We start from the raw sequence: 106461 nt of genomic DNA, 5'->3' as shown, positions 1-106461 counted from the left end.
TGCCTATCCTGCAAGCTCAGCTCAACCCCCACCAGCCCAGCTTACCTTGCCACCCCTGCCACCAGAGGCTCAAATGGGTCTGAGAAGGAGGAGCTGTGGTGCCCACTTCTCCACTTCAGAGCTGAATTTGGGCCACCCTCATGGTCACCTTCTCTTTCTAAACAATGGGTTTGATAATTTGTCCCAATGATATAAATGTTTATTGTAAAAATCCAAGTGGTTCACAAATCTGTAATAAAAGTACTAAGACACCCCAAATCCCACTGCCTAGAGAAGCAACATAAATATTTGCTATCAGTTCTGACATGTCTCCAGCTACAGATAGACTGGTGAATAGATAAGAGAAAAATCATCACAAATTTATGCTATCAAATGTTATATACTTTTTTTTAAATTTTTTATTTATTTATTTGAGAGCGACAGATAGAGGGAGAGAGAGAGAATGGGAGCGCCAGGGCTTCCAGCCTCTGCAAACGAACTCCAGACGCGTGCGCCCCCTTGTGCATCTGGCTAACGAACTCCAGACGCGTGCTCCCCCTTGTGCATCTGGCTAACGTGGGACCTGGGGAACCGAGCCTCGAACCGGGGTCCTTAGGCTTCACAGACAAGCGCTTAACCCCTAAGCCATCTCTCCAGCCCAAATGTTATATACTTTTTAAAATGTGAAAATATTGTTTATTTCTATTTACATGTAATAGAAAAAAGAAAAAGAAAGCTGAGAGCATTATTTCATCTTTTTTTTTTTTTGAGGTAGGGTCTCACTTTAGCCCAGGCTGACCTGGAATTCACTATATAGTCTCAGGGTGGCCTCGAACTCATGGCGATCCTTCTACCTCTGCCTCCCAAGTGCTGGGATTAAAGGTGTGCACCACCACACCCAGCCATTATTTCATCTTTAACAAATGCTTCTCGACACAAGAGATGTTTGTACCTATATGATCTCTCTATGAATAAGAAAATTTATTTTTAAAATTATTGCATGAGGCTATGGTGATTGACTTGTTTTAAATTATGCTTTCATTTTAGATTGGCTGACTGCCTACTGTGAGAGAAAAAAAATGACTTGAATGCAATACTTGATCTCACCTCCCCTTCTCCCTCCTGATTTTTATTGCTTACATGATTTTTATTTACTTGGAAGTTTCACCCACTTATATCCTGCTCTGTAATAATTGTGTGTCTGGATGGAGACAAAGCCCGCCATATCCCTTCTCCCGGCTTCTCTATTCCAGAGTTCCGTGGCTCTTATCATTCAGAGCTCAAGGACCAAACCCAGGGCCGCTCCATGGAGCCACAGCCCTGCCTATCAGCTGCGTTTACAGATAGACTTCTCACCCAAGGCTCTCTATTGCCCCTTATACCCCAAATACTATTACCTGAGCTACTGTTTGGGGTAAGCCAGCTTTCAGTCTGTTTTTAGGGATGTAGCTTTACTGTTTTCGGGCATTAAATAAGGATAACTTTGAGGTGAGCCTGACCCTTAGTTTTCCCTCTTGTAATGACTTGTTTTTCTGCCCGGGCTTGAGAAGTTTTTTATTCCTTGAAATTCAATCATTTAAATAGACTGTCTCCATATTAATCGTTCTCTATTTTTTCCTCTTGCACCATGTTCCCTTGTTATCTACAAGTTCAGTCCTTCATTTAAGGTGACGTTTTCCTTATTATATCCTGATTATTTTTTCTGCTTCATTTGTATAACTCTCTCTTAGGGATATTAATTATTCTTTTATTAATTGACCTTTATTTTTTATCCTCCAAACCTACCATTTTTTCTCTAGTTGTTTTATATCCCTTTGTCTCCACATTGATTATAATGGCTTCAAATTTATTATGCCATTCTATTTTTGGCCTTGTCTGTTGTTTCTAAACCACTTATTAGATGTGTAATTATATATGATTCTCAATTTGTTTTCCTAGTCCAGCAATCTTTCCATCCCACTCAGTTTTAGAATTATCTATGCTTTCTTTATATTTTATTTTATTTATGTATTAGAAAGAAAGAGGCATATATATATCATATATATCATATATGATATCATATATGATATCATATATATATGATATATATATATATATATATATAGAGAGAGAGAGAGAGAGAGAGAGAGAGAGACAAGAGAGAGAGAGAGAGAATGGGCTTGCCAGGACCTCTAGCCACTGCAAACAAACTCTAGATGCATGCACTACCTTGTGCATCTGGCTTACGTGGGTCCTGGGGAATTGAACCTTGATCATTAAGCTTTGCAGGCAAGCACCTTAACTGCTGAGCCATCTCTCCAGCTCCAAGAATTATCTATTCTTTAATGTCATAATGATAGGCTTTAAAACATGAAACATTAAGGAGGAATTTGTTTCTGTTTTTAACTTAGGTTTTCTTCCAAACTCAATTCCTCACCTGTTGTTATTGTTGTTTTTAATGTTGCATTCATTCCTTTCTTCATCCCTCTGCCCCATAATATGTTTTCATAGTTGCTGTGCTATTTCTTTTCATATTGCTTATGCTAACATGAGCAGCTCTGTCCACACCCTCTATTTGCTTTGATACAAAGCAGATGAATCATATATGTCTTGTATTGTTCCTTGGATTGCCTCATGCCTATAAATCTTGCCGCATGCCCGAGGCTTCTTCAGAAACAAGGCCATGCTTCACTCTTCTCTAGCCCGAGTGCCTCTCCCCGGCACAACGCTGGGCACAGGCACACACAACTGAGGTCTGAGTTCTGACAGTGGTGACTAAAAGTTCGAGCTCTGTGTTCCTTCATTCTCAAGGCCTGCAAGACTTAAAAGTATATAATTACAGAAGACCAAGCAGCCATTCAGAGAGCTTATTGGAGACAACACAAGATAAAATGTGTTTTAATTACAATGAGAGAAGTGGAAATTACCCAGAAAGCATAGCTGGCTATCGAGTGAGAAGGGTGAAGTGTCTGGCACAGAGCAGCTCTGTGAGACATGGTGCTGCTGGTGGCAGCCGGAATGATCCGAGAAGCGTTGTCCTGACAGGCTGAGAAGAGCTACAGCTGCATCCAGAGAAGACGAGTGGCCCAGGCCCCCTCCCCTCAGGGACACAGCGCCAGGGTTTTGCTATCATGACGCTAGCGTACGTCAGGGGCAGAGATAGTCTTTCAATTTAGCAAATTATTTGACTTGAAAGATGGAAACGAGAAGTCACTGTTGGTAATGCAAATAAAAAAGGTGAAATGGCAGAATGAAAGGCACATGAAGGGTGTAGGTATGTACTTAACTTAAGGCTGGGGAGACAGCTCAGCGGCTTAAGGCGCTGGCTTGAAAAGCTGGTCAGCCTAAGTTCAATTCCCCAGCCACCCTTATAAAACTGGCTAAGCAGTCCTTGGGGCTTGGAGATGGCTCAGCAGCTAAAGGCACTTGCTTGCAAAGCCTGCCAGCCCAGGTTCAATTCCCCAGTACCCACATAAAGCCAGATGCACGAAATGGCACATGCATCCTGAGTACATTTGCAGCTGCAAAAGGCCCCAGTGTACCCATACTGTTCTCTCTCTCTTTCTCTCAAATAAATATTTTTTTTAAAAAAGAACTGAAGACAGGAGCTTGACTAGATATTTGTGCACCCCAGTTGAAAGCAGCATTCTTTGCAACAACGGAAAAGTAGAAACAACCCACGTGTTAGTGCAAATGAATAAATGGACAATAGTGGTATGTAAAATCCTGTTATAATTTATATAAAATAAAAAAACTTTAAGTGGCATGTATAGACAATGGGGGAAAAGAAGGAAATTCTGAAAATGTGACAACACGGGTAAGATGTGATGGCCCTTTTTGCTACATAAATTAAGCTAGACCAAAAGGATAAATACTGTATGAGTCTAGATTTTTTTTTGGGGGGGGGGGTTTCAAGGTAGGGTCTTACTCTGGCCCAGGCTGACCTGGAATTTACTATGTAGTCCTAGGGTGGCCTCAAACTCACAGCGATCCTCCTACCTCTGCCTCCCGAGTGCTGGGATTAAAGGCGTGCGCCACCACACCCGGCTATGTGTAAGTCTACTTTTAAGAGGTTCCTAAGGTAGCCAAATAATAGTAACAGAAAGTAAAATGTGGCTGTCAGGGGCAAGGGAAGAGGATGTGAGAGCATCAGGATGAGACAGCCAAATCTGCCGGGAGACAGGTAGCAGTGATGGTTCACTAAAGCTGCGAATGTTTAACCGTTCATTCGTAGGAATGGCTGACAGGGTCTGGCGACATAGCTCAGTGAGCAAACTGCTTGCTGTGCAAAAGTGGCAACCTAAGTTCAGATCCCGAGCACCCTGTAAATGCCAGGTAGGGGTGGCAGCTCACCCGTAATCCCAGTGCTCGGGAGAAGAGACAGAGGATCCCCAGAGCAAGCTGGCAGCTACCCTAGCCAGGTCAGTGAGCTCTGGGTTCAAGTGAGAGGCCCGCCTTCATAAATGAGGTGCAGAGGGATTAAGGGTGATACACAACATGAACCTTTGGCCTTCACATGCATGTGCACACGTGTGCACCCACCCACACATAACATGCATACACATATGGACACATACCACACACACATTATTTAATATTTAATGGTTAGGAATAGATAGATAGATGATAGACAGTTTTTTAATTTTAATTTTATTTATTTATGACACACACAGAGGGAATGGGCATGCCAGGGCCTCTAGCCACTGCAAATGAACTCCAGATATATGTGTCACCTTGTGCATTTGGCTTACGTGGGCGCTGGGGAATCGAACCTGGGTCCTTTGCCAGATAGCGCTATTACCACTAAGCCATCTCACCAGCCTCATAGACAGGTTTGTTTGTTTGTTTGCTTACTTATTTGAGACAAAGACAAGGAGAGAGACAGAGAGGAAGAATGAATAGGTGCACCCGGGCCTCCAGCCACTGCAAATGAACACGATGCATGCACCAGCATTTGCATCTGGCTTATGTGGATACGGGGGATTTGAAACTGGGTCCTTAGGTTTCACAGACAAGCACCTTGACCACTAAGCCATCTCTCCAGCCCTAAAGAGGATTTTCTTGAGGAAGAGTCTCACTCTATCCCAGACTTACCTGGAACTCGCTCTATAGACACAAACTGGCCTCAAACTCATGGCAATCCTCATACCTCTGCCTCCTGAGTGCTGGAATTAAAGACATGAGCCACCATGCCTGGCTAGGATAATATATTTTTCTCACAATAAGAAAATGTACAAAAATTTAGTTGTACTTGAATGCTCCTTTAAAATCCATGTTCCTAGCCAGGCATGGTGGCTCACACCTTTAATTCCAGCACTCAGAAGGCTGAGGTAAGAGGATCACCATGAGTTCAAGGCCAGGCAGGAAGTACAGAGTGAGTTCCAGGTCAGCTGAGGCTTGAATGAAACCTTACCTTGAAAAAATCCAAAAACAAAAAGTTCAAATTCCTGGACCTCAGACCTGGGCAGCTTCCTGAAGTGTGTCCATTTGGAGTGGATATTGGCAACAGCACCTCGAGCCTCGAGCATGCTAGTTTAGCATTCCGCCACTAAGCTACACTTCCAGCCCTGGAAATGTGCCTTCTGAAAGAAGTCCAGATGTGTCTTATGCTATCTAGTCTGAAGGATAAAGGGACCTGAAGAGTGACAAGAAATGGGTTGGGGGGGGCACCTGGAGAAATGGACAGAGGCTTTCTTGGGCAGGGATGGCACCCAGGAACCTTCTGTGAATATGCACGACTCCCATTTAGTCCTGGCCCTTCAGCTCAGCAGCTGCCCTCTCTCAGAACCTAGGCAGCTGCCCCAGCAGCAGCAGACCCCGGGAGATGGACGGAGAGCCGACCTCTCGGCGTGGCCTGCCACCGCACAGAGCTATTTACAGAGCAAGAGGATCTCCCGGTGAGAAGGGCTGAGCTGGCCACCTGGCTGCTTCATAGCTGTTAGACTCCCTTGTACCACGAGACTCCCGTGTCTGGATCCCAGCATGACTCATTACTCACAGAGACTGAAACCACAAAGAAGTGTGCACAGGAGGCGCTGGGGAGAGGATGGACACTGGCTGGTGGCCAGAAGGGCCATGCACCATGCTGAGAGCCAGATGTGTGGAGTCACCTGGTAAATGAGGTGCTATCGTCATTGTTTTTATTCTCCACGGACCAGGCCCATCCCTTGCTCCAAATAGTCCACTGCTAGTTCTCATGGATCCCAAGCATGAGAATGCTGCAAGGCTACTCGAGTGGCCAGCCCAGAGAGGAAAGGCAGCTGGCAGCCTGCCGAGTCTCATTTCGTCTCTGCTCACTGTGATTCTTCATGTTTGCTCCCCACTCACCCCCCCTGGCTTTGTAGTGGGTCCTCCAGGGTAGTCAGCATGGACAAACAAGCTGCCTCATTCAAATAAACTGAATAATGGAGTCATTCTCAAAGAAAAGGTGGGCTGGGGAGGGGGAGGCTGGAGAGATGGTTTAGTGGTTAAAGCACTTGCCAGCAAAGCCATAGGACCCAGGTTCAATTCCCCAGGACCCATATAAAGCCATATGCACAATGTGGCACATGCATCTGAAGTTTATTTTCAGTGGCTAGAGCCCCTGGTGCACTCATTCTCTCTCTCTGCCTCTCTCTCTCTCTCTTTCTCTCTCTCTTCCTCTCCCTGTCTCTCTATATCTCTGCCTCTCTCTCAAATAATTAAATTTAAAAAAAATTAAAGGTGGGCTGGGACTTTAAAGAGCCCACAGCACTTTTATTTATTTATTTTATTTGAGAGAGAGAGAAAGAGAATGAGTGCACCAAGGCCTTTAGCTACTGCAAATGAACTCCAGACACATGTGCCATCATAAGCATCTGGCTTATGTGGGTCCTAGGGAATTGAACCTGGGTCCTTAGGCTTTTCAGGCAAGTGCTTTAACTGCTAAGCCATCTCTCCAGCCCACATTAGCATTTTTCTGATGCTTGGGTACCAGTGCACATGTTTCTTTGCATGGCACAATCTGCCCACCAATTGCACCAAACTGTACCCACATCTCTGCCTCTGCATATACTATTTCTTTTTTAAATTTACTTGACAGAGAGAAAGAAGAAGAGGGAGAACGTGAAAGAGAGAGAGAGAGAGAGAGAGAGAGAGAGAGAGAGAGAGAGAGAGAATGGGCATCCCAGGGCCTCCAGCCACTGCAAGCGAACTCCACCACCTTGTGCATCTGGCTAACATGGGTCCTAGGAAATCAAACCTGGGTCCTTTGGCTTTGCAGGCAAATGCCTGAACTGCTAAATCATCCCTCCAACCCTGCATATACTTCTTCTTCTTCTTCTTCTTCTTTTTTTACATGTACTCTTTCTACCTAGAAATGACAGAATGCAAAAGGAGCAGGGTTGGGGCATAAATCAGTCTTTCTGGCTCCAAGTCCCAGCTCGTTCCTCTACTCCGGGTTGTTCTGAGCTTTCTGTGCAACCAGTGGATGGTTTGCAAGTCTCTCTGGATGTCCTCCAGGGTTGCTCCTTCCTCCCCTGCAGCTTTTCCAAAGCAGGCAATGCATGGAGGCTTATTGCCCAGGGAAGGATGTTGAAGAAGAGATGAGGTAGAGAGTTTGGAGCTAACGGGAAGAATTAGGAGACAAGCCTTTGGCAGCCTAGGGAGGGCACAGGAAAGGCTGGGAGAGGATGAAGTCCGCCCTTCTTCCCACTATCCCACTTCCCCATGAGGTAGGGCCTCATGCTTGCAAGACCAGAGGGAAGATCTTTCAGGTGGAAACAAGGAGACTTGCTGGGAGATTTCTGTGTAGGAGCCTTGCTCCGCCTGTCTCCTGATACCAACCTATGAAATCGCAAGCCTATCTAGGGTCTTTTGGGAGCTATATCTCAAAAGGAACAGGGCAACAGATTATAAAAGACGCAGGAAGGTGCCTGGAGAAATAATTCTAAGTTCTGACTTCCTAGCTCCCTGGGCCTTGAGGAGGCATACAGAACATCTAGAAGGTTCTGCCTGCCCTTAAGCAAAAGAAGTCAAGAGTTCTAGCTGGCCAGGCTTACTATTGAGGTTAGGTGGGCAGGTCAGCCAAAAGAGTACAAGCCCGGGCTGGAGAGATGGCTTAGCGGTTAAGCGCTTGCCTGTGAAGCCTAAGGACCCCGGTTCGAGGCTCAGTTCCCCAGGTCCCACGTAGCCAGATGCACAAGGGGGCGCACGCGTCTGGAGTTCGTTTGCAGTGGCTGGAAGCCCTGGCTCGCCCATTCTCTCTCTCTCCCTCTATCTGTCTTTCTCTCTGTCTGTCACTCTCAAAATAAATAAAATGAATAAAATATTTAAAAAAAAAAGAGTACAAGCCCACTGTGACAGGGATGGGGTTCTTGTTGTAACTTGGACTCGGCATCTTCAGAGCCCTGCAGTGGGGATGGGGTCAGGCCAGAAGGGGACATGACCACATTCCCTTGCCCCAGAAAATAGGGCAGAAGGCAGGAACCCCCACCATATGAGAGACCATTTTGGGTAGGAGAAAGGAGGGCTGAGGCACCTGTCAAATGGGGAGGGACAGCCCTCACAGGGAGTTTCAATTCTGAATTGACTACTCACAAATGACTTGGAATGAACCCAAAAGAGACTGGCTATGAAGCATCTCATGTAACTTAAGCAGGCAATTTTGCTTTCTTCCCATCAACAAAACTAGCGATGGTGATTTATCTTTTGGGGGCACACTTAAGTATAGTATGTAACGTTTGCATGTTGTGAACCTGAACTTTCATATACAAAAACTAAGACATCTTAATGGCGATCGGAGATCACAGGCTGAGAGTGGGGGGGCATGGGAGGTGGAGGCTAGCGCGGCTGGACAAAGGGGTACATTGAGCTGCATTCTGGCCTCCCCTCTCCAGTGGCCTGGGCTCTTGCCCGCAGCAGGTTGCTGTTCCCTGGCCAGGTAGGTGAGTAATCCCATCCTTCTGTCAGACCAATGATGGCAGTATAATTAGTGCAAACAGCAATTAGAGTAATTGTCCTGTTTAGACATAACCAGACTTAACTGCCACAGCTTGGGAGAGAGTTGGTATCCAGAGCCCTTTGCAGAAAACTGGGCACTGCCGTCAGTGTCCACCTGCGAGGGGCTCAAGCCGGGGCAGAGGGCGGGGAAAGGAGAAGCCACTGCTTGGAGAAGGAAGCCCCTTTGTCCCGGCCTGCGGCCTGCGAGGAATGGCAGGCTAGGCCTTTTGTGAAGATGCCAACAGTTTACCATCACCATGGAAACTGGCTGCCACTCGCACCAAGCCCCAAGCACCTTCAGGTGGCAGCAGAGGCTGGTGTCCACAGACTCCCTGGAAGCGACAGGTGTGGGGCATGAATGTCGCTGGTGGGGGGCTTGAGTAAAGGGAACTGGAGATCAAGTCTCAAGGACAGCAGGAGAGTAGAGGATCTTGGGGACCAAGGGGTCTTAGGGGTCCAAGTAGCCATGACATTACATCCCAGGAGGGGAACTCCAATATGGAAGTAACAAGAGCAGGCGTGGATGGAGGCCTTGGCTTCTTGCGACTGTTTGCCTCCTGCAACTGGGAAAGTGGCTACTGGGAGGAGTGGTGACTGTCCTCTGCACAGCCTTCTGTGCTGCTGCTACGCGCTGGTCTTAGGTTAGCTTATCACCCCGTTCCACAGGCATGGGGAAAGGAAGGGTTTGCCTGAGTCCTCAGCTGGTGAGAGGTGCCAGCACTTGATCTTGACCCACGTGCTTTGACTTCAACTATCACCTCTTTCTTAAAATATATTTTTTATTTACATATTTATTTGAGAAAGAGAGAGAGAGAGAGAGAATGGGTGCTCCAGGGCCTCCAGCCACTGCAAATGAACTTCAGACTCATGCACCACCTTGTGCATCTGGCTTACATGGGTCCTGGGGAATTGAACCTGGGTCCTTTTGCTTTGCAGGCAAACACCTTAACCACTAAGCCATCCCTCCAGCCCTATTTACTTATTTCTTTATTTGAGTCAGAAAGAGAAACAGACAGATAGAAGGAGAAAGAATGGGCATGCCAGGGCCTCCAGCCACTGCAAACGAACTCCAGACACGTGCACCACCTTGTGCATCTGGCTCACGTGGTCCCTAGAGAATCAAATCAGGGTCCTTTAGCTTTGCAGGCAAATGCCTTATCCACTAATCCATCTCCCCAGCCCAAATAGCACCTCTTTTTTAAAAAAAAAAATTTATTTATTCATTTGACAGAGAAAGAGGGGGGAGGGAATGGGTGTGCCAGGGCCTCCAGCCACCACAAACGAACTCCAGACACGTGCACCCTCCCTTGTGCAACTGGCTAATGTGGGTCCTGAGGAATCAAACCTGGGTCCTTTGGCTTTGCAGGCAAGTGCCTTAACCGCTAGGCCATCCCTCCAGCCCCCAAGTAGCACTCTTGATCACGTTATTGGTGACTTCTTGAAAACCTCCATGCTTGCACAGGACTTTCCAACCTTGAAAACGTTACTGTACATATCAGTCGGTTTGTTTTCCTCATCCTGCACTGCAGCGACAATGGTGACGGCAAGCTGGCGGCATTTTACGGGTGATGACTAGGTAAGCTGCTCTCGGTGCGGTACCTGCATCATGGGTAGCACCTGGGAGCTTGTGAGGAATGCAGAGCCTTGTCTCTGCCTCATCCCGGCTGCATCAGAGTCTGCACTTGGCCTCAGTGATCAGGTGCTCTTCAAGAGAAGTCCTGACTGACAGCATCTCCTCCCACCTGCTCAGTTTACAAGCAAGGTCACCGAAACTCAGACGGAGCAAGTAACTCGTCCAAAGTCACACAGCAAATCGGTAGCCAAACCACGCCCAGAACTCTGCTCTGTGCCAAATGAAAAAGAAAAAAAAAAAAAAAAAAAGCACAAGCAGAGACTACCTCAGAACCCTCTTCTGCTCACCAACTAACCCTTCCACATTCCATCAAGCTGAACAGACAGCTTGAGTCCCATTCTGATCATCTCCAAGAAGATACAAAAATATCCTTAAAACAGAACAAAAAAAAAACAAGCTTCCAAGGCTGAGTGACCCTCAACCAGGGCAGCCAATTAGACCTGCAGAACCATGTTGGTAGGACTGATGGATAACTTGACCGGACCCTGTTTGGCTCTCTTCCTGAATTAGGACCTCAGTTTCCCATTCAGAGAGAGAATAACAGAAGGCCTCCAAGGGCACAGCTGCCTGAACTCTCCACAGGAAGGCAAAGTCCCATTATGTTTTCTTGTTGTGTTTAATTGTGACTGCATTGTTGGACTGCCTGCAGACATTGCATTCAATAGGAAAGTATGAAAATGATGGGCCGCCAGGCTGAGAGACTGGCAGTTATTAAGAGGCCGGGCCCTTCCAACTTCCTGGCAGAGGCGTAACTGGCTTCATAAATTCCTGCTGGTACAGAGGTGGTGTCCCCAGGCCCACTTCCCTTTGCCTAGAGCCGCTGTGGCATCATTCTTCTCTCCATGTGGTGTGCAAGGCAGATGGCAGGAGGGGAGGGCAGAGGGGCGAGAGTCGAGTGCCAGGTGCTGGGGAGGAGCCAGCTGGTTCCTGTGCTGCACCATTATTGAGAAACGGTGCCATTCTGGTCCTCGGCTGTCCCGGTCACCATTCTCCCGCTCCTGCTGGGCCGCAGGCTGAGTGGGTTTACCGAGGCTGACAGCTCATATCAGGGTCATGAGAGTTTCAAGGTTATTGCCAGTATTTGTTTCCTGGGCTGCTACAAAAACTTCCATGACTCTGAGGCTATGAGCCCACATTCAGGATGTTGGTCAGGTTGTCTTTTGCTGGAAGCTTTGTTTCATACTGCTTCCAGCTTCTGGTAACCCCGGCACCCCTTGGCATGTGACAGACACAAAGGTCTCATGTCTGGCCTCCTCTGTGGCCCAGACCTATCTACCTGCTTTCCTCTTGGAAAAATACCTGATCTCAGCTTGTGATCCTTAATTGAGTCTGCAAAGACCCTTGTCCTGAGCTTGGCACACTCACAGGCTCCAGGGGTTAGGATATGGTCATCTGGGGAGACCCTGCCTGACCCACTGAAGTGTCCCCAGAAGGCTACACACTTTGTCACACATGTCGTGAGGCACATATCACTCACACGATATGGAGGAAAGTTACTTGACCTGCGACAATAGGAAGCCCCTCAAGACCAGTTCTGCCACAAACTACAAGTGGCTTTGGGCAAGTCACATCCCCCCATCACCCAAGAAATGGAAGGACAACTCTCAAACTCCAGCTGCATGTGCCCCCTTGTGCATCTGCCTTACGTGGGTCCTGGAGAATCGAACCAGGATCTTTTGGCTTTGCAGGCAAATGCCTTAACTGCTAAGCTATCTCTCCAGCCCTTGAAGGACAACTCTCTAGGGATATAGGACAGGAAGTCATTCAGTAGAGTGCAAAGTACTAGACAGATATGGAACATTACCATAATTCTGTGTGCAAAAGGATGAAGGACGGGTTCATTCACCAGAACCAGCAGGTAATCCAGGACTCATCTCATGTTCTGGGACCAAGATTGCCATTTATACCAATAAAAGTGAGACTCTTGGGCTGGAGAGATGGCTTAGTGGTTAAGGTACTTGCCATCAAAGCCAAAGGACCCAGGTTCAATTCCCAAGTACCCACATATAGTCAGATGCACAAGGTGGCTCATGTGTCTGGAGTTCGTTTGCAATGCCTAGAAGACCAGACACACCCATTCTCTCCTCTCTCTCTCTCCACAAATAAGTAAAATATATTTTTAAAAGAAAAGAAAAAAGAGCTGGGTGTGGTGGTGCACGCCTTTTATCCCAGTACTCGGGAGGCAGAGGTAGGAGGATCGCCGTGAGTTTGAGGCCACCCTGAGAATACAGAGTAAATTCCAGGTCAGCCTGGGCTACAGAAAGACCCTACCTCGAAAAACCAATAAAATAAAATATAGAGAAAAGAAAACGAGACTCCTCTCTGGACTAAAAACGCAACCTTCTCAATTTGGGTGGTCTCCAGTATGCCCTGGAATCTTAAAAGCCTCTCAACTCCTGTCTCTGCTGTCACATGGCCAGTCCTCCCCAGTGACCTCCTCACCCTCAGCCTGAGCTCTAGAGCCAGGAGCATGGGCCCGGCACCCTTGGCTTAAGTGGGGCCCTAGTAGTCTTCAGGAGAGCCCGAGCTCATCTCTCTTGCCAACATAGTTGCTATGCTCTCTGCTTCACTGACTGGCTTCTGAGAGCGAGAGGGGCTGAAGGCAGGATTTCAATGATGGGGATCACTCGAGGTCTTCTTTGCAGCAATGGAGGCCCCCAGATCAGGCCAGTCAAGGCCAGGATTGACAAGTTCAAAGCAAGTCCAGACACTGCCTTGAAAAGCAGTGAGAAGGCGCCTTCCCTAGCTCTCCTGGGCCCAGCCCGAGCCCTTCTGCCCCTCTGTCCCGATCTCTTGACAGCTGTACAGACAGTGGACCCCTAAGGCTGGAGATGAATAAAAGACCAAGGCATCAAGGAACCCCTAAACTCCTCAAGGCCTCTTTGTCAAAATGGACCCATGTGCAGCGGTCACCCTGGCAGGGCCTGAAGTCACAGCACAGTGAGTATTCTCCAACACAGGCTCTGATCACAGGGATGTTGTAACAGAACACATGAATGGAATGCAGGTTGGCCAGACAGACATTTATCGAGTCATGTCAATATTCAGGCCATAGTAGTAGGTGTATTGGTGATGTAAAAGCTTACAGAGCACAAAGGGACAGCATGCGATGCCAAGTGGCACGCGAGAGGTGCCCTTTAAGAACTGAAAGAGAAAGGAGTTATTTCCAGCTGAGGGTATGTGGGTGGTTATGGGACAATTTGAGGTGGGCTCCAAAGGACAAAGCTGTGGTGGGTTTTGGTGGGCTGTGGAGCAGTAGCGTGTGTCCAGAGAGAGACACACACACGAGTGACCAAGCCTGGCTCCTTGCTCAGGCCCAGTGGGTGGGAGACCAGACCCTTTGATGCAGCCTACAGTTCAGGCCTTACTGAACATAGACGGGGTAATGCTTCTGCGTGTTGCTGACAATCTTCGTAAGAAGGCATCTTGCCAGGGCTTTCAACAGGAACCCCTGGCCAGGGCAAAAGGGCAAGGCAGACGGGAGGCTCTGACACTCAGCAAGTTCTTAGCCTGACCCAAAGCTCTGGAGCGTCCTGACTTCCATCATTGCTCATCCATGGGCTGGCAGGCCGCCTTTCCAGAAGCTCAGAGTAGAAATAGTATGGGGTGCCAGCTGCCTGAGGTGTGGCTGCCCTGTCTGCAGGCAAAGGCGGGCAGGTGACTCATCAAACCACCAGCAAGCCGCGCAGGACGGGGGCTGGGGCTGGGGCTGGGCAGGTGACTTGGAGACAGAGCTCGGGGCCTGTCTCGGCTCTCAGCACACACCCCAAGCTCGTACCAGGTGCAGCTGCCAAGGCCTTTGCCTGGGTTGTGGCTCCGCCTCCTGAGTCGTGGCGCCTCGCCCAGCCCAGGACACAGTAGTGCCTTCAGAGTCTCCCAGCACAGGGCAGTCCTCCAGGGATCACCTGGTAGGTGCCTCCCCCATCTTTGAAACCTTGTGCTCGTCACTGAGCCCCAACCCCATCACCTTCCAAAGTCAAAGAAGGCGACTAGTTTCCCCACGGTGGGGCAGGCAGGACAGACATGGAGCCATCACACTACAGACCCAATAACCACATCCCCAGATCTCCTTGCCTTCACGTGCCAGTTCTGATAGATTAAGCAACTCGCTGGGACTCTGAGGTCCTCTCTACCTCTGAAGTGACCACAGGTAATACTAACAGGGCCACAATTGCAGTCAAAAAAGCAAGGAGGGGTCCTCAGGGGGCAGTTAGAGAGACGCTGTGAGTCGACACTAGAAGGGGTATGGCCCTTATCCAGGGACAGAGGGATGTCTGAGGACTCTGCCATTAAGAAGCAAGGGCCTGAGCTGGGCACGTGACTCTGGGTAGCGTGGTTAACGTGGAGTGGAAGACTGGAAGCTCGGTAGGAGGTGGGGCAATGCTGGAGCAAGGAGGACTTTCTGTTTCTTTTTAACTTTAGTGTTGGGGGGGGGTCAGATAAAGGCACATAGAGAGAGAATGGGCACACCAGGGCCTCCAGCCACTGCAAACAAACTCCAGACGCATGTGCCATCTTGTGCATCTGGCTTATGTGGGTCCTGGGGAATTGAACCTGGGTCCTTTGGCTTTGCAGGCAAGCACCTTAACCACTAAATCATCTCTCCAGCCAGACTTTCTGTTTCTTATTAAGAGCCTACAGCGTACCAGACACTGTGCAGGACATTTTCATGTAAAAATCCATTTTCATGTAAAAATCATGGTCATAAGACGTCACGAACCTGATGTGATAAATAAAAAAAACTGAAGTTTAGAGAGGATAGGTTACTTATCAAAGGTGACGTCACACAGGTAACAATGGTAACTGGCAGGTGCCCATGTTGTTTTGTTGACTCCAAAGCCCCTGCTCTTATTTTCAAAGTCCTCCCGGGAGTCTTCTGGAAAGAGTTTTGGTCCCGGGGAGAGCTGGGGGCTGGCAGGACCCTAAGGTCCCACGGGAGGTTATAAAGCTAATCCTGGAAGAAAGGGCCCTAGAAGGACAGTGCTGGGAAGACGGAGTGGAACTGGGATTGGCAGAGGGCAGAGCAAGTCTACTGCTGACAGCAGCTGTCATTTAGCATGGGGCTGGGTCAGCGCGGCTATCCATCGCCACCCCGCCCACCCCACCCAGAGAGACCAGAAAAGCAGCTCCCAGATAGTCCCGGGGGCCTAGGAGTCCTTGGTGCACACCCCACCCTCACCCTGTATAGCTGCCAGCCCAGCACACCCTAACTCACCCAGGACCTTTCTATCTCTTCCCTCTGCCAGACCTGCCTCTAGTCTTCCCAGGCAAGAGCTGGGTGGTATGTCTACTCCACAAGGACATGGGCCAGACCTCTAGGCCTGCCTTCCTGGGCAGGAGATCTGAGGCCACATGCTCTGGTCATCCAATTGGAGTGTTTGCCAAAGGGCTGGGGGTGTGGTCGCTGCTGTTCTCACCCTCTTGACTCCTCCCTCCCATCTCCTTATCCCTGTCGGGTCTAAGATTCTCTGTGCGGCCATGTATCTTCCAGGTCGAGCAGCCCGACAGCCTGTTGCTGAAATGGACTACAGCCCCACCGGGAATCAAGGTGGAGTCTGGTCCGAGGGTCACCAGGGTGCAGGATTTTGAAAAGCAGTGACCGCAGGGTTTCCAGAAGGCATTGTTAATTGGGATCCTGGTGAAGCTAATGCCTAGGTGGAGTCTTCCTAGAGTGTTCCAAGCAAGGCAGGGAGTTGAGCAAATTCTGGCTTATTGATAGGATTTCCTTTGGGAATAGAGAAAGACAGGATCCGTGTTGACATGGGCACCCAGAGATAGAGACTGAGAGGTGGGGATCCAAAGGGGAATCTGGCCTCTCGACATAGTCTTCTTAGGAGGCATGGAGCCCAGCTGCTCTAGAGTCCTGGGAAAGGTCTATATCTGGATTTACTCAAGTGAAGGATGGCAGGGTCCGTTGATCCAAATAAACACATTTGGGACTCTTAGACAAGAAGGAAGCAGCAACAATTCGTAACATCCCTTCCCCCAGGGTGCTCCAGGTCACAGAGACTAGGCCCCATGAAGTGGAACAAGGGCTGCTGACAGGGAAATATGGGGTCCAGAGGGTCCTGTCTGGAGTCGGGGGAGAGGGGATGTAATGAATCTGGCTTGGGGACTCTTCTCTAAGGGTGACAGAGCTGAGGGTGGCAGGAAGGCAAGAGGTGGGAGATTTGTCGCTCCCTAAATGAACACCTGTGAATGGCTTCTGATAACAAAAAGTCAGCCCCCAGGCAGAAGTCACAAAGACCAGCAGGCTCCTGCACTGCCCAGCGCTGTAGCCACTAACAACACGAGGCCACCGAGCGCTTGAAATGTGGCTAAAAAATGTCAATGTCGTAGTTTAAACTGATCTAAACAGCCACTGTAGACATGTTGGTCACCACAGAAAGTTGTTCAGGCCAGCACTGCCTGCCTGTCTCACGCCTACTGCCTAATCAAGGATGCGCCAGACTTGAGGACTCTTTTATTTTATTTTTCAAAGTAGGGTCTCACTCTAGCCCAGGCTGACCTGGAATTCACTCTGTAGTCTCAGGCTGGCCTCAAACTCACAGCGATCCTCCTACCTCTGCCTCCTAAGTGCTGGGATTAAAGGTGTGCGCCACCATGGCCTGCCAGAGGCCTTTTTCGCTCCTTCTTCCCTTTGCCCAGAGCTCCTCCGAAGATGGGTAGCTGCTTCAGCACTTCCAGTCCGCTTCTGTCACCCTCTGCCTCCATAACTACAGGAGTTCCCCTGTTTTCACCATCAGTTTCTCATTTCCCACACAGCTCCTAATAGACCTTGCAGTCATTCTGCTAGTTCTTTTATTAGCTTACCTCTGGGCATCCCTTTAGAATGTAAGCCCTGTAAGAACAGATGGGATTTCTCCCTGTGCTGGTCCCAGGGCCGGGTGGGTATGGTAGCTAGTCCGTTTAGGGCTCAGAACTCTTGAGTAGCTGACTGGGCATGCGCCACACATGGTGAGTGGCCCACGTGCAAAAGCACGGTGGCAGGCATCAGCACTAGGGGCGAGGGTGTGGTGGCAGAGGCCTGAAGGAAAACAGCATAACAAAGTAGGGCACACATTTAGACCAGGGAGGGCTTGTCGGGGAGGCTGGGCCTTGAGTGAGGTCTCCCTTTGACGCCCACCATACTATCTAGCTTGGCAAAAGAGAACTGGTCCCATGGCCACTGCGTAGGACCCTGAAACATAGGGAGAACAACACACTGGCACAGAGAGATGGGTTGAATAAGTGAGGACCATCTTGGCACATCTTCCTGAGTGTTTTGTATAAGTTTGGGGCACAGGTGGTGATCCCTTTTTCTGGGGGGAGGGAGAACTTGAGTGAGGAGAAGCTGTATGTAGCCTATTAGAAGTAACAGGAGACTCAGAGATCTCTTACCCTTTACCGGGCCCATTCTCCACTAACTAAGCTTCCTATCAAATAGTCCTCAGATAATACCTGTTGAAAAAATTGACTCCACATTCCACTGTTTAGAGAATGCTGAGATCATGGGATATTCTATTCCCATGAAGACTGGAAGCCTTGAGTGTTGAGTGAGATCTGGGTCAAGTTATTGCTTTAAGCAGGTGGCCAAGGAAATCAGAAGCCCATTCTTACTCATTTGTTCCAGTGCTTTTGAGGATGGAAATTTGCTTGTATTGTATTATTTCAAGCAAGAAACTTTGACTACTGAGCCATCTCTCTAACCCTGCTTATATTATTTCAGAATCAAGTTAAAATTAACTTTCTTTCCTTTCTTTCTTTCTTTCTTTTTTTCTTTCCTTCTTTCCTTTCCTTTCTTCTTTCTTTTTAAATTTATTTTTATTTTATTTTTCTTTATTTATTTGAGAGCAACAGACAGAGAGAGGGCGGGAGAAAGGATGGGTGTGCCAGGGCCTCTAGCCACCGCAAAAGAACTCCAGACGCATGCACCACCTTGTGCATCTAGCTTATATGGGTCCTAGGGAATTGAGCCTCAAACTGAGGTCCTTAGGCTTCACAGGCAAGTGCTTAACCACTAAGCCATCTCTCCAGGCCCTTTCTTTCTTTTTTTGAGACTGGGTCTCATGTGTCCCAAGTTGGTTTTGAACTTGCTAGGTAGCCAAAGATTACCTTGAACTTCTGAGCTGTCTGTTGCCCCCCCAACCCCCTGGAGTGCTGGGATCACAGACTATCACTCCTGGTTTGGGCAGTGCTGGAGATCTGAGCTACATGCATGCCCAGAAAAGTTAACATCCTTTAGGAAGCTTTTCCCAGACCACTCTCCAAACTAAAATTAACCTGTATGCATGAAGATGTTCTCATCCAAATACACAATCAACATTTTCCTGAGAGCATGCCATTTCAGAGTGCTGCTCCAGTGCAATGCTTTCTTCATAGCTATTCTGTGTCCTTAGCAATGTTCTCTTCTAGCAATTTTTTGTTTGTTGGTTTTTGTTTTTCCAGGTAGGGTCTCTTTTCTAGCAATTTTTGAGGCAGGACCTCCATATCAGGTGAAGCCCAGGAAGGCAGGAGATAGTAGAAATAGCTTTGACCTTAAAGCTTGGGTGTTGAGAGAGAGATCTGGGTCAAGTTAATGCTATAAGCGGGTGGCAAAGAAAAAAGTTAATTTGACCTGCTGGCTTAAAGCTATACACTTGCACTCCAAACCAATCTTTCCAGCCTGAAAATTCCTTCCTCATCTGACCCTGCAAGTGTGACCTGACTGTCCCTTCCTTCTCTTCTTCTAGCTCAGAAATCAGAACTTGATTTCATTCCTAAGTTAACTTTTGAGGGGGGGCAGTTAGAGGTAGGGTCTCACTCTAGCTTAGGCTGACCTGGAATTCACTGTGTAGTCACAGGATGGCCTCGAACTCATGGCGATCCTCTTACCTCTGCCTCCCAAGTGCTGGGAGTAAAGGCGTGCGCCACCACACCTGGCCTAAGTTAACCTTTCTCAGTATGTTTCCTTGTGTGAAAAATCATACCACTTAGAGCAGTCGCTGGGAGGGTCAGGTAAAGAATGCGTTCAAAGCCGACCTGCTGTGGTGCACAGCAATGGCTGACAGGGGCTAGCTAGTCAAATTCCCTGTGGCCTCATGCGATTCTCCTTCACCTTGATGTTGGGAGTAGTGGGAACAAAGAAAACACAGCCCGGAGAACAGGATTCAAGATTCTCCTGTTCTACAAACCACGCAATGATATCATAATGATACTGTTAGCACTAGCGTGGATGTCAGGACCCATCAAATCGCTCCCTTCATTTTACAGATGTGATGCAGGGGACAGGGGCCTATGGGATCCAGAAGGAAACATCACAAAGTAAGTTGCTGAGCACAACTGGAAGTGAAGCCCACCTCACCTGACTCCCTGTGCCACATGATGGAAATGGATGCTATTTGAAAAACTGATGCATGGAAGAATTTCAAACCCACTGTCATAAAGAAGTCATGAAGAGGCAGCCTGGCATTGTCACACTCTGGGTCAGTTATCAAATGGACGACCTTACTAAGGCTCAGTTTCCTCATCTGTAAAAAGCAAGATGAGAGTGCTGGTACTCACGTCACAGGATCATTGTAAGGATGCTGTGACGCACATAAAGGGCTCGGAAGCATGCCCCATCTGTAGGCATGGTGCTTGTAAGAGTGGAGCAAATGGGCTGGAGAGATGGCTTAGTGGTCAAGCGCTTGCCTGTGAAGCCCAAGGACCCCAGTTTGAGACTCGATTCTCCAGGATCCATGTTAGCCACATGCACAAGGGGGCGCACACATCTGGAGTTCGTTTGCAGTGACTGGAGGCCCTGGCATGCCCATTTTCTCTCTGTCTCTCTCTGCCTCTTTCTCCCTCTGTCTGTCACTCTCAAAAAAATAAACAAAATTTTTAAAAAAGAGTGGAGCAAATGCTGCTCCCTGCTATCAGTGCAATCAAAATAATGTCAATGCCAAAATAACTGAGCAATAGCTAGACAAACTGAACTTCATACCTTGAAACAATTTTTTAAAAAATCAGCTTTGCATTACAGGCCATTGCCAAGGTTCTTGGTCTCCCACCAGAACTAGATGGTAAGACAGTATTGCTGAAGACTCCACATATTTGGGCTGCAGGTCACTGAGAAATCAAGCTGGAGCTGAGCTGGAAACCTCTTCTCCTCTGAGTAGCTGCCAGAAAGCTGGAAAGAGCTATGCTGCATACAGCTCTTTGGGAGACAGAAGTCGTCGGTGGTGTTAAACATCAGTGGACCCTGCAAGCCTTAAGATTGGCCAGCACACTTCTTTAATCCCAGTACTTGCAAGACAGAGGTAGGAGGATCGCTGTGAGTTCGAGGGCATCCTGAGACTACATAGTGAATTCCTGGTCAGCCTGGGCTAGAGCAAGACCCTACCTTAAAACAAACAAACAAAAATGATTGGCCAGCCAGGACAAATATGCCAATTGGTGCAATCATGGCATGCCAGTTATGGGGGAAAACAACCACTCTCAATTGAACTGGAGGCCCACTCCATGGGAGGGAATACATGCCTAGTACTAAAAATCTAGTCAAAAGCCTGTGGCTGGGGAGCTCCTAAGTCCTAGGGGAGTAACGCTTGCATAATAAATGCATATATCATGCCCACCACACTCCCCGGTAAGCAAAGCATATTTTTTGTTTCTTTTTAAATCAGTTTTAAGGCCAGGCATGGTAGTGCCATCTTTAATCCTAGCACTTGGGAGGCCAAGGGAAGAGGATCGTCATGAGTTTGAGGCCACCCTGAGACTACAGAAGGAATTCCAGGTCAGCCTGGGCTAGAGTGAGAACCTACCTCAAAAAAAAAAAGTCACTTTTGGCTTTCACCTATCTGCTTTTTATAATAATATGGGCTATTCCAATCCCCTGCTTCGGGGCCTATCTATATTCTAGAAGGTAGCAAAATTATCATTAAAGACTTAATTAAGGTTTATTATGACTAGCATGTAAGGTCTCAGATAGGCCAAATGTATGATACAATGGCGGCGTGTTTTTATATGCTGTCGTGTATTCTTTATAGTGTACTGTGTCCTTATGTAACCAGTGTGCGCTGCACTTTAATGCCCATTTTATAGCACTTTTATAAGGAGGCTGGAGAGTATGGTGGAACAAGCACTGGAATAGGCCAGGCTAGAAGGGAGGCTTTGCCACACACCACCACACACCATGAGCAGTCTTCCCTTTCTCCTCGCCAGGGCTGTGTGGAGATGGGCTCGGTGACATATCGGTCTCTGACCAGACCCAACAGTATCTATAGTTAGAGTGGATCTGAAGACATGACATGATAGGAAAGGGTTACAGTTGAGAACTTTCACATCTGATTATTGCCTGTTTGGGGGTCTCACTGTCATTCTTTTAGGCACATAACCCTTCTAGTATAAATTGTTTCTCAAGGAAACTATGGTCTGCTTTACAATAATCTGCTGGGCAGGTGGCTCCCAGGAATGCTATTGGGGAAACCTGGACTGCCTGTTTTATACCCACTACTCAGGAAGGGAGGGAGTAACCTTCATGTGATCCCTGAGTAGTCAGTCTTTCTCTCTCTTGCTCTTTCTTTCTTTCTTTCTTTCTTTTTTTTTTTGGTTAGTTTTTTGAAGGAAGGGTCTCGCTCTAGCTCAGGCTCACCTGGAATTCCCTCTGTAGTTTCAGGCTGGCCTCAAACTCACAGCGATCCTCCTACCTCTGCCTGCCTAGTGCTGGGATTAAAACCGTGCGCTTCCACTCTTGGCTCACTCTGTCTTCTTGGACTTTTGTTGGGGCATAAGTCCCAACCACCAACGTTGTGTGATTGTCCCTTCCTTTGCAGATGAGAGGAACAAACTAAAAGGGACTTGTGTGAGGTGTGGGCTACAAGTTACAAATGACAACAGCTCGTGGTTCTTGGAGACCCAGAACCTAAGCTGACTAGATTGCACTGCTCTATGGTTCAGTGACGGATGGCCAGAACCAGAAACCTGAGTCATCAAGAGATGCATAAAATATTTCCAGTATCGCTTGCTTCAGGAGGCAAGGTAGGGTGTGATGCCTTTTAGAAAGATTGCCATCAAAATGCTTTTAAATACTCAGCTGCTCTTGTACACCAAATTCACTGGTGTGGGCTCCCTCCATTTCTGGGAGGATGCCACATGACTGAAGTCTCCCTGTGGGTGTCCCAAGCATTGCACTCCGTCCTTGGATAACAAGCTCAAACCCCAGTACTTTCAGGCATGAGACAGCTTCCAGTTTTTTCAATAATAATCTGAGTAGGTTTCAAGTTAATTTGCCTTAAATTAGCTAATATGACCCATTTAAAAAAAAAACAAAAAAAACCTGAATGCCTAATTCATGCCAAGCATTATTTTAGGAGCTATACGTGGAGTTTCAGAAAGGATCCATGATCCATGTGGCTTTGTATGGGGTCGTATATCTACCAGTGATAGACTTGGTGCTTTTGGATTTCCGGTCTGGTCCCAATGTGGCTTTCCTGCCTCCACTTTCCTCCCTTCGAGTCTTAAAGCACCGTGCGCGGTTGCACTGTAAGATTGAGCGCTGTGCTTCAGCCATCAACCTGGGGTGGTCTCTGCTGTGATCTCAGTAGCTGCTGGGGAAGGGAGGTAACTTCACTTTCTGGATGGGTGAGAAGGGATCTCTGATTTAAAAAAAAAAGACTTTATTTCCCTCGAGAGAAGGCTCGCTGGGTTCCCCGAGGTGAGGCCCCAGGGGCGTCTCCTCTGGGTCTCACACCCGCTAGGAGTGCAAAGGAAGGGCGAACAGGAAGGACCCGGGCAGCGCCCCACACCGGGGGCCCCCTCCCCCCGAGAGCGCCCGCTCGGGCCGCCGCCGTGCCCTGCAGCTCCGCGTCTGAGCGGCGGCGGCGGCGGCGCGCGCGGCCCCGTGGAGTGGGTGGCGCAGGGCAGGGGTGGTATATCCTGTCGGACGGAGGGCGGGCCCCGCCAGTGCCAGCCGAGGGACGAGCCGGGGCGGAGGCGCCAGGAGCAGCAGCGCAGAGCCCTCCCGCCGACCCCGCACGCACGCACGCACTCTATGGCCATAGGGAGCCGCTGAGAGCGAGAAGAGCCCGCGTCCGCCCGCACCGCACCGCACCGCGCCGCGCCGCACCGCACCGCACCGCCGTCCCCGGTCACCATGAACCACTCTCCGCTCAAGACCGCCCTGGCCTACGAATGCTTCCAAGATCAGGACAACTCCACGCTGGCTTTGCCGTCCGACCAAAAGATGAAGACGGGCACTTCGGGCAGGCAGCGCGTGCAGGAGCAGGTGATGATGACCGTCAAACGGCAGAAGTCCAAATCGTCCCAGTCGTCCACCCTGAGCCACTCCAACCGAGGTAAAGCAAAAGGACCGTGCGCGGAGTCCGTGCGCAACCGCCGCCCGCGATGCGCGGCTCCAGCCCCCAGCCCAGTCCAGCGGAGGCAGGCGGTGGGCACCGAGCATCCCGCCCCGTGGCGGGCAAGGGCCTCCGCGAGCTCGCGGCTGCTTGCCCCGGACACAGGCTGGCAGGATGCGCCATCCGCACCGCGCGCCAGGGGTCAGGGAGGGTGGCTCACTGGGGCACTTTGCAGGGGTGCATCTCTCCGGTACCCCACGCAGGCTGCTGAAGAACTCCATTGAGCCCTGCCTGTGCCTGGAGTCCTGGACGACACGATGGCATCAGCCCCGTGTGTTCTGACTTGTGTCCAGAGGTCCAGGACCCAGCGCCTGCTTGCTCAGGTCATGCGTCCCATTGATCTTCCCTGGGCTTTGGGGTCCCCTGTGCTTTCAGCGGCCCGGCTTATACCCTAGCTGAGCGGGACCCTAACCCTGGCGTGAGTCTGGCAGTGGCATGGTGGTAGGAGTGCGGATAAGCAAACCCCTGAGACCCAGATGCTGGCTCTGAATGGGTGAAGTGGGATGGCAAAAGTAGGCTCAAAGGGGCTGGTGAGATGGCTTAGCGGTTAAGCGCTTGCTTGTGAAGCCTAGGTACCCCGGTTCAAGGCTCGATTCCCCAGGACCCATGTTAGACAGATGCACAAGGGGGCGCACGTCGTGGAATTCGTTTGTACTTCTGGAGCCTCTGGCGCGCCCATTCTCCCTCTCTCTCTCTCTCTCTCTCTCTCTCTCTCTCTCTCTCTCGTAAATAAACAAAAAAAATTTTTTTAAGTAGGCTCAAAGCTCCCGAGGAATCGGCACATAGGAGGGTCACACCAGGAAGATACAAACCTGGTTTGGGCTGGGGGGGGGGGGAGGGAGCGACCTGGATAGTGGGTGCAGAAATCCCCTCTCCCACCCAACTACTGAAAGAGTAGTAAATAAATGCAGAGAGTTCGGGAGTACCCCTAGATCCCAGAAAGACCTCAGCTGAGCCTCAACTGACGCTTTGCCAGTTTGAGGCTTGTGGTCTGTCGCCACCCCAGCCTCTGTGACCGACCAGGCCCCAGGCTTGGGGAGACCAAGAAAAAGGAACAGGCCCTGAAACTGAAGATGGAAGGTGCGGCTCATGACAGGAGAGTTTATGTAGAAATTTTTTAGAACAAATATTGTAATACAAAGGATTCATAGTAAGAAATGTACCGCTCTTCACTTATCAAGTATCATTAGTAAACCTTTAACTTGTTTCTTTACTTTTTTTTTTTTGGTTTTTCAAGGTAGGGTCTCAATCTAGCTAGCTCAGGCTGACCTGGAATTCATCTGTGGTCTCATGGTTGCCTCGAACTCACAGTGATCCTCCTACTTCTGCCTCCCAGAGTGCTGGGATTGAAGGCGTGTGCCACCACGCCCGGCCTAAAAAAAAAATTGTTTTGTTTTGTTTTTCAAGTTTTTTGAGGTAGGCTCTCACTCTGGCCCAGGCTGACCTGGAATTCACTATGTAGTCTCAGGGTGGCCTCGAACTCATGGCGATCCTCCTACCTCTGCCAACCCAAGTGCTGGGATTAAAGGCGTGTGCCACCACGCCCCGCCCTTGTTTCTTTACTTTTTATTTAAGTGAAGTTGAGTAAAATGCTAATAACGACTGCACACTGCAAATCAGTCCAGGTCAAGCAGGGCACATTCATTAGGACGCCAGGAGGCCGTGAGAAGGAAACGGACCTCCTTGGCTGTCCTACACTGCACATCCCCAGGCCCTCACTCTAGCTAGCATCTGTTCTCTTTCCCCTCTGCTCTCCAGTGGTTCCTGCATAGAGCTAAGGGGGACAAGATGGCGGGCTGGGGACTCGGTCGCCTCCCACACCCAAAGCGTTGCTGTTCTGTGCATCGTGCCCTTTGCCCTTGTCTGGTCTCCAGACTCCTGTCCTGACAGGTTTCCACTCCCTTGCCTCACTTCCTTTTTATTTAGTGTCCTGGTCACTGCTTAGTAGCCTCATTTGAAAGTAGGTTTGGAGTGACAAAGGGCCTCTACAGCCCAGGGCCACCCACTCTTCCCTGCATGAGACTTACCTGTCCCCTTCCCACTCCCTTTCCGCCAGTCTCAGTTTCTGGCTCACAGTGCCAGGAAAATCTCAACCTGGATCTAATGATCCAATATCCCTTTTTATGCCCACCTATTGGGATGTTCCTGAAGTCTGTCACTACTGAAGTGCTGTTTCTGGCTTGGTCTTTCTGATCCATCAGGTAACATCTACCTGATGAAGTAAGTCTCCATCGCAAGGACCCTAGGGGTTTCAGCCAGCCAAGGGCTGACCCTGATGCCTAATGCATGCAGAAACTCTCTGGAACTGGCCCTGTAGGCGTGTCTCCTCTACCCTCAGCCTCTGGGGAGGTTCCCAGAGGGGGCCAGTTTCCTCAGCAGCATCCCAGCTGGAAAAGGCGGTTGGGTCACTTGAAGCTGGTGTGTCTGGTTTATCTGGCTTTGTTTTCGTCATAGATTTCTCTGTCCTCCATCAGAAACGCCCAAGCATTCTCTATTTGCTGCATGGCCACTGGGCTCACTGTTTTTTCCTGGTAGTTTCGGTGTCATGAGCCTCCTTCCCATCCTGGTAGAGATGAGTTGGCAGCCGTGCTGGAAGGACCGTGCCCCCTGGGCACACTTGAATTCTCCTTCAGTCTTCTCCCAGAGCAGAGCATTGGTTTCTCTGGGGTCTCTGATCCTCTTGAGCTCTTGCCTCCTACTTGGCCAGCCCAACCTCAGAGGCTACGTGGCAGAATGGTCACTGGGGACAGTCAGGCGTTATTTGCCCATGGTCCTTATGATCAGAAATGGTGTTCCCCTTTTCCTTGGACCTGTCTGTGAGGCAGGCTTCTTTCCTGTCTTGTTGGTGAGGGGGACTGAGCTAAGGCCTGTGGGAGTTGACCATCCCCACCTATCTCTGAAACATGGTAGCCTGAACCCCTCACCCTGGTCCCGAAGTCCCTAAGGAGGAGGGAGGGGCTTCTGTGGCTGGAGACCCGTCAGAAGGAGTTTGCTCTGAGCCTGTTACCCGTTGGTCCTGGCCCTGAAGTGTTTGCTCCCACTGCTCTCGGGGTGACCCTGTGTGCACCGGGACATTTTCTTCCTATGTGGGAAATAAGAGGCAACCAAGGGAGTCATGGCTGCTCAGAAAGAGAGCTTTGTTAGGGAATCTTGATATCCCTCCCTGAGGGTGGCAAAGTGCCTCCAGGCATCGATGACAGCCTGCCTTGGGAGAGTGAAGACCTGGCATCTAGTTACCCCGCCCAGAAGGGATCCCGCTTCTAACTCCGGGCCCTGTATAACTCACCTGTAGACTCTCAGCCTACAGTTTTCCCTCATCTCAAATTCACCTCCAAGCCCAAACACTGCTCCCCACGAGCACAAATACCACATACAAAGTTCCCTGAAAAGAAGTTCCTCTCGCTTTGTCCAGAAAACCTAACACCATAACATGACAGGTACTGGCCTTCAGCATCCTGCCTGCTTAACTGTGTGTGATTTTCTTTCTTTTTTCTTAAAAAAATATTTTTAAAGGGGCTGGAGAGATGGCTTAGCGGTTAAGTGCTTGCCTGTGAAGCCTAAGGATCCCAGTTCGAGGCTCAATTCCCCAGTACCCATGTAAGCCAGATGTACAAGGTGGCACATGCATCTGGAGTTTGTTTGCAGTGGCTGGAGGCCCTGATGAGCCCATTCTCTCTCTCTCTCTCTCTCTCTCTCTGCTGCTCTCAAATAAATAAATAAATAAAACCAAAAATAAAGTATGATGATTTGACTTAGGCTTTCTCATCTCAATTATCAATAATCAAGATAAGAAAAAATATTTTTAAAACTTTCTTTTAAAATATTTTTAGTTATGTATTTACAAAGAGGGAGAGAAAGAGAGAAGATCTGTGTAGGTGCACTACAGCCTCTTATTACTTACTGTAAATGCACTCCAGATGCATGTGCCACCTTGTGCATCTGGCCTTATGTGGGTATGAGGGAATCAAACCCAAGCCAGCAGGCTTAACCACTAAGCCACCTTCCAGGCTGTGTCTGTGATGTTTTTCGTTTCCATCTTGGGCTTAAAGTTCTTTCCTGCTTAGAAGCATTATTTCCCATTGAGACGCAGAGCCTTCATTCCCCTCTGCCCAGGCTTTGGAGTTGGATTGGGCCTGGGGACAGGCTTGGCTCCTCTTGGTTGGCTCCCGCACTGGTTCAGGCTTCTAGGGGGCAGCCTGCGCCAGCTCCTGAGAGTGTGGGGAAAGGGCAGCCCTGGGCTGCCCTGCCGTTGGTGACTTTTGTGTTTGGCTGTGTCTCAGCATGAACCCCTGCATGTGGAAGGTTCTGTTCATTCCACTCTCTTCAGTGTTGCCCTTTCCTGGCCACAGGCCGTGGATAGACATCACTGTGGACAGACATCACCGTGGGGCTGTTTTCTCAGCAACCAAGCTGAGAGATGTAAAGGTCATTTGTGTTTAAGCTTGTTCCGGAGGCAAAACATACTAATTAAACTTCAAATGAACTAATTCTGTTTCTTTACCATGTATCTTGGCTTGAAGTTGGGGTTTTAGCCAGGATTTCTGTTGGCCTGTTACAACACATGCAAAAATGCTGAGTATCCCAGGGTGCTTCATGGCAAGTGTTGTTTATTTCACTGGATCCCATCCTTTGCTAATTTCCCTGGCAGAGAGTTTTTAAAAGTACCTTAGAAGCAGTGGCTGCTCTTCCAGGCAACCTTTTGGGCAGGGCAGCCCACCCCATTAAATCATAAGTAGCAGTGTGTCAGTTATTCTAGGTTTAAAAATCTGAGAAGTGCTTCAGTAATGGAATGTGACTCCTAGAAAGTATATGATGTTTGACCAAAATGAAATGGAAGGATGTTAGACCCCGTCATTCGAAGTTCTTTGTAGGTCTGTGATGCACACATTCTCCACATACATGTACATGTACGGACACACTACACAATGCATATGTATAATATATGTGTACACACTTATACCCCAGGAAACATGATTGCACACCCACACTCACATATATATGCCTATGTACATAAATAGGAGTGATACACACTCATATATGACACACATGCACATATAAATATATAGATGCATATATATAGGCATAGACATACATTCCGAACACATGAACACAATCCCACATTTGCACGCACATATTTTGCACATGCATGTCTGCAAAAACCATAAACACTTCACATGCATACTCCCATATATGCGTACACATTTTCCATAGACATCCACGCACGCACGCACACACACGCAGCACACTCACACGTGCATGTGAGCACACAGCCCAGCTTGTTCCATGGCAGGAGACCAGCTTGGCCTCTGCCACCCTCAGCTATGCAGCCTTCGACAAGTCGCTACCTTTCTCCGGTCTCGGAAGCTGTTAGAAGTTGGGTGAGATCATGTCAAAAGTGCTTTCTGATGACAATGTTCTTTGCAAGGAGATTGATAACTGCTTCCCTCTGTACATCCTCTGCCCAAACTGCCTGCGGCTGGCCTACAGCGAGGCTCCTCCCTTCAAGGCATGCCAGTTGTTAGTTCTCTCTCATCAACAGCCCCATGTACAAAACTAAATTCCGGTCCACTGGTCTCAAACGCAGCTGCAGATTGGAATCGCCTGGGAGCTTTGACAAAACAGAAATGCCTGGATCAAGCTAGCAGAGGTTCTGACTTAGGGGTCGGGGACGAAGCTCATACACACACACACACACACACACACACACACACACACACAAGGGTAGAGGGCTTACCTAGTGTACAAGAAGCACTAAGTGAGTGCTTAGGGGCACACGCGTCTGGAGTTGGTTTGCAGTGGCTACAGGACCTGGCGGGCCCATCCTCTCTCTGTCTGTCTCTCTTCTCTCTATCTCTCTCGCTCTCTGCTTGCAAATAAATAAATAAAAATAAAGAAGTGCTAAGTGTGATTCCCAGGCATGATGGTGCATGCCTGCAATCCCAGCACCCAGGAGATCAAGGTCATCCTCAGATACATAGTGAACCCGAGGCTAGCCTAGGTTGCATTCAACCCAACCTCAAAAAACAGGAAGGGAGGGCTGTAGGGATGGCTTAGTGGTTAAGGCACTTGCTTACAAAGCCAAAAGGACCCAGGTTCAATTCCCTAGGACCCATGTAAGCCAGATACACAAGGTGGTGCATGCATCTGGAGTTCATTTGCAGTGGGGAGAGGCCCTGAGCACCTATTCTCTCTTTCTCTCTGCCTCTTTTCCTCTCCCGCTCTCTGAAGTAAATTAACAAAATAAATAAAGTTTTCTTGAAAAGAGGAAGGGAAGAAAGGAGAGAGAGAATGGATAGGGGATGGCCTGGGTAGTAGGACTTTAAAAAACTGTGATCCTAGCCCTTCACCTCTCCACCCTACACTGACATCCCACTCTTGCTCTTCTCTAAGTGAAGTAGTTGGTTCTACTCTTGACCATAGCTGAGTCCCATTTTTAGTCCTTGCCCACTCTAACCTACCACCCTGCCCCTGGGCCAGGTCTGTCTCTGCAGAATGTCCCCATGCTTTGCCCAGACCTTGCGTTTGGTGGTGCCTATGTTAGGGATTATCGAAAAGAGCAGACTCTGGCAGAGCTGGGCTTGCAGAGAACCCGGCAGAGACCACAGGAGCCGTGTGCACCGCTGAGGCCGGGGAGAGAGAAGCGCCGTGTAGTCTGGCCTTTCTTTCCTGCACACGCGCCCAGGAAAAAGTCAGGAGCCACAGCGGAGTGCTTGCTGAGGTCGTGCTGAACTCTTGGCTCTCCTTGGGATGCTGGGAGCTCCAGAGAGGGAGAGGCAGTTGGTAGTGCTCCTGGTGGCTGAACAGAGGCTTAGGAGGAAGACTGGCTGAAGAGCCAGGACACCTGGCCGTCTGCCCACACAGCACACTTCTGCCCACTCTTGAACATTTCCGAGGGATATTATCTCACAAATGTCCTCCAAATGGTTCTTTGTTGTTTCATGTAAATTCCTCTTGCTATGGGCCGTGCCCTGAGCACCCAGGTGAAGCGATTTGTGGAAGGTTTTGTGTGTGTGTGTGTGTGTGTGTGTGTGTGTGTGTTTTATATAGTGTAGTAAAGGCCTTTTGTGGCTGAAAGACAATGGGCTTCTTTCTCCAGTGCTCCATGCTGAGGAACAGGTGAGCTTGATTCAGGTATAGAAGAAATTAGATGACATATATTAGCCTCATGGGAGACAACAGGTTCATCCGTCTATAAACCTCCGAAGAGACTTGCCTGTGACAAGTCCCCCAGCCCAAAGAGGAAGGAGGGTTTGGGGGGGGAAAGGCGGGAGGCAGACATTTCACATTTCAGATGCCTTCACCCCCTGAGGGCTGCCTGTGGGTCAGGCAGCCCATGTCTGAAGGTCTGTCTGTCTGCAGAAACTGGTCCTTCTGTTAGAGATGGGTGGATTTACTGGAAGTACAAGGACCCTTGCTTAGGGAGCTCCTAGTCCAAATAGAGAGATCCAAGCTTTCTAGAAGAATGGGACGTGTACGTGTATGCATGCACGCCCGTGCGTGCTCTCTCTCTCTCTCTCTCTCTCTCTCTCTCTCTCTCTCGCGTGCGCGCACACACACACACACACACACACACACACACACACACACACACACAAGGGTATACAGATCCCACATTCTAAGGGACACCAGCGAGCCCACCTCTTAGGCTCAGTGCTGACATCACTAGGATGGTGGTTTGGAGCGCTCAGAGTTGGGTGTAGCTGATTTTTGTGCAAGGGTTTGAATGCAGAGAGAGGGATTGGCTGAGAAGAAAAGAGCGCTTCAGATGCAGTGGGTGTGACTTGTTTGAAAGCTTGGAGGTGGAAGAGGATGAGTCACCTGTACCATGGTTGCCTGCCCCCACTGGGGAGATGATTCCATGTGGCTGCCTCCAATTTCAAAGATATTGTAGGTGAGAAAGCTTGGGCCGCCCCTACGACACAAGAGTCAGCCAGCGGTGTCTAAGGCACAGAGGAGAAAATGTATTCAGGGACAACTGTCAGCATGATAAATTATCTGACATGGTTTTACGTACTGAAATTTCACGTTGTCATAAAACAAGACCAACTGTGTGGATGGACAGAGCAACTCACCCAGCTTACAGAGAAGGGAACGTAATCGGAGATGTTGGGGTCCTACAGGTGGCAGCTGTGTCCTGACAACAATGCACAAACTGGCTTCCCTGAGAAGCCGCCACGTTTTGCCCACAGTGAAGGGTAGAAAGGCAAGATGCTTGGCAGGAGGGGCATGGTGATTCTGGGGGATGAACTGGATGCTAGGATCACCTCCCCTGGAACCAAGAATTGTTCTCAAAGGTACCCTTGGGTGCCTGGAATTTCACACAGCTCCTTCTTGTCCCTATCCACAGAGATCCTTTTACATAGAGGAGGGCCTGGGTGAGCAGAATTCAAGGACCTTGCTCCCAGTTGATTAAATTGATTTTTTTTTTTTTTTTTTGAGCCATAGGTACCAGAATACCTTTACCATAGGGTTGATAAGAGAGAAGATCCCAACATGGCCAGCTCAGGCCAGTCCCAACTTGAGCAGTACCTTATGCCCAAGGTCCCAAGGAAGGAAGAGCTGATTCTAGCTTTGGAAAATGCCTCAAGTGCATGATGAAGGAGTCAGTACGGCACTGAGGTGGAGATGAGATGGGCATCATTCATCAGGAAAGGCTTTCTGGGAGTGAGTTCTGTAGAAGTGGAGGGATCAGGTATAGAGAGATGTCATGGCTATAATTGTCAATAAGCCTCCTGCTCCTGCTGTTCAACTTGGCTTTTAGAGGGCGTTACTTGTCCCTCCAACACTGGCATCAGGAGAAGGGGAAATGGCTTCTTTGTGGAAGGAGCACTGCTACAGGCAAAGCTCACCTGTTGCCTTTGCCACCTGGTTATTTGGCACATTGCTAGGCACGACTTCAGATGTGTGAAAATTTCTGGACTCCTCCCTTCCTTTGCCACCGCTGCGGCCGTGCCTCTGCCTTCTGCCCCAGAAGCAATGCCGGCTGGCGTGATGACATCCTCACCGTCACGGGGAGACAAGCAGCTCTCTAATTGCAGACAGTTCTTGGAAGGTGAACCCTGGAAGGGACCAACCAAGTGAGGGATGCCACCTATCACCATGGCCTTGTGGATTACCCTGCTTCCATCTGTCCATGTGTCTATGTGTCCACCATGCTCCCATGACATGGGTTCCCCCTTCACATGAAGAAGAGTTGGGGGGGCAGGTGCAGGGTGTGAAAGGAGGAGACGCTGTGTCATCTGAGGAAAGAGTCACATCACACTGGTAGATCTTCTCTCACTGGCGTGAAGGCCCAGGCAGGGGCTTCTGGGGGATGTCTGTCCAAGTAGGAGGCCTCCCTGGGGTTCTGTAGAGCGCTGTGTTGCCACCAGATTTTCCATCTGGAAGCAGTTGGCTGACCCATGGCTGCCCCTTGAGGAGAAATGCCCATTCATGCGCTCATGTGATGAGAGCCAAGCTGGCACTGACCCGACAAGCCTTAGAAGGGATGGCAGACATGGGCTGGTTGGAGCTGAGGCTGAGAGACCTGGCTGTCGTCTCTCTGGAGTCCTGGTTGTGCCTGTGCCTGGCTGCAGCCCCTTCCTAGTGACAGGGACTTCCCCAGTCTCCTGCTGAACGCGGTCTGTCCAGAGGAGCAGCTGCCTCTCAGACAGGGTGAGGACAAACTGCCTGCGCCCCCAGTAGGCCGGGGGTTAAGCCAGAGGATCTACAGGCCAGGTGGATTCCTCCGGCTTCACTCCCTATGCGTAGACCCTCGGGGGTGGGCTGCTGGGACTCTGGAGACAAGAAGCCACTGGAAGACCCTCAGGCAGGAGTCAAAGGAGGCTGGGTGAGCTCGGCTGCCTGCCGTTCTTCCTCGAAAGCTGAACCTTAGCTCAAGCGGCACTGCTGCGAATGCCACTGGGCATGCGCCACTGGACTCGCTCCACCGTGGAACACCGGGAGGGGTGGGAGGCATGGAACCTTCGCAGTGCGGAGAAGCCCCTTTATACAGAAGAGGAAGCTGAGGTCCAGAGGGAACTTGTGATTTGCCCCGTGCCCACCTGCCCTGGTGCCAGGCCAGGACCGGTTCGAATGCCTCGAAACTTCCAAGGCAGGCTGTGGCTGCCACCAACCCAATAGCCCTATGAGCATCTCATCACCAAGATGAAGGGTGGAAGTCAGAAGTGCCCTCTACTAAGGATGATCATCTGGCACTGGACAGTAGAGGCGGCCCTAGATAAGAATGCTGACACGATCGATCCCAAAGCTTGCTGCCACCCAGCCCAGATAATCCAGTTCCCAGGAAATGGCTTAGAGACTGAATGGGTGTGGCAGAAGAGAAAGGGCTGGTGGAGCCAAGGGAGGGTCAAAATCCACAAAATCCAGCTTGCTTCTCCCAGACAGGATTTCTTTTCTCTCTCACTTTTTTTGTTTGTTTGTTTGTCTCACTCTAGCCCAGGCTGACCTGGAATTCACTGGAGTCTCAGGGTGGCCTCGAACTCACGGCGATCCTCCTACCTCTGCCTCCTGAGTGCTGGGATGAAAGGTGTGCGCCACCACGCCCAGCCCAAAGGCCACATTTGTTGAGAGTGTGGGCAAGCCTTGCTTTGGGCATCCAGGTCACAGAACCATGGTTGGTTGGTCTCATTGGAACTTCCAGGTAGCTGAGGAAATGGGACACCAGGTGGATGTTACTTGGGGTAACAGCAGGACAGTGTGTGTACAGAGGCTAGAGAGATTGTCTTGGGCAATCCTGGAGGATCTTGGCTTTCAAAGATGGATGGAACTAAGTGGCTTCCCAAGAGGGAAGGCAGATTCAGCAAGGAAAATGGTGCAAGCAAAGTCAAGAGGGTGTCCCCATTGACCGTGTTTCATGGACAGTAGGACCACAAACAGACCAGCTTGCGTCCAGCTAAGACTGTAGTGTAGGGGACCTCTCTCTGCCATCTAGTGAAAGAAAGAGGGGGAGGACGGCCCCACTGGGAACCTCAAATCCTGTCCTGCTTTCTGCCATTCAAAGCCACTTTGCCACTAGCAATACTAATGACACTTAGTCCTCCTGCATAGCCTGTCATTTGTGGATCTCCAAACACTGTGAAAACATTAATTAATCCTCACTGGGCCTTTGAGGTTGATCACCGCTCCCCCTTCAGCAACTAGGAGTCTTTGGAGAAGGAAGGGGCAGGTAACCTGGCTACCTGTGGGGACCAGGCTCAGATTTGAATCCACAGTCCTGACAGATCGGACTCCAACCAATTGGTACTGCTCGGTGGCTCTGGTCTTGGGCCTCCGGACCTGGAATGTTGAGATCCTGCCTGTCTTCCCCCAGTGGGAAGCTGATCTTTGTGGAGCGTGGACTCGTGATTCCCTGGACTGGAACTGCAACGCTTCAAGGCCCTCCAGGCCAACTCCTGGCCTGTACGTGCCAACCTACCCCAATGGGCAGCACAGCTTAAAGGCTCCCAGAAAGGGCGTAGGCAAGACTCCAAGAGCTGCTCCTACAGCAGTCTGTCTCGGCTCCTCCTGGGCAAATAACCCCCAGGAGCGCAGACTGGTCTGCACTGCCGATGTGGTGGATCTAGTCGCCGGAGCTACCCTGGGGAGTAGGAGTGGGTGAAGAGCATTGCCATCCCTGCCCTAACCCCCGCCTCTGCCCTGCAGGTTCCATGTATGATGGCTTGGCTGACAATTACAACAACTATGGGACCACCAGCCGGAGCAGCTACTACACTAAGTTCCAGGCAGGGAATGGCTCCTGGGGATATCCGGTAAGGAGCTGTTCCCATTCAAGAAGACTGGGAATGGAGGAGGGGTGGTCTGGGGTTGCTGCTGGAGAAAGCCTGCACTGATTGCTAACTGAAAACAGCGCAGACTTGGGTCAGTGAGTGGATTGCCATGTTTGACCAGATCAACTTGCCTGGCCATCAGCTCACTGGGGCTCTTCATATAGCCTTGTCTTCAGGCTGATTAGTTATTTCTGAGAACATTTTATTAAAAAAAAAAAAAAGACATAACAAGGATCATTTTTTTTAAAGCCTGTTTCCCAGTTTGTCTGATTCAGTCATGGATTTGTGAGAAGTTTGAATTTTGCAGGTCCTTTGTGGACAAAGTTAGATATTTCAAAGGACATCCTAAAGGGTGTTCCCTCTTCAGTGTGTACTGGTTGTCAGGAAAGAATCCCAGAAGGTTCCCTGAGGCCAGGAGGTCATGTCCATTGTAGTGACTCCTGCAGTAGGGGCTTTGTGTTAGAGTGGGGCTTTGATTGAATTTACAAGTCAGAGAAATTTGGGTTCAAATTCCAGTTCTGGCATGCATTGAGCATGTGACTTTGGACTGTTTCAACTCCAGGCCTTAGGTTCCTCACAGGTAAAGTAGATATGCATAACCAAGTCTGCTTGGGGTTGTCAGGGTTAAATCAACTATTGTACATAAAAAAAGATTATAATTCTTTTTAAAGATTTTTTAAAATTTAATATAGGTAGAGATTATTCTAGATCCTTCACCTTCCTTGTGTGAGTTCAACCTCTCCACCCATTTGTCCATTTGCTGAACAGACACGTACTTACCTGAGCTCCAGGCCAAGCACTGTAATGAGTGCCTTTCGTACAGTCATACGCTTCATAATACTTTCCTTCTATTCTAAAATCAGGGGTATCGGGGTGCACGGCACCAGTGCTTCTCCCAGTCCTCACGTTCGGTGACTTTTATCTATTTTTGTCAATTTCAACATGAGCCTATATTTTTCTTGAGAATTCTTTTGTGAGAATCTCAAGGCATTGTGCAGATGGGGATTAAAAGCCACCACCCCATGAAAAGCTGGGGCTCTGGCTTCTCGGGGCCCCAGGACAAGCAGCATTTGTTTGAACCACGTTGATGGCGGATGTCCCTCCTGATTGGTGAGGATCACGTAGTCCTAGGCAAGGAAGAGGGTGGATGGTTTATGAGTTTGGTGTTCTTTTGTCTTTGGTTTGTTCATTCCTCAGTGTTGTTGGGGCTAATTTTGGAGGCTGTTTCTTCTTGTATATTATAGGTTGGGGACTGAAAGGAAGGTTTGTTGCAATTTTATTTCCCTTTCTTTTTTCTTTCTCCTTTTGGGGGGATTATGATTACTATTATTTGGAGACAGGCTCTTACTCTAGGCCAGAATGACCAGAAACTCACTCTGAAGCTCCAGGCTGACCTTGAACTCAAGGCAGTCCTCCTACCTCAGCGTCCCGAGTGCTGGGATTAAAGGTGTGCATCACCACCCTGGCTTTTCTCAGATTCTTTATGACAGCTGGCACCTCCATACAACATAAAGTTAGCTGAGTGAACTAAATAAACTTGGGGAGCGGGTACAAATGTGACAACTGTGAAAGGGCTCTGATACAAAAAGTGGTGGTGGCCAGGCAGACTCAGCAAGTGCCTTAAGTGAAACCCAAGAAAGACAGACCATGGACCAGCAAGCAGTCCAAGAACTAATACACTGATAATATGGACGGTATATGTCTCCTACACATGACGTTACTGGATCAGAGCTCAGAAATTTTTATCCTGGCTTTCCCACTCTTACTCTGTGACTTTTCTTAAAACTTGAAACTGCGCGGGACATCAGTTTTCTTATCCATAAAAGGAGAACGATGATGCCTGTCTGCTTCGCTCACAGGTTGCTAGCATGTTACGTGAACTGGGACTGTTGTCAAATGGACAATGTAACCATGGAAATTTGGGAGGAGGTTAAAAAAAAAAAAAAACCTTCATATGGTCAGTGTTGAACACTTTGCTTCAAGTTAATTAACTCAATTCTCAGCTTGTCTCACTTGCCTTTAAGGCTCACAGATAGTCCCAGCCCCTCCCTGGGCCCATTTTCTGACAACCACTGAAAATCCCTTTCCTTCCCCGCACCCTAAAGCCCAACCCTCCGTACTCCCTTGCTGGCAAGGCTGCAGACGTGACTCATGACAGGGTAGCTGCTGAGACACGTCCAGTCTCCTCTCAGTTCAGGAGAGGCTATGGGAACAGGGAAGAGCTGGGCACACACGAGGATTTGGCAGGAGGAGGGAGCAGAGGAGAGAGGAAGTAGAGTAATTGATATTGGAGCCAGGCATATAATCAGCTGAACACCAGGCAAAACTCAGTGGGGTCCAGATTTTGGGAAGAGAGTGGGAGAAAGAGGAGCAGAGATCTATGGTGTAAGATAACCCTGGGCCTGTGGGATTTTCCCATGCACAGCACAGCTGGCGTGGAATGTTGTGTTGCCCATCTCCAGTGAAACCAAGATGGCGGCTGGAAAGGAGGGTGGGCAGGAGGGTGGGGTTCATCTGCACAAGCAGCGTCAGCATGTTTTCCGGAGCTTCTCAGAGCTGATGAAGTACCATTTCCTGCAAAGACTTTAGATTCACTCATTCACTCAGTCAGTTGGAATTGAGCAATTGCTGGGACACAGCAGTGAGGAGGTGCATGCAGAGGAAGCCCAGGAGATTGGGTTTGCCCTCAATGAGCTTCTAGTCAAGTTGGGAGAAGCCAGAAGTCAATAGCCAGATAGAATGTAGGTAGTAATTTCTGTACTGGAGTATTACACCCACACTGTCCCTGCTCAAAATAATTCTTTTATTTCCTTTATAAATATTTTTATTTATTTATTTATTTTAGAGAGAGAAAGAGGCAGATAGAGAGAGAGTGGGCACGCCATGGCCTCCAGCCACTGCAAATGAACTCCTGATGTGTGTGCCTTCTTGTGCATCTAGCTTACGTGGGTGCTGGGGAATTGAACCTGAGTCCTTAGGCTTCACAGGCAAGCGCCTTAACCACTCAACCATCTCTCCAGCTCTCAGAATATTTCTTTTTTAAAAACATTTTATTTATTTGAGAGAGAACGAAAAAGGCACATAGAGAGAGATTGGGCATGCCAGGGCCTCCAGCCACTGCAGTTGAACTCCAGATGCGTGTGCCACCTTGTGCACCTGGCTTATGTGGGTACCTTTAGGCTTTGCACCACTAAGCCATCTCCCCAGCCCTCAAAACATGCTTAAATGGAATGAGAGTCAGTGTATTTTAGGAGCCATATAAGCACCGGTCTTGTGTTTCTATGACCATGACTTGTGTTTGACCGGAAACAGTGTAACCCGACTCCAGCTCCAAATATCACACCATCCTCAAGTAACAAAGCTTTGTCATCAGTGAGTAGGTATTTTATATAAATATGTAAAAACTGTAGACAATTCTAAAAGGAAGTTCTAACATTGTGCTAAACAATGTTACCTTATAGTTTGTATCCATCATAATAGTCCTCTGGTTTAAAAAAATCATTTTTAATCTATAATCAATTATATTACAAATTGAGAAAACTGAATAGAGAGTCCTTTAATAAAACAAAGCTTAAAATGAAGTTAGTATGACATACAAGAAGCTTCCAGGAGGGTTGGAGAGATTGCTCAGTGGTTAAGGTGCTTGACTACAAAGCCTAAGGACCCAGGTTTGATTCTCCATTACCCACATGAAGCCAGATGCACAAGGTGGCACATATGTCTGGAGCTCATTTGCACTGACTAGAGGCCCTTGTGTGCTCATTCACTATCTATCTGTCCCTCCTCTCAAATAAATAAAATGTTTAAAAATATTTTTAAAGGCCTCCAGGAACTTGAGGAAAAGATTAGTCCAGTGAACATCACTGGCATTTCTTTGCTGACTACCAGCCACTGCAGCCTTTTCCTCCTTCAGAGACAAGGGTCTGCTGGGAGGCGATGTTGGAGCAGACCTCAGGAAGAGGAGGGAATCTTTGAGATGAGAGTCTGTCCTACCACCTGACATCTCAGATGGACAGACTTTGCTCTTCTGACGAATTCCCAGCTCCAGACTCATAGACGTTTAAGAGGACGGCAAGTGCATGGAGATGAAAATGCCAATCCCCCTTTCTATAAACTTCCCCTCACTGGGGTTTACATTTTACAGTTGAGGGGATGCAGGCCCAGAGAAAAGAAATATGGGAGTGTGCATGTGAAGTGTTTATGGTTTTTGCAGGCATGCATGTGCAAAATATGTGCGTGCAAATGTGGGATTGTGTTCATGTGTTGGGAATGTATGTCTATGCCTATATATATGCATCTATATATATTTATATGTGCATGTGTGTCATATATGAGTGTGTATCACTCCTATTTATGTACATAGGCATATATATGTGAGTGTGGGTGTGCAATCATGTTTCCTGGGGCATAAGTGTGTACACATATATTATACATATGCATTGTGTAGTGTGTCCGTACATGTACATGTATGTGGAGAATGTGTGCATCACAGACCTACAAAGAATGGCCACATAGCTGCTCACTGATATGACAACCTCAGTCCCCGACCTCCTAACTCCTAGCCTAGTGGAGTAGTGCTTTCATCATCCCAGATACTTGTGTATTTTGTGACAGTCCTTTTATAGGATTCCACAATATTCCTATTCCAACACTACTCTGTGCTGGGACCTTGCAAGGGACCCATGAGTTCAAATCCTTTCCTCTCTTCTCTTGTCTTCCAGCCAAGTCTACCCTCCTTGGAAGTCCAGCCAACTTCCCGTAGAAGGAAAAGTGTGGTCACATTTTTCCCTTCAATGTCTAAAGCTGGGTTCACTTGGCTGTAATTACTAATGGGGGGCTGGTGGCCAGAGTAAGGATGCCAGATAAAATGCCATAAGGTACAATGTTTGAGACATTATTATAGTGACAATATATTGTCTTCTTGTTTTACAATTGTTTATGAGAGTGAGAAAATCGGCACGCCAGGGCCTCCAGCCACTGCAGTCAAACTCCAAACACCTTGTGCACAGGTGTGGCCTTGTGCGCTATTGTCACTGTGCATCTGGCTTACCTGAGATCTGGAGAGCCAAACATGGGTCCCTGGGCTTCGCAGGCAAGTGCCTTCAGCCCAGAAAACATATTGTTTGCTATCTGAAATTCAAATCCAGCTATATGTTACTTGTCCTACTTGCTAAATCTGACAATCCTAGGTCATTTATATAATTAAAACAAGTCATCTATAAGTACTCTTCTCCTAGGCTAGGGGCCCAAGCAGAATTACCTGAGGTGGCAGCCATTTCTTAGTTGTACTCATGAATCACTTGACTATTTTTCTCTGGGTCAGTAAGACCAGGACAAGCTGGATCCAATATAAGTTCGTATATTTTATAGCTGCAAATGGGCATTTTCCTACAAGTCTCTTCTAGATGAGGCCAAAGAAACTGGGTAATCTTGATTTCCAGAGCGTACACATAGATTAAAATAGCAATCCCTTTTCTATGAACTTTAGTGCTAAACGATTTCCTATTTTCAAAACAAGAAGCACAGGCTGGAGGGATGGCTCAGCAGTTAAGGTATTTGCTTGCAAAGCCAAAGGATCCAAGTTCAATTCCCCGTGACCCACATAAGCCAGATGCACAAGGGGGTGCAGGCATCTGGAGTTCGTTTGCAGTGGCTGGAGGCCTTGGCGTGCCCATCCCCCCCCCTCCCTGCCTATTTCTGTATCTCTCTTTCTCTCTCTCTCTCTCTCTCTCAAATAAATAAAAATAAAATATTTTAAAAAAACAAGAAACACATCTTGAGCACTGAGTTCTGGGGATCACATCAAGTAAAATATTTCTTGGATGTGGCTTGCACAAGACCATCCTCCCCAAGATCTGGCCTGCTGAGGCGTGAGTCCTGGAGCCAGCCATGCCTTAGTGACCACACATTCAATCAGTCATCATGCTCAGTTAAAGGCATCCTTGCACTTCTGACAGCGAGAATCCCCATGAACATAGGGCCCTAAGGAATGAAGTCTGTCTTTGCCCTAGATCTTTCTTTTAGTTCCTCACTTAACTGATACATTGGTGTTTGATGCTCCCTTCATGACCGGGCCTTGTGCTAGAGAGCCTTACTTTGAGGAGAACCGAGCCTGCTCACCCCAACCCCAGTGCAATCTGTGGGAACTCTGCTACAAATCGGGAGGATTGTGGTTGTATGAGGTCTTGGCGGGGAACAGGGTCTCTAAGCTCCTTGTTCTTCAGGTTGGGGAGTCACACTTAGGGTTCAGCTGTTGCATGTGCATAAAGGCAGAGCCCCGGGCCATCCAGCGCACAAAGGACACAGCAGGACTTTACCCTAGGAGCCACAGAGTCTGCCCTTACCAATCTACAGTTAATGGACGCTGTGCCCAGAGACAACCTGGCATGGATGCGTGAGACTTGCCTGGGTTTTATCCTGGAACTTCGGTCCAAATCGTGGCTTTCCCCTTTCACTAACTGTATGACTCTAGATTAAGGACGTGTCTTAATCTAGCTGACCCTTAGCTTGCTGTCTATGAAGTGCTGAAATTTCCTTTTCCAAAGGGAAGTAGGAGGGCTATGGATTCGAAGTGTGAGGTCAGCAGAAACCAGGAGCCTTACATTGTACCCTCAATGGGGCCGAGAGGCCTGGAGAGGCCTTTATCTCCCTTGACCTTGGTTTTCTCAAGCATGGGAGAAAGGCACGTTGACTGGGTCCTAGATGGAAGCTCTGTGCAGCTCGAGAAATGACTCTTGACTCTTAGCTGCAGGGTTCCAAGCCAAGCCACTGTGGCCTCCCCGGGGTCAAAGGCTGTGACAGCTCCTCTAGCACAGATTTCTGGCTCAGGCCTCGGGGTGTATGAAGGCCCTGTGCTTCCTGTGAGAACCCCTAGCACCAGGAAAACAGCAGGTAATTAGCTCTTACAGAAGGAGAGAAACATCGTCCGATTTCATTGGCTTTAGCTATCTGGAGGAGTAGCTGAGGGCCAGTATGCGGCTCTATAAGTACCCTGACTTAAAGTTCAGGTGTGACCTCCTCCTCCCCTGCCCCTTTCAGCCCCGAGCACTGCTTCCCAGGAGTGCACGCTGGGTTCCGTTGGCAGCATCCGCCGGCCCCTCGTCTTGTCTTGCAGAGTCCAGGGGAGGGAAGATAGACCACGGCTCCTGCTTCCAAGCAGGCATGCATCTTGCTCCATAAGGGAGCGATTGATGTGTTTGCCAACTACGAGTCCCTGCTGCCAGCTGGTGACTCATCCAGCCCTGGGAGATAGGAGGGTCCCACAAGGCCCCCAGGCTATCACCCAACAAGAAGAGGCAATGATCCTACTTGCCAAGGGACAGAATGTGCCTCAGAAAGAGAATGGCAAGGAGTGAACACCTTGCTGCAGAAGGCAGCGGCAGAGCGTGTGGCATGTCTTCCCAGACTCTCCTGTCTTTGACTACCGGGCTTCAGCTGCGCAGGTGGCCGTGTCTGCAGAGTCCCTTGAGCCTGGGCTTTCCTTTACAAGTCAAAGCCCAGCAGAGTGTCTCAGCTTCCTCCTGAGGAGTTTCTTACTCTTGGGGTGACAGGGTGAACTCAGGAGGCTTTCTTTTCATGCCCTCTTCTCCCTCCATGGATGGTTAGCCTCTCAGAGTGGCCTGAGGCCTCTCCTCCTAGCCAAGAATTTGGCAAGCCAAGGAGTCCAGAGGAGGAATGGAGAGAAGGAAGAAGTAGGCGCTGGTTCTCCAGCACTGCCCAGGGGACTCTGGCTGGAACCTCTCTGGCCAGGCTTCAGCTGTGCCAACAGTAAGACTAAGGCAATTGCCTGGCCTGCCCCCATGCAAGCCTGCCATTTATAACCGGTGTCCTTCCTCAGGGAAGAGAACTCAAGGATGCCAACCCCACCCCCACCCCATGCAGCCCTATGGACTTACAGAGGGAGAAGGACATGGGTCCAGTGAATTAATGCAACTGGTATCATGAATCTGAGCTTCAGATGAGAGAAACTGGTCAGGTCTTCTGGATATGCTAAGCACTGAACTGTGTGAAAGGAGAAGGGCTGATGGAGGGCTCTGGGCTTGGGCCTGAGAGTACTATTCTGTCTGTGCCCAAAGAAGGCAGCGGCAGCCGGGTGTGGTGGCGCACACCTTTAATCCCAGCACTTGGGAGGCAGAGGTAGGAGGATCTCCATGCGTAGTGAATTCCAGGCCAGCCTGGAGTAAAACCCTACCTTGAACAAACAAACCACAAAAAAAGGCAGCGGTGGCTTGTGAGTCACCAGCCAGCTCCAGAGGTCTCCCCAGACTTCCCTGGCTTTTTGCAGCCAATCCCCCAAGGGCCCAGAACATGTGGTGGCCCCCAGGGTGACCTGAGCATTCAGGCCTGCCCCTTCTCCTGCCCCATGGGAGTTTCAGGACCTCAGGTTCTTTGCCTGGGTATGATGGTCTCTTGTGGCAAATGGGAAGGGAAGACCAAACACAGCCAGTCGCGGGCACAGTCAGTGTAGCCCATGACACTGTCAGCTGTGGGCCCTTCTCAGAGGCTCCCCCAAAAGTCATACCATCTCTCCTGGGACAAAAACGGCTTTCAGTATGACTGATCACCCGTCATTTCCGTGGACTGTGCAGAGCTCCAAGCTAGTGGCCAGGCTGGGAGAATTAATGCCTAAGAGTGATTCACCTGGGGCCAGTTCTTTTTCTTCCTGACCGCGTATTAAGAGGTGGATCATGTTCTGGCCACATAGAATGTAATAGAACATAATTCTTTTTTTTTTTTTTAGGAGAACTTTATTTATTCATTTATTTATTTGAGAAAGGGAAAGAGGCAGAAAGAGAGAGAATGGGTGTGCCAGGGTCTCTTGCCACTGCAGACGAACTCCAGATGCATGTGCTACCTTGTGCATCTGGCTTATATGGGTCATGGGGAATTGAACCGAGTTCGTTTAGCTTTGCAGGGAAGCGCCTTAACCACTAGGCCATCTCTACAGCCCTAGTATATAATTCTTTGAAGAAAAAGCTTACAGAAGAGTTGGCCATTGCCCCCCTCACACCCATATTCCAAGTACAGTCGCTGAAACTCTAGGGTGAAGACCAAAAGAGGCAAGACTAATTGGAATTTCTTAATTTTGGTCCAGAGGCAATCAGTGGAGTTTTGTTTTGCAGCCCTTTGACAGGGAATGGGGGAGTAGAGGGGGGCCTGACCAAAAAAAAAAAATCTACTCAACCAACAAGTCTTTAAAGTCCTTACGCTGTAGTTAAAAACAACGAACAGATGAAACGGCAGCCTAAGAGAGGATATAATTAAAGCTAAATTCTGGAGTACACGCCGACTTCCGCCTCTGCAGGCCTCAGTTTCCTGGTGTGTATATGAAAGGCGATCCCCAAACCTTCTTCCCCGCCAGGAGTCCTAGGATTTGGGGCTGAGTCCTTGGGTTCTGGATAAACAAGTGGGGGCTTGTAAGGCTGCCTCGCCTGTCCTGCAGCCCCTCACCCCCTCATTCTCTGTCAGCTGTCAGGTGATGGGATCATTCCTGGCTTAGGGCAGGATCTTGAATTTCTATGAGTGCTCTTGTTATCACTTCCCCACCTGATCCTTCAGTCTCTGTGAGGTGGGTAGGTAACCAGGTATTTTTATTCAACTTTGATTTGCAGGGGACAGAAAAGCGCAGGGGCTTGCCCATTACCTCACAGGTAGATTTGGCAGAACTGAGAACGGAGCCCAGTGGACCTGAGGCTGTGTGGAGATGGGGGAGAGGAAGGAGCCAGGAGGAAGAGGAGGAGAAACTGGTGGGGACTTTTCCTGTGCTCACAGACTCCAAGCCTGGAGGCAGAGACATGTGCAGGAAAGCCGGGGGGCAGCGGGAGGGGGCTCGGTTTGTGGTGCCCCTGCGCTGACTGGTTTGAGAATTTCCCTTTTGTCATTAAAGCCAACAGACCAACGCGGCAGCAGCGTTTCCCAGGTGGGTGGGAGAACCGTCCCCACCCTTTGCTAGGGTGAGGCTCAACTTTCTCCCCCAGGGCTCTGGCAAGTCTCTGCGTGGCCTGCCTGCCTGCCTCAGGAGCGCACAGTCAGCTGAAAAACAAAATCAAATCAGGTGGAGGGGGAGGGCATGGGCATGGGCATGGGCAGCCCGCCCCTTTCGCCCCCACCCAGTGTAACTGGGGCGTGGCCTGGAAGGGAAGGAGCTACAGGGCTCACTGGCAGGGAGGTTGTGACTTCAGCAACGTCTGAGTAGCCTGCCAGACACCAGATGCCTTCTGGGGCCATCTGTGGTTGGGGAAACTGAGGCTGGGAGAGATGAGGTGATTGCCTAAGGCTGCACCTTAGACAGGAGTAAAACAGTACCGGAGCCAGCTCTCCTGACTCCCAGTGGGTACATGGCATGGCACTGTGGGCACAGTAGCACTTCCGAAGCCTGGGTCCCTGGCACTCAGCCATCCCTCATTTTTCCCCTTGAAAAGAAACTACGCTATCACTAACTCAGACGACACAGACAGTTTCCTTTGCTATAAGGAAAGGCTAGCCATAGCCTTGATAATCAATCATGATAAACAGGTTGAAACAGCATTATTTAACTCGAGCGAGGTGCATTTGCTCAAGCAACTGTGTTGCTTCCCCAACAGCGAGATTAGTGAGCGATACGCTCACACCAAGGCTCTGAAGGGTTTCTAACGTCAGTCTTGCTGTGTCCTTGAATTCCCCAAAGTCACCTCACGGCCACCAGCAGTGCACGGCAAGCATTTGCGAGGATTCTGGATATAATAAGCTAGTCATCTGGGATGATTTTCCCACACTGCTCCTGAAGGTCAGGCGGAAAGCTGGGGGCCAAAGACTAAAGCACCCAGGTAGAGCCCCAAGCCCTCACCAAGGCCCCCAGCCCCATGCCTGCCTGGATGCCTTTAGTTAGCGCAGCACGTCAAGATGACGTTTCTGGTTGTGCATCTGCAGGGCTCTGTCTTACCCAGGGCCTGCCAAAGGGTGTGGGATAGATAGATTGCCCCTTAAGGTCATCCTACAGACAGTCTAGGAGCCCCCAAACTTCTCTCACCTTTACCTATGACCCTAATCAACTCTCAAGAGGCACCACAGTGTTGGGGACAGAATGAGAGTATTCAGGGATCAGCCAGTGATCCCTCCTTCCCTCATAACCCACCCAGAGGCTTGGAGCAGGTTGTCCCAAAGAAGATCAGCAAGACTTCGGGAACCAAATAGTATTCTCCAACTTCACACTCGTGTTCCTAGCCAGAACACACCAGTCGTCTGATCACAAGGTCTCCCTGATCCAGGTGTCCTTGGGCCAGCGTGTCTTTCAGCCACCGTCTCTGGGTAGCAGAGTTGTGTCACTCAGCTGAGCCACTCTGCTTTTTGTTGCTTTTCCCCCCTCTGTGCTAGAAGTGGGACCCAGGGCCTTGCACACGCATACGAGGCGAGCATTCTACCACCGGGCAGCCCAGCCCAGCCCCTATGTGCCTCTCTTCTTAACTAGCTGCAGAGCCCTCCTGCAGTCCACTAGAGCAAGAGAGGTAGGCACCTCGTTGGTCTGCAATCCCTGGGGAGGGTCTGTTAGAAGCCAGGCCAGTCATTGGTAGAGATGCTGGGGGACTTTCTGCAGAGCACTACCTAGAACAGAAGGGCTGCCTTTTGTCTTTTTTTGTTTGTATGTTTGCTTGTTTGTTTTCGAGGTAGGGTCTCGCTCTAGCCCAGGCTGACCTGGAATTCACTATGTAGTCAAAGGGTGGCCTTGAAGTCATTGCGATCCTCCTACCTCTGCCTCCCGAGTGCTGTCATTAAAGGCGTGCGCCGCCACACCGGGCTCCTTTTGTCTTATTTTGTTGAGATGGGTCATCACTCAGAAGCTCAGGATGGCCTGGAGCGCATGATCCTCCTGCCTCAGCATCCACAGTGCTGGGACTTCAGGGGAAATGCCCCGGAGACTCTGTTCCCATCATCAGATTCTGGCGGTTGAATGGCTGCAGGACAAGCATTGAGAGAGAAGCTTGGCACCCGAGCCCTGACTCAAGGGTCTGCTTGCTACATTTTAGCCAAGCGCCCTTGGCTAAGCCTCAAGTTCTCTGGGTCAAATGGGCTCACAGAAAGAAGTGTGAGGCTGCAGCTATCTGCCCTGGTGCCACGTGGGTCAAGCGGGAGAAGAAGCCGTGCTAGGAGGCTCCACCAAGAGGATGCCCAGAGATGCCCCTTTCAAACTGTAAAGGACCAACTGTTAAGGAATTCAAGGATATGCTTCCTTCCTTGCCTGAGACCACCCTTGTCAAAGTTATGTGTTAGTCAATTGTGCAGGTACCATGTACGGTACAGGGTGGTTGTGTCTGTGTACATTTGTGAACACGTGGGCACGTGTGCATGTGTTCGTGCATGAATGTATGTGTGTGCACGTGCGTGTGTGTGCACATGCATACCTACCTGCTCATCTCCCAACAAGTGATCTGTTACCTAAGCACTGAGGGGCCTCAATGTCCTAACTTTCATGTGAGATTCTTGATGATCAGTGGGTCTCCAAGGAGCATTTGCGGGCCAGGGAAGGGTCTGTCCTTCAGGATGTCTCTGCCACACAGCTGAGGAATCCCCCAATGACCTCCTTGCCTTTTTCTCTCCAGGAGGACTGGGACAGCTGAGCGGGTCCCTGGGTTCACAAACCAGTAAATGTGGCTGTACAGCGTGGGACTCTGCAGGGTGGCGTGACTGAGCCTCCACCTGGTCAGAGCTCAGGGAAGAGTGATGGTCAATGGCCAGAGGTCTTTTGCCCCTTGGGTTTGAGAGGGCTGCATTGGAAGTGACAAACACCTGTTTGGATTTCCCCGGTAGAAGGAAACCTCGAGGTCCTTGTGTCTGAGCCCATTCTGGTAATGAGCTGAGAAAACCCTACTTCCCCGTCTGTTGTAAGAGGCAGGAGGGGAGCCACGTGAGGGAGGCGGCGGGAGCAGGTCAGCACCAAGGCTGGCGGGCTGGTCATTGGCTGCCTGCTCGCCAGCTTCCTCCCACTGGACACCAGGAGCCCCTGTGGGCTTCTCTCATCCACAAGGAGGACTCGGGGTTCAGGAGGCCAAGATGCCTCCTTCGCCCCAGATCATGACCTCCCTGGAGAGAGTGGTACTTCCAAAAGCCCCCAAGCTGCAGCCAAGGGTTCTGTCAGGCCTTTATGCCTTGGGCTGAAGTAATCTTGATACTTGATACTTGTCCTCAGTTTCCCACAAAGGTCTGTCAGTACTGGCATGTGCTCCGTTTCCTCTGAAAGATATACACGGAACACTGACTACTACTAACCAGAGCTCTTGTTCTCAGGATATGCACTGCCACTTTTGTCTTTTTATTTATTTTATTTATTTATGAAAGAGAGAGAAAGAGGCAGAGAGAGAGAGAGAGAGAGAGAGAGAGGATGGGCACTCCAGAACCTCTAGCCACTGCAAACGAACTCCAGACACATGCGCTACATTGTGCATCTGGCTTATGTGGGCATTGGGGTACTGAACCCAGGTTCTTGGGCTTTATAGGCAAGCACCTTATCTGCTGAGCTATTTCTCCAACCTTTGTCTCTTACATTTTAAAAACTAAGGTGACAGCCTGGAGAGATGGCTTAGTGGTTAAGATGCTTGCCTACAAAACCTAAGGACCCAGGTTCAATTCCCCAAGACCCACGTAAGCCAGAAGCACAAAGTGGTACATGTATCTGGAGATCATTTGCAGTGGCTGGAGGCTCTGGCGCACCCATTCTCGCTCGCTCCCTCCCACCCTCCTTCCCTCTTTCTCTCTCTCTCAGATAAATAAATAAAAATAAAATATTTTTTAAAACTTCAGGTGAAGTTCAGGTGGTGATTCATGCCTGTAATACCAGTATTTGAGAAGCTGAGGCAGGAGCATTATGAGTTTGAGGCCTGCCTAAGCTACATGGCAAGACTCTATCTCCAAAAGGGAAAAAGAAATTCTTTTGCAGGTGTCAAACACGCCCAAGCCTTGGCACTGGACTGTCGTCTTCCCTGTCCTCAGTAGATAGAGAGCTGGTTATGGGCCAGCCACTGCTCTTCAGTGCATAGATATCCCTAGGGTGTTTCTGGGGTTGTCCCTGAGCAGGTACTTTGGGTTTCGGCACGCTGGTGATGGAATCATGTGTAGACTCCACAGTGAGGCACACTCATACGGCCTCCTCCAAGGACAAGATGCTCTGTTGTCTGCCCAGATGTTCAGGCTTCTGAGCAGTGTGGCTGTTTTCACAGCCATAGGGGAAAAAAAGAGGCCCAGCCCAGGGTGGGACCCCTGCTTCTTGAGAAGGAAGCGGTGCCCAGAGGAGTCTGGGACCAGCATTCTCCCTGCTGAAGTCCTGTCTTCAGTGACTCAGGCCCTAGTGGCTCCCTCACTGACTCAGACCGCTGAGCAAGCAGTACCCTAGCCGTGTGGGAGAATTATCCATGCCCTCGGCCCCGCATGCCCATCCCAGTCACCTTACTAAGAGAGGACTTGGGGGTCTTCAGTCTCTAGGGGGGGCTTAGCAGAGTGATGAGCCACCTGTACAGGTATACCTTGCTGCCCAGGACTGGTTGAAACCCCAGAAAGATGCAAGAGAGTCTCTGTGTGTCTGCTGCATGGGAGCCCTCAGTGGGCATGGGCAGATAGAGAGGGCATCTGCTAAGGAAATGAGCAGGGAGCCCGTGGCTCTCAGGGGTTTCAAGGCAAGATCTGTTCTCAGGAGTGCACTTTCCAGGCTCAAGATGTGCCAGGACCACCGAGCAATGTGTGTGCCCTGGTTTGCCTGAGAAGGGTGAGGAAATGGCTTTGCTGAAGATGGCCCTGTTGGGCGCTCCGCTGGGTGTGTGACTCGTCAGGCAGAGAAGGGTGTGTCCCATGGGAGAGCCAGTTTGGCTGGCCCCACCTTGCTGGCAGAAGCTTGGTTTCAAAATGGGCTAATAGCTGGGGACATGGACACTCTTTTCATCTTGGCCTGCCCAGTACTTGTAGCTCCCAAGGAGCTGGGCAGCTTCTATCTGATCTGAGTTGGGATAGAACTCTCTCTCTCTAGACTTAGTCAGCCATCAACTGTGGCCCAGGCCTGGGTAAGCAGAAGCCCCCTGGGCTACTGCAGGCTGACTTCAAACTGTGTCCCCTGCATAGACAGGCCTCCCCCGCTGCTTAGAGCCCTCCTACCCTCCCAGCAGCCCACTTAATCTATGATGACCCCCGCAAACAGGCTGTGGGGACCCCAGTGCCCATCAGCAACTGCAATCTCTCTCCTCAGGACAACTTCTCTAGACCAGTCAGGCACAGGTCTCCTTCCCACAAGTACCTGCTGGGAGCCCAGCTATGTGCTAGGCACAGCAAAAGGTATTTGGTTCAGAAAGCCTGGAGAGATTACAGAACCCTACCCTAGCAACTGGAGAACAAACAAGACCACAGGCAACTGTGTAGGCAGCCAAGGGATTCCAGCTCTGGGCATTGGGGTTGGGTTGGGGCAGAGCAGGCGTCATGGAGATGACAGGTTTGAGCAGAGGTGAGGAGAAATGTGGGGTTTTAAAGCAAGTGGACAAGGAAAGCAATGCAGGCTAGAGGTGCATCTCAGCTAAAGCAGGGGGTCCAGGATGTGACTGTTGTTGTGGGACAGCGTCGGAGGGTGTGTTGGGAGAGGGCTGGCTGGGCGAGCTGGGGCCAAATTGATGTGCTTGCCTTGGCGGGAACGAATGGTAGCTTTGCCCTAGAGAGGCGGAAGTGATGACATCTTAAGGCAAGGAGCCTTGAGGATTGGGTAGGGGGCTGGTGGGTGGGGGAGCTTGGAGTTGCCCAGGAGTAAACTGAGGAAGGTCATGACCAGTCTTAGCAGTGGCAATGCAAAGAGAGGACGTAGAAAGGATGCACAGGCAGGCATTATCTGTCTCTCGTGTGTGTGTGTGTGTGTGTGTGTGTGTGTGTGTGTGTGTGTGTCTGTCTGTCTGTCTGTCTGTCTGTCTGGGTCTGGATATGTGTTGGGCAGGGAGCTTGTGTGTAGGTCCAAGAACAACCTTCAGGTATCTGTATTCTTCTTCCACCTTCCTTGAGACAGAGTCTCATAAAAAAAATGTATGCTGAGGCTGGAGAGATGGCTCAGCAGGTAAGGTACTTGCTTGCAAAGCCTAAGAACCCAGGTTCAATTCCTCAATAGTAATGTAAAGCCAGATGCACAAGGTAGCACATGTGTCTCGAGTTTCTTAGCAGTGGCGAGAGGCCCTGGCATGCCCATTCTCTCTCTCTCTCTCTCTCTCTCTCTGTTACCTGCCTCTCTCTCTTTCCCTCATAAACAAATAAATAAGATATTTTTTTTCTTTTTTTTTAGAGAGAGAGAGAGACAGAGGGAGAAAGAGAATGGGCGTGCCAGGGCCTCAGCCACTGCAGTTGAACTCCAGACCCTTGCGCCACCTAGTGGGCATGTGTGACCTTGCACTTGCCTCACCTTTGTGCAACTGGCTTACATGGGATCTGGAGAGTCTAACATGGGTCCTCAGGCTTTGCAGGCAAGCGCCTTAACCACTAAGCCATTTCTGCAGCCCAATAACAAAATATTTTTTTAAAAAAACATGAATGTCAAATGCCAAGCTAGCTGGCCATGAAAGAACCCAGGAACCCACCCAGGATTCTCCTAGCTTCCCCTCCCATTGTCATAGGCACATGGAGACCACAGACCCATAGTCACTTTGCTTCCTGCTTCACACAGGTGGTAGGGTGGATAGAACTCAAGCACCTGTCACATCTGAGCCACCTACTCAGCCCCACGATCTCCTTCTTTTTTTTTTTTTTTTTTGAGGCCCCAAAAGACTGGCCTTTTATAAATGTGTGTCGGGGGAGGGGGCGAATTGGCATACTAGGACCTCCAGCCACTGCAACTGAAGAATTGAAGTCCATATACATGTGCCCCCTTGTGTGCATTGTGACATTGTATGCTCACGTCACTGTTCATCTGGCTTACTTGGGACCCAAAGAGTTAAACATGAGTCCTTAGGTTTCTCAGACAAGTGCCTTAACCACTAAGCCATCTCTCCAGCCCCCACCATCTCTTCTTTTTATTTATTTATTTATTTTTAAGTTTTTTTTCACTTTTATTTATTTATTTGAGAGAGAAAGAGGCAGAGAGAGAGAGAAAGGCGCGCCAGGGCCTCCAGCCACTGCAAACAGACTCCAGACGCGTGCGCCCCCTTGTGCATCTGGCTAACGTGGGTCCTGGGGAACCGAGCCTCGAACCAGGGTCCTTAGGCTTCACAGGCAAGCATTTAACCACTAAGCCATCTCTCCAGCCCCACTATCTCTTCTTAAATGACCACTTACTGTCCTGCCAAATGACCTTGGCAAATGGGAGCTTTCTCAGACCTTTGGAGTCCTGGACCTGCTTTGCTCTGATCTAATCTCCCTCTAGCACCGGCTTCCTTGCTTACACAGTGAGAGGTGGGCCTCTGAGACCTTCCTACTTAAGCAAAAAGAGGAGCATCAGTGTGGGTTAAGACAGCACTCAGACCGGAGAGATGACTTAGCGGTTAAGGTGCTTGCTGGCAAAGCCAAAGGACCCGGGTTCCAATCCCAAATACCCATGTAAAGCCATGCACAAGGTGGTGCATGTGTCTGGAGTTTGTTGGCAGTGGTTGAGAGAGAGAGAGAGACCACTCCTCTCTAAGAAAGAGAGGGAAGAAGGGAAGGAAGCGCTTATGGCACAGAGAGCCTAGAGGCAAGGCCATGAAATACCCTGGCTGCTCAGGCATCAGCACAGTGAAGTACACCCACTGAAGGAAGCACAGCGCCTCCCAGCACAGAGCCTGGCTTCACTCTGCGTGTTGTGTCGGTGAGTTACAGGTCTTAAGTCATTAGTAGAAGGGGCGCCGAGCAGGGGCGGGCACCTACTCACAGCTGCGTTCCCTGGCCTGCCTTGGACTGTGCTCCTATGGGTTAACTCAACCTCCAGAGCGCCACTGGTGTCTCCAGGAGAGAAGCATGTCTCTGCGCTCACACTCTGAACTTCAACCTATTTAGCCCAGCCTGCTGTCGGAATAGTCAGCTCTGCTCCCAGGACGCTGAGTGTCTAGTCTGGAATGTTCCAGGGACCATCCCACCTGAACTTGGAGTTTCCCAGGGAAGCATGGGATAACCAAACAAGGAGTGTGCAAATGAAAGAGAGAGAGAGAGAGAGACAGAGTCTGTCTGTCTGTCCTTTGTATTCAAAGGAGAGGAAGCTGCCAGCAGATTCCTATCAGTGTGTGGGGGTGTGGCTGGAGAGGCATTGGCAGCAAAAGCTCTCCCACCTGCTGCGGGCACAGGTGCCCAAGCATTCTTTTCTGGCTGCAGCTGCTTGCTTGGGACCTGGAAGACAGTATTTGGAAATGGGGGAGGGCATGGCTGGCACTCAGGGCCTGCAGGCAAGGCCTGTGAACATCCTGGGAGGCTTGGGCATCCAGCACAGTGAAGAAGAGTCCTGCTTCAGATGCCAGGGGCACCTATCTGCCAGAAAGCCGGTCACACTCCGCAGGCAACAACTGTTGCCTGGTTCATCCTCTTATGGATGCCCGAGGAGCTTCTTTTTCTTTTTTTTTTTTTTTTTTTAAGTAGGGTCTCACTCTACCTCATGCTGACCTGGAATCCACTATGTAGTCTCAGGGTTGCCTCAAATTCACAGCGACCCTCCTGCCTCTGCCTCCTGAGTGCTGGGATTAAAGGCGTACACCACCATGCCCAGCTCCGAGGAACTGCTTCTTTTTTTTTTTTTTTTTTTTAATTTGTTTATTTGGGAGTGACAGAGAGAGAAAGAGGCAGATATATATAGAGAGAGAATGGGCACACCAGGGCCTCCAGCCACTGCAAATGAACTCCAGACGCGTGCGCCCCCTTGTGCATCTGGCTAACGTGGGTCCTAGGAATGGAGCCTCGATCCGGGATCTGGAGTTTGTTTGCAGTGGTCGGAGGCCCTGGCGCGCCCATTTTCTCTCTCTCTCCCTCTCTCTCTCTCTCTCTCTGTGTGTGTGTCTGTTGCTCTCAAATAAGTAAATAAAAATGAATAAAAATTTTTTTTTAAAAAAACCTCTCAGCCAATCTGAGAGTTAGCGGCATGTACAGAGCAAACACTTGTCGTGAACAGTGCTAAGTGTTTTACAGACAAGACACCCACTTCTGCTGAAGACCCTGCATGTTACAGACAGTTACAATCCCAGTTATACAGCGGGAGAAGCCCACGCACATTGGGCTCCAATCACTTGCCCAAGGCCACATCCAAACATGCAGCTGACACAGCCGAGGTGGTTTGGCTCCAGTTTCCTTCCCATATCTAAATCCCAGCCTGCGTGAGATTGAAAAACCTGCCTCGATTCTCAGGATACCCCCTCCAAGGCAGCATGCTTCATCTGCTCCTTGGAAGGGACCCAGGCACTAGGAGAGGACAGGATCTCACTGGCTTTGTCTCCTGCTTGTCAAAATGGCAGTGAGAGGCCGTAGGGACGGGCGCTCCACCTCCAGACACCTCTAGTCACCGTGCTCCCTCGTGACACAGCCTGCCCGCACTAGGACTCTCGAAGCTGGGGTGGGGCTGCCAGGAATGGATGATGTCACTGGGGTGTGGCTGATGGGGGGGTGATGGCAGTGCGTTTCTGCCGTTCTCATCTCACCCGCTCCTTGGGGACAGCCCACCTCGCTGAAACTTGCCAGGGCTGCCTGCTGCTCCTTTTCCCAGCACCCAGAGCAAGAGCCTTGTCAGGCTTAATCAGCAGGTTGTTGTCTTTGCTGGGTCCGGGCCAGGAGAGCATCTGCACTTCTCATTAGATGTCTGACATGACGTCCAGGTGTGTCACCCGCTGAGAACAAGGGAGCTCCTTGTTGCCTTTTCCCTAAAGCTCAGCCTGCCTTGGGGTGTGTTCAGCCTTCCTACAAAGTGTCTTCTGCTCCCCTCCCTCCCTCCCTCCCACCCTCCCTTCCTTCCTCCCTTCCTTCGAAGCTTCCTCCCAGGAGGAGAATGCAGAATGTGGTCACTGGTGAAAGCCATGGAGGCCCCATGGAGGCACATTTTGCAGTTAAGGCACTCATTTCGTGTCCGAAGTCTCAGAAAAATTGCCTCTTCCTCTTGCCTGTGTCGTTCTGTTGTCTGTCCTCTCCCAGCTCCCACAAACCAGCTCAGCTTGCTTTGTGGCAGATCGGTTTGACCCAGTTAAGGGAAGAAGATTGCGCTTGCTTGGTGTGGGTGAAGGGGATATGTCTGCCATTGCCAAGGTTAACAGTCTGTGGCTTCTGAGTTTTGGATGCCGCTTCCAATTGGTAGTTTGATACCCATTCTTTATGGAAACTGGAACCATGAGTGGTTCCAGCTCTCTGCGACTCCCTGCAAGTTGAAAGGCAACCCAGCTAAAGGCTGGCCCCTCCCTAGTTCTGGGTGGCTAGATGTGGTACCGAAGGGGATTACCCATTGCCTAACAACCTCCTCGGGAGACGCACACAGCACGCATCCATTCTCTCTTCTTTCTCTGCACCTCTCCCTTTCTTGAGGTGGCCAGGCTTTGAGTTGGACTTGGCCCTGGTTCATCCCAGCAAAGGTTGAGTCCCAAGTCAGCACCTGTGTGGAGACATTTTGTCAGGCTCAGTGTTGATCCCGTAGCCTGAGAACAAGTCCTGGCAGGCGGCAACTGCCTGCTTGTGAGCTCCTGGGAAAGTCATCGTCAGACAGCTCTGTCCCAGAGCTCATTCCCACCAAGTCTCTGGTTTTACAGGCTCCTCCCAAGGGAGGCATACCCCCAAGTTGGACTCACATAGAGACTTGGGAATACCTCATTGCCCGTGGTACACTGTCTTGTTGACTTGAGTCTCAGCCCAGCTTCTCTCCCTACCAGCCTGGTCCAGAGGTCTCCCCGTGCCCCTCTCTGCAGCCCTGGGTCACCTCTGTGTGCTAGCTGGGATCCTAGCTGGCAACTCTTTGCACCAGAAGCTACAGGAGCACAGCCTCATCCCTCTGTGGCTGTCAAGGGTTTGTTTGTTTTTTCCTAAATGGCCTGCTACCACTTGCTTCTTGCCCTGGCTGCAAGAAGGCAAGACCTGGAGGTCGAAGGAAATAGCAGGGGAACATATTCCTGGCCAGGACAAGTTTCCAAGCCTGAGTGCCAGTGATCAAGAAGGCCTGGCTGTGTCACACAAGCTCAGAGCTGGCACTGCCCTCTCGTCACTGAGTGGCCACTAGAAGGCCATCTCTTCAGCTCACAGCTTCCTTCTGGGACTGTGCCTGCCCGGCCAGCTCCGTGGTATGGGACTTTCTTGCTCACAGCCTCATGTGAGAAGTACATTTTGCATTGCAATCTAGAATCTACTCCTTGTAGCACAAAACAGTGCCCATCTCTGCTCTGTAGTACTTACTCTGCTCTGCATTGCATATTCTCCAATACATTCTGTGCTGTTTTTTTTTTTTTTTTTTCAACGTAAGGTCTTGCTCTAGCCCAGGCTGACCTGGAATTCACTATGTAGTCAGGATGTTCCCAGGATGGACTCGAACTCACGGCAATCCTCCTACCTCTGCCTCCCGAGTGGAGTGCTGGGATTAAAGGTGTGCGCCACCACGCCCTGCTGTTCTGTGCTTTTTATAACGGTGTGCACAGTCTGCTAAAGTCACCTCTTTTTTTTTTTTTTTTTTTTTCTTATTTTTGGTTTTTCGAGGTAAGGTCTCACACTAGCCCAGGCTGACCTGGAATTCACCATGTCATCTCAGGGTGGCCCTGAAGTCATGGCGATCCTCCTACCTCTGCCTTCCCAAGTGCTGGGGTTAAAAGGCGTGCGCCACCATGTTGTCCAGCCAAAGTCACTCCCTATCCCACTGTGGGTCACAACTTGCATTTGGAAATGTAACACAGCGGATAATGGCCAGGGGTTCCTTCTTCTACACACATTCTTGAAGTCTGTAAACATTGTGATGGGGCCGGGGAGAGCTGTCCCCACGGCCAGCTCTGTCTAGGATCACAGTCAAGAGGTTGACCGAGCCTCCTTCTCCTTTCCCGCCCAGATCTACAACGGGACCCTCAAGCGGGAGCCTGACAACAGGCGCTTTAGCTCCTACAGCCAGATGGAAAGCTGGAACCGGCACTACCCCCGTGGCACCTGTGCCACCACTGGTGCTGGCAGCGACATCTGCTTCATGCAGAAGATCAAGGCAAGCCGCAGCGAGCCCGACCTCTACTGTGACCCGCGGGGAACTCTGCGCAAGGGCACGCTGGGCAGCAAAGGCCACAAGACCACCCAGAACCGCTACAGCTTTTACAGTACCTGCAGCGGTCAGAAGGCCGTCAAGAAGTGCCCGGTGCGCCCACCCTCCTGCACCTCCAAGCAGGACGCCATGTATGTGCCACCCATCGCCTGCAACAAAGACCTGTCCTTTGGCCACTCAAGGGCCAGTTCCAAGTGAGTGCTGCTGGGCTGTGATGGGGCCTGGCCCGCTGTCCTAGGGGCTCCCAGGAGGAAGGGGTAGACCTAACCTCTGCTCTGGCTCCACGGTTGCTGTTTTTGGGAGTCCCTAACCTGATAGGCCCCTGGGAATCCTCAAGAGTGAAAGAGCGACAGATCTCAGACCCGTGTTCATGGGTTGCAAAACTCATGGGTTATGAGCAGAGGTAGGCGAATGAGAGAAGGTTAGGGAGGCTAACAGCTGTCAGGATATGTCTCTCTGATAAGCACCTGAGAATGTGTTAGAAATGCCCATTCTTGGGCCACCAAGTCCTCTTGACTGAGAAATACCTGGAGATGCCAGCAATGTGTGTTCTGCAGGCCCCCGGGTGAGAGGGACTCACACTAGAGACCAGAGTCCTCTGATCTCAGGTGCGTGGATCTGGACCCGGGCTCTGAAAGAGGGAAGGCTGTGCCTGTGCAGTCAGTGAGAACAGAATGGGTCATGGGTTGTGTCACAAGACAGGGAATAGATAAAGGTGACGACTGAGCCACGTGGCCTGCTAAGGAATGAGCACAGCTCCTGTCCGCAAATGACTAAGGGCCATGGCCTGGTGGGGGCGAAGGAAGAGCCGCTGGCACAGGACATCTTGGGGGCATCATGACGCTGAGCCTGCCCTTCAGGACACAGAGCGCCATGAACCGCCCACCTAATGACCGCTGTCCACTTGTCTGACGGGCATTTACAGAGCGTGTGCTCCACGCAGGCCCCCGTGGCAAACGCAGGAGCGCAGCTGTGGTGGCGGGGCCCGGAGCTGCTCCGCAGCACCGTGAACAATGCTTTTCTTAGCTGGCACCACAGCCTGGTGCTCTTTAATTGTCGCATCCCGTTGCAGGCCCCTACCCACGCCCCTCAGGCAGAAACAATACTCGGGCTTCCTAAGCTGGCTCCTAGCCTCATGCCGCTCTGAACGTGGACCTCTCTTTCACATTGGAAGGCCATGAAGTGTACTTAGGGTAACTTGGAAGAGAACTAAGAAATCCATCTCCTTTGGAGACGGGTCATGGCCGCATGTGGCCCCAGCCAGAGGCCCTGAATGGAGGCTCTGGCTGAGATACAGAGGGGGTGCATGGCCAGCCAGGTAGAAACAACACTTAGCAGAGGTACCACCAGCCCAGTGCCAGAGAGCCCAGCCTTGTAGGCGATTTTTCCAGAAATGAAGCTGGATTGCTTTAGCCTGAACTGTTTATGGAGTTTGTACTAGGGCAAAACCATCCATCTAGTATTAATGAAGAGAGAATTCCCTCTACAGTTGCTGAGCGATATCTATGGGGTAGGGCTGTATGCCACAAAGGGTCTGTCCCTGGCCACAGGAGCTCTCCTCTCTGTTGGGAAGCAGAGCACATTTCAGCGGGAAGGCTTCCTGGGGCTCCAAGGGGGGACTGCACACAGGCTGGAAGTGTTTCTTTCCCTAGAAGGCTTCACAGAAGCGGGGACTCCAGTAGGCCTCGGCTGTGCCTTCAGGACAGGACCTGAGACAGTCTTGCAGTAATAGGCGCTTTCCAGGGGTTGGGGAATGTGCCAGAGGTTGCATGGAGCCAACCATGCAGTTAAAACACGAGCCATTTGCTATGTTCCATCTAATACCTGCCCTTCGGTGCCAGTCTGAGAGGTCTGAACTCGAACCTGCAGTGAGGAGAAGCTACCCATGATTTCTGAGCCGAGGAAAACCCAGCCAGCAGGGCTTTTAGAACTGCTGCTTTGCTCGAGGCACCAACATGTTGGGTAGAGGGACTTGGAGAAGAGAGCTCAGTATGGGATTTTCTTACCACCTTCTGCATGCCATCCCGATCCGACAGAACATGGTGGCTGTGGGGATGAGAAAGAGTGGATGTGAGAAAATTTTTTTGTGTAAGAAAGAAGAGCCAACTGGACTTGTAACAGGAGGGAGAGCCAGAAGAGCTGGTGGATGAATATAGATGGGTAGATGGATGGATAGATGGACAGATGGACAGAATAAATGGGCCATTCTCTTCCATGCTCACAGTACCAGGCGGAAACGGCTTGATGGCAGGATAGCTGGAGAGCCTCTCGGTGGGGCAGGGTTGTGCTCAGGACAGAAGTAACAGCATTGCTTGGGTCTTAACCGACGACAGATGCCTCATTCCATGATCAGGCCTATCCAGTGACTGAGCCTGTCCTTTCTCTTAGGGAGCTGCTCACAGTTTTTTTTTCCAAAAGGGTCTGGTCACCTTGTTCTGGTCCTCTGGAGGGCAGATGAAATTGGGGTAGTTTGGGTATGCAAAGGGGAATTCAGAGCCTGCTCACCAGGGCTTCCAGCATACCCTGTAATGTACCTACCCCCCCCCCAACACACACACACTGTTCTTCCAGGATCTGCAGTGAGGACATTGAGTGCAGCGGCCTGACCATCCCCAAGGCCGTACAGTACCTGACTTCCCAGGATGAGAAGTACCAGGCCATTGGAGCCTATTACATTCAGCATACCTGCTTCCAGGATGAATCTGCCAAGCAACAGGTAAGAAAGAAGAAGTTCAACTTAACTTCTGGGAGGCTTGGGCAGGGCCTGGGGGTTTCAGCCTGGCCCTGCGTTTGGAGATGCCGAGGGCATGTGCAGTCGGTTCACCCCACCTGGCCACGAGGGATACGGAGTACACTTGGCACTTCCCAAGGTCAGAGCTACGTCTTAGCTTTCAGAGCCAAGCCCTCCGTTGAGGGGACATCAGACAGGTGCCTTTCCTCCACTGGTCATGGAAAAGACCCATGGTGTTGCAGTCCGGTTCACATTGCTGGTAGAAATCACCCAACCAAGAGTAGCTTCTGGGAAAAAGAGATTTATTTTGGCTTACAGGCTCGAGGGGAAGCTTCATGATGGCAGGGGAAAACGATGGCATGAGCAGAGGGTGGACATCACCCCCTGACCAACATAAGATGGACCACAGCAACAGAAGGGTGTGCCAAACACTGGCATGGGGAAACTGGCTTTAATACCCATAAGCCCGCCCCCAACAATACACTCCCTCCAGGAGGCATTAATTCCCAAATATCCATCAGCTGGGGAGCTAGCATTCAGAACACTTAAGTTTATGGGGGACACCTGAATCAAACCACCACACATGGGTTCCACAGAAACCCCTTTCTCAGATCCCACTAAAGAACATGGCTGTGCCCTGCTCCTGTGCTTCTTCCTCCTGTTCCTCTCCCCTGCTCTCTCTCCCTTGCCCCTGCCATATCAGGGTGGAAACGTTTATACCCCCCAAGCTCGGCGGGCCAGGAGGACACCCACAGCCCAAGGATGGCTGGGTCACAAGTGGCTTCCTAGAGGCCAAGGGATAGTTTTCATGGAAGTTTCTACCACGGGAGAATTTCTGTGTGAATTCTCCCATATGTCTACTCAGCCTTAGGATTTTGAGGTGTGTGTTGATAACATATTCTCATCTGGTCCTCACCATACTACAGAACTAGGGCTCTGAACAGAAAAGCAACCTGCTAAGTGTCTCCAGGTAGGATGAGGGAGCTAGAACCTGAATCCAGGTCTTACACTTTCTCATCTAGACCAGTTACCATTAACTTGTGATGTTTATTCATTTTGGTTGACTTGTATATTTGTAAACTGAATTTTAAAAAAAATTATGAGGAAAGGGTTAGGGAATTACTAGGGCTTCTTGCTGCTGCAAATGAACATCAGACATATGCACCACTTTGTGCATCTGGCTTTACATGGGTACTGGGGAATCAAACCCAGGGTGGCAGGCTCCTTTAACTGCTGGGCCATCTCCCAAGCCCTGAACAATTGTTTATTTATTTAGTTTTTGTCTGAGAAAAAAAAAAAAAAAAAGAGCTGCTTGGAGCAGAGAACAGTTGGCTCAGCCGGCCCACCCTTGACTCAACACCATGGTGACTCTCCCGCAGGTCTATCAGCTGGGGGGCATCTGCAAGCTGGTGGACCTCCTTCGCAGCCCCAATCAGAACGTCCAGCAGGCCGCCGCAGGGGCTCTGCGCAACCTGGTGTTCAGGAGCACCGCCAACAAGCTGGAGACCAGGAGGCAGAATGGGATTCGCGAGGCCGTCAACCTCCTGAGGAGAACCGGGAGCACTGAGATCCAGAAACAACTGACTGGTGAGGTGTCACCCCAGGCTAGGGGCCGGGCGGGATGGCAGACCACGGCCTGGCTGGGGAGGGAACCAGTCCTTCTAGGTTAGGCCAAGGCACAACGGCGCAGACTTGGCTGGGCTAATCTCCTGCGCGTCTAATAGCATTAGTCCAGTCACATTACTGGTATCCAGATGGTGCCTGAGGTGGCCTGCCCCCAGGAGGTCATGGTCTTTGAGGCGAGAGAGAAAGAGGAGGATTGCTGAGGTCCAAGCAGGCTCCTTGCCCAGTGGACACTGTGCTTTACGGGTGATGGAGGAGAACAACGCAGAGGGAGCTAGGGTGAGCAGCTCTTAAAGAGAGCCCTACCCTGAATTCACAAAATGTATGAGGCTCTCAAGATAGGGCAGAGGACAGAGAAGTCACCATGAAGACCCTAGACTGGACCGGGAGGGCAAGACCATGTTCCAAGTAACAGTAAGAATTTCTGGGATGATTCTGTGTGGTCACTATTCTCCATGTATAATTGCTGCAGAGTGAAAATAGAACATTGAAAGGTTCTGAGGTCTGAAATTTTTGTTTAATTTTTGTTTGTTTTTACTTATCTGAGAGCAACAGACAGAGAGAGAAAGAGGCAGAGAGAGGGAGAGAATGGGCGCGCCAGGGCCTCCAGCCACTGCAAATGAACTCCAGATGTGTGCGCCCCCTTGTGCATCTGGCTAACGTGGGTCCTGGGGAATCGAGCCTCAATCCAGGGTCCTTAGGCTTCACAGGCAAGCGCTTAACCACTAAGCCATCTCTCCAGCCCCTGAAATTTATGTCTAAAACCACTGGTCTATCAATTGCATTTTGGTGGCCTAAACAGAGACCTTTAAGATAACTTCCAACCTTCCATGTCTTCTGGAGACATGGAAAATGGGTTCAGGCAAAAGTCAGACAAGTGGCTTGATAGACCCAGCCTGCCAGGAAGGGGCCAGGCTGGGAGTGGCGCCATGCTCTTTGGGTTTTCTCTGAGCCTGCTGTGTTGGGCTAACACCCCCCTACCCCCGCATCCAGGGCTGCTCTGGAACCTGTCTTCCACTGATGAGCTGAAGGAGGAACTGGTGGCTGATGCCCTGCCTGTCCTGGCTGACCGGGTCATCATTCCTTTCTCCGGCTGGTGTGACGGCAATAGCAACATGTCCCGGGAGGTGGTGGACCCCGAGGTCTTCTTTAATGCCACAGGCTGCTTGAGGTGAGATATGAAGGCACATGGGGCGGGGGTCTCTCTATCTAGCCTTGGGCCTTTCCTCAAGACTGGGAACCTCCTTTAAGGGGGATACAGAGAACATCCTTGGGAATCTAAGAGTGGAAACGTCTAACTAGTCCTCTCCTCCGCCCCCAGAAAAATGTGATTCTTGTGCTATCTTGAACAGTGTTCTTCTATACAAAAGTCTACTGACTGGCAGCTCATGAGTCACTTCCCGGCTGTGGTACTAAAACCGTGGGCCATGTTCATTGGCATGAAAATGGCGCAGCTTTGCCCAAAGTTGTCTGACTTCCACACCAGGGTGCGGCTAGGCCCCCGTGGGGTTGGTGGAGGAGGGTTGTGGCTGTGCTTGTTCTTGGAGCCGTGGGGTGAGCGCTGGCTTTGACTGTGGAGCCACAAAACAAAGCTCCCCTTTAGGGTCTCACCTTGCTGACATGGGGGTTTTCCTCCTCAACTCCAGACCACCAGAGCGGGGTTGCAGTTGGTGTGTGCTTCTGTTTCTCCCAGCCAGCCTCCAGCAGCAACCTCCAGGGGACAGAGAAGCTGGGGAGACCAAAAAAAAAAAAAAGCCAGTTAAAGACTTTATAGGGGTTATACAGACCTATTGGATATGACAGAGAGACGCACACACCACCATCACCATCACCACCGCCACCGCCGCCACCTAGAGCTGGAGGGATCACACTGCTTGGCAGTGAACTACTGCTGGGCCAAGCATGCCTAGCACCAAGAGGTTACTGCCTCTGGTCCCAAGCAGCTCCTCCCTTAGTCCCAGCCCCAGCCCAGCACTCCACAAAGCAGGAATGTAGGTTCCTGTCCCACAAGGGGCCAATAGAGGGCAGGGTTTAGCATATCTGGTTAAACGATTTTTTTTTTCTTTTCGCTTCATTTTTCTTCTTTTCTTGCCACTTTTCCTTCCTCCTCCTGCTACAACTTTCATACTACCCTGTCCTTTCTGCCTGCTTTTGTCCCCAACTGCACTTCATCCCCTCCCTCCTTGTCCTTTTCCCACCTGCAGGAACCTCAGCTCAGCTGATGCTGGACGCCAGACCATGCGGAACTACTCGGGGCTCATTGACTCCCTCATGGCTTATGTCCAGAACTGTGTGGCTGCCAGCCGCTGTGACGACAAGGTGAGGGCGCAGTCCACTGGTGGCACCTCCGCCCCCCAGCCCGGCTGTCTCTGCCCAGCGCGGTGAAGCTCAGGACCACAGACTTGAATTGGGGACTCCTGGTACTGGCCTCCCTATCTCTCAGACCCCACGAGTCAGGATTACCTTGGGTTGGTGGCCTGGCTCGAGCAGAGTCAGGAGCAGTGAAAGAGGATCTGGGGCTGGAGAGATGTCTCAGCGGTTAAGGCTCTTGCCTGTGAAGCCTAAGGACCCAAGTCTGACTCCCCAGAACCCACGTAAGCCAGTGCACAGGTGGCGTATGCACGCAAGGTGGCTCACGTGTCTGGAGCTCGCTTGCAGTGGCTAAGACCCTGGCATGCAAATTCATACTCTTTCTCTCTCTCTCTCACACACACACACACACAATTAATTAATTAATTAATTAAAGGGGGTCTGGAGCCAGGCGGCAGTGTTCCGGGCTTTGGATGCCGCACTGTTACTGTGGTGCTGAGCCCTGTCCTGTAGCCCTTGGGAGCCCACAATAGCGCTGGCAGAGCTTCCAGGTCCTTTCTGAGATGAAACCATTAGCATAGCCTTTGGCGGGTCACCTCCCTGTCCTCTCTGGACTCCTGAGCCAGCAGCATACACAGACTGAAAGGACAGTTCAGGAACGGAAGACCAAGGCTGAGATATTTCCAACCACAGCCGGGTGGTGGTTTAGGAGACAGTGAGGTCCAGCAGACCTGCCTGGCATCTGGGGGACAGGCTTGGGCACCATAGCACTTAGGTCCTGAGCACAGCACTCACAAGGGGAGATCTTATCTCCTGCTTCCCCCACTGGAAATGACATCAGGGTCTCAACTAGGCTGCCCGATTCCACACGGCGAGTTGCTTTTCTACTCCGCACGCAACACCCCCAGGCACTGGAAGTGAGATTCCGTCTTGGTCCAGCAGGGACCAAGCACTGCCCAGAGGGCACACCTGCTCTTACCTGGTGGTTCTCTGAAAGCAAACGCAGACCTGCGGTGCAGCTAGCTCTGTGACGTGCTGGGTCCTGGGTCTCACTACAGCAACTTTCATATTGGAGGCCGAGAGGTGGCCAAGGGAAGAGGGGCTGGAAGTGACTGTGGGAACTTTAAGTGACAGATGGCTTTGGAACCTGAACAAACTGGGCCTGTTTCTGAAGGGAATCATTTCAGGAGGGAAGGCCCATTCAACCATCCAGGCCAACACCTAGTCCGTAGCAGCAGAACAGGCGCAAAGCCCCGCGACTGGTACTTTCCATGTCCATCACCCTTCAGTGTCCATCGCGATGGCTTCCAGGACTTACAGGAACGCTGAAATCCACAGATGCTCATGTCCTTTCTACGAGCAGCCTGTAACTGTAGCCTACACACACTTTGTGTGTACTTAATTACCTCTGGTGTACTTCTAATGTAACAATAAATATAAATGCTAGGCAGACAGTTGTTACGCTGTGTTATTCAGTGAACCATAATAAGAAATGAATCTCTGCATGTTCAGTGGAAATGCAATATTTTAAAAATAATTTCAGGGCGTGGTAGTGCATGACTTTAACCCCAGCACTCAGGAGGCAGAGGTAGGAGGATTGCCAAGAGTTCGAGGTCACCCTGAGACTACAGAGTGAATTCCAGGCCAGCCTGAGCTAGGGTGAGACCCTATCTCAAAAAATCAAAATAATAATAATAGTAGTAATTTTTTGTTCATTTTTATATATTTATTTGAGAGTGACAGACAGACAGAGAAAGAGCAGATGAGAGAGAGAGAGAATGGGGCACACCAGGGCCTTTAGCCACTGCAAACGAACTCCAGATGCATGTGCCCCCTTATGCATCTGGCTAATGTGGGTCCTGGGGAATCGAGCCTTGAACTGAGGTCCTTAGGCTTCACAGGCAAGTGCTTAACCACTAAGCCATCTCTCCAGCCCAATAATAGTACTTTCAAACTGGTTGGTTGAATCCATGGATATATAACCCAAGAATACAGAGAACCAATTGCGTAATCTCTCCAATATAAAATAAGTGATTTTTTTTAGTCCCACTTTAGAGCTGAGAAAACAAATGCCTCTAAAGGAGAGGTAAGCCACTCAGGTTCAGGCAGTCACAAAGTGATAAAGAGAATCCAAGACCAGGAGTGTTCCTGGGCTGCCCTTCCACGCTGAGGGGGTACATACAGGCTGCCTTGATTGGTGGGGTAGGCGGTGGGCCAGAAGCCCGTCAGAACCCGCAGCTGACCAGGAGCTCTCTGCTTGCCCTCAGTCCGTGGAGAACTGCATGTGCATCCTGCACAACCTCTCCTACCGCCTGGATGCCGAGGTGCCCACCCGCTATCGCCAGCTGGAGTACAATGCCCGCAACGCCTACACCGAGAAGTCCTCCACCGGCTGCTTCAGCAACAGAGGCGACAAAATGATGGTGAGCGCCACCCATCTGCTGAGCCAGAGCCCACCCTACCACATGCCCCCTGGGCCCACTGCCCAGGCGGTCCTCTCCTCTCCACCCTCCTGGACCCTGAAAGCAACCGTGGGGGACAGGCCCTGCCAGTGCCCTGGCCTCCGGAGAATGCTGTGCCACAAACAAAGACCTGGGGCAGGGCCTTGTCTGTACCTTGCCTGCAGAGGGGACCTGGGCACCCAGGCTGTGGGAATCCGAGGGGACCTGTGCACCTGGGCTGTGGGAGTCCAGACTGCCCAAGGGTAGAAGTTCCAGGCCTCTCTCTGCAGGCCTCCATCTCTCTTACTTCCCAGGGGAGAAATCTCCCCTGTCTCTCCCCTGACCCCAGAGCATCAGGAGACAGGTGAACTCTGACCCATCTTAAGCATCCTGAGAAGGGCACTGTGGAGCGCAGGGCAGGCTGTGGAAGCCAGGCTTCAGGCCAGCCTGACAGGCCCAAGGCAGGTCAGACCTCCAGCGTCTTTGCTATGAGCCCCCCATCCCCATGTAGTATAACAGAACTAAGGGTCAAGGCCATGGCTCCCCTGGAGTACACCTTCCAAGATCCTGGGAATGTATCTGTCTGCTCAGCAACCAGCGTTCCAGAGAACCATGGCCTGTCCCTTCTGTGGAGTGCTGGGGGTGCACAAAAGAAAGGGGTACAAGGAACTGTCTTCGCCCATCCTTCCGTCCCATCTGGATCCGCAAGCTGAGATTGGAAGAGGTTGCCAGTGTTTGGGTCATTCCTCTCACCAGTCTCCCCACTGCCTTGCTGTCTGTCCTCAGAACAACAACTATGACTGCCCCCTTCCTGAGGAAGAGACCAACCCCAAGGGCAGCAGCTGGCTGTACCACTCTGATGCCATCCGCACCTACCTGAACCTGATGGGCAAGAGCAAGAAAGATGCAACCCTGGAGGCCTGTGCTGGGGCTCTGCAGAACCTGACAGCCAGCAAGGGTCTGGTAAGGAGCCCCCGCCCCGCCTCCTGCGCCTCCCCCCGTTTCTCTAGTCCACACTCCTAGATTTGCTCCCCGTTCTCCACTAGCCTGTCGTTGTCGCTGACTGACTGGAACAAACGCATCCAGGCTCTGAGTGAGCTTCGCGATGCAGACATGAGCATTTAGGGCCCCGGGACAGACACTGGGGAAGTCACGGAAGCCAAGATGCCCCCCTTCCTGCTGGGAACTCCTGCGTCACATCATAGTATTCCTTCTGCCCTGTGCTGGCCTCTTGGGCTCTTCCTGCAATGAAGGGTGGATGGGGAGTGTGCTTAGCAGGAGGAGTCCAAGGTGAACTGACATTGCTGGAGAAAGATTCTGGGCATGAGCAGGTGCTCATGGGGAAGATCTGGCAGAGCCAGTTACAGGTTTTGAAGCCAAATAGAATTTGGGGCCATGACAGTGTGAGGCCCAAGGAAGATTGGAGGGTGGCCTCTGCATATACTTAAGACTTAAAAGGGGGCTGGAGAGATGCCTTAGTGGTTAAGGCACTTGCCTGCAAAGCCAAAGGACCCAGGTTCGATTCCCCAGGACCCACGTAAGCCAGATGCACAAGGTGGCACATGCTTCTGGAGTTTGTTTGCAGTGGCTGGAGGCTCTGGCATGCCCATTCTCTCTCTCTCTCTCAAATAAATAAATAAAAATGTTTTTTTAAAAAAGACAAAAGGGCCTTGGGCCAGTAGCACACATAGGTGAACAGAAGGTAAAAGGAAACTAAATCAGGTAATACCAGCAGGATGCTTTTTTTTTTTTTTTGGCTTCAAGACCCAGATGAGCTAGCATACCTCCAGGGGACCCGTCATATTGTCACGTCACATGCCCTTGGCCGCGGGGTTTCATGTGGGCAGATAGTGCTGGGAGAGGTGTCTGACGGAGGCAGAGCTGACGCAGTGGCTGAGGACGGGTGGGTCACTACTAGCCTAGCATCCAGTCCTAGGTCACCATGCGTGAAAGAATTGAGGCTGCTCTGCCCACCCACCTGGGCCACAGGCTGTCCATGCTGGACACAGGAGCAGGGGCCGGTGAAGTCTGGCCGTTCTCTAGTTACCCACTGCTCTGTGGTTACTGCAGCATGAGCAACTTCGTCTCTGCCCAACGTCAAGGTAAAAGAGAAATGGTTCAGAGTTTCTTGGCTTCAGGGTCATCTGCCTCTGCTTGGAAGCCACAGACAAGCTCCTCCCTGGGGCCTTCTCTCCTAGATGTCCAGTGGCATGAGCCAGTTGATTGGGCTGAAGGAAAAGGGCTTGCCACAAATCGCCCGCCTGCTGCAATCTGGGAATTCAGACGTGGTGCGATCCGGGGCTTCCCTCCTGAGCAACATGTCCCGCCACCCTGTGCTGCACAGAGTGATGGGTAAGAGTGCCTGTCCCCCACCCCTGAAGATAGGCCGCAGCAGCCCCCTCCCACCCGCCAGAGCCTGCTGAAAGATCACCATTCTGCAGGGCAAGCATTCTGAGGGGAAGCTGGCCTAGGGGAGGTGTGGGCGTGAGAGGGGCTTGGTGGCTGAGGGAAGAGCTGGTCTATCGAGGTCCTTAGGAGTCCTTGGGGGCCGCCTTACTCAGTGCCTGGATAAGCTCTGTAAACGCTGTGGCCCTGGAGGGAGCCCCTGAGCCACGCCTCAGCAAGCCTGACCCCGTTCCCCATCTCCCTCTCCAGGGAACCAAGTGTTCCCGGAGGTGACCAGGCTCCTCACCAGCCATACCGGCAACACCAACAACTCGGAGGACATCTTGTCCTCAGCCTGCTACACTGTGAGGAACCTGATGGCCTCGCAGCCGCAGATGGCCAAGCAGTACTTCTCCAGCAGCATGCTCAACAACGTCGTCAACCTGTGCCGCAGCAGGTGGGTGGGGGAGGGGACCGCCTCTCGTAGTGCACAGCGGTGCCGGAAAAGGGCCAGGATAGCAGATGTTCCGGAAGCCAAGTGCCAAGGGCCCACAGAGGGGCCAAGAGGCAATGCGTTTCTTAGCTGGGGACCTGCAGGATACTGGGTCCTCGGAGGGTCAACAGGAGGCATGGGCCAGCAAAGCCAGCTAGCTGTGTGATGGGAGGTGTGCCCTCTGGGTCATAATGGGCTCACACCTCCATTGAGGTTCCTGTCTCGCGCATCGGAGGCTTCCCTGTATCTCCAGGCCCTGGAGGGGAAAAGGAAAAGGGAAAGGGAGGGGGCAGGTATTTCTCTGCCTCTCAGAATCTTGTCTCACAAACCCACTTCCCACCTTCCCAGTGCCTCGCCCAAGGCTGCAGAGGCTGCCCGGCTCCTTCTGTCTGATATGTGGTCCACCAAGGAACTGCAGGGTGTTCTCAGACAGGTAAGAGCACGATCCAGCAGTCCTCCTCTGGGGCTCTTCCCACGCCTGCCCTGTGCTGAGGTCCCGGTGGGTCAGGGAGAGGCAGGTCAGCCTGGCCCTCCTGCAGGGTGAGAGATTTACTCCAGAGAAGCACCAGAATCTACCGTCGTGCTGGGCAGTTGGGAGGCGGAGGCAAAGTGTGAGAGGATGAGGGTGAAAACACTTTGGAGTAAGCTGGTCAGCAAAAGAAGTCACCAAGCCATCGGGGAGCATACTGTGCCCTCAGGTTTGGGAGCTCTGTTACAGAAGCCCTTCAGTTTTGGCCTGAGAGTTCACATTTGTACCTTTGGCACTGATAAACCCATTAAGGTTTTGGAGAGAGGGTCTTATGATGAAAGCGGCTCTGGAGAGAGCAATTCCATACTTGTGAGTGAGGCACTGAGGACTCGGAAGTCTGTCCAGGGTGACCATCATCCCCTGTGTCCTCAACAGCTCCCAGTGAAGCTGGCATCAAGGCCTCTGTTGGGACCTGTGCTGTGAGACGTCTTCACACTGACCCTTCCTTCCTGTTCCTCGGGCAGCCATTCTTTGAGATGTAGACAGACAGGTGGAAGAAAGGATGGGCTGGGCCTATCCTTGCTGCCTAAGAGACCTCAAGAAAGAGACCATTGTCAGAATTTAAAATAAGACAGCAAAAGAAAAGAAAAAGAACAAGGCAGGTGTGGTGGCACACACTTTTAATCCCAGCACTCGGGAGGCAGAGTTAGGAGGATCACCGTGAGTTCCAGGCCACCCTGCGACTACATAGTGAATTCCAGGCCAGCCTGGGCAAGAGTGAAACCCTACCTCAAAACACTAAAGAATAATAAATAAATAAATAAAAGGCAGGTGTAAAGGTACATGCTTGTAACCCTAGCTCTTGGGAGATAGATGGTCAAAGCCATCCTCAGCTGTATAACAAGTTCAAGGCCAGTCTGGACTCCATGAGAGCCCTTCTCGGAAACAAAGAAAAGCATCATAAAGAACAGGACAGAAAGGGGAGAGAAAGGAAAGGAAGAAGAGAAAGAAACAGACAGTCAGTGGGGAAACAGTCAGCATTGACTAATGGGATTTTGATGTTGGTTCCGTGAGGAGTCCTGAGTTCTAACCTAAACTCTCATGTTTGCAAATGCAGGTAGGAAACCCCACTGTGATACAAAAGGCCAATCCAAGCACAGTTCACTAACTTGTGGTCATTAATGGCATTGCGCTTGTTTGGGCACGTCATTAGGCCCATTGCAGCCCCAGCGCATTGCACCTAGTGGTCAGAGCCCATCGGTGTGTCCAGGGTCTAAGAGAGCCTGAGGATGATCAGGAAAGTGGTGTTTGGCCAGGCGTGACATCACAGGCTGTTTTGTCCTCAAGTCTATCATACATTTGTGCTTCTCCCCTTACAGCAAGGCTTCGATAGGAATATGCTGGGAAGCCTAGCCGGGCCCAACAGCCTTAGGAATTTCACCTCCCGATTCTAAGAAACTCTGTCCAAGCAAGTTCAACTTGCAGGTAAGAATTGGTCTGCCTCACCACAGCAGGTGCCTCCAGGGTCACGGTCACAGAGCCGGCCATGGTCACAGCCAGTTTCAGAGAGGGACTTGACCTGTGCTCACCAGGGACACAGAAACACTCTTTGGCCTGGCAGGCAGCCTGGCCCTGGCGGACAGGACTGGGAGAACAGCTGTGTAGACTCCTACCTAAGGCATGGGTCATATCATAACACATATAATGTCCTGTTCACATTAGAAGGCCCAGAGGTCTGGGCACACTGCTGGGTATCACTGTGCAGGTTGCCCACTGCACAGCCCAGGCAATGCCACTTCCAATGCTACTGTGGGTTCTGTGTATCCATGAAGCTGGTTAATATGTCATCCTGGGTTTGGTCAGCCACCGTTTACTTTTCATTCTTCTTTTATTAATTTTTTTTGGCTTTTAAAAAAATATTTAATTTATTTATTTATTTGAGAGAGAGAGAAAGAATCAGAGAGAAAGAGAGAGCACGCATAGGTACACCAGGACCTCCAGCCACTGCAGATGAACTCCAGATACATGTGTCACCTTGTGCATCTGGCTTACATGGGTACTGGGGAATAGAACCTGGGTCCCCAGGCTTTGCAGGCAAGTGCCTTAACTGCTAAGCCATCCCTCCAGCCCCTCATTCTTCTTTTAAATCTAGTCTCTGCACATGCCTGGTGTAGATAAATTATTTCCAGCTGATGAGTGTAGGCACCATGAACTCAGACCCAGTACTCCAATGCACCATCAAAGGTTTGCTAGCGTAGCACTCATTAGCATCAACTAGAATACTAAAACACACACTCCTGTTCCCACACCCGGCGTCCAGCTCCCTAGCCCTGGAGTGGGCTCCAGGAGAATCTATTATTAAACAGACATTCAAAGGGTTTCTGAGGATGGGAAGCCCAGAACCACAGCTAGATGGTGAAGCAGCAAACCTGGAGAGGCCCCCAGAGGCAGCCCCAGTGTGGAGCCACGTGGCAAGCAGCCAGAAGTGACTTTTCATCCCTGGTCACCTGCTAGCAATGTGCCCCCACTCCACCCACCCTGATGAGGGAGAGAGAGCCGAACCTGATCCCAAGAAGGAGTCGTTAAGACTGCAGACAATTCTGCTGGTAGATTCATGAGCCTGGGCAGGCTGAAGGCAAGGCAAGGAGGAGCTCAGATTCAGCAGACACTTAATGTGCGTGGGTGGTGCTTAGCGCTGAGCAGTAGACGCAGGGCGCGAGGGGTGCTGGGAAAAGCTGACCAACTTGTGAACTGACTGTCAAGGGTGGCCTCGAACCCAGCCCTTGGGAAGACGTGAGTAAGAAGGGGTTGGCAGTACAGATCACATTTCCTGGGATGGAAACATCTCACTACATGTTAATGCAAACACGTGTGCAGACATGAGTACATGCGTATGTGCTTGCATGCTCGTGTGTGTTGCTCAGGGTTGAACTTAGGACACTCATGCTAGGAGAGTGCTCTACCTCTGAGCTATATCCCCAGCCCTCTTATTTTACTTTTTTGTTTTTCTTGGTTTTTTGCTGTAGGGTCTCACTCTGGTCCAGGCTGACCTGGAATTCACTATGTAGTCTCAGGGTGGCCTTGATCCTCCTACCTCTGCCTCCCGAGTGCTGGGATTAAAGGCGTGCGCCACCACGCCCAGCTTACATTTTATCTTACTAAGTTGCTTAGGTTGGCCTTGAACTTGAATACACTGTGCCCAGCTTTGACCACATGCTAACTGGATAGTTTCTCTTTCTGCAGAAAGATGCAGCGCAGCTGAGAAGACCTCAAGCCTTGAGGATGGGTTAGTCACTCCATCCTGTGCAGTATTTGGAGAAGTTCAAATGCAACTGAGGACAAACCTGAAAACTGCGGATGATGGAAATATTTTCAGATTCTTTTCTTTTCCTTGGGGGAGCTGGCAGGCGATGAGGGTTGGGGAGGTTGGGGGGGACTTTCTTGAGTTTAAGGGGCTTACATCTGATGTCAATACTTCCTTCTCTGAAAAAACAGTATATATATATATGTATGTATATGTATATGTGGATAATGTAAGTATGTGTGTGCACTCGTGTGCGTGTGTGCTTGTGTATGCACGAATCCCTAACAGCACAGAGGACTTCGTCTCCTCTTCATAGGCAAGGGAGACGTGCTTTTGGCTAGCTAGAAATGTATTGTGCTCAGGCAGGGAACCTTGCTAGTCACGCCATAGAAAGCTCGGCAGCCTTCCTCCCAGAGCACAGGAAGAATAGCCAAGGCTGGGGCTATCCTTCCCTCTGGAGAGGCTGCTTTGAAGGCAGGAAGTTGGCTGAGATCTTAAGGCTCAGTGTATCTCATGGGAAGATCTCATGCTTCTCACAACACGGCCTTCCCTGTGTGCCACAAAGCCCAGATTGGGCAAGGAGTGGGGCTCCAGAAGGCAACAGGGCACACTGACTTAGCTGAGGAATAGGAACAATGAGATAGGCTCGCGGTTCTTTTGGACTGTGTGCCCCCAGGGCAGCCTCGGCCTGCAGAACTTCTGCTCTGCAAGCTGTGTGTTGTAGGAGAAGGAAGGCAAAATGGTGCTCACAGCCAAAGAGCTGTTCTGAATGGCTGTCTAGTCTCACCTTCTCAGTGGAGAGAAAGGGGTTGGGGCTGGACACCTGCCTATTCTGGCTTCCAGTGGAACAGGGAAAGAGAGTTGGAAAGGACCCGGAAGGTGCCTCGGGCCAAGCTTGCAGAGTGCAGGGTGAGAGCAGACGTGGGGAGAGACCCAGGAGACGGCAGGAAGGGAACGTGGAGGGACCATGAAAGGGAAATATCCTATCAAGGGACCAGCTAGCCCATGCCCCAGCCAGCAGCCACCCCCCCTACCCTGAACCCCTGGTTATCCTATCTATACTCTGCCTTTATGAAGCAGAGACCCAAGTGGGAGGACAAGCCACCCCCAAGATTCTAGACTGTATTTCAAAGGAGCAGTACTACAAGGACTCTTGAAAGCCCTATGACAGGGCCTGCCCTTCAAAGTCCCCAGGACAGATGACAGCATTGGGCAAAGCTGAGTGTTCACCAGGCTTTCTCATCCTAGCTACTGCCTCCTGGCTGGTATAGACATAAGCTGCCCGGACCACACCTCTCTCTGGGGGGCAAAGGGTGTTCTTTATCTTCTTTCTAAGTCACCTCCTCTCTGCTCTGCCCCCCAGCCTTTCTAACTTCTTACCCCAACAATGGGACTGAAACACTCCCTTGGGCTCAGGATTAGTAAGAGATGTGGCCACTGAGGGTAGGGGAAGCCAGACCCAGTGGGGCTCATGTTGGAAGACTGGCTCCTGGCTCACTTTCCCATCCCAGTGGCTGTCCCGACATACTGTCCTTGGTGTAGGTTTCTTAGGGTCTCCTTTGCCAGCCATCAGGACCCAGGACAATTCTATTTCTTTTATTTTTATTTTATTATTATTATTACTACTTTTTTTTTTTTGGTCTTTTGAGGTAGGGTCTCACTCTAGTTCAGGCTGACTTAGAATTCACTATGTAGTCTCAGGGTGGCTTCAAACTCACGGTGATCCTCCTATCTCTACCTCCCAAGTGCTGGGATTAAAGGCGTGTGGTCGCCATGCCTGGCTATTTTTATTTTTACTTAATTGAGAGAGAGAAAGAGGCAGAAAGAAAGAGAGGGAGGGAGAGAATGGGCATGCTAGGGCCTCCAGCTGCTGCAAACGAACTCCAGACTCATGCGCCACCTTGTGCACCTGGCTTACATGGGTCCTGGGGCATCAAACCTGGGTCTTTTGGCTTTGCAGGCTAGTGACTTAGCCACTAAGCCATTCCCTCCAGCCCCAGTTCTGTTTCTTAAAGTACGTTGATGGCACACAGCTCTGTGCCAGGCAATACTGTAAGTACTTAGCCTAAGGAAACATAGCTTCTGTTCTTCTGTGGGAGAAAGGACACGTGGACCCTGGTTTTAGGGACAACCCTTTCCTCCCAGTCTGAGAGAGCATGCAGAACACACAGGGAGGTACAGGTGAACTGTTATATCCCAGAGCAGAGCCCTCCCTGAGCACGTCAGGCCTCACTTCCTGCAGCCCCAGGGCTCATTTTTCTTCCTCCAGGAGGAAGACCCAGGTGGGCCCATCCTCTGCTGAGACACCTGCGGGCTGATGTGAACTGTTAGGCCAGGCCTGCTTGGGGTCACATGTTCATGCCCTGTCAAGCTGGCCAGGTGAGCTAGGCCCCTGACCCATATCTGTCACTCTGAGAGGGCAGCATTGAGAGGACTGGAGGATGCACTGCTAGAAGCAGAGGCTGAGGGATTGGTGGCTGTTCCCTACCCCAGGCCAGCCTTTGTGCTTTACGTTCAAGCTGCCCCATGCTTTCAGGTCAACACCCGAAACAAGTCCTAATTTGGGACCAAATGAGGAAAGACTCAGACTCGGTGTCTTCCTTGACTCTTGAGTCTCCTGGGGACAGAGATCCAGCCGTCGGCCACCATTAGGACCATCTGTCCGACCACACGCTCCGCAGGTCCCCGAGAGGCAAGGACACCCTTCGCTTGTGCACCTCGGCTCTTGGCTGAGAGGTAGTGGCTGGGGCTCTGAGACTGCTTTGAGGTGTCTGGGAGCCTTCCTCCAAGGCCTCCCTTCCCTTGCTTTGTGTTTGTATGAGAGCCTTGTATTGGCCAGGCCCAGTTTCCCTGTATGATACACCATGTATTTGCCTTTTTTTTTTGGAAATAGAGGAAATCAATAAATTGCTAGTGTTTCTTTGAGATTTTTCCAAGCTGTGGATTATTTGCAGCACTGTTGAAGAATGAAGGGTCTATTTGCTTTCTCCAAGATCTCTTACTGACTGTGTACCTGGCAAGGACTGAAAATGCCACCCGAGGGGGTGTTCACAAAGAGCTGCTCTACCATAGGCCGCGTGAGCTTCTCCAAGTTCCATCATGCTAGGATTGCTGAACTCATTTACAAATAAATTAAAAAAAAAAAAGACCTTATCAGTGGGACAAAGAGGCCCAGTGTCACAAATAGAAAAGCCACTCTGGGGGGCCTGGAGAGATTGCTCAGTGGTCTAAAAGCCTAAGGACCCAGGTTTGATTCCACAGTCCCTATGTAATGCCAGCTGCACAGGGTAGCACATGCACCTGGAGTTCATTTGCAGTGGCTAAAGGCTCTGGTGCACCCATTCTCCACTCCCCCTGCCTCTTTCTTTCTCAAATAAATAAAGTATTATTAAAAAGAAAAGAAAAGCCACTTTGAACACAACCCCACTGAGTGAGGGTCCTGTGGGAGAGAAAAATTTCAAGGGTGAAGTCCAAAGTGGTCATGTTTCTGGAATGCCTGCTCTGCCTGGGCTCTGTGGCAGCTGCTGGAGGGTTGCAAACAGAAAGGATGTGGGGGACCCCGGGGGTGGTATGGGCAAAACTGTTGAGGGTACCTAGGTGGAAGAGGGGAGATACTGAGTGAAGCTCTGAAAAAGTAGCTTTGCCCAACCTAGGAGGCAGATGACCAGCCAGGGCTCCACTGCAGGCTGTGCCCAGCCTCCCGGGGCACCACAGTGCTTGGCAGTGGCCAGGAAGGCAGAAGTGCAGGGCTGCTCGGGACAGAACCGTGAGTGTGCTGTCCACAGAGGCACCAGGCCGGGGCCTCCTCCAGAAGCGGTTCGACACCTGAAAAACTTGAATGGTTGCAAAAGTAGATATAATTCCAAAGTCAATAAATGTTCTCATTTTGTGCTTTCATCGATACATAACTTTCAGACCAAAAGTACACAGCTTACAGAACAAGAACAAGACAGGACCAGCACCCAAGCCCTCACCACACCCCTCCTCTTTCTATCCCCATCCAAGGGCAACACTGCCAACTAGATTATAATTTTGCCCCCTTTTGAGCTTCATACAAGTAGTACCAATAGTAAGCCCTATTTGGGTCTGGCTTCCTCGGCTTAGAAATACATGGTCAAGATTTATCCATTCCTGTCTTCCCTGTGCTATGATGCTGAATGCCACGTTGTATTGCCATCGCTGTTACGTTGTGTATTTATACATGTGTGGAAGTAATGTATAGATTCATTGTCTCACTTCCCCCAAATTGCCACACGGAATTAGTGGGAAACTACAGCAGTAAAGAATTGCAATTTTGCCGGGCGTGGTGGTGCACGCCTTTAATCCCAGCACTTGGAAGGCAGAGGTAGGAGGATTGCTGTGAGTTCGAGGCCACCATGAGACTACATAGTGAATTCCAGGTCAGCCTGGGCTAAAGTGAGACCTTATGTCGAAAAACCAAAAAAGAAGAGGAATTGCAATTTTATGCTGCATGTGGGTTCATTTGCTGTGTAGGAATGCCAGAAGGGCTACAAACTTCCTAATTCAGCTGCCCCTGGTCACGAGGGTGTCAGGCCTTTCAGGGGAAGGCCAGTGAATGAGGGAGAGCTGAGAAGCAAAAAGACCAAGTGAGACACCAGGAGCATGGTGAGCCTGGACTCCAGGAAGGCTGTGGGACACAACCTCATGCCCACGCAGCCTGAGCCTTGAAGCCATTTCCTCTCATTCCTTTTGTGCCTCTCTGACCCCGGGGGGCCTGACTGACTCCCCCAGGGGTCAGGAAGCCAAAGCATCAGTCTCTGGAAAGCAGCACTGGAGAAAAGAATGAAAATGATAGCGATAGTCTTCCTTGAAAAGCCACAGGATGGCCCCCTTCACTGTCCAAGCCATGGGGCTTTCACGTTGTTTGGATCCGTACTTCACTGCCAGCGAGATAGGCAGGGTGCGGCCTGTGGAGTTCCAACTGATTGATGAGGGAAGTGACACGGCAAGAGAGAAAGTGGCTTCCCCAGTCACGTGGGGAGTTTGCAGCAGAACCATGCCCGGGACCCAGTCCTCCAGTGTCCCGGCCCTTGAGCACTTTTTTTGGTTTTAATTTGTTTTTTGTTCATTCTTATTTATTTGAGAGAGAGAAAAAAAGAGAGAGAGAGAGAGAATGAGCGCGCCAGGGCCTCCAGCCACTGCAAACAAACTCCAGACATGTGCGCCCCCTTGTGCATCTGGCTAACATGGGTTCTAGGGAACCAAGCCTCGAACTGGGGTCTTTAGGCTTCACAGGCAAGCACTTAATGGCTAAGCCATCTTTCCAGCCCTTGCTTTAATTTTTATTTATTTATTTGAGAAAGAAAGAGAGAATGGGGGTGCCAGGGCCTCCAGCCACTGAAAACAAACTCCAGACACTTGCGCCCCCCCTGTGCATCTGGCTAACGTGGGTCCTGGGGAATCAAACCTGGGTCCTTTGGCTTTGCAGACAAATGCCTTAGCTCCTACGCCATTCCTCCAGCCTAGCCCTTGAGTATTCTTGAGCATTTGCATGGAATAGGGAAGGCTGCCATAGAGGCCATTCTGTGTACAATCAAAGCTAGGGAGTCAGGGTCCACAGTAGCTTGAGGCAGTGTGAGATGTGCATTCTCTGAGCTCTGTTGCTTGTCTGACGTGCCGAAAAGTCCAAGTTCTGATTCACAGACAGATGCTAGGAGCCACTCTGTGCATCACCTAGTCGGGACAGCTGGTTTGATTGGTTAGGGTACGGGGCCTGGGCTACATGATCCTAGCTGGTGACCCCTCCCCACCCCACCAGTCATCCTTCAGACGCCTGCTGGGCCAGCAGCATGAGTGTGTCACTGGGACACAGATCGGCCACCTTGGGGAAGTCTGCTGCATCTGTAGTGGCCACTCCTGGAAGACGGGGGAGCAGAAAATGCTTATATTCAGAAAGTACTCCATGCTTCCAAAGGGCCAGTGATGCCCCTCGCCAACCAGTAAGAGGGCTCATAAAGCCGAGCCCATGCCTGTGATCCTAGCAATGGGGAAGATGAGGCAGGAGGATCCATTTCAAGTCCGGGGCTGGAGAGATGGCCCAGTGGTTAAAGGCACTAAGGTCCACAAGCCTGCTGACCAGAGTTTGCTCCCCGGCACACACACGAGGGTGGTGTGCACACACCAGTAATCCCAGTGGGCCTACCCAATGGGAGGCAGAGCAGCTAGTGTGGCCTTCCCAGTGGCAAAAACAAGAGGGACCCTGTCTCAAACAAGTTGGAAGGAAAGCCCAACAGCCTGAAGTTATCCTCTGACTTCACGTGTGCTTGTAAGCACATGTATTTAAAAAAAAAAAAAAAAAAAGAGTTCAAGTGCAGCCTGATCTACACACACACACACAAAAGTCTATCTTTAAAAACAAAAAAAGTTTCAAGACTGAGCTGGGCGTGGTGGTGCACACCTTTAATCCCAGCACTCAGGAGGCAGAGGTAGGAGGATCGCCATGAGTTCAAGGCCACCCTGAGACTACATAGTGAATTCCAGGTCAGCCTGGGCCAGAGTGAGACCCTACCTTGAAAACTCAAAAAAACAAAAAAAAAAAGTTTCAAGACTGGTGAATTAATGAATTATTTTAGTGTACTTCTGCCAGGCATGGAAATACCACAAGAACTGACATCATGAGGTTGTCTTCTGACCTCTGACCTCTGTCATGACACATGTATTCCTATACACACACATGTATATATACACATCCAAGTGAAAATAAAAGAAGAATAGGGGCTGGAGAGATGGCTTAGCGGTTAAGCGCTTGCCTGTGAAGCCTAAGGACCCCAGTTCGAGGCTCGATTCCCCAGGACTCATGTTAGCCAGATGCACAAGGGGGCACACACATCTGGAGTTTGTTTGCAGTGGCTGGAAGCCCTGGGGCGCCCATTCATTCTCTCTCTCTCTCTCTCTCTCTGTCACTCTCAAATAAATTAATAAATAAAATGAATAAAAAAATCTTAAAAAAAGAAATAGTAGGGAGAAGAGCTGCTTTTAAAAAAAGAAGAAGAAGGGCTGGAGAGATGGCTTAGTGCTTAAGCGCTTGCCTGTGAAGCCTAAGGACCCTGGTTCGAGGCTCGGTTCCCCAGATCCCACGTTAGCCAGATGCACAAGGGGGCGCACGCATCTGGAGTTCGTCTGCAGTGGCTGGAGGCCCTGGCGCGCCCATTCTCTCTCTCTCTCCCTCTGTCTTTCTCTCTGTGTCTGTCGCTCTCAAATAAATAACTAAATAAATAAAATTTTTTTAAAAAAAAAAAGAAGAAGAAGAAGAAAATAAAGGAAACTTCAGTCAACTCTCCAAAGGCTTTGGGGCCCACCAGGAACCAACGTTTGTAGCTCTGAGACTCACACCCCTGCATTCTGGGATCCACGTTGTCCTGAAGGAAAGCCGGCTGTGGAGACACCTTGAGAAGGAGACTACCTGTTCTGTGACCATAAGCAGGGTGAACACTGAAGTTCATTAGTTATCTTTATTCTTGAAAATATTTTTATGAGCCAGGCGTAGTGGTGCACACCATTAATTCCAGCACACAGGAGGCAGAGGTAGGAAGGTCACTGTGAGTTTGAGGCCACCCTGAAACTACATGGAGAAATCCAGGTCAGCTTGTGCTAGAGTGAGATTCTACCTTAAAAAAAAAAAAAAAAAAAAAAAAAGCTTTTATTTATTTGGGAGAGGGGAGAGCAGGGAGACAGAGAGAGCAAGAGAAAGCATAGGCACCCCAGAGCCTCTTTCCTCTGCAAATGGAATTCTAGTTGTAGCACTTGGTGTACCTGGCTTTACATGGGCACTAGGGAATCAAATCTGGGGTAACCAGCTTTACAAGCAAGTGCCTTTAACTGCTGAGCCATCTTCCCAGCCGCATCACCTATCCTTAATCTTCAGATGAATGCTACAAAGTAGGCAGAGCCGTTCCCGCATCACTGATGAGAAAACCGTGATTCAGAGAGGCTGAGTAACTTGCTCAGTGGCACACAGCTCATGGGTGACGGGCTTGGAATGTGAGCCAAGTGTGACTTAAGTGTCCTCTTCTCTTCTCCTACCTCTGAAAGACCCCCAGGGGGAGACCTTCACTCAAGTCTCGAGATAGCACGCACCCAAAGACACACGGGAGACCCAACTTGCTGCAAAAGCATGAGGCTTTATTCGGGAAACCAGAGCTCTGGGGCCGACACGTATCTCATGCAGGAGACAGAGGAGTCGACCCTGAGCCCTATTGGGTGTTTCTTTTTATAGGGTTTTTAGCAAGGAAGGGAAAGGGGAGGGGGTTTCACAAGAGTATTTGCCAACCTTGTACAGTTATGTCTACATATCTGATTTGTGCATAATCAGAGTTTAAATCCTTGGTCAGGCTGTCTTGGGAAACTATTTTATTATTTTGGTTTTTCTCAAAACTGTATTTTTGGGCTGGAGAGATGGCTTAGCGGTTAAGCGCTTGCCTGTGAAGCCTAAGGACCCCGGTTCGAGGCTCGGTTCCCCAGGTCCCACGTTAGCCAGATGCACAAGGGGGCGCACGCGTCTGGAGTTCGTTTGCAGAGGCTGGAAGCCCTGGCGCGCCCATTCTCTCTCTCTCCCTCTATCTGTCTTTCTCTCTGTGTCTGTCGCTCTCAAATAAATAAATAAATAATTTTTTTAAAAAAACTGTATTTTTGTTTATCCTCTTCCCGGGACACAAAGTTTAGGTTGACCCGACCAACCCATATCTTGTGCCATCCGCAGCCTATCTTTTAGCCTATTTTTGATTTACTCCTTTCTGAATATACAGTTCAGGCTGTCCCCTAGCTGTAGCAACCAGCTATTTCTTCACCAAGTTTACTTTAAAATTTTCCATCCTGCCTTTCACCTCCTAAACTGCTCTCTAGAGACTCTCTCTGAACCCCGCTGCTGCATCTGAGTCTAGTATGAACTAAGCTGAACACCTGTGCCCCAATCACTTGTTGCTTACCTTTTCAATTCAAGAAATATCTAAAAAAGACTGATTGAGATGGGGAGGGGATATGATGGAGAATGGAGTTGCAAAGGGGAAAGTGGGGGGCGGGCAGGGTATTACCATGGGATCTTTAAAAATAAATAAATAAAATAAAATGAAGAAATGTCTGAAAAAAAATGGTTCTTGTCCTCCAAAACCTGCTTATGACAAAAGTAGACATTAACACCTACAACCCTATCAGAGCTGAGAAAAGCCCTTTCCCAGACAGTCTGCCCCCAGGCCACGCCTGACTCTGAGCATCACTTTCTCTCCCTATCTCCTCCTCTGAGGTGGTCCTGCCTGGTTCAAGCCTGCGTGGCTTTGAGTCCTGCTGGGACTGAGCCAGCCCCCAACAAACCAGATGGTTAGATGACAGGCAAGGTGTGGAGGGTGGAGTTGCTGCCACAGGTGCTGGCAAGGGATGGGGCTGGCCAGGGAGGTGGTGACAAGCTGGCTTTACTGCCCAGTTCCTAGGTCCTTCCTCTGGAGTTGACCCACATTGGGCTCACAGACAGAATTGGAAGAGTCTTCAGAGCTCTCTTGGCAGGGATCAGCCACATGTTCCTAGCGTGAACTCTCTCCAGAGGCATGCTTCTAACACATGAGGCTCAGACACCACACAGGCTAGAAGTGGCCAGTATGGAAGGTCCCCAGTGGGAACTTCTGCCCCGTCTCTCAGAACCCTGGATCCTTGGAGCTATAGGAAAATATCAGGTCGAGTCCAACTCCCTCCATTTGTAGAAACTAAGACCCAGTGTGGCACGCTCAGGGATCACAAAGCAGCGCAAGTAGCAAGCCATGTGAGAGCTCTGGCTAATACTTGACACAACATAGTCATGGCTGTCCCTCTCCTCCCCACTGGACCCAGTATACCCCCACCTGGCCAGAGACATTGCTCCTACCACCCACCGAGGCAAAGCCTGTGAGCTCCTCTATGCTGTGAGTTCCTGAGGGCAGAGATCCCAGCAGTCTCTAGCCCAGAAAGGGAGGGAGGAATGGCAGACTGGGTAAGAGAGATGCTTTTCTATCTAGAATAGATTGTTTTATCTGGTTTCCATGAAGCATGCAGCTCTCGGAAAGTTAAGGGATCTCTCTCTTTCCTCTCTCTCTCTCTCTCTCTCTCTCTCTCTCTCTCTCTCTCGCTCTCGCTCTCACTCTCACACACATGATGACAGATCTTACACATGCACATGATTGACTGACTGACAAGAGGAGCTGTGTTGGCACCTGGTACTGCATGGGCACAGAGTTGGGCTTGGTGAGGATTAGTATGGCAAATAAAACTCTTCCTGCAGCCTTTCAACCAAGACGCAGCAGGAACCAAAAATGGTGCTAACTCTCTTAAGAGTTTAGAGTAACTGGAGCTAGGCATATTAAGCAAAGTCGTGAGAACCTGAAAACCAGCAGACTGAAAACCAAAATAAATAAATAAATATAAATAAACTGGGCACACCTTTAATCTCAGCACTCGGGAGGCAGAGGTAAGAGGATCACCATGAGTTCGAGGCCACCCTGAGACCACATAGTGAGTTCCAGGTCAGCCTGGGCTAGGGAGACCCTACCTTGAAAAACCAAAATGAATAAATAAAGCCAGCAGACTGGGTGGAGTGACGGAGGAGGCATGTAGAGATAGAACAGAGAAGTTCACAGAGAGGAGACACGGTCAAGGGGCGTGAGGAGGAGCTGCATGAGGAGAGAGGGAGCCAGGCGCCGGGCAGCGGGGCAGAGGGCAGTATGCAGATGAAGGGCAGCACTGGCTGTGTGAAGTGAGGCTGAGGACATGTGGAGGAGGGGCTAACCCTAGGCTTACGCTTCTTTATTAACTATCTTCTCTCCCCTCTTGCAGTGAAATGCACAAATCTTAAGAGTCCCCTTCAAGGGCTGGAGAGATGGCTCAGCGGTTAAGGCACTTACTTGCAAAGTCCAACCACCCGGGTTTGATTCCCCAGGAACCCACAGAAAGCCAGATGCACAAAGTGGCGCACACATCTGGAGTTCGTTTGCAGTGGCTGGAGGCCCTGGCACGCCCATTCTGTTCCTCAGTCTGTCTCACTGTGTCTTGCTCTGCTTGTGAATAAATAAAATATTTTTAAAGACTACCCTTCGATGTAAGAGCCAAAGGAAGGGTAGGACTCCTTACAACGTGCTCCCTCCAGACATAAAATTGCCTGGATATCCATGACCTCATAGTGCCTGACACTACCTACACAAGACCATCATAAGAGGAGGAAAAGACCATGACATCAAAATAAAAGAGAGACTGATTGAGATGGGGAGGGATATGATGGAGAGTGGAATTTCAAAGGGGAAAGTGGGGGGAGAGAGGGTATTACTATGGGATATTTTTTATAATCATGGAAAATGTTAATAAAAATTGAGGAAATAAAAGACTACCCTTCAATACATCTTACACACACACACACACACACACACACACACATACCTGCTCAACCCAAAGTCTCAAAATATTGAGGACGTTGTTATCACCTCAGAAAGCGCCTCACGCATGCTCCTTCCTATAGTACCCTGTCCACTGAGTTCCCTCCCTCACCACTGTTCTGCTTGTTCTTGCTGAACGAATTTTGCACAATTAAAACATTGCAGGGCAGGGGAAGGTAGCTGAATCAGTGAAGTGCTTGTCTTGTAAGCATGAGGACCCATATAAATACCAGGCATAGTGGAACATGCTCATAGTCCCAGTGCTGGGGGAGTGGAGACAAGCAGATGCCCGGAGCATGCTGGCGGGCCAGGCTAGCCTCACTGGTGAGCTGCAGGCCGATGAGAGAGCCTGTCTCAAAATCAGGCGGGGGTTGGGGAGATGGCTCAGTGGGTAAGATCACTTGCTCTACAGGCACAAGGACCTGAGTTCAATCCCCGGCACCTACGTAAAAAGCCAGGTATGCCCTGAACACCTGTGACCCTGGTGCTGCGAGGGACAGAAACAGAGGAGCTAGGGCCCAAGGGTCAAGCAGTCTAGTGGGGAGCGGCGGTGAGCTCTAGGTTCAATGGGAGATTTTGTCTCAAGGAAATAAGGCAGAGGAGCGATCAATCAAGGAGGGCGCCCCTTGTCCACCTCCGGCTTCTGCACAAGTGTGCCCAGGATGCACGCATCTACACACACATGTGCATGTACCACACACGTGCACACATACACCACACATACTATACATGCAAAAAGAGGTGTACAACATAGCTGAATATAACACCCAAGGTTGTCCTCTGGCCTCCACACGTACGAACACACTCACGCACACACGCAAAACAAAAATCTGTAGGATTAGCATAAAACCTCTTGAATTTCTGATGTTGGTCATTTGTTCTCACCCTCTCTTTTTTTCCTGGGCAATTTACCAACAGGTTTATCTTTTGAAAAAACCAACTTCGGGCTGTGCTAATTTTCTCTATACTTGGTTTTTTCTACTTTTGAGTTTATTTTGCCATTTTTACTAGACTCTTTAAGTAGACAATTGGGTCACTGAGTAGTCATTTCAAGGATTCAAAGTTCTTTCTCACAGGGTGGGGAAATGGCTCAGTGGTACTTGCTTGCAAATCCTGTTGTCCAGAGATCAATTTCTGTCACCCACACAAAGCCAGACAAACATTCGTTTGCAGCAGCAAGATTCCTTGTTGTGCCCATAACACATGCACAAACATCTGAAAATAAGTAAAAAAAAATAAAAATAAAATTCTTTGTAATTTCAGCTATATCTCTTAACTTTTGACATTATATACTTCCATTGTTATTTAGTTAAACAATTCCAATTTCTCTTGTGAGTTTTTAATCTATTTACTCATTTGTCTTCTGAGTTATTTAGAAGAGTGCTGTTCAATTTCAAACATTTGGAAAATTCTAGATGCTTTTTTATTTATTATACACAAATAACATATTAATTCTTCCATATAAGTTCAGTCCTTGTAAATGCATTGACTGTCAAATTTATTTCATGATCCAGCATATTTTCTCAGCGAATGAGCTATGTACCATAGAAAAAAATGTGTGGCTGGAGACATAACTCAGTGAGTAAGGTGGCTACTTAGCATGCATGAAGCCCTAAATTCAGTCCCCAGCATTGCATAAACTGGATGTGGTGGTGCACATCTGTAATCTCAGTACCCTGGAGGTGGAGGGAAGAGGATCAGAAGTTCAAGCTCATCCTTGGCTACATAAGGAGTTCAAGCCCAGCCTGTACTACAAAAGGCCATGTCTCAAAAGAGAGAGGGAGAGAGAGCTGGAGAGATGGAAGATGGCTTAGCGGTTAAGGCACTTGCATGTGAAGCCTAAGAACACAAGTTTCAATCTCCAGATCCTAAGTAGCCAGTGAAGCAAGCATGCAATGTCGCACATGAGCCACAAGGGTGCGCACATGTCTGGAGTTCGGTCACAGTGGCTGAAAGGCCCTGGCGTGCCCATGCATGAAACCCTGGGTTTGATACACAGCACTGCATAAAGTTGGGCATTGGGGGCTGGAGAGATGGCTCAGCTGTTAAGGCGCCTGCCTGCAAAGCCAAAGAACCCAGTTTGATTCCCCAGGACCTATGTAAGTCAGATGCACAAAGTGGCACATGCATCTGGAGTTCATTTGCAGTGGCTGGAGGCCCTGGTGTGGCCATTCTCTATCTGCCTCTTACTCTCTTTCTGTCTCTCCATCTCTCTCTCTCTCTCTCTCTCTCTCTCTCTCTCTCTCAAATAAAGAAACAAAATGTAAATAATTTAAAAAAGAGAAAAGATTGCATAGTCTATAATTGTTGAGCACACACACCTATTTACTTCCTATAATTCTCCATGAATGTCACCATCCAATCCCTCTGCCTCTGATGATACTCTTTGGAGTTTTTGTTTGCTTGCTTTTTGTTTTCACTTCATTAACATGTATTCATCATATAAAATGATGGGTTTCATTATGACATCTTCATCTGTGTCTATCATGTACTTTGATCATATCCATCCCTTTAGTACCCATTACCCTCTCTTGTCCTCTCCTTGCTGGTCCCCTTCCTCTTCAAAAGTAGTTCCCCATCTACTTTCATACATATATATTCTGCATATGAGACAGCATGGGCTATTTTCCTGAGTTTGGCTTATTTCACTCAACATGGTGTTCTCCATTTCCATCCATTTTCCTGCAACTGACATAATATTGTTGTTTCTATTGTGTATGTATTCCATATTTTCCTTATCCACTCATCTATTGATGGATGCCTGAGTAATTCTACAACTTGGCTGTTGTAAACAGTGTCACAATGACTATGGGTGTGCAAGTATCTCAGTGGTACACTACCTTAGGGTCCTTCAGGTAGATACTCAGGAGTGCTATAGATGGATCAGACAGGGGTTCAAGTTTTAATTTTTCTGGAGCAGCCTCCATACTGAATTTCATAGTGGCTGCACTAATTTATACTCCTACCAACCTTGGGGATAAGAGTTCCATCCCCATCCCACATCTTTCCCCAAAATTTGTTGTCTGTTTTCATGATGCTAGCCATTAGTCTTTGTTTTAAAATACATTATAGCTGGGCTGGAGAGATGACTTATTGGTTAAAGTGTTTGCTTGTGAAGCCTAAGAACCCAGATTTGATTCCCCAGTACCCACATAAGCCAGATGCACTATGTGGTGCATGCATCTGGAGTTTGTTTGCAATGAATAGAGGCCCTAGTGTACCCATTCTCTCTCTCTCTCTCTCTTTCTTAGAAAAAAAAATATTATATTTGATATTACTGGGCATAGTGGTGTATGCCTTTAATCCTAGCACACGGGAGGCAGAGGTAGAACAATTGTCATGAGTTCGAGGCCACCCTGAGACCACATAGTGGCTTACAGGTCAGCCTGGGCTAGAGTGAGACCCTACCTTGAAAACAAACAAAAACAAAAAAGGGGGCCATTAAAATATATCTGATATCAATTGAGTCTCCATTTTTCTCATGGGTACTGTTTGTATTCTATATCTTTCTCTACAATTTTCACTTTTAACCTGTGTCTTTATATTAAATGTGCACCGCTCATAAATAGAAAATAATTAAGACTCTTACTTTTATCCATTTGGGGGAATTATTGATGCTATTCAGTTTGTCTATCACTTGTTTGCTTTCTGATTGTCAAATCTTTTTGTCCTCTGTTTTTTCTTTCCTCGCTCCCTTCTTTTGGGTTGAATTTATATGTGTATGTGTGTGTACATGTATAGCATGTGTATATGTATGATGTATGTGTATGTGTGTAATGTCCATATGTGTGCATACATGTGTGTGCAGGTTGCATGCATGTACAGTCTAGAGGTCTATATAAGATGTCTTCCTTAATAGCTTTCCATCTTTATGATTATTATTTTTGCTTTTACTATTCTTTTCTTAAATATTTTATTTTTATTTATTTATTTGAGGGAGGGAAAGAGGCAGAGTGAGAGAGAGAGAGAAAATGGGCCCACCAGCGCCTCCAACCACGGCAAAAGAACTCCAGATGCATACGCCATGTTGTGCATCCGCCTTACGTTGGTACTAGGAAATCAAACCGAGGTCCTTTGGCTTTGCAAGCAAGTGCCTTAACTGCTAAGCCATCTCTCCAGCCCCTTTACTATTATTCTTTGAGGCAAGTTGTCTCCCTGAACCTAGAGCTCACAATTTGACTAGACAAGCTAACTGGCAAACTCTAAAGATCACCTGTCTCTACCTAGCTAGCACTGGGATTACAGCCATATGCCCCTCACCCAGCATTTTACATGGGTGCTAAGGTCCTAAACTTAGGTCCTTATGTTTGTATGGCAAGCACTTTATGCACTGAGCCATCTCCACAGCTCAAGGGTTAAATGTTTAAAAAATTCTGTCTTCATTGATCAACATGATTTTTTTGTTATTGTTCTAGAGATTACAAAATACATCTTTAAATGTTCACAGTTCACTTACAGTACATATTGTGTCACTTTAAATAAGATATAAGAATTGTTGGGCTGCAGAGATTGCTCAGTGGTTAAGACACTTGCCTGCAAAGCCTAAAGACCCAGGTTCAATTCCCCAGTACCTACGTTAAGCCAGATGTACAAAGTGGTACATGCATCTGGAGTTCGTTTGCAGCAGCTAGCGGCCCTGGCATGTCCATTCTCTCTCTCTCTCTCCTTGCAAGTCAATAAATAAGATATTTAAAAAGAAAAAAAAAGATATAAGACAGCAGATAGGACCTGGAATTGTCATATCTATTTCTTTGGCAGATTAATAGGTCATCTAAATTTTACAGCAATGCACAAGCATACTGAATGGAAGATGTGAATATGACTTATTTACTTGTTTATTAGTGACAGACATAGAGAGAAAGAGGCAGATAGATACAGAGAGAATGGGCGTGCCAGGGGCCTCCAGCCACTGCAAACGAACTACAGACACATGTGCCACCTTGTGCATCTGGCTTACATGGGTCCTGGAGAATCGAGCCTCAAACTGGGGTCCTTAGGCTTCACAGGAAAGTGCTAACCACTAAGCAATCTCTCCAGCCCTGACTTATTTTTAATAAATGGGGTTAAACCAATGTGTGCGTCGCTGAAGAGTTACTCAGAAACTAGGTACAGTTTACATGCAGAATTTGAAGCCCTGGCTCTGAGTCTTCCTCATATCCAATATGCCCTTTCAATGCCTAGCTGCCTCAAACTCCTCATTCTTAAAGCCAGGAAGACTAGAAGCTTCTGTTTGATCTTTAGTCTGTGTAAAGCCAATTGTAGCCTTGCATAAAAAATAGAAAGTTCAGGGCTGTAGAGATGGCTTAGCAGTTAAGTGCTTGCTTGTGAAGCCTAAAGGTTTGATTCCCCAGGACCCACGTTAGCCAGATGCACAAGGAGGCGCACACGTCTGAAGTTCATTTGCAGTGGCTGGAGGCCCTGGTGCACCCATTCTCTCCCTCTCCCTCCCTCCCTCTCTCCCTCCCCCCCTCCCTCCCTCCCTCCCTCCCTCCCTTCCTCCCTCTCTCTCTCTCTCTTTCTCTCTCTGTCACTCTCAAATAAATCAATAAAAATGAACAAAAAAAAATTTTAATATAGAAAGTTCACCCAGTGAGATTTCTTCTCCTGAGTGTCAGTTCCCCTTCAGTTTCTGCTTGCTTTTGGTCAGTTTCCATTGTCCTCAGGTGGTTGTTGCTTTTCACCTTTAGGCACACTTGTTATCTGTAGACAAGATGATTTGATAGGAGCTACTCTACCATTTCTGGAAGTGACACTGACCACCACATTTAGTGTTGGTGATTCTAACTCCCAGCCAGGCAGGTAAGGGGACACTGTAAACACACCACCAACCTATCTCGGGAGAGTCACACAGGGTGATAGGGAGGCTGAAATGGAGGGAGAGATGTAGGGTGACGGGGAGGCAGAGAGCCGGGTCCCAGTGTCTGTTCCTACTGCCTGTTCATAGAAAACTGAGGGCCCCGGAGCTGCGTGCCTATGGCCAAGCTCAGAGCCTCCCACCAACTTCCCAGCCTGCCTGGGCCTTCCCGGCTTTACCTGGGGCTCCACAAACTTTAAAACCAGCCGGAGCCACGGGTATTTGGGGTTGTTTGCTTTCAACAAACAAAGTCAAAGGCTAATGGAATGGCTGCCCACCCACCTTCCCAAGCAAGAAACATTGTCCTCATCTGTCATGCCATTCCCCTTCAGACAGCAAACCCTGCTTGCTCTTAGAATGCCCCCTCTTTACCACACACTTTACCACCATGCGTGGGCACCATCAAGCCTGGCCCTTTCTGTGGCTCTGTGCTGCCACCTCCTGGCCCTCCTCTCTGCCCTGCTTCCCCTATGCCCCCTCCCGCCAGCCACCAGCGTGATTGTGTAAGGAATGCTAACCATATCCTCTATCTTCTTGAAATTTTCCACCAGTTCCCATGTTTCTGTCCCTCTAGAGTCTCTCAGGCCCAGCCCCCATCTACCCTCCTTGGTTCCTAAACCATTCCGTTCCCTCCCTGGGCACCGCCCCTGTCAGCTCCCTGTGGCTGGGTTTCTTCTGCCTGGTGTGCCCTCCTTCCGCCTCTGCCCTTCAGAACCCTCTTCCTTCTTTGAGGTTCGCCTCACATGTCGTTCCCTCCATGAGACCTGCATATTTACAGTGTGTCAAAGCCCTAGTTGTGGGCTGGAGAGATGGCTCAGCAGTTAAGGCACTGACCTGTAAAGCCTAATTACCCAGGATCTGTTCCCCAGTATCCACATAAAGCCAGATGCACAAAGTGGCCCATGCATCTGGAGTTCATTGGCAGAGGCCAGAGGCCCTGGTGTGCCTATTGTCTCTTTCTCCTTACAAATAAATAAATATTTTATTTAAGAGAAAGAGAAAGAGAAAGAATGAGTGAGTGTACCAGGGCCTCCAGCCGCTGCAAACAAACTCCAGACACATTCACCACCTTGTACATCTGGCTTACATGGGTCCTGGGGAATTGAACCTGGTCCTTTGGTTTTGCAGGCAAGCACCTTAACTGCTAAGCCATCTCTCCAGCCCTAAAATATTTTTAAAGCCCCAAGGTGTGCCCTAATTTGTGCATGTATCTTTTCCTGCTCTGTGAAATGTTCTTGTGGGCAGGAACGACGGGGGACTCACTTTTGTGTCCTTTCTTTTTTTATTTATTTTTAATTTTTTATTAATTAGTTTTGTACTCAGCGAATACAGTCAATTTGGTACCATTGTTAGGCTCATCCATGTCCTACCCCCTCCCCCAGCCTCTCCTTGTTGAGGTATATGGGTCATGCATTCTGGAGTTAGCCCACAGTTATGGGGAGGATAAATGTCTCTGCATATCATGACCCAACATGTGGCTCTGAAATTCTTTCGCACCCTCTTCCGCAAAATTTCTCCAAGCCATGTTGGGTTCATTTTTGGTCTGCTTCAGTGATGAGGTGTTGGGGGGCCTCTGGGTCTCTGGAGCTCTGATTTGGTAGGAGTTGATTTTTCTCTGTGTTGATCTCCTTCACCCTTGTGCTGGTACCCGGTTCACCAAAAAAACAGCACCCTTGCTTGTTTCACCAATTGTTTTTAGTTTCAGCCGGGGCCCTTTTGAGGTGCAATGGGGTGGCTCTCTCCTTAGGATCTGCATCTATCTGAAAAAGAGAAGCAGATACTCCAACGGAGAGTAAGTTAGCACCAGACAAATGAGATAACCCTTACTTTTTTATAGAGAATTTAATAGGTGTAGGCCCTCTTGTAGCCCACGATTGATAGTAGCTTGATAATGGAGAGCAGGCTTATGTTTGGATATGTTTCTGACTTGTTTCCCAGCTCCAGCTATGGGTCCCGGACCACTGAGGGGATCAGTTAGCCCAATCAAGAGCAGTTGGTTCCCCACCATGGCTGTCCTTTCTTGACACCGGCACGGGAGCACAGAGCATGCGCTCAACATGCTTTGAGCCAAAGGTGGTTCTGGCCATGGATGCATAAGTTCTCATACTGGACTGACCCTAAATGACCTCCCCATATGGACCTTGAAGGTCCAGAACGGCATCTAGCTTGGCCCATGGGCACCTCTGAGTGCTCCAGGGAAGAAAACTCAACATGTGGGGAGGAACGCGGTCACGTCTAGAATTCTGCAACCTCCCCTGGATGGCCTTGGCTCTGCCTAACGGGGCCAAGGAGAATCGGACCCATTTCTTTTCCCCTGATACTCCTGCTTTCATACGTGTGCATGTACATGTAGTATGTGTGGTACGTGTGTATAGTGTATACATGTATGCTCAGATGTCTTTCCCTATGACTCTTCTGACTCTTCTGTTTTATTTCCTTGAAATGGAGTCTCTCAGTGAACCCAGAGCTGCCCATTTTTAGTGAGACTGGCTGACCAAGCAAGGTCAAGTACTGATCTGATTTCTATTCCCCCTTCAGAACTGGGATTACAGGCACACGTGGCCATGCCTAGCTTTTTATTTTTCTCCTCTTGGCCCTTTCAGCCTGCATGCTTGCAGAGGCACGGTTATCCGCCAAGCCTTCCACAGCCTCTGATGCTTCTTTGTTTTGTTTTGTCTTTGTTTGGTGTGGGGGAGCACACATATGTGCACATGTGTGTGGGAGCCAGAAATCAGCATTGGATTTCTTCCTCAGTCACTCTCCACAGGAATCCACCCCCCCCCCAAGGTAGGGTCTCACTCTAGCCCAGGCTGACCTGGAATTCACTATGTAGTCTCAGGGTGGCCTCGAACTCATGGTGATCCTCCTACCTCTGCCTCCCGAGTGCTGGGATTAAAAGCGTGAGCCACCACGCCCGGCCCTCTCCACATTAATTTTTAAGATAGGGTCTCTCACTGAACCTAGAGCTCACTGCTCCTGCTCGACTAGCTGGCAGTAAACTCTAGGTAAACCCAGTCAGGCAACTGTCCCTGCTTTTCCAATGCTGGGGTTACAGGATCCAAACTCAGGTCCTCAAGCTTGCATGGCAAATGCTTAACCCATCAAACTGTCTCCTCAGACCCCCTGAATCGTCTAATATCTGAACCAAGGTCACCTTAGAAACTCATGTGAAGATTCCCCTTTCCTCTCTCTCTCTCTCTCTCTCTCTCTCCTTACCTCTCTCTCTCTCCCTCTGTGTGTGTGTGTGTGTGTGTGTGTGTGTGTGTGTCTCTTTCTATCTCTTTTTTTGCAGTGCTGCAGGTGAAACCCAGGGCCCTGCACGTGCTTAAGCAAGCACTCCACACTGAGCTGCACTCCCGGTCCTGAAGATCTCTTTTGACTACATGTGGCTTCACACAATCAAGTTCCTTCAGCCTATATTGGCAACCTCCACAGGAAGCTACTCTAATGAGGAGAAAAGGAAAACAAAAACAGTAGGTGTGGTGTATGCAGCTATTTGGAAACGGGATTCCCCAGAGCAGATGGATCTAGCTCTGGGATACATTTATCCTCAGATCATTCTGAATATAGTGGTTGCTGTTAAGGAAGGAGCCTAAGTGTCACCCGAAGTGTTGTTTTTTTTTTTAATTTTATTTATGAGAGAGAGAATGGGCACGTCAGGGCCTCCAGCCATGGCAAACAAACTGCAGATGTATGCACCCCCTTGTGCATCTGACTTACGTGGGTCCTGGGGAATCAAACCAGGATTTTTTGGCTTTGCAGGCAAACCCTTAACCGCTAAGCCATCTGTCCAGCCCCTAAGTGATGTTTTAGTGGAACACTGAGGAGATTTTAGCTCTGTCCCCGTCAACATTTGGTCTTGGAAATTCTCCTCCACCAGCTTCCTTTCTGTTGAGACGCCTAGAGGTCCTCAGTGTGGCCACATTATGCTGATGTCTTATGATCTCAGAGCATTGGTGCTCAGACTCCTGTATCCACATCCCTCATATTCCCCAGGATCTGTGCAAATCCCAGAGCCTGGCCCCAACTCATTGGCCAGGTTTCCCACACTCGCCCGTGCTTGGCCTCCTCAACCACACTGCTGCTGGCAGGAGGCAGGGAATGAAGAAGCTGTGAGTCAGACCGTCGGAACCGGCCCTGCCAGTTCCACCTTCCATCCAACTACAATGTCAGCAGAAGTCAAGCCCGGGGTTGGGGAAAAACCCCTGTCGCCATATCCCCTTCAGGTGGGCAAGGCTAATGGAACTTACCTGCATGAACTGTCCTCTCACAGGGAGGACCACACCTCCCTTACCAAAGGCCATCAATGCACAACAATAGTCTTGTCACTTCAAGAAAGGCAAGGACTCTAAGCCCAGGCTGGAACACTTGAGAAACACAGAGCATCTGAGACTCGAAATTAAAGTAGAGCCACCCAGAACACAAGAGAGAACGAGGTTTGTGAGGGTAACACACCTCATCTGAGGGCACTGCCTGCACCAACCCAGTTCCCCGCCAGTTGCACCAGAATTCCCTGGAAAATTAGGGGTACCTCAACGACCAAAGAGCTCCAAGCAAGAATCCTATCCATGGAAGTGTGGGTATGGGAGGGCGTGGATGGGTATAAAGGAACTCAATTAGAGATATCCCAATATGTCCAAAGGAGCTTCATGGGCACTTGGTGACAATGAGGGTCTGGATTTTGAAAACTCAGAGCTGAATAAGGTTAACTGGTTTTCTTTGCTCATGACTGTCAGACAGACAGGCAGTCAGACAGAATGGGCACCAGGGCTTCCAGCCCCTGCAAACAAACTCCAGACACATGTACCACCTTGTACATCTGGCTTACATGGGTCCTGGAGAATTGAACCTGGGTCCTTTGGCTTTGCAGGCAAACACCTTAACTGCTAAGCCATCCCTCCAGCCCTACTTTTTCTTTTTTACTCTGAGAGAGAGAGAGAAACAGAATTGGTGCTCCAGGGCCTCCAGCCACTGCAAATGTGCCACCTTGTGCATCTGGCTTACATGGGTCCTGGGGAATCGAACCTGTGTCCTTTGGATTTTCAGGCAAGTATCTTAACTGCTCAGCCAGCTCTCCAGCCCTTCTGTAGAACACTTTTTAACAGAGCACCAGTATTTTGGGGAGCTGTTTTGGGTTGCAATGCTCAAATTACCTAAACTCATCTTAGAAGGAAGGTTCTAGATTCTTTAGGCAAAGGCCCTTCTGAACCACATAAAGGCAAACCAGAGGGGCATGGCCGGGAGGGATCTGTGTCTACTAACCCTGAGCTGAACGAGCTCTTACTGAAGAAGCTCTGGTATGCGTGGCCCTTTGCCAATAATCACAGGCTGGTGGAGGAGTAGGATTCAGATCTCACACACACACACACAGACTGTTCTGTTGTTTATGGAATTTGAATAGTCTCTTCTGTCTCCGGTCAGTCTGCACCAGCTGACTCATGTTCCCACACTGTCTTTTCAGAGACTGGAAAGCCACTGGCCCGACAAGGGGAGCCTAGCTCAACTATTCTCAAATGCAGATCTTGTTACATGGTGATTTGGAGGCTCTGCACTTGTACAAATGCCCAGAAGATGCTCTTACTATCTGAAGACCACGCTTTGATTAGCAAGGTCCTAGCCAGTAGGGAAGGCTTCCTGGAGGGGTGGGCCCATAGGAGAGAAACAGCTTGGATACAGGAAAAAAATAAATAAATAAATAACAGAAACCAGAGTTGGAGCTACCAAGCAGGATGAAAGTGAGACAGTGTGAAAGCGAGATAGGGATGGAGAACTGGGGTAACAAAGAAGTCAGAGACCCCTGGAGGCCTGCATTTGAAAGTGAGGGATGGGATAGGAAGCTGAGACAAAGGCTGGAAAGTGGACATCAAGGTCCAGAAGCTGACAGTCTTGTGGACCCGCACTGGCGTGTACAGTTCTGGTGGGGGGGGGCTTAGAAAGCGCAGCTAGGGTGAGGGCCCGTCTATCAGAAGTTGGAGGTGGCAAGTGGGCTGTGTCCCTCTCTGCCTCCGAGGAGACCTCCGCCATCAGGGTGGGAGGCCAAGTGCCATCAGTGCCATCTTTTCCTGTTGGCTGCATGGAGCGGGGAGGTGAAGCCGGACCCCTGATCCACCTGTCAGACCCGTGTCCTGTAGGTCCCAGGTTTGGAGCAAGCATAGAGAAGGCTGGGGAGGGGCCTAGCCACAGCCACCCTAGACCTCCCAGGGAAGCTACAGAAGGTATGTAGGGTGGTGAGCTCCACGACATACGAAAACGACGAGAGGGCGGGGGGGGGGGTGCCACCTGTCTCAGTGGCCCAAACATAACAGCGGATATTCACATGCCTTCTACCATGGGCCAGGCGCTGCTCTGAGCACCGGTGTTCAGTTAAGCTCCCTTAATCCCCGCGACAACCCGGTGAGGTCACCTCTGATATCGTCCCCATTGTGTAAAGGAAGAGACCAAGACGTACTGACTCCACCAAGGCGTCTCAGCGAGTATGCAAGGGAGGTGACATGAGGGAGGTGACTGAACCCAGGGAGGCGCTGGTGTCACAGCTTGTGCCCTTAAACACGCTTCAGAAGAAGCACGTGACTTCTGTCCCTGCTCCCACACCCTCAGTGGGACAGAACCGGCTTCTGGTGGCCAGGACCAGAGCACCCCCATGATAGAGTAAGCCTACCTCTTCCTCGTGAAAACCTCCTTTGCAATGATTTGTCAGCTGCCGCTGGCTCCTCTCCCTCCCAAACCTCCTCAGATTTTCAGATATCTAGCTGCCCTCCATCTGGGGTCCCAAAATCTGTTATTTTTTAAAAATAGATATATTTTATTTATTTATTTATTTAAGAGAGAGGAAGAGACAGAGAAACGGTGCACCAGGGCCTCCATCCACTGCAGATGAGCTGCAGACACCTGCGCTGCCACATGCATCTGGCTTACGTGGGTCCTGGGGAACCAAACCTGGGTCCTTGGGCTTCCAAAGCAAGCGCCTTAACCACTAAGCCATCTCTCCAGCACAAAATCTGTTATGTTTTGAAGCAGCACAATTATCTGTCTGTCCTTTTTAAAACACTCTCTCTTTCTCTCTCTCCCCCACCCCTGTGTGTGTGTGTGTGTGTGTGACCTGCTCATCCAAGAGACTTTGACTCCAACAAGAAAGTCATTCATTCATTCATTTAGCAAACAGTCACCAATGCCACCGTGTGCTTGGAACAACGGACAAACCCCAGTTCTGTTGCGTCTGCAACAAGTGGAGAGAGGCTGACAGAAATAAGATAAACCATGGAAACAGGCAGCTTGTGGCAGTGAGAAGCACTGAGTGGGGGTGGGGTGGGGGAGTGGGTCAGGAGATGACAGAAGGGAAGTGGAGTCAACCTTAACAGCCAGGGATGGTCTCCCTGTCGGGTTGGGAAGACTTGGGGGAGGTGGGGTCTGACTATGAAACGCTTCAGTGGTCTTTTAGAAGGTGCTACGGCTGCTCTGGCTGGGTAGGTGGGTGGGGGGAGACTGCCCTGCTGGACTGTGACGTCTATGGAAGCTTCCAAACCTGAGAAGCCACTTCACGTCTTACAGGGGTCTCACTGAATGTTTTACAGCTTCATCCTGATCCACAGAAACACATCTCTCCAGTTCAGTGCTCTGCTCCCTCCTCTGCCCAGGCCAGAGGCAACTGGGGGTGAAAGGGAGGGGTCACTGGGAGCTGCCATCCCATGCCTGTCCCACGCTGTCCTGTCCCCCGCCAGGAGAGGGCCGCACTCGGCCTTTAGTTTCATAAATGGCTTGGCTCATCCCTGGGTAAATGCTCCAAGTTTTCCTGCTTGGTCCTAAATTCAGAGGGAATCAGAGGGACCCCACAGGCTTGGCAAGAACCCACAGGAAGAGTCCATCTCAGACATAAACTTCTAGCACTTCTGGTTCTCCCACCAACTACCCCAACCAAGCCCTGGCTCGTTCTTGTGAGGTAGCCACCTCCCTTCAGGACCATGCTCACCTGACACTCCAGGGGTGCCGGGTCATACCCCAGCTTTTTCAAACTGCCTTCTTTTGCTCTGGGAGGAGAGTAGGAGCCTTACAGACCGTGCAGTGGTCCCTCACTGTTCTTACCCCTCTGGGCCTAGAGCTCTTCCAGAGCCCTGCTGCCCACCATGGCTCCCACAATTCTAGAGGATGATAGGAGAGGTTTGACTATGGAGGCACAGTGAGGCAACCCTCCCCTAACAGAGCAGAGAGCACCCCATTCCTTCCTAACACCCATTTCCTCTGACTGTTCAAGAGAACCCAGAGCCCTATCCCAGACCCAGTCCCACAATCCACACATTGTGGTATGGTTTTCCTGTGCAGGTCCTGGGCCATAACCCAGAGCCATCTGACAGACAACTGAAGGTCCTAGGTACCCCTGGCATGGCTTAGAACAGTGCCATAAGAGGTGAGGTCTCTGTTCCTGTCTGTGATACACAACCAGTTAGAGGAGAGGAGTTAGTGCCAAAATGAGAATGGCTATATTCCTAAGTGAACAGCTGATATTCAGGCTACTTAAAAAGACGTTTTTGTTTATTTCTCTTTTGTTTCTTTTTTTCCTGGTTGCAAGGCATCCCTGATGAAGAAAGCAGTGGATAGTCTCGTATTCTGGTGCCAACCTTCTCTCTCACCGTGGCCTGCCTCTTTTCTGAATAGCTCTGCCGCAGAGTGGGTGGGGTCTTGGTGGGCATTCGCTTCATGTGTGCAGATTCCTTGTCCCCTGGGATAGGTCAACCAAAGGAGAGCCAGAGTGGGGGCCTTTAAAATGCAGAGCCCAGGCTGGAGAGATGGCTTAGCAGCTAAGCGCTTGCCTGTGAAGCCTAAGGACCCTGGTTCGAGGTTAGATTCCCTAGGACCCACATTAGCCATATGCATAAGGGGGCACACAAGTCTGGAGTTTGTTTGCAGTGGCTGGAGGCCCTGGTGTGCCCATTCTCTCTCTCTCTCTGTCTGTCTGCCTTTTTCTCTCTCTGTCGCTCTCAAATAAATAAATAAAAATAAATGAAAAATATATAAAATGCAGAGCCCAATAATAATGATATAGACTACATGGCACAGGCATCAAAATAGACATATAGCCTAATGGAACAGAATAGGAAACCCAGAAATAAATCTGCACTGCTTTGGCCATCTAATCTTTGACAAATGAGTCAAAAACATTCAGTGGAGAAAAAAAAAAAAAGAGAGAGAGAGATAACTTACTCAACAAATGGTGCTGGCAAAATTGGATATCCACCTGCAGAAAAATGAAATTAGATCCAAGTCTCTAGTCCTGTACAGATATCAATTCAAAGAGGATCAAATACCTTAATCTAAATAAAACATGATACACAGAAAGTGTGAGAGGAATAAAAAAGGGAGTGTGCTTCAAGATTTAGGCATAGGCAAAAACTTTCTGAACAGGACTCCAATAGCACAGAAAATAGCTCCCAAGAATCAACCAATGGGACTACAGAAAATTAAAAAGTTTCTGCACAGCAAAGAGAACAGTGTGGTGGTTTGATTCGGGTGTCCCCCATAAACTTAGGTGTTCTGAATACTTGGTTCCCAGCTGGTGGAGATTTGGGAACTAAAGCCTCCTGGAGGGAGTGTATTGTTGGGGGCAGGCTTATGGGTGTTATAGCCAGTGTCCCCATGCCAGTGTTTGGCATACTCTCCTGTTGGTATGGTCTACCTTACGTTGGCCAGGGGGTGACATCCACCCTCTGCTCATGCCATCGTTTTCCCTGCCATCAAGGAGCTTCCCCCTCAAGCCTATAAGCCAAAATAAACTTTTTTCCTCACAAGCTGCTCTTGGTTGGGTGATTTCTACCAGCAATGTGAACATAACTGCAACAAACAACCAGCCTGCAGACTAGGAAGAAATCTTTGCCACCCATGCTTCAGACATGGGGCTAAGAGCCAGTGTTGCTAAACTGCATAAATCAAACACCAAAAAACTAAATCAATGGGCTGATGAAATGAACACAGCTCACAAAAGAAGAAACACAAATGGCCAATAAGTACTTTGGAAAGTGTTCAACATCCCTAGCCATCAGGGAATTGCAAACCAAAGCCACTCTGAGTACCATCTTATCCCAGTCAGAATGGCAACCATGATGAAAACAGGTGACAAATGCTGGCAAGAACATGGAGGAAAAGGAGCCCTCACCCACTGGTGGTGGGAGTCCAAACTAGGACAGCCACTGTGGAAATCAGTGTGCAGTAGTGAGCAGCCTTGGTGTATCTCTAGTCTGTAACCAGTCGGTGCCTGGCATCGCCGTGTGCTCAATGACACGTGTTGAACTTAGAGAATGGCGGAGTCTGTGAATGGCGCGGCCTTCCTAGAAGCAGCACGGACAGTCCAGCAGATTCAATGGTTTCATTGACATGAAGGGTGTGAGGTGAACACGGGACTGCACGGCCCTTTCAAGAACAAAGCTATCCCTCTAACATGACCAGTGCTTTGAGAAATGCAAAAGACAGGGCTGGGGGCACAGCCCAGGTATTTGCTTGCAAAGCCTAATGACATGGGTTCAATTCCCCAATACCCATGTAAAGTCAGATGCATAAAGTGGCACAAGCATCTGGGTTCATTTGCAGTTCAGGGGGACCCTGATACACCTATCCTTTCTCATCTACTTCTCTCTCTCTCTCTCTCTCAAATAAATGTTTTAAAAAGAACTGCAAAAGACAATATGAGGGCTGGAGAGATGGCTTAGTAATTAAGGCACTTGCCTACAAAGCCAAAGGACCCAGGTTCAATTCCCAAGACCCACATTAGCCAGCTGCACAAGGTGACACATGTGTCTGGAGTTTGTTTGCAGTGGATGGAGGCCCTGGCATGCCCATTCTCTCTCTTTCTTTCTCTATCTCTTTCTCTTTCTCTCTCAAATAAACAAATAAAAATAAAAATATTTTTAAAAAGACATTAGGACTATTTTGCCATATATTTTCATCCTGTCAATATTTGATATTCAAAAATCAAATTCTGTACAGTTCATCTACTGTGGGAATAATTTCCTTATTCACTCACTCGATCTGTTTGGAAGGGCACTGGGATCTAGGAATGAACAAGCTGAAGCCTCAGGTACCAAGAAGTGCCCAGTGTGCGTGGGAGGAAAGAAGAAATCAATAGCCACCACCGGAGATGAGGGCTGTGACAATTCATGAGTCACTAACTGATAGATAAACAGTGGTAATATCTGTTCATAATCCCTGACTGGCCAGAGTGATCAAAAATTTACATTATCCCAGGCATGGTGGTGCACAATTTTAATTCTAGCACTCAGGAGGCAGAGGTAAGAGGATCACCGTGAGTTCGAGGCCACCCTGAGACTACATAATTGATTCCAGGTCAGCCTAGACTAGAGAGAGACCCTTCCTCCAAAAAAAAAACTTAAATAAATAAGTAAATTTGCATTACATTGGCTTGCACATTATTTTACATGAGTTTTCATATAATAAACTGGCATATGACACATATTTTACATGACACAGCCAAAAATTATTCTGATATTTCTTGGCTAGAACACAAAGTGATTTCTTGAAAATATGCTCCTATGTCATCATCGATACATGACTTAATAGAAAGTGTGACATGCAAATGATTTTAAAATCATAATGAAAGTTTTCCCATGTGCAAGCATAATAAAGAAATCCCTGTCCTGTATGACCTGGGGTGAGTCACCTAGCTTCTCTAAGCCTCACTCTCCTTGCATATAAAATGGTGTTACTTATATTAACTTTGCATGTTACTGGAATTAGTGATCACATAGTACTGTGCCTGATACTCGAGAGATGTCTTATGAATGGAGGCTAGTATCATTTATTAGTATTAGCTATAGCTTATAAACTGTGTTCAGCGTCCCAGCAGAATCCACCACTTACTACCTCACTGCCTTACCTGGGTCAGTGAGAGATGTGGGACTAGAGGGGTCCCCAGGTCAAGTTCACAAGGGAAAACCTCCAATTTATTTCTTCTTTAAAAAAAAATTATTCATTTACTTTCAAGGAGAGAGATAGAAGGGGGCACAGGAGGAGAGAATAGGAACCCCAGGGCCTCCAGCCACTGCAAAGAGCTCCGAATGCATGTGCCACCTTGTGCATCTGCCTTACGTGGGTCCTGGGGAATCAGACTTGGGTCTGTAGGCTTCATAGGCAAGAGACTTTACCACTAAGCCATCTCTCCAGCCCCACTTTATTTCTTTGTCCCAAACTTGCATCCCAGTTACTGGCGTCTTCTAGGAGTTGACATGGCACAAGTGGATGAGGAAAGGCTGAGACAAGACAGCTCATCCTCGGCAGGTCTCTAGACCCGCTCTCCTGTTCTGCTAGCCCAGCACAACCTCAGCAGAACGAGCCTGGGAACCTCTCCACCCCTCCGCCCCACCTACAGCTTTCCTCAAGAGCAGCCCAGCCCTGCCCAGTCTCTACGCTGCCAGCGCCTGGCTTTCCACAGGACACTACTTAAATATGTGGGCCGTGCTGAAGGCAGGGCTATTGTGCCGTGGCTTGTGCTGAGTATAGAGCCACAGGGTGGAGCAGGATTGGGGTGAGGTGGCATAGCATAGCATACACCCCGTCCCCAGGGCCTACGTGCTTTGCACAAATATGGAAACATTTTTCTCCTGAGTCTTCAAATTGAGAGCAATTTTGATTCCTGTAGCTGTTAGTGGGGGACTGAGAACCTGGGGTGAGCAGGTAGTTGGAGGTGAAGTTTGGCAACAGCGCCAGGGAGGAAGAGTCAAGCACCCAGAGCTGGTCGCGGGGCAGCAGGGCAGGAAGGAATAAGTTCTCAGTAGGGGTTCTCAAAGGCCCTCTCTGGAGGAAGCCAGTCACAGCTTCAGGACATGGCCAGAAGGCTTCTCGGAGAAATAGGAACTGAGCTAGTCCAGAGAGCTGGGGAGAAGTTAGTTGAGCAGACAGGGAAGGAAGGACATTCTAGGACTAGAAAGAGGCGTTGCAGAGGCAGGCCATGGACCAAAAGAAATCTGGCTTTCCCTGGCTAGCAGGAAAGAGGAGAGCTACAGAAGGTCCCAGAAGCAATGGGCCTCCTCCAGACTTAGTCCCATTGGCCATGCCAGCAGCTTCCATGATCCACAGGTCCCTCACCACTTGGACACAAGAATGGGCTATCATCATTTTTCCCAAGGAGGAGAATGCCTGACCTCAGCTGGGCTGAGGTTCCTGAATGCCTCTTCCAGGCTGGCCTCCCTCTTCTGAACAACACATCACCCCATCAGGTCCTGGATGGGCAGGACAGGAACAGAGCAGCGAGAGCTGAGTCCCCGGACTCATGGCCTGTACCCTAGTCCACCACCTGGGCAGCTCATGGGAGGTTCCAACTCTGGCTCACCACTACAGTTTGGAGAGGCTCAGGTTGTTCCTTAATCTATAATGCCCTCAGGCAGAGATGGGGTGAGTTGGCCCACATGACTGGTATTTTCCCCATTCATACTCTGCCTTCCTCAAAGTAAGCTGAGTTTGCTAAGGAAGGTCACACCCAGATAACACACTGTGGACATCGGGGGTCCAGCCTGGTTTCTCTTGTACCTTCTTCTGGAGCAAGTGGAGCCATTCAGAGTGCCTGGCCCTGGGTGCCACCCTCAGTCTACCCTCTCTACCAGAACAGGCCCATGAAAGCTGAGGCCCTGCACTCCCTTTCCAAAAGCCTGCCTGTTGGGTCAGGGGCAGAGGAGCCCCTGGAAACTCTGCCACCTCCAGGCAGGTTGTGGCACATGCTGGCCACGTGAAGGACAGTCTGTAGCAGCAGCACCCGTCCACTGTAGCCCCCATGGGTATGGCCATGGAGAAGGCCTGGCCCTGGAACCTAGAGAAGAGTTACTAGCGGCTTCATATCTGGCCCCCTCCCCACACACAGGAGGGATCAGGCCAGAATGAGCAGCAGTGAGCTGGCTTCCACAAACTGTGGGCCTTAAAAGAAGCTGGTCACGATGAAAACCAGGACAGCAATGGCAGTGGCTAACACTTGGTCTTCGCCAAGCACGACTCAACTCACTCAATCTTCGTAACCACCCCCACTTTCAGATAGGAACAGTCAGAAACCTAGATAGCAAGTAACTTGCCCAAGAACCTCAGACCCAGGACATGGCAGAGCCAGAATTTGACAGGAGAAAGTGAGGTTCTGCATTTAAAGCCTGTAGCTGTAGCTCTAAGAGCTGGACTCTAGGTACATGAGCCCCTGGAAACCCTTGTTCTCTTAGCTGATCTGTATCTAAAGTGGACGTAGTAGGAAGGAGCTCTGCCCAGGACACCAGGGTGTCTGACAAGACAGAGGTAGGATCTCCATCACCCTGACCCAGGGCCAAGTGGAGCAGATACGTGGACACAAGGCACCAAGAGATCCATGAAGCAAGGAGCCATCGGCACAAAGTAGAGCAAGGTGGAAACTGAAGTGGTGGAGAGGGTGTTGCCTAGAATGTACAGGGTGGTGGGCATAGCAGAGATCAGGGTACGTGGGTGGGCAAAGGCCCTAGTCCTCCGCCATGTTCCCCATCCTCCTCATCCCCTTGCTGCAGCATCACCCACCTCTTGGGTGGTCTTGAGTCTCCTCTTGGCCATCCCTGTATCTCTGGTGTTGGGCTCGAGGGACAGAACGGATGAACTGCAGATGTGGCAGGATTATGCTTAGGTATCCAACTGTGCTTCTGAGCCTACACCCACAGGCCCTCTGTTCCCTAAGAGTATGGGCAGTGCAGGATCGCTTGGTCTTAGCCTGTGCCCTTGTCTGTTGAATTTAGAAGGACTCCCTGCATTGGACTGATCACTCAGGTCAGTCCCTGTGCCCTGGAACTCCCTCACTCTCTCTTTTGTAGTGGGATAGAACAGGGCCATCTCCCCCTGGCTCCATATCTGTGGATGTTCCATGCTTCATGAAGACCAGACGCTGCAGGTGTCCTGGCGAGGCCTGGCACTCAGACCAACCTGTGGCATTCCACTAAGATGAACTCCCCAGGGGCAGGACCCGGGAACGCCAAAGACGAACCTAGAAGGCACTATGCTAAGTGAAAGAAGCTAGGCAGAGCCAAACGCTGTATGCGCTCACTCGGATATAGAATCTCAAAGAGCAGAGCTCACCCAGGCAGAGCAGAACGGTGGTTACCAGACACTGAAGTTGCAGCGAGACATTGGTCAAAGGGTAGAAAGTTGTAGTTATGTGACAGGATAAGTTCTGGGGTCCTACTGGTTAATAATTTATAGTTATAATAATAGTTAATAATACTGTAATAATGTATTCTCCTAGCCTCTCATGTCCACCGTAGCGCCACTGTCCCCAGCACAGTGTCCAGTGTACAGTCAGGGCTCAGGAATGGGTGTCTTATGGTTTCAATATGAAAGTACCCCACGGGCTCTTGTATTTGAACACTTGGTTCTCAGACGGCAATACTGTTTGGGGAGGTTGTAGCACCTTTTGGATGTGGAGCCTAGTTGACAGATATAGGACCACGGGGTGTAGGCTTAAAGGTAACAGTCCCACTCCACTCGCAGCCCGAGCTCCCTCCGCTTCCTCCTCCACTGAGCTCACAGCTCTGTCCTCATGCTTTTCCATCCATGGTGGACCCTCAGTAAACCTAACCCTTTCGTTGCTTCGGTCAGGTGTTTTGTCACAGCAATGTGGAAAGACGATGAAGG

At 49.9% G+C, this 106461-nt stretch overlaps 1 protein-coding gene across 1 annotated transcript; it reads left to right on the top strand.

The window, feature by feature from the left end:
• Positions 1–23639: 23639 nt before the first annotated feature.
• Positions 23640–73677, top strand: Pkp1 (plakophilin 1). The gene is made up of 14 exons (XM_004670679.2): positions 23640–23841; positions 35545–35651; positions 57616–58010; positions 60388–60532; positions 61927–62134; positions 63164–63341; positions 64375–64489; positions 66748–66903; positions 67708–67884; positions 69120–69273; positions 69577–69763; positions 70148–70232; positions 71648–71753; positions 73512–73677. Exons 1-13 carry the CDS (start codon positions 23640–23642, stop codon positions 71720–71722), a joined length of 2184 nt encoding a protein of 727 aa, XP_004670736.1. The 3' UTR covers positions 71723–71753; positions 73512–73677.
• The last annotated feature ends 32784 nt before the right edge of the window (positions 73678–106461 follow it).

This window comes from Jaculus jaculus, chromosome 1 (genome assembly GCF_020740685.1).
Source record: "Jaculus jaculus isolate mJacJac1 chromosome 1, mJacJac1.mat.Y.cur, whole genome shotgun sequence".
NCBI classification, from domain to species: Eukaryota; Metazoa; Chordata; class Mammalia; order Rodentia; family Dipodidae; genus Jaculus; species Jaculus jaculus.
This window is presented reverse-complemented; position numbering and strand designations above follow the sequence as displayed.

Bases quoted from the DNA above. Each gene is read 5' to 3' on its own strand.
- Pkp1 (XM_004670679.2), top strand. From the start codon at position 23,640: ATGAACCACTCTCCGCTCAAGACCGCCCTGGCCTACGAATGCTTCCAA. The intron at 58,011-60,387 runs GTGAGTGCTGCT...CTGTTCTTCCAG, and splicing joins CACTCAAGGGCCAGTTCCAA to GATCTGCAGTGAGGACATTG. The intron at 62,135-63,163 runs GTGAGGTGTCAC...CCCCGCATCCAG, and splicing joins GATCCAGAAACAACTGACTG to GGCTGCTCTGGAACCTGTCT.